The sequence below is a fragment of the Elephas maximus genome, chromosome 21, assembly GCF_024166365.1.
Source record: "Elephas maximus indicus isolate mEleMax1 chromosome 21, mEleMax1 primary haplotype, whole genome shotgun sequence".
Classification (NCBI taxonomy): domain Eukaryota; kingdom Metazoa; phylum Chordata; class Mammalia; order Proboscidea; family Elephantidae; genus Elephas; species Elephas maximus.
This window is the reverse complement of record NC_064839.1, coordinates 7,443,019-7,587,197: the sequence shown is the minus strand read 5'-3', so window position 1 is coordinate 7,587,197 and position 144,179 is coordinate 7,443,019. Positions and strand designations below refer to the sequence as shown.

The window sequence follows — 144,179 nt, the reverse complement described above, 5'->3', positions numbered from 1 at the left end:
AAAACCGGCCACTGAAAATCCTGTGGAGCCCAGTTCTTCTCCGACATGCACGAATCGCCCGGGGTCAGCATCGACTTGCCGGCAACCGGTTTGGGCTGGTTTTGCTTTTCAGGAGTCTTTGGCTTCTTGAAGTCCGCAAACACAGCTCTCCTCTGGGACCAGTGGGGCCAAGGAGGCCCGCTCGGTGACGTGGGTAGCCTGGGCTGGAGGGCCTGAGTGAGATCTCTCCCCCAAGTATCTATTGCCACGTTGCTGTCGTTGCTGTGTGCCCTCAAGTCAATTCCAACTCTTAGCCGCCCAGTAGGACAGAGCAGAACTGCCCCATAGGGTTTCCTAGGCTATGATCTTTCAGGGAGCAGGTCGCCAGGTCTTTTCCCCTGCAGCAGCTGGTGGTTTCAAACCACCGACCTTTCGATTAGCTGCCGAGTGATTAACTACTGCACCACCAGGGCGCCTATCTATCACTATGGCTCTCAGTATTGGAGAGACTGAAATAAGGGCTGTCCTTCACACTCACTAGGCTTTCCATGGCCTTTCCCTCCTTTCTTCCCTGCCAGTCCTGTGAGGGGTGTGGAACTGTACTCTCATGCCCTTTCTTATAACTGACAAAACCCAGGTTCAGAAAGGCTACTTATGACCTGTCCAAGGCCACAAACCAAAGCTGCTCAGGGCCAGGCTCGGCCTTAAATGCAAATCTTCCAATTTAAAATTCCTTGCTCTTTCCACCATGACCCAAAGCTGCCCATTCATCAGCCAGTTTCTTGAAGAAGGGTCTAATGTAGATATGTCATCCATCTGTCAGTTTGTCCTACTGTGGTAGCTTATGTGTTGCTATGATGCTGGAAGCTATGCCCTGGTATTTCAAATACTAGCACGGTCACCCATGGTGGACAGGCTTCAGTGGAGCTTCCAGACTAAGACAAGGAAGAAAGGCCTGGTGATTCACTTCCAAAAATTAGTCAATGAAAACCTTATGGATCACAGAATATTGTCTAGGACTTGGACTCACTCTGGACACATTATCATGAGGGATGGATGGCTGGAGAAGGACATCACGCTTGGTGAAGTGGAGAGCAAGCAAAGGTGAGGGAGCCCTCGATGACATGGAATGGCACAATGGCCACAACAGCGGACTCAAACATACCAGTGATCAGGAAGATGGTGCAGGACCAGGCGACGTTTCCTTCTGTCGTACATGGGGTTGCCGGGAGTCGGCAACAACAACACTGCGGTAGATGTGTTCTTTTTTAAATTCTTTCATGGAGCCACTATGTACCCATTCAGTCATTACCAGCATTTGTTAAGCACTTTCTTTGGGCCTGGCTCTTGACTGGAGCCTGAGGGGAATTCAAAGGTGAGGAAGGCCTAGTCCCTGCTTCAGAAGAAGGATTTGTGGTTTAAGGAGAAAGAGAGGACCGGCCCTGAACACAGAGTGACAGTGAATGGTGCTGGGGTGTAGGAGAGAAGAGCCCACCCTTTCCACCCTTTCTGGAGGCCCTGCCTTTAGGCTGGGGGCTCGGGTGGGGGCAGGAAGGAGCTCTGGCAGCTCTCAACCCTCTTTAGAGTCTCGACCGATGCAACTAGGCAAAAGCCCTCGGCTGCTGGTTGGCAGAGGTGCAGGCTGAGCCATCAACAATGTTTGAGGATTTTAGTTCCACCACGTATTTGCCAATGCATGGTGTTGTCAGACCTGTCAATTTTGAATATTCTGTATCGTGTAGGATACCTCGCTGTGGTTTTAATGTGTGTTCCCTGATGACTAACAAGGGTGAGCACCTTTATTTTTTATAAGTTTACGGGATTTTGGATATCCTCTTTTTTGTTCTAGCCTTTTGACCTCTTTATTCATTCTACTGAGCTGTCAATTTTTTTTTTCTTACAAATTTGCAGTTCTCTGTGTATTCTGGATATTGGACCTTTTTCAGCTATGGGTATTGCAAAAAAAAAATCTCTCATTTCTGTGTTCTGTTCAAGAAATTTTGCTTAGTACAAGGACATGAATGTATTTTCCTATTTTAGTTTCTAGATGCTTTATTGTTTCCGGATTTGATTTTTGTGTATAGTATGAGTTACCTGTACCCATTGCAACTGAGTCAATTCTCACTCATAGCGACCCTCTTTGACAGAGTAGAACTGCCCCATAAGGTTTCCAAGGAGCAGCTGGTGGATCTGAACTGCTGACAATTGGGCTAGCAGGCAAGCTCTTAACCACTGCACCACCAGAGGTCCTTGGTATGAGGTAGGAGTCAATATTTATCTTTTTAGATATACTCATATTTATCTACATATATTCAATTGACCCAGTACCATTTATTGAAAAGACTCATTCTTTCCCACTGTACCGCAGCCTCACCTTTTGTCATATGGTTTATATATGTGTGGGTGTGTTTCTGAACTCTCTATTCTTTTACGTTGGCCTATTAGTATAGCTCCCTTAATACCACACTGTCTAAATTACCGTGGTTTATCCTCCAACTCTGTTCTTATTCCTCAAGGATGTCTTAGCTGTTTTTGGCCCTTTGCATTTTCATATAATTGTAGAATTGGCTTGTCAATTTCAATCCATGAACATAGTATATCGCTTTATTTATGTATGGCCTCCTTAGTATCCCTGAATGAAGCTTTATAATTTTCTGTGTAGAGGTTCTTCACTGTTTTGTTATATTAATGTGTACCTATTTATGTCTCCAGAACTTGACGAAATATCAACTGAGATGTTTCAACAAACAGGTGCAGCGATGGAGGTCCCCACTCATCTGTGTCAAGAAATGTGGAAGACAGCTTCCTGGCCAACTGACTGGAAGAGACCCCTATTTATGCCTATTCCCAAGAAAGGTGATCCAACCAAATGCAGAAATTATAGAACAATAGCATTAATATCACACGTAAGCAAAATTTTGCTAAAGATAATTCAAAAGCAGCTGCAGCAGTATATTGACAAGGGACTGCCAAAAATTCAGGCTGCTTTTGGAATAGGATATAGAACCAGGGATATCATTGCTGATGTTAGATGGATCCTGGCTGAAAGCAGAGAATACCAGAAGGATGTTTACCTGTGTTTTATTGACTACACAAAGGCATTCGACCGTGTGGATCATAACAAATTATGGATAACAGTGGGAATGCCAGAACACTTAATTGTGCTCATGAGAACCTGTACATAGATCAAGAGGCGGTTGTTTGGACAGAACAAGGGGATACTTCATGGTTTAAAGTCAGGAAAGGTGTGTGTCAGGGTTGTATCCTTTCACCATACCTGTATGCTGAGCAAATAATCCAGAAGCTGGACTATACGAAGAAGAATGAGGCATCAGGATTGGAGGAAGACTCATTAACAACCTGAATTATGCAGACGATACAACCTTGCTTGCTGAAAGTGAAGAGGACTTGAAGCACTTACTAATGAAGATCAAAGACCACAGCCTTCAGTATGGATTACACCTCAGCATAAAGAAAACAAAAATCTTCACAAATGGACCAATGAACAACATCATGATAAACGGAGAAAAGATTGAAGTTGTCAAGGATTTCATTTTACTTGGATCCACAATCAACAGCCATGGAAGCAGCAGTCGAGAAATCAAACAACTCATTGCATTGGGTAAATTTGCTGCAAAGGGCCTCTTTAAAGTGTTGAAAAGCAAAGATGTCACCTTGAAGACTAAAGGTGCATCTGACCCAAGCCATGGTATTTTCAATCCCATCATATGCATGTGAAAACTGTACAACGAATAAGGAAGACCGAAGAAGAGTTGACACCTTTGAATTGTGGTGTTGGTGAAGAATATTGAATATACCATGGACTGCCAAAAGAACGAACAAATCTGTCTTAGAAGAAGTACAACCAGAATGCTCCTTAGAAGCAAGGGTGGCGAGACTGCATCTTACATACTTTGGACATGTTGTCAGGAGGGATCAGTCCCTGGAGAAGGACATCATGCTTGGCAAAGTACAGGGTCAGCGGAAAGGAGGAAGACCCTCAACAAGGTGAGTTGACACAGTGGCTCCAGCAATGAGCTCGAGCATAACAACGATTGTAAGGATGGCGCAGGACTGGGCGGTGCTTTGTTCTATTTTGCATAGGGTTGCTGTGAGTCAGAACTGACTTGACGGCACCTAACAATGACAACAACACATTTATGTTGTTAATGCTTCTGTGTGTTTGTGTGTGTATGGTATTTAGTTTTTTTCAATTTCTAATTATTTGTTGCAGCTAGATAGAAATGCAATGGATTTTTTAAGAAATTGACCTCATATTTAATGATATTATGATCTGACTATATCCTGTCAGAAGCCCTGGTGGCATAGTGGTTAAGTGCTATGGCTGCTAACCAAAGGGTCGGCAGTTCAAATATACCAGGCACTTCTTGGGAACTCTATGGGGCAGTTCTACTCTGTCCTGTAGGGTTGTTACAAGTTGGAATCAACTCGGCTGCAGGGGGGTTGGTTTTTTTTTTTTTAATGTGCTGTCTACAAGAGACTCACTTTAGATCCAAAAACACTGGTGGCTTGAAGGCAAAAAGATGGGAGATAATATTCCATGCAAATAGTAGCCAAAGAGAGCTGGGTGACTACTTTAACAGACTTTAAGTTAAATCTACAGAAAAGACAAAGAAGAATATTATGTAACAACAAAAGGGTCATTTCATCAAGAGTATATAACAGTTATAGTTCTCACACAAGTGGGAAAGGGATCTCCTGGCAGCAATAGTGGGAGCAGTGGGGGCCTGCAAGTGCTTAAACATGAGGGGGAAGGAGACAGGGAATTGCCACTTCAGTAGGAAGACCTATGGTCTGAGGAGCGTAGGGTGAACACCCATTGTGTCTTTTCTCACTCTGTCCTCCCATGCTCAGCCCCAGACATGACTGCATTTGTGGGAAGTGCACTGCACAGCGGGTAATGGCCCAGTTCTCTGACTGGAGAACTAAAAAGTGGAACCTAGGAAACTAGAAATTACCAGAGAGACCACGAAGAGGGAAGAGCTCAAGAAAGCAACCCATAAAGTTGTTTAGGAACTCCTGGGCTTGCCTCCAAGCTACACAGGCATGGATCTGATCTTAAAGAGCATGCCAAAGTCCTTGAGAACTGGACTTAGAGATCGACCATTGCTCAGGTACAGATGGTCACTGGGTGGGGCATATATAAAACAAATCCAAATTACACTGCAAAGGCTCTGAAAACGGAACTGACCTTAAAAATCACAATCTCACAGAAAACTGGTTAGAACTTACCACCTGAACCCAACTAGGTCAGCTGCCTACTGAGACAAAAATGTCAACATTATCCACAGTATTTAAACAAGGCTCGGAGTCTTATAACATAATATTCAATATGTCCAGGATAAAATCCAAAAGTACTCAACATACAAGGAGCCAGGAAAATTTCAACTCGTGGGGAAAAAAAAACAAAACAAAAACAGATACCAATGCCAAAATGACATAGGTGTTAGAACTGCCTGGCAAAGACTTCAAAGCAGCTGTTATAAAATGCTCCAAGAAGTAAAGGCAAACATTTTTTAAATAAGTGGAAAGATACAAATTCTTATCAAAGAAATAGAAGTTATAAAGAAGAACAAAATAGAATTTGAAGATGGAGCAGTAGAAATTATCAAAACTGAAAAGAGATTTAGAAATAGTGAACACAGACACAAGGACAGGAGAGACAATGCCAAGATGTCTAACATTTATATCAAGGTCCAAAGTGGAAAGGAGAAAGAGTGCAGTGCAGAAAAAAATATATGAAGAAATAACGGCCAGAAACTTCTCAAATTTGGCAAAAGAAAACAACGAACCTCAACAAAATAAACCCAAAGAAATCCACGCCCAGACACATAATAATCAAGCTTCTAAAAACTGAAGACAAAAAATAAAAGTCTTGAAAGCACCCAGATTAAAAATAATGCATTACTTTCAGGGGAACAATTAAATGACTGAAAATTTCTCATCAGAATCCATGGAGGCCAAAAGGAAACAGAACAATATTTTTAAAGTGCTGAAGAAAAAAAAAAAAAGAATTGTCAACCTAGAATTCTATATCCAGTAAAAAATATTCTTCAGGAATGCAGGTAAAATAAAGACATCCAATGTATGTAAAAGAAATAAAAAGGAATATAGAATAATTATAAATCTATAAGCACCTAACGACAGAGCCCCAACATGTATGAAGCAAACATTAACAGAACTGAAGGGAGAAATCAACAATTTTACTATTATTTCATTTGCACTCCAGAAGGGTTCCATTGGCTTGTCCTCTAAGCTTTCATAATTTCTGCTGAAAAACTCTGAGTCTTTTTTTTTAAGATATTTGTTTTGATTATACCCACCTCAGCTGCTTTGAAGAGTTTTCTTTGTTTTTGATTTTCAGTTTTGCTGTGATGTATACAGGCATGTTTTTCTTAATATTTACTCTAGTTGGAATCCACAGAGTTTCTGGATCTGTGACTTGATGTTTTTGTAGCTCAGCTATAGCCTTTTCCAATGTTGCTCCTTTCCCATTTCCCTTCTCTCCCCTTCTGGAATTCCAGTTACATATATATTTGACCTTTTAACCATATCCCACCTGTCACTTAACTTTTTACTGAATGCCTGACATGTACAAAGATCTACTGAGGTAATTTGAGGCTCTCATGATCACCTTTCTCCAGAGAGGGTTTACTTTTGATTCTGTCAGGCAGTTTGAATAAGCGTAGGTTACCTTAATCCCGTCTGAGCCTGAGCTGATTTGAAACCAAGTTTTAGCCTTTAGAAGGGTCAGACTATTTCCATGTTACTTTATTCCTAGGGTGTATCTCTTCTAGGGTCCTAATTGGTGCCCTGGGGTCTTTACTACTGTTTCATGACCTCTGAACTCTAACTTTTGTCTCCCTAATAATGTGAATCTGCTGAGAGCTGTGCTTAATTTCCAAAGCTCCAGGCCCACTGTTGCTTATGAATCAGCTAAAACCTCAAGGAAATGCTTCTGAGGCTCTTAGTCCCATTGATCTTATAAAGTGGCTAATACCCGAGGGAAAAGCTGGGCATAATGCCAGCCTCACTTCAGTGTGCCTCTCTTCCCTCTGGGATTTTGGCCCTTTAAGTCCTAGATACTTTGTGGGGGCTGTAGTTTTTGGTGTAGTGGTTAAGTACTACAGCTGCTAACCAAAAAGGTCAGTAGTTTGAATCCAGCAGCTGCTCTTTGGAAACTGTTTGGGACAGTTCTAGTCTGTCCTATAGGCTTCCTATGAGTTAGAATCAACTCAACTACAATGGGTTTGGTTTTTTTTTTTTTTGGTTTGGTGTTTCAGTGGTAGAATTCCTTCCATGTGGGAGACCTAGGTTCAGTCCCCAGCAAAGGCTCCTCATGTGCAGCCAGCACCCATCCACACAGCAGACAGACGAGGACTGATTTGGAATCCACGGAGTTTTTGGATCTATGTCTTGATGCCGTTTGTCACTCAGCTGTACTCTCTTGCAGTGTTGCTCCTTTCCAGGCTAAGACAGACTAGGAAGAATGGCTTGGCTATCTACTTAAAAAAAAACAGCCGTTGAAAACCCTGTGGATCACAACTGATCTTGAGGATAGTGCAGGGCTGGCAGGCATTTTGTTCTGTTTTGCACGGGATCACCATGAGTCGGGAGCCAACTCAATGGCAGCTAACAACCTTTAACAAAAAATATTTTTAAAAAAGTAGGAGGACCCATACTTCCTGATTTCACAACATACTATACAGTTACAGCAATCAAAACAATCTGGTACTGGTAATAATAATGACGTGTAGACCAATGGAATAGAGTGAGGGGCCAAAAATAAACCCGTACATCTATGGTCAATTGATTTTTGACAAGGAAAAGGAAGTTTCTTTAATAAATGGTGCTGGGAAAATTGGATTCCCACATGCAGGAGCATGAATCACACCATACACAAAAACTAGTTCAAAATGGGTCAAGAACCTAAATATGAAAACTGAAACCATAAAATTCTTAGAAGAAAATATAGAGGTGTGGCTGCAGGCCTAGTTTTTATTTTACTTTTTAATCTGGGGCCTAGTTTTTAATGATGGGTTATCAGATACAAAAAATCAGGAGCAGCAAAGGACAAAATAGGTAAATGGGGCCTTATAAAAATTAAATACTTTTATTTATCAAAGAACTTTATCAAAAAAGTGAAAAAACAACCTACAGATTTGGAAAAAATTCAGAAATCATATATCTGATAAGGGTTCAGTCTCTAAAATATATAAAACTTCTACAGATTAACAAGAAAAAGATAAACAACCCAATAAAAAAAAAAAAATGGGCAAAGGCTTGGCCCAGATGTCTTCATTGGAGAATTCTACCAAACATTCAGAGAAGAGCTTACACCAGTACTTCTCAAACTATTTCAGAATATAGAAAAGGAAAGGATGCTTCTGAATTTATTCTATGAAGCCAGCATAACACTGATATCAAACCCAGGCAATGACACCACAAAAAAAGAAAATTACAGGCCAATATCACTCATGAATATAGATGCAAAAATTCTCAACAAAAGTCTAGCCAATAGAATTCAGCATCATATAAAAAAAAAAAAATACACTATGACCAAGTGGGATTCATTTTTTTTTTTTATGCAAGGATCATTTGTCATGAATTGAATTATGTCCCCCCAAAATGTGTGTATTAATTTGGCTAGGCCATGATTCCCAGTATTCTGTGGTTGTCCTCCATTCAGTGATTGTAATTTTATGTTAAAGAGGATTAGGGTGGAATTGTAACACCACCCTTACCCATGTCATATCCCTGATCCAATATAAAGGGAGTTTACCTGGGGTGTGACCTGTACCACCTTTTATCTCTCAAGAGATAAAAAGGAAAGGGAAGCAAGCAGAGACCTCATACCACCAAGAAGGCAACATTGGGAGCAGAGTCTGTCCTTTGGACCTGAAGTTTCTTCGCTGAGATGCTCCCGGATCAAGAGAAGACTGAAGACAAGGACCTTCCTCCAGAGCCGACAGAAGAGAAAGCCTTCCCCTGGAGCCAGCACCCTGAATTCCGACTTCTAGCCTACTGGACTGTGAGAGAATAAATTTCTCTTTGTTAAAGCTATCTACCTGTGGTATTTCTGTTGTAGCAGTCCTAGATGTCTACGACATTGTTCAACATTAGAAAATCAATGTAATCCACCACATAAATAAAAGAATCACATGATCATCTCAATCGATGCAGAGAAGGCATTTGACAAAGTCTAACACCCATTCCTGATAAAAACTCTCAATAAAGTAGGTATAGAAGGGAAATTTTTCAACATAATAAAGGGCATCTATACAAAGCCAACAGCCAATATCATTCTTAATGGAAAGAGCCTGAAAACATTCCCCCTGGGAACAGGAACTAGACAGAGATGGCCTTTATCACCACTCCTATTTAACATTGTGTTGGAAGTCCTAGCTAGAGTAATAAGGCAAGAAAAAGAAATAAAGGGCATCCAAATTGGTAATGAAGAAGCTAAACTATCCTGATTTGTGGATGGTATGATACTATACATACAGAACTCAAAAGACTGCACAAAAAAACTACTGGAACTGATAGGAAGGTTCAGCAGAGAAGCAGGACTCAAGATAAACATAGAAAAATCAGTTGGATTCCTATGCACCTATAAAGAGAATGACAAAAAGGAAATCAGGAAAACAATACCATTTATAAGAGCCCCTGAAAAAATAAAATACTTAGGAATGAATCTAGCCAGGGTTGTAAAAGACCTATACAAAGAAAACTGCAAAACACTACTGCAAGAAACCTACATAAATGGAAAAACATACCATGCTCATGGATAGGTAGACTCAACATTGTGAAAATGCCAGTTCTACCCAAACCAATCTACAAATGCAATGCAATCCCAATCTAAATACCAATAGCATGCTTTAAAGAGATGGAAAAACTAGTCATTAACTTTATATGGAAAGGGAAGAGGGCCCGGATAAGTAAAGGACTACTGAAGAAGAAGAAGAAAGTAGGACAACTCACACTACCTGACCTCAGAACCTAGTATACAGCTACAGTAGTCAAAACAACCTGGTACTGGTACAATGACAGACACATTGACCATTGGAACAGAACTGAGAACCCAGATGTAAATCCATCCACCTACAGTCACATGGTCTTCACCAAGGGCCCAAAGTCCATCAAATGAGGAAAAGACAGTCTTTTTAACAAATGGTACTGGCAAAAGAGGATGTCCATCTGCAAAAAAATAAAACAGGACCCATACCTCACACCATACACAAAAACTAATTCAAAATGGATCAAAGACCTAAATATAAAACCAAAAACTATAAAGATCATAGAACAAAAAATAGGATCAATGCTAGAGGCCCTAATACATAGCATTAACAGGATATAAACCATAACTAACAACGCACAGACTCCAGAAGATAAGCTAGATGGCTGGGATCTTCTAAAAATTAAACACTTGTGCTCATCAAAAGACTTCACCAAGAGAGTTAAAAGAGAGCCCACAGACTGGGAAAAAATTTTGGCTATTACAAATCTGACAAAGGTCTAATCTCTAAAATCTACAGGAAAATTCAACACCTCTTCAACAAAAAGACATAATCCAATTAAAAAATGGCCAAAGGAAATGAACAGACATCTCACCAAAGAAGACATTCAAGCGGTTAACAGACACATGAGGAAATGCTTGCAATCTCTAGCCATTAGAGAAATGCAAATTAAAACCACAGTGAGATACCATCTCACCCAGCATTACCGGCATGAATCAAAAAAACAGAAAATACCAAATGTTGGAGAGGCTTTGGGGAGATTGGAACTCTTATGCTCTGCTGGTGGGAATGCAAAACGGTACAACCATTTTGGAAAATGATAGGGGGCTTCCCTAGAAAGCTTGAAATAGAAATACCATATGATTCAGCAATCCCACTGCTAAGAATTTACTCTAGAGCAATAAGAGCCGCCACATGAATAGACACATGCACACCCATGTTCACTGCAGCACTGTTCACAATAGTAAAAAGATGGAAACAACCTAGATGCCCATCAACAGATGAATGGATACACAAACTGTGGTACATACACACAATGGAGTACTACCTAAGATAAAAACAATGATAAGTCTGCGAAGCATCTCACAACATGGGTGAATCTGGGGGGCGTTATGCCGAGTAAAATAAGTCAATCACAAAAGGACAAATGTAATATGAGAACACTACTATAAAAACTCATGAAAATGTTTATACACAAAAAGAAACAATCTTTGACAGTTACAAGGGAAGGGAGGAGTGGGGATGGAAAAACACTAATTAGACTATAGGTAAGTGGTAACTTCCGTGAAGGGTAAGACAGTACACAATGCTGGGGAAGCCAGCACAACTTGTACAAGGCAAGGTCATGGAAGCTCCATAGACACAAACTCCCTGAGGGACTGAAATACTGGGTTGAGGGCTGTGGGGACCATGGTCTGAACCATTGTTTAGGACGCGATGAGTTTCTGTTTATGATGATAGGAAATACAGCAATGGTGATGGGTGATGGGGAGCCCTGGTGGCACAGTGGTTAAGAGCTCAGCTGCTAACCCAAAAGGCCAGCAGTTTGAATCCACTATGTGTTCCTGTAGAACCCTATGCGGCAGTTTTATTCAGTCCTGTAAGGTCGCTATGAGTCAGCATCAACTCCACGGCAATGGGTTTGATTTTTTGGTTTATGGGTTGTGGTTGTACAACATGATTAATGTAACTGACATCACTAAATTGTACGCCTGAAAAATATTGAATCATAGATAATGTGTGATAGATATTTTACAACAATAACAAATAGTAAATAAAGTAAAATACATTTAATGAGTATTTTATTTTGGAATACGTTTTTAGTTATAGAAGTTGGAATGGGTCTCTAAGAACAGTCACATTCAAGGAGACAGAATTAAGCTCCATCTCCTGGAGGGACATGTAACTACAGATCTGATTTTTATTTTACTTCCACCTCCGAAGGGTACAATATGGAGAAAAAAATGAAGTAACTTTACAGTGAAGAAACCTGGCAGATACCACTTGATCAAATGATGGAGGCTAACACCACTGGTAATCAGGGTGGCATTCTTCCATGAGGTAGGTTTGTCACACAACCAGAGTTTGGCTTTTGCTTTTATTAAAGCAGAATTTCTAGCTATTGTCAGTGCAAGGATGGGTCTAATAGAGGCTAGTTTGTTGTGGATAGAAACAGAAGTTGGCTGCATTTATTTTTAAGGAATACATATATTCAGAGAAAATTCCATGAGGATCACACCAAACTGGAAACTCTATGGGGCAGTTCTACTCTGTCCTACAGGGTCGCTATGAGTCGGAATGGACTTGAAGGCAATAGGTTTTTGGTTTATGGGGGAGGGGAGCTTGGAGACATAGTGGTTAAGAGCTACAGCTGCTAACCAAAAGTTCAGCAGCTCAAATCCACCAGATGCTCCTTGAAAACTGTATGGGGACATTCTACTCTGTCTTATGGGGTCACCTAGTGGAAATCGACTCAACGGTTGGTTTCTTGTGGTGGGGGGGGTAGAGGCTCGCTTTCTACAGCCTCATACCATTTGCACATTTTATAGAAAGGATGAACTTTATAATCAATAAAAGCAGTAATGTTTTCTCCATTTTGTAAAAATAACAGAGCAAAACAGGGGCCTCCACCTTCACTCTCATGATCTATGACTGTGTCTCTGAGTGAAGGGGAAAATTGAGTTCACTGCCTGGATTATTCAGCTCCAAATTACATCTTTTCCTCTCACCTACACTCTTTGGCTGTTTGGGGCACAATGAGCTACACACTTGGGTCACCACATGAAACAGTTAAAGGCCCTGCCCTGGAGTTCACGTTCTAGACGCACCACTTGCTGGCAAGCGACCTTGGCAATGTCCTCATCTGTCTGTGCCTCAGCTTTCTTGTGAGAAAAATGGAGATGTTTGTAATATCTACCCCGGAATCGTGTGAGGAATAAATGAGATTAACGAATATATAGCCCAGTGCCTTGTCACAAGGTGCTCAGTTACTGCTCACCACCATAATTACAGAGGCCAAGCACAGGCTCCGAGGGGGCCGACCCTGAGCTCAGTCGTTCCCAGCCCTTCTCTTTATGGCATTTCACTTTAGAGCCCTGTGTGCTTCATGGGCCTTTCAGATCTAATTTTCTCTATAATTTTGGTTGCTAAGAAATAGTACAATTTTCCCAATTGTTTCAGCATTTTCTAATATGTAAGTAAAATAAGGCCCAGGGGGCTTGTTCTTCACCCTTTGCTCTGTAACAGCGGAGCTTTTTCTTTCTTTAGTCAAATAAACAAGCCAGCCACAGCTCTCTGTTCTCACCATCATCTCTCAGGTCTAGAATCTGGTCTGATTCCCCGAGGCCTGGAGCAGAGCCAGGTACCTGGAGGGTGTTGGGCTGCAGTGACCAAGGATGCTGATGCCCCTGAAACCAGCAGGTGTTGGGACAGGTGACACCCCGTGTACACATTAACGCCAGGCATGGGGACCAACCGTGCACCACACTTGTTGTGGAAAAGCACCAAATACCCTCTGCAACAAGATCAGCTGATGAGTGCAGTGGGAGCTTGTTTTGTTCACATTACAGAGACTAATCATGTGTTGCTTGGATGTGCGAAACGTTCCAGTTCCAATAAAGACATCAGTGACCACGAATAAATGAAACGAGTTTGCATTTGCAAGCAGCAGGTTGGAATTTTATCAGCACTCTATTTCCCCAGCAGTGTCCCCTTATTTTGAAACATCTCCTGCCCTGTTTTCTGGATTCTGGGCACAGGGTTTCACCCAAACCAATAAGTTTTCAGGCTGCAAAACGAAAGGAAATGTTGACTGGGAGGAGTTGAGAAGCCTGGGTTCCCATCCCCTCTCTGAGGGCGATGACTGTGGACAAAGCTTCTCCCGAGCTCCAGGCATTGTGGTTGGGGTTTTATGTACCTGACCTCCCGCCCTCCTCCCTGAGAGCTGTGAGGTGAGCGCCATTTTGTACCAGCCCTTGGTCTGGCTGCCCAGCGATTGGATCCAACCTTAGTACTGGCCTACTTGCTGTCCCTCCCAGAACACATGGGTATGTTTTTCCTCTAATGGATTCACAGGAAGTGAATTAGTAATTATCAACATCTGTCCCTTAAATATGAGATGTATTATTTTTAAACCAAAAGATTGCTTGTTGAACACGAACACTATGCTTGCCCACAAAATGGATCCCACCTGAGTTGGCTTCAACTGACTGCCCATGTCTGCCCTGTTCCTTGTTGTAGGCCTTGAGTTCAGGCTCCCCCAGTCAACTGGCAAGGCCGGCAGAGACTGGGGCTCTGAGGGGGCAGTGCCTTGGGCCACTTCAGTCCTTGACCCTAGTGTTTCATGCCTCTTGATTTGCATCAGTTTTCTAGTTTCTCCAGAAATGCCCTCAGGCCACTTATTGGTCAGTCCAGACATGAGAAGCATTTTCCCTTCCATTTGCAGCAAGCACCAAGTAGCAGCTGGGGGTGGTGGGACAAAGTCAGTTTTGGTGGGATTTGGGCAGTAGCATCATTAGGGTGGTGTCACCCAGTGTGGTAACTCATGGTGTCGCTCCCTCCACGGACTTCTCCTGTACCAGACCATACAGAATCCTCAGTAGTGTTTTTTGTACTGTTACTTATATATCATAACTCCCGTACATCACTCCTTTTTCTTTAATTACTGCTTCATTCTCAACTCATTGCTACAGTTTCACGAATACTAATTACCACAATATTGTACCTAAAACACCATAAAATTTTACAAAATCTGTGACTTTAAAAGCATAGGCAACAAGGAAAACAACAGGGCATGCTTGTAGCTTGTGCAGAGGAAACCACGGGGCTCAAAGTGTCATTGTAATTGGTTAATAACGGCAGCTCTGACTGGAGTGTATTAGAAGGTTCAAGAAGTAAATTAGCATAGAGTTTTAGCCTTGTAGTTATATTTACGCATGTAAGCTAGGCTTACAAAAAATTTTTTTGATGTTATGACTTATTACAGGGATTTTTTTAAATAAAAAATCCATTTCTGCTGAAATGTCACACAAAAATTTTATAGACAGTCATTTTGGTGTCACCCCCTCTGACAGTGTCACCTGGTGAGGTCTGCACCCCCTGCATACCCCTAGTGACGCCACTGGGTTCAAGCAGCAGGAAGAGTCTAGGATTAGAGCTTGGCTTCTGCACTTGGGCTAGGACCAGAAGTGGGCACAAGGAGCAGGTAATTAAAATTAAAGTTTAAATAAAATGAACAATTGGACCAGGGAAACCGCATCTCTGCCCTTTGTTTTCAGTTAAAATATTCCCTCGGAATTCCTTTTGATTAAGACCAAGGCCACTTTCCTCATGATTAAGCCATGTGGACATGTCATGTTGGGTATTTATGGGGCAGATGGCAAGTTCAGTACACACTAAGGGTTTAAAACAGCTGTTATTGACTACCATTGACACCTGCTAATCACATGGATCAACACTTCTTCCCAACAAAAACCACCTGGAGCAGGCAGAAATTCTGAGAATCAACAAAACAACCTGAACAGATCAAAAGGCTTGTAGGGCAAAATTAATCAGTTGAGCAAAATCTTAGTAGAAAACTCTTATACTTCAATCAATCAATATACAGCATTTTCTCTAGGAAACAATACTAAAAATTCACATAGGCATTATTCATAACTACCTTATAGAACGTACATGCTAAAACAAAAAATTTTTTTTCATACCTTTTTTTCAGGACTTGAGAATTTTTAGAGTCAGTTTCTTCAAAAAGGCTGAGACGATGGATTTTCCTTCTCGACTCTTCATTCCATGGTCACCCGTGCAGGTAGGCATTTTCCCCACAGGCTGGCCCTCTTCCCCATGCCCACAGAGCCACCCAACTGTGGAAATCACCTTTCTCACCACAAAGTGCCTCAGGCCTGTGTTGCCTGTCCTATTCCCAACTCCCTATGACACCCCCTCAGGGAAGCTCTAGCTCCTTTTGGTGAAAGATGGGGTGAGAGGTCTGCATTCTGGGGCTGGGGGTGCACCTCACGCTATGTTTACTGCCTTCATCAGGTGACCCCCGAGACCTCATTCCATTTCATTTCAGGAGCTTCATCAAAGCCTTGACTCATCGTACTCTATTCAAGAGCTTTTTAATTTTTATCTTTTCCTTCTGAACTACCACCTTTTTCTTCACTTCCAGTAATGACATACCACACCAAACTACATGTATGTGCTCAGCTACAAGGCCTGATTTTTATAACATGAACACATCAACTATTAAACCCCAATGGCCTATATCATCAAGGCCCTTGAGTTTAACTTCCACATTTTACTCAATATATTAGAAACCGTTTCCACACCTCATGGAACACTATGACTTTGAACAGTGACAATTTCTCCTAGGGTCCTGTGCCTTCCTTTGATAATACTTTACCTTGTTTAAATGCGCCATAAGGAAAACTTAAAATATATGTGCATTTTACCGCAAATATGCTAAAATAAAATCCATTTTATAAAAAAATTTTTTTTCTTAACCTCACATTCTCTTCCACCTACCTTTTTGTTGTTGTTCTCTTTTATAGTAGTATCTTTAAAAAAGTGATGTCTACGGAAAAAAAAAAGACCAGGCTTACTGGTCTGATGGAGACTGGAGGAACCCCGAGACTATGGCCACTAGACACTCTGCCAACTCAGAACCAAAGCCACTCCCGAAGTCCACCTTTCAGCCAAAGATCAGACAGGCTTATGAAACAAACAATAACACACTTGAGGAACGTGCTTCTTAGTTCAATCAAATATACAAGACCAAACAGGCAATGCCTGCCCAAAAGCAAAGATGAGAAGGCAGGAAGGGACAGGAAAGCTGGACAAATGGAAATGGGGAATCCAAAGTGGAAAAGGGGAGAGAACTGACACATTGCAAGGACCAACTTCACAAAACAGTTTTGTGTATAAATTTTTGAATGAGACACTAATTTGTGCTGTAAAATTTTATCTAAAGTGCAATAGCCCAAAAAAAGATTTTAAACAAGAAAAAAAAAAAGGTGTCTATACTTATGGCATTCAATTCATGTCTTTCTGTTCTGTTTAAACACACTCTAGTGCACCCACTCTAACTTATCGACATGGTTAGGTTCCAAAGACCAGGTCTCCATGTGAAAATTGGCCTTATGCAAAAATGAAGAATGACCACATCAAATCACAAAATGGAGGGTGACTACATCGTTACAAAACTGCCAAATCAAATTACATCATTACGTAACTGCCAAATTATTGAGAATCATGTCTCAGCTGAGTTGACACACAACCTGAACAATCACAGCCAGTGTTACTCTCCCCTCACGCCTCGGCGTTCGTTACTGCCAGGTGTTTGTCTTTAATGCACAAAATAGTCAGATAGTAGATTATTCACTATTGTCGTAAATGTGAAATGTCAGATAATGAGATAGTCAATAGTGAGGAGTAGGTGTATGGCATTTGCGTCTAGTTTTTCACGAAACTTTCTCCTGTCAAGATGGCCAGGGCCCTCCCTGTGGCCAAATCCAACAACCACTCCTCAGTCTTCCTCAGGAGCATTTGACAGTTGACCCTGCCCTCTTCCTCGAAAAGTTTTCTTCACTTGGCTTCCAGGACACCACATTCTCCAGGTTTTCCTCCTACCTCTCGGCCTGCCCCATCTCAGTCTGCTTTGCGTAGTCCTTCTCAGCTCCCCAACTCCTAAACTTTGGGGAGCCCCAGGGCTGAGTCCTTGGGATGTTTCTCTTCCCTAACTCCGCTCCCTTGGTGATCTCAATCAATTTCATGGCTTTATATACCATCCATAGGGCCACAATAGGGCCACTAAGAGTCGGAATCCACTCAATGGCAATGGGTTTGTTTTTTTGGCATATGCCAATTATCTCCAACTCAGACCTTTCCTTTAACCTCCTTGTGTATCTGAGTTCCCACTCAGTAAATATCCACTCTCAAAGATAAACCCAGAGATAACATATCCCCAAATGAGCTCCTGGTCTTCTCCTCTAAACCTGCTTCCCGTTCAGGTACACTTACAAAGTGCTCACTGTGTTCTTGAATTGCTCTAAGTGCTTCATAATACTAGCTCATTTAAAACTCACAGTAGTAGCTATTACTGTTATTATCCCAGTGTTATAGAGTAGGAAGTTAAGGCATAAAGAGGTTAAATGACAAAGAGGCACAGGTAATATGTTACAAAGCCCCTCTAGAATGTAAATTCCATAAGAGCAGAAAAACTCACTGTCCTCAAGTCAATTCTGACTCATAGCGACCCTATAGGACAGAGTAGAACTGCCCCATGGCGTTTCCAAGGAGCGCCTGGCGGATTGGAACTCCCAACCTCTTGGTTAGCAACCGTAGTACTTAACCGCTACGCCACTAGGGTTTTGTTCTATTCCTGGTGTCTAGAACGGATCAATAAGTAGTTGTTAAATGAATGAATGACTGTAGAAGAGTTTACATATTTAAACATAACTACATGATAATTGCAATCAGGTGGAACATTCTATCCAGGTGAACCACAGCGGCTTTTCAGGAGAGGTTGTGGGTGCACAGACAGCAGTTAAGGTGCAAAGCGTGGCTTCTGGCAATGGTTGCTGTTGTTAGGTATTGTTGAGTCAGTTCTGATTCATAGTGACCCTACGTACAGCAGAACGCAACACTACCCGGTCCTGTGCCATCCTCCCAATTGTTGTTACGCTTGAGCCCATTGTTGCAGCTACTGTGTCAATCCATCTCGTTGAGGGTCTTCCTCTTTTTTGCTGACCCTCTACTTTTCCAAGCATGATGTCCTTCCCCAGGGACTGGTCCCTCCTGATAACACGTCCAAAGTATTTGAGAAGTCTCACCATTCTTGCTTTTAAGAAGAATTCTGGTCATACTTCCAAGACAGACTTGTTTATTCTTTTGGCAGTCCATGGTATATTCAACATTCTTTGGCAACACCATAATTCAAAGGCATCAATTCTTCTGTCTTACTTTTTTCACCGTCCAGCTTTCTCATGTATTTGAGGTAAATTAAAACATCGCGGCTTGGTTCAGGCTTACCTTAGTCTTCAAGGTGACATCTTTGCTTTTCAAGACTTTAAAGAGGTCTTTTGCAGCAGATTTGCCCAATGCAATGAATGAGCCTTTTGATTTCTTGACTGCTGCTTTCATAGACATTAATTATGGATCCAAGTAAAATGAAATCCTTGACAACTTCTATCTTCTCTTCATTTATCATGATGTTGTTTATTGGTCCAGTTGTGAAGATTTTTATTTTCTTTATGTTGAGGTGCAATCCATACTGAAGGCTGTGGTCTTCTATCTTCATCAAGTGCTTCAAGTCCTCTTCACTTTGAGCAAACAAGGTTGTGTCATCTGCACAATGCAGGTTGTTAGTGAGCCTTCCTCTAATCCTGATGCTGAGTTCTTCATATAGTCCAACTTCTCAGATATTTGCTCATCGTACAGATTGAATAGGTATGGTGAAAGGATACAACCTTGACGCACACCTTTCCTGACTTTAAACCACTCGGTACCCCCTTGTTCCGTCCAAACAACTGCCTCTCAATCTATGTACAAGTTCCTCATGAGCACAATTAAGTGTTCTGGAATTTCCATTCTTCACAATGTTATCCATAATTTGTTATGATCCACACAGTTGAATGCCTTTGCATAGTCAATAAAACACAGGTGAACATCTTTCTGGTATTCTCTGCTTTTAGCCAAGATCCATTGGCCACCAGCAATGATATCCCTCGTTCCATGTCCTCTTCTGAATCTGGCTTGAATTTCTGGCAGTTCCCCGTCAATGTCCAGGTGCAGCCACTTTTGAATGGTCTTCAGCAAAGTTTTCCTTGCATCTGGTATTAATGATACTGTTCAATAATTTCCACATACAATTTTTTTTTTTATTAGATTGCCTTTCTTGGAAACAGGTATAAACATGGATCTCTTCTAGTCAGCTGCCCAATGCAGTGAGTCTTTTGATTTCCAAATATCTTGGCATAGACGAGTGAGTGCTTCCAGCACGGCATCTGCTTGTTGAAACACCTCAGTTGGTATTCTGTCAATTCCTAGAGCCTTGTTTTTCACCAATCCCTTCAGTGCAGCTTGGACTTCTTCCCTCTGTACCATTGGCTCCTGCTCATATGGTACCTCCTAAAATGGCTGAACATCGACCAATTCCTTTTGGTACAGTGACTCTGTGGATTTCTTCCACCTTCTTTTGATGTTTTCTGTGTCATTTAATATTCTCCCCATAGAATTCTTTAATATTGCAACTCGAGGCTTGAATTTTTTTTTTTTCAGTTCTTTCAGCTTGAGAAATGCTGAGTGTGTTCTTCCGTTTTGGTTTTCTAATTCCAGGTCTGTGCGCATGTCATCATAATACTTTCCTTTGTCTTCTCGAGCGGCCCCTTGAAATCTTCTGTTCAGCTCTTGTTCCACCAGCGTTAGCCCATGATATTTGGGGACCTGGATGTGCCATTCCTTCTCCCCACTTCTCTTCACCTGTGGTCCCTTAGGGGAGCCTCAAGGTGCCCATGCAGTTGAAAGCACAGCTGTGGTGCTAGTGTGTCCTTCCCACTTTGTCCGCAGAATAATAACTATTACTATCATTTGTCACTATGTGACCGACACTCTGCTGAGTACTTTACACAGATTGACTCAATTCAGTCATCATACGTGAGTGGTAGGTCCTTTTATTAACCTCATTTTACAGTTGAGGAAACTAAGGGTGAGATAATGTTAAGTAACTTGCAGATTGTAAAGGAATTTCTCTCTCCTGGGGCAGGTACCCACAGGTGAAGACAAGTTGCTTCTCCAGAGCTGAGTACAGGGAGGAGAAAAAGGCACTGGTGAAGCCTGCCACCATGTTCCCAGGCTTCCCAACATCAGGGACAGTCGTTTTGGTAGTCCCCTCTGGGCTGAGATGCTGCTGGTCTCTGATCAGCTCCCAGGCCCCATCAGCCTATTGTATTGACAAAATAAGGGCATCACCCTGTGAGTGGACACTCAGGTTCATTCCTTTCCCAGAGGTCCTGGACTGCTGCAGTATCAGCTTATCTTTTTTCCCCAGGGTTGGGGGATTGTTTGGGGTTGTAAGTTTAATGAAAACTTTGTGGCTAATGCTACTGCTGCTGCTGTGTGCCGCCGAGTCAATTCCAGCTCGTGGTGACCCCATGTGACAGAGTAGAATCGCCCCATAGGGCTCTCCGGGCTGTAATCTTTACGGAAGCAGATCACCAGGTCTTCCTCCTGCAGAGCTGCTGGGTGGGTTCAAACTACCAAACTTTCGGTTAGCAGCTGTTTAACTGTTGCGCCAGCAGGACTCCTTGCTAATGCTATTACTGGGTAGGTAAAATTTTTATTCTAACTCATTTCACTTCTCCTTCTTAAAATCTGTACACTGCTAAGTGAGGTTAGACATGACCAGGAGCGTTAACTGAGAATCACCGTTGCCATTTTTACACATCTCAGTCTGGTTTGTCCACTTATTAGCCAATGTGGCTCAAACAACAAACCCCTTTGGACGTAGGCATACAGTTCAAAACCCTCCAAACAAAATGCTGGAGAAGTTTGTGATTTTGAACTAAAAACGCACCAGTGTCTCTTCTCTGTTCTCCGTCTCTCTTATTTTCATATTCCTGTGCACCGGCCAAGGGTGTTGTCAAAAAATCATGCCAAACAGTGTGACCGTTGTTTACCTTTCTCTCTTGGTAGTTCACCATTGACTTGCTCTTTTTGTTTGTTTTAGGACAAGTAACAGGCATTAAAGGAACAAAACCACAGGTCCTAATGCAACTCTGATCTTGAAGCTCTTATCAGATTAGGCTAGTTGAGTGACAAATAAAACACTATGTGCTTCAGAGATCTTTGGGTATGATCTAAAATTAACATCTACCATAAATTCCCCAAACAGAATGATAGCCAATCAAGATGCTGGTTACAAGGATGTATATATTTGTCAAAACGCCTTGAATTGTACACTTGAGTGTTTCTCTACATGTTTTACCTCAATGAAAATTAGCCAGTCAAGAATAACAGAAAACACAATGCTACACACAAAAATAATCTGTGAAAATGTGATGATATACTACCTACAGGATACATTAAGTTACTTGTCTTCTGAAAATCCAGGCATTCACCTGCACCGCTGTGCAGAGCTCCAGGACACATATCATAAAATTAGCTAAACTGCTACTGAATTCTAGAAGCCACCAACCTGTGGAATTGAAATTAGGGTAGATGATCAGCAGGCTGGAGGTCACAGTATGCTACTGTTGACACTGACATGAGTGCTCCGTCGAGATGTTCACGATGGTGGATCTTGCTTCCTAGTCACAGGAAGCCTGAACACAATCCCACTTCAAGTCCTTTGGCTATGTTTTGGACTGAATTGTGTCCCGAAAAATGTGTGTTAACTTGGCTAGGCCATGATTCCCAGTATTATGTGGTTGTCCACCATTTTGTCATCTGATGTGATTTTCCTATGTGTTGTAAATCCTACCTCTATGGTGTTAATGAGGCAGGATTAGAGGCAGTTACCTTAATGAGACAGGACTCAATCTACAACATTAGATTGTATCTTGAGTCAGTCTCTTTTGAGCTGTAAAAGAGAGAATCGAGCAGAGACACAGGGAAACCTCATACCACCAGGAAAATAGTGCCAGGAGCAGAGTGTATCCTTTGTACCCGGGGTCCCTGTGCTGAGAAGCTCCTAGATCCGGGGAAGATTGATGACAAGGACCTTCCATCAGAGCCGACAGAGAGAGAAAAGCTTCCCCTGGAGCTGGCACCCTGAATTCAGACTTCTAGCCTCTTAGACTGTGAGTGAATTTCTCTTTGTTAAAGCCAGCCACTTGTGGTATTTCTGTTGTAGCAGCACTAGATGACTAAGACAGGCTGTAAGCAACAGGAATCAACTCTGAGTCACTGAAGTTAAAGAAAACCTCGGCAGCAGCTTGGAATCCCCGGGTAGTACAAATGATTAATGTGCTCAGCTGCTGACTGAAAGTACTGGAAGCTTAAGTCTACCCAGAGACACCTTGGAAGAAAGGTCTGGTGATCTACCTCTGAGAAATCATCCATTGAAAGCCCCCTGGAGCACAGTTCTACTCTGACACACATGGGGTCGCCATGAGTTGGAATCAATCTGACGGCAACGGGTATATTGCAGAAGCTTAGTGAAGCAACTAACCAAACGTTAGAAATGGGCAGGGGTGAGGGTGTCCTTTAAGCTGCTGTAGTCAGGTTTCTGTTATTTGAGTGAAAACCCATTGCAATTGGTATGGTTACAAATACAAGGAAGCGAGGAAGTAAAAATAGATAATACTGTATTGGTAGGATGGAGCAGAGGAGGAGAACCTGGTATAAACAAGCTAAATACTCATCTCTCATAATGGAAAACCTAAAGGAATAAGTCATAAGCAGCTATATACACCCAAGAGAACTGAAAGCAAATGTCCACCTGTGCACGACTGTTATAGCAGCATTGCGTGGCTAGATACCGCAGCATTAGGTTGGGCAGCATGACAGCCAAAAAGTGGAAAAACCGAAATGTCCCAACTGATAAACAAGATGTGGTATATGCACACAACAGAATATTATTTGTCAATAAAAATGGATGAAGGACTGATGCACTCTATGACTTGGATGAATCTGGAAAATTTGGTGCTAAGTGAAAGAAGCCAGACCAAAAAGATCACATATTGTATGACTCAATTCCCATGAAATGCCTAGAATAGGCAAACCCATACGGACAGAAAGTAGATCCATGGCTGCCAGGGACTAGGGGGAGAGGAATGGGAAGTGACCGCTAGTGGGTATGGGGTTTCTTTTGGGGCTGATGAGAATGTTCTGGAATTAGATAGTGGTGATGGTTGCACAACTTTGTAAATATATAAAAAGCCACTCAATCGTAAACTTTAAAAGGGTAAATTTTATGGCATGCATATTATATCTCAACATCAAAAACAACGACAAAATGAACCCAGCTATGTAAGTTAAGGGTTAGAGATGAAAAGAGCAACCAAAAGACAAGAGATGAAAGTGATTCCTTACTAGGGGCAGGAGCAGGACTTGGACAGGCAAGAAACAGTTATTTTTTTTATTATTATTAGCCCTTTCCTATTCCTTGATTTTTTTTTAACGTGTTTGCATTACTTTGGCAAAATTTTTGAAGAAAATTTAAAGGAAAAGAAAAAGCTGTGACATAAAAGAGTTCTTCCTTCGTGGCCCTAGGTGAGCTAGCAACCCTGGTAAGAAGAGCTTTTTCTCCCATATTTCTGGGCAGGTTGCCAATTTAACGCCCCTCCTCTCTGCTTTTCCTGCTAATCTCTGCCAACGTGGTGTCAAACAGAGACTAAGAAACTAGCCTCTTAGTAAATACGAAAAAAGAAAAAAGCACATTCTTAGCTAAGACCACACATTTATAAATAGCACACTGTTTTTCACAACCTTCAGAACGTGAAGAGTATCATAACTCAAGAAGAAACCCTAAATCCCTTTAAGAGGTGTTCAACAAGATGAAGAAAAGTGTGTACTAAACTACAATACCCTGTCACATCAATCCGGATCTAAACTCCAAAGCAGTGGGATGGGCGTACATGGTTGCTACAAACAGAAGTCTGCAGATACCAGAACAGACGTTCATGCTCCCAACTGGGCAATCTGTTTTCTGGAAGGCACTTTCCCCTGCAAACGACGATAAAAGACCTCTCAGCCCAGACGTTTAGCCAACTGATCCTTAATGAATCCACATTCTCAACTCCTTACAAGATGCAACTCCAATTAGAAGAAAAAGTTTAGACACATTTTCATTAGGTGCCTCCTGGGTTCAGCGCCTCGTTGGGTATTTTATGGTCGACAGTGAACAGGAAACAGGGGGAACTGGGACTTGGGAAATTGTTACATGTCTCCCCTCCACCCCATCTCACTTGGGTCTCCTTGCAATTTCTTCCAGATTCATAAGCAGAGTCTAAAACAAAAGGGTTTAGAAGTGAATTTATCCTTTTTCTGCTATATTATACCCAAGAGATTTGAAAGCAAATGTCCACTCAAAATGTTGTACGTGAATGTTCATAGCAGCGTTATATGTTTGGCAGCATAATAGATGAAAAATGGGAAACAACTCAAAAGTCCCAGTGGATAAACAAGATGTGGTATATCTACACAATGGAATATTATTGGTGCTCACTCAGTCCTGGAAAAGTTATCTTTTCCCCCTGTTATTTTGCAAAACTTCTTGCTTAGAGTAAGGTGCAAAACTTCTGGCTTCTAACACTGCCTAAGACTCCTGTGAAGTCACTGTGTGCATTTTTAATTCTTCAGACCCAGGAAGGTCTTATCCCAATCGACCTGTGCTTCATGCCACAATCTCACGCTTTTTCTCCACTTTCTTAAAGCATCCTCACCTTATGGGCCCTCGATGCCTCCCCTTCCACCCCCCAAGGGAACCTTGTCTCAAGAAGTCACAGAAGACGGACAGAAGATGAACAGAAGAACTTGGTTGCTGATGCGTGATTTTTCCATCCAGAGCAAGATGGCAGACCCTCCCTCCCCCTCACCACAACTTGCCACATTGTCATTGTCGTTGTTGGGCACTGTTGAGTTGATTTTGACTCATAGCAACCTCATGTGACAGCGTAGAGCCCTCCCATAGGGTTTTCTAGGCTGTAATTTTAAAAGGAGCAGATTGCCAGGTCTTTCTCCTGTGCAGCAACTCAGTGGGTTCAAATTGCTAATCTTTTGGTCAGCAGCCTTAACAGTTGCACCACCAAAGCTGCTTCATCTTGCCATATTTCACTAGATTTTTAGTTCCTGCCACAGTGTTATTTCAACAGGTTCCACAAGTGGGGCCTGATGGGAATACTCTGACTAGGCCCCATAATGCTTCCCAAGGGCATTTCCATTTTGAGTCTGGACGGCCTACATGGCCCAGCAGAATGGAAAAAAAACGCTGTTGAGTGGATTCCAACTCACAGCATCCCTACAGGACAGAGTAGAACTGCCCCACAGGGTTTCTAAGGAGCAGTTGGTGGGTTCAAATTGCTGACCTTTTTGGTTAGCAGTGGAGTTCTTAACCACTTTTCCATCAGGGCTCCAGAATGGAACAAGGATGGTAGAGTTTCAGAAGCTGTAGCTGAGGGTCAGGGGGAGTTTGGCTTCCACTTCGCGTGCAGTTTCCCATAAGGAAGAAGGAAGCATTACCTTCCCCTACCTGCCTGGGGAGCTGGGTGCAGGATGACTGTGGACAGTGCTGGGCTCACCTCCTGCCTGCTCATAACGTCTGTTAAAAAGAGTTTCTCTAATGCAAATTAAAACTACGATGAGATTCCATCTCACTCCAACAAGGCTGGCATTAATCCAAAAAACACAAAATAATAAATGTTGGAGAGGCTGCGGAGAGATTGGAACTCTCATACACTGCTGGTGGGAATGTCAAATGGTACAACCACTTTGGAAATCTATCTGGCGTTATCTTAAACAGTTAGAAATAGAACTACCATACAACCCAGAAATCCCACTCCTCGGAATATACCCTAGAGAAATAAGAGCCTTCACACAAACAGATATATGCACACCCATGTTTACTGAGGCTCTGTTTACAATAGCAAAAAGTTGGAAGCAACCAAGGTGTCCATCAACGGATGAATGGTTAAATAAATTGTGGTATATTCACACAATGGAATACTACACATCGATAAAGAACAGTGACGAATCTCTGAAACATTTCATAACATGGAGGAACCTGGAAGGCATTATGCTGAGCGAAATTAGTCAGAGGCAAAAGGACAAATATTGTATAAGACCACTATTATAAGATCTTGAGAAATAGTATAAACTGAGAAGAACACATACTTTTGTGGTTACGAGGGGGGGAGGGAGGGAGGGTGGGAGAGGATTTTTTACTGATTAATTAGTAGATAAGAACTGCTTTAGGTGAAGGGAAGGACAATACTCAATACATGGAAGGTCAGCTCAACTGGACTGGACTGGACCAAAAGCAAAGACGTTTCCGGGATAAACTGAATGCTTCAAAGGTCAGCGGAGCAAGGGCAGGGGTTTGGGGACTATGGCTTAAGGGGACTTCTAAGTCAATTGGCAAAATAATTCTATTATGAAATCATTCTGCATCCCACTTTGAAATGTGGCGTCTGGGGTCTTAAATGCTAACAAGCGGCCATCTAAGATGCATCAATTGGTCTCAACCCACCTGGATCAAAGGAGAATGAAGAACACCAAGGTCACACAATAACTAAGAGCCCAAGAGACAGAAAGGGCCACATGAACTAGAGACTTACATCATCCAGAGACCAGAAGAACTAGATGGTGCCCAGCTATGACCGATGACTGCCCTGGCAGGGAGCACATCAGAGAACCCCTGAGGGAGCAGGAGATCAGTGGGATGCAGACACCAAATTCTCACAAAAAGACCATACTTAATGGTCTGACTGAGACTAGAGGAATCCCGGCGGTCATGGTCCCCAAACCTTCTGTTGGCCCAGGACAGGAAAAATTCCCGAAGACAACTCAGCAGTCATGAAAGGGACTGGACAATGGGTAGGAGAGAGATGCTGATGAAGAGTGAGCTAATGATATCAGGTGGACACTTGAGACTGTGTTGGCATCTCCTGTCTGGAGGGGGGATGGGAGGATAGAGAGAGTTGGAAGCTGGCAAAATTGTCACGAAAGGAGAGACTGGAAGGGCTGACTCATTAGGGGAAGAGCAAGTGGGAGAACGGAGTAAGGTGTATATAAACTTATATGTGACAGTCTGACTTGATTTGTAAACGTTCACTTGAAGCTCAATAAAAGTTAACTAAAAAAAAAAAAGAGTTTCTCTTTCCCAATAGTTTCAACGGACGTCTCAGAACAGAATCTCATTGGCCCGGTTTGAGCCACGTGCTCACCCTTGCACCAATCATTGTGGCAGGTGGGAAGATTCTGATTGGCCATGCCTAGATCACAAGCAATCCTCCTCTCCCCCCACCTAAATACATGGACTGAATGTGGGGGGCCGGAAATCAGGGTTGTAGTTATCAAAAGGGGTGGATGAATGTCAGAGAGAACAATAACTTTCTCTTTAAAAAAAAAAAGAGAGAGAGAAAGAAGGAGAGATGAGAACAAACACTGAGAACATAAGGACGTCTCATACTCCCCAGACAGATATGTCATAAGGTTCATTCGGCACCTGGCATTTTGTAACTTGCTCTCTTGAATAATCAATTGACCATTTAATGTATACAGTGCCCCGAGTTCAATATCGAGGCTTGTACAGTAAAAAAAAAAAAAAATTGCCCTTGAGTTGATTCCTACTCATGGTGACCCCATGTGTGTTAGAGTAGAACTGTGCTCCATAAGGTTTTCAATGGCTGATTTTTGGAAGCAGATTGCCAGGCCTTTTTTCTGAGGCAACCCTGGATGGACTTGAACCTCCAACGTTTTAGTTAGCAGCCCAGTGCTTTAACCGTTTATACCACCGAGGAATTCCTTGTACAGAAATGATGAGTCAAAAAGTAAGCACATTTGGAAGGCTTTTGATATAAATTAGCAAACTGCCCCCAGAAACATTTGATCTGTGTATACTCCATCCCTTGTGCCTCGGTGGTCCTGCTCCCCAGCACAGTGCAGGCAGAAAACTGCTCTCCCACAGAAGAGAAGTACCCAGAGAACCCTTTCCCAGGAGGCATTATTCAGGAGGCCCCAATCTCCAAGTCACATCTCAGAGGCTGAAAAATTACTAAGGCTGTAAACTCTGCCTTTGATGCCTTTTTGCCTCCTCATTCATCTTGTATACTTTGGACACGTTATCAGGACTGGTCCCTGGAGAAGGACATCATGCTTGGTAAAGTAGAGGGTAAGCGAAAAATAGGAAGACCCTCAACGAGATATGGATTGACCCAGTGGCTGCAACAGCGGTCTCAAGCATCACAATGATTGTGAGGATGGCACAGCACCGGGCAGTGTTTCGTTCTATTGTATGTGGGGTAGCTATGAGTCAGAACCGACTAGAGGGCACCTAACAACAACAACAACCTGCTCATTGGTGGCCCCACGCTTCTTCTGGTGTATACACTCTTAGTTACCGTTCAGAAACGACCCCCCATCTGGCGTGGGCTAGAGTTGGCTTAAGATGGGAATCCTTCCAGGATTACTGACATCTTAATGGCGGAGCTTGGAGAGACTTAATGATGGAATTTCAGACATCAGAGCCTGTGGTGGAGAAAATCCTGTAACTTGGTGTCAGGCGGACTTGGGCTTGAGACCCGGCTTCACAACTTGTTAAGTATGTGGCTTTGGGCAACACACTCAACCTCCCTGAAACGCTGGTTATGTTTCAAGGTCAATTGAAAAGAAACACTAATTTTCAAATGTCCATCAGGGTATCTGGCTTAAAGCAGGCACCCAGTAAATGTAATGTTCTCATTACTATTAATATCTCACAGTGGAGTGTACTGGGACCAGGGTTCTGCTTTGCTGTTTGACTTTCGCAAGGTCTCTGCCCCTCTCTGGGTGATAGAATTGGGCTGAGACTTGGAATTTTTGAGCACAGGGCATAAGATGCGTCCAAGGGCAGCGAGTGACAGGGTGTGCCTGCGTACACACACCAGTATGCCTGTGTATATGGGGGAGGCTTGAGTATATATGTGTCCTTTTCCCCTGCTGGGTGGAGATGTTCCCCTGGAGCCCCAAAACCCACATGCCTCTGCTTCCCGCTTCCTGCCACCATGTTCTGAAAGACACCAGGTCACAGCAACAGTCGTTTCAATGTTTTGGAAAACGTGAGAGGCATGAGGGGAGGCTGGTCTGTAGGAGGCACAGGCTGAGTTACCAGTGAGTGCTGGTCATCCCCTCTCCTTCTTCCCTGGGACTCTGGAAAGGCACACGGGGGCCAGGAGGGGCTGGGTGGATGCTCAGCAACTCTATCCCCGTGGAAAAGAGAATGGTGGGCTCAGCCTCTCCTGCTGGGTGCTGGCTGGAGGCCAGGCCTGGCTTTCAACGTTCTGCAGCTAAATTAGACGCAGATGTTGCTGAGGAATCTGATCTTAACAAACACGTTCCTGGGGCAGCCGGTCCTTCCTTCTACAGAACGGAAAGCCTCAGATCCCAGAGCCGGGCAGAGGTTTTGGAGGGTCCCTAGGCCAGATGGGACCCCAGGTTGTTTCTTCTGTGGGGAGTGTCTCTCAAAGTGCTTGAATCCCACCTCTCTATCTTGGCTGTCTGTCCCAGACCAGCTTGATTTCTTGTATCATTAAACACGCTTCCCTCCACGAGGCTTGGGAGGGTCCGGCTGCTTAGAGCTGGGGGGGAGGTGGAGGCCAGGAGCTGGGGATTGCTGCATCTTTTTTTTTTTTTTTAAATATTTTTTTTGTGCTTTAAGTGAAAATTTACAAATCAAGTCAGTCTGTCACATATGAGCTTATATACACCTTACCACATACTCCCATTTACTCTCCCCCTAATGAGTCAGCCCGCTCCCTCCTTCCAGTCTTTCCTTTCGTGGCGATTTTGCCAGTTTCTAACCCTCTCTACCCTCCTATCTCCCCTCCACACAGGAGATGCCAACACAGTCTCAAGTGTCCACCTGATACAAGTAGCTCACTCTTCGTTAGCATCTCTCTCCAACCCATCATCCAGTCCCTTCCATGTCTGATGAGTTGTCTTCGGGAATGGTTCCTGTCCTGGGCCAACAGAAGGTTTGGGGACCATGACCGCCGGGATTCCTCTAGTCTCAGTCAGACCATTAAGTATGGTCTTTTTATGAGAATTTGGGGTCTGCATCCCACTGTTCTCCTGCTCCCTCAGGGGTTCTCTGTTGTGCTCCCTGTCAGGGCAGTCATCGGTTGTGGCCGGGCACCATCTAGTTCTTCTGGTCTCAGGATGAAGTAAGTCTCTGGTTCATGCGGCCCATTCTGTCTCTTGGGCTCATAGTTATTGTGTGACCTTGGTGTTCGTCATTCTCCTTTGATCCAGGTGAGTTGAGACCAATTGATGCATCTTATTTTTTGAGCCCAACTGGACATCGAAGATAATCCTTCCCTCCATTCTTTCCTTCCCGTCTGCCTTTTTTCTTCCCTCCCTCTTTCCTCCCTCCTCCCTTTCTTCCTCACAGGCATACTCTCTGCCAGGTGCCCAAAGACTCCTTATACCCTCATAACAGTCACACAAGGTGGGCTGGCATTACCCACTCAGAGCGACTGTTAAATAGTCAGACCCAGGTCCCAGCAGCAGATGCTGGTGGAGCCACAGTTTAAATCCAAGCCTGCTGGCTCGAGTGTTTCCCCCACTTTTTCAGTTACGTAGCATTGTGCCAGGGGCCAGGGAGAAAGAAACGAGCCAGAATCCCTGCCCCAGGAGCTCACTGTGCAGGGAGGACTGAATGACCAGCTGTAATATGGGATAGGGGAGCATGGAAATTGTTAACATGCTTGTCTGCTACAGAAAGGTTGGAGGTTCAAGTCTGCCCAGAGGTGCCTCAGAAGAAAGGCCTGATGATCTACTTCCAAAAACTCAGCTGTAGAAAACCCTATGGAGCGCAGTTCTACTCTGACACACACAGGGTCATCACGAGTTGGAATTGACTTAACAGCACCTGGTTAACATGAGACAGAGTAAAACGTGGGACAAAGTGGGGCTGAAAATGTCGGTGGGAGCCAAGGGGAGCTGTGTCATCTGCTCAGAGAGTCTTGGCCACAGCTGCAAACCCACAGTGTCCACAGAGAGAGGATGACGGAAGTCGGCAGGGAAGCTCTTGCTGAGACCATGGTCAGCTGGTCTGGGGGGGCGGTGGGGGATTGAGTAGGTGAAGCGCGGGGATTTCCCCCCCCCCCCAATGGCTTTCTTCTTCTTTTTTTATTGTACCTCAGATGAAGGTTTACAGAACAAACTAGTTTCTCATTAAACAGTTAGTAAATATATCGTTTTATGACATCGGTTAACAACCCCACGACATGTCAACACTCTCCCTTCTCAATCTTGGGTTCACCATTACCAGCTTTCCTGTCCCCTCCAGCCTTCCAGTCCTTGCCTTAGGAGTGGCTTCATTACTGAACTGAAAGGGTGTTCGGGGGCCATACTCTCAGGGTTTCTCCAGTCTCTGTCAGGCCAGCAAGTCTGGTCTTTCTCTTTAAATTAGAATTTTGTTCTACATTTTCCTCCAGCTCTGTCTGAGACCCTCTGTGATCCTTGTCAGAGCAATCAGTGGTGGTAGCCGGGTACCATCGAGTTATACTAGTCTCAGTCTGGTGGAGGCCAAGGTAGATGTGGTCCATTAGTTCCTTGGACTAATCTTTCCCTTGTGTCTTTAGTTTTCTTTTTTCTTCCTTGCTCCCAAAGGCGTAAGACCAGTGGAGTATCCCAGATGGCTGCTCACAGGCTTTTAAGACCCCAGCCATGACTCACCAAAGTAAAATGTAGAACATTTTCTTTATAAACTCCTTTATGCCAGTTGAGCTAGATGTTCCTGAGACCATGGTCCCCACAGCCCCCAGCCCAGCAATTAGATCCCTCAGGGAATTTGAATATGTCTGTGGAGCTTCCATGATCTTGCCTTGTACAAGTTGTGCTGGCTTCCCCAGTATTGTGTACTGTCTTACCCTTCACCAAAGTTACCACTTATCTATTGTCTATTTAGTGTTTTTCCATCCCCACCCCTCCCCTCCCTTGTAGCCATCAAAGATTGGTGTGTGTGTGTGTGTGTGTGTGTGTGTGTGTGTGTGTGTAAACCTTTTCATGAGTTTCTACAGTAGTGGTCTCATATAATATTTGTCCTTTTGTGATTGACTTATTTCACTCAGCATAATGCCCTCCAGTTCATTCATGTTAAGAGATGCTTCACAGATTCATCGTTGTTCTTTATCGTCGCATACTGCTCCATCGTGTGTATGTACTGCGGTTTGATCATCTAGTCACCTATTGATGGGTGTCATGGATTGAATTATGTCCCCCCAAAAATGTGTGTATCAGTTTGACTAGGCCATGATTTCCAGTACTGTGTGGTTGTCCTCCATTTTCTGATTGTAATTTTATGTTAAAGAGGATTAGGGTGGAATTGTAACACCCTTACTAAGGTCACATCCCTGACCCAATATAAAGGGAGTTTCCCTGGGATATGCCCTGCACCACCTTTTATCTTTTAAGAGATAAAAGGAAAGAGAAGTGAGCAGGAGGGGGTACCTTATACCACCAAGAAGGCAGTGCCAGGAGCAGAGCACTTCCTTTGGCCCTAGGGTTCCTGCGTGGAGAAGCTCCTAGTCCAGGGGAAGATTGATGACAAGGACCCTCCTCCAAAGCCGACAGAGAGAGAAAGGCTCCTCTTGGAGCTGATGCCCTGAATTTAGACTTCTAGCCTACTTTACTGTGAGGAAAAAAACTTCTCTTTGTTAAAGCCATCCACTCGTGGTATTTCTGTTACAGCAGCACTAGATGACTAAGACAATGGGCATCTAGGTTGTTTCCATCTTTTTCTATTGCAAACAATGCTGCAGTGAATACGGGCAGCACAGGGGATTTTTTTAGGGCGGTGAAACTATTCTTCATGATACCATCATGATGGATACATAACACTGCATGTGCAAAATACCTGACCGGTACTCCTAAAAATGTCGAAGTCATCAAAAACAAGGTAAGCCTGAGAAACTGTCAGGGCCAAAGGGATTCCAAAGAGACATGACAATTAAATGTAATATGATATCCCATGTGGGCTCCTGGAACAGAAAGGGGTCATCAAGTAAAAATAAGGAAATCTGAATAAAGTATGAACCATTGTTAATAATAGAGTCCTCAAGTGGTAGAAACAGTTAATGTGCTGGGCTGCTAACCCAGAGATTGGAGGTTCAAGTCTACCCAGAGGCACTCCAGAGGGAAAGGCTTGGGAGGCTACGTCTGAAAGATTAGCCACTGAAAACCTGTGAGAGTGAGGAGCACAGTTCTACTCCAACACACATGGGGTCGCCAAGAGTCGGCATCAACTAGACAGCAACCGGTTTTGTAGTTAATAATAAGGTATCAGTATTGGTTCATTAAAGAAACCAAACCAAACCCATTGCTGACGAGTGGATTACTACTCACAGAGACCCTGTAGGACAGAGGACAACTGCCCCACAGGGTTTTCAAGGAGCAGCTGGTGGATTCAAATTGCCGACCTTTTGGTTAGCAGCTGAGCTCTTAACCACTGGGCCACCAGGGCTCATTAGTTGTGACAAAGGTAATATACTAACGTAAGATGTTAATAACAGGAGAGCTGAGTCTGGGGTATTCGGGAACTCTCCGTAACTACCTTCTGTAAATCTAAATCTATTCTTAAATAGTTTCCTTTAAAAAATGCCAGTTTTCAAAAAAACAAAAAGATTGTCCCCTCTCAGGAGGCTGGGATTTTAGATGATTTTTATTTTCTTCCTTATTCTTTTGGGTAATTTTTTTGCATTTATTACAATAATTTTATCTGAATTTAAAGAAAGAAAGGAGGGAAGAGACAAAGAAAAAAAGAAGGAAAGAATCACAACACATAGTGTGCCAGCAAACCCACAAGGGCATGAGGAGCCTGGGAGTGGGCTGTGGGGGGCCTGGGTCTCTTCTCCCCAGGAGTGCAGAGGTGCCTCAGCCCTCCCCCTGCAGTCTCGAGGTCTCCTTGGGCCTCTGTGCAGGTTTGCCCAAAGTCCAGCTGTCCCCCAGGAACCAGGGGCTTCCAGCCCACTCTCTTGGGGAAGCTGTATACATGGTGGACAGGGGACCAGGGGTCTGACCAGGGGTGGTGGATGACTCAGAAATGCTGAGAGGACCAAATATTCCATTGCCCTGGCCTGGGCCCTTCAAGTTGCCCCAAAGCCTTCTCTGAACCAGTGACTCCCCCACCCCCCCACCGCCCTCTTTGCCCTGGAGAAGAAGCACAACAGCTGTGTGACCTGCCCAGTTGGAGCCCCCACCCCTGCTCTGGGGAGTCTGCGCTTTCTCAGGATTGGCTCTCTCTTCTGTGTCTGCTGTCTCTTTTCTGCACTTTGGAGACCCTTGGAGAGACTCAGCTCCCTTGTTAGTTTCTATTTCTAAAAATCTGTTCTTATCAGGTGTGTTCGGAGTCCCTGGTGATGCAAATGGTTAAAACTCTCAGGTGTTGCTGAAAAAGTTGGTGGTTCAAGTCCAACCTGCATACCTCAGAAGAAAAGCCTGGCAATCTACTTTTGAAAAATCAACCACTAAAAACCCTGTGGAGCACAGATCTATGCTGACACACATGGGGTCACCATGATTCTGAATCAACGTGACAGTCTATCTAGTCTACCTTTTTTTTTTCCTGAATATTTTCTTTTCTTTTTTATCGTGCTTTAGGTGATTTTAGGTGAAAGTTTACAGAGCAAATTAGTTTGTTAAACAATACACAAATTGTTTTGCAACATTGGTTGCCAACCCCACGATCTGTCAACATTCTCCCCTTCTCCACTCTGGGTTCCCGGTTTCCATTTGTCCAGTTTTCCTGTCCCTTCCTGCCCTCTCGTCTTTGCTCTTGGTCTCCTGTGCCTGTTTAGTTTCGTATACGTGATTGAACTACAAAGCACATTCCTCACATGTGTTATTATTTGCCCTATAGGCCTTTTTATAGGCCTGTCTAATCTTTGGCTGAATGGTGAACCTCGGGAGTGACTTCAGTACTGAGTTTAGAGGGTGTCCAGGGGCCACACTGTTGGGGTTTCTCCAGCTGCTGTCAGACCAGCTATCCATCCTGCTCTTGATGGGCATTTGGGTTGTTTCTGGTTTGGGGCTGTCAGTGTTGCTATGAAAGGTCTTGTATGTATCTTTGGTGACCACATGCCTGGATTTCTGTTGGGAGTGGAATAGCTGGGTCATGGGTTCATGTTTCCAAAGTGGTTGTACCGAGTCACACTCCTACCATCAGTCTATTGCAGAGAGTTCCGGTCGTTCCATGTGCTTACCAACACTTGATGTTTTCTGTTTTTGCCTTTCTGTTGGCATAGTTGTGGTTTTAAACAACAAAGACAAGTTTGATTGTTTGCTTTGTTGTTGAACAGCAACCATCTTTATAGGGAGCGTGTATCACGAGCAGGCACTTTGCTGAGCACTTCACCTGCATTATTCTCACTATTGCTTTTCGGAGCCCACACAGTTCGGCCCTTGCCTCACGCTATCTCCCTCATCTCTGTCCACAGCCTCTCTGGCCTTCTTTTTAATTTTTTTTTATTGTGGTGAAAATAAACGTAACAAAATATTTGCCATTTCAAAAACCTTGCCGTGTACAGCTCAGTAGCATTAATTATGTTCATCACGTTGTTCAACCATCACCGTATCCGCTCCCCAAATTTCCCCTGGCTTCTTACTTTTGTTGCTTTGTGCCATCGTCCCTTCTGCTGTAGGCTGTTTCCTTTCCCTACAGCAGCCTCCCGCCTTCCCCCCAGCTCCAGTGAGATCTTCTCGCCTTTCAGGTTGCAGCATAAGTGTCATTCCCAAAGGAGCCACCACGTCCCCTGACAAGGTCAAGTCCTACACCCACACCCTCACAGCACGTCTGTCCTCTGGGGAGCACACGTCACATGTGTTTCCACTTGTGTGTGTGCTTTTCTGATCGTCTCTTGCCTCCACTGGACCAGGAGCTTTGAGAGAGAGGGTTTCGCTCCCATTTTATTCCCAGGCTTCCTGTGGTAACTGGGCAGTTCTTCCCTACCCTTGGTCTGTTTCACTGCCTGTACAGTAAGTGTGTAGGCCCTTTCAGCTCTAGCCTTCTGGGTTCTCACTACAAGTGTGAGGTCCCACAGCTGAGAAGAACCAGAACCTTCTAGCTCCCAGCACGGGGCTCCATCTGTGAGGTCCTTGTCCTCCATCGTTCTGCTGATGTCTCTGACCACAGGGAGGACCTGGTCCTCCATCCCTCCTGCTTTGGGTTCTGACCACAGGGAGGACCTTGTCCTCCATCCCTCCTGCTTTGGGTTCTGACCACAGGGAGGACCTGCTCAAGGACATCGGCCTCCCCTGCTCAGACCCAGAACCTCACCTTCCCTCAGGCCCTACGAGCCTCTGTCATCTGCTTGGCTTCCCCAGAGCCTGGTCACCGGGATCCCTACCTCCCAGCCAATGCAGGACCCCAGACCCAGGATGGGATGCCATCTGTCTCAGCCTGCACTGCAGGCTGTGAGGGAGGTGAGGTTACCCCCAGCCCAGCAGCTGCGGCATGAGTCAGGTGCTGCTGGGAAAGCTGACTCATTTCTGGTGTGTGGTCCCAACAAGCTCTCCACCCACCCGGGCCTGGCCATTGCCTCGCTGCCTGCCTTTGAGGTAAGCTCCTGACCAGGGTGCAACTTTTCCTTTCCCACCATCCCAACACATTCACCCAAAACACACGTCTTTCATAATCCACAAAGAATCTAGCCTCCAGGTGCAAGGCTGACTATCTCCCTGGTGAGCTTCTAATGGAGTGTAAACCTCTCTGCTGGGTGAGACTCCACTCACTTCTCATCTTTTTTTCACCCATTTCACTAAATTTATTGGGAGCACTTACTGTGGAGCCCTGGTGGCGCAGTGATTAAGAGCTCAGCTGCAAACCAAAAGGTCAGGAGTTCGAATCTACCAGCTGCTCTTTGGAAACCCTATGGGGCAGTACTACTTGGTCCTATAGGGTCCTGTGAGTCGGAATCGACTTGACGGCAATGGGTTTGGTTTCTGGGGTTTTCTTTGTCTATGGCAGGCATTGTGCCAAGCAGAGGACACACAGCCATGAGCAAACTAAGTCCCCATGGCCTTGTGGGAGAGGTGGATGTTAACATACTATCATACCAATGCCTCTGACTACAGCCTGGGCCACACGCCCCAGAGGAAGGGCTGCAGGCCTACAGGCTGGTTTACTCCTGAGTATCCACTGGGGTCTTCTCTGAGTCACTCTGCTCCATGGCAGAGATACCAGAAAAACCCGGCCTTGATTGGGGCCAGGCCGCTGAGTTATTCTGGCCCGAGGTGTTGGGTGGGTGGATGGGGAGAGTGTTTCAGATTCAGTGAGGGTGTGTGCAGGGCCCTGGAACTTAGTAGGCACCTGCAAGAGGAAGAGAGTGGGGTGCGAGGATGGAGAGTGGGAGGGACACGCTGGTTCCCTCCGCTGCCTGCGAGTCCACCGCCCTGGTCGACTGTATGCCCCGTCCCCTTCCTCCGGCCCCTCCCCTCCACCCCAGTGCATACCCACTGAGGTCCTTGGAGAGTCACCCACATGGGCCTTCCTATGAGTGGGGAGAGGCCGCTGGAAGGTGGGCATGAGAAGTCAGAGGAAATCCTGGCAGCTTTCCCTCCTGCTTTGGGGCCCCCACAGCAAATGCCCTGCTTCCCTGGACTATCTGGGGTCATCTCTGGTCTTGCTTCCTTCATTCAATTTATACTGAGACCTACTAGCGCCAGGCCCTGGGAACATAGGTAAATAAGGCCCAGCTCGTGGCCCCCGGGATCTTACAGCCCAGGGTAGCAGTTTTCAACCTGGCTGCAGTCAGAGTCATGGGAGGAGTTCCAGAAATGTCAATGCCCAGGCCACACTCCAGACTAACTGGCTCTGATCTCTGAGGGTGGGAGCCTGATGCAGATGACAGGCTGAGACCACTGTTCTGGCGGGAGAGAGAGGTGAGCAGGCACCACAGCCAGTAGACAGTTTCTACAGGTGGCTGCACTACAGGCACGTGGCTTGGCCTGGAGGGTCAGAACAGCCTTTCTGGGGAAAGTCATCTGAAGGAGATGTCAGCCTAGCTCAGGCAGAATGGGGGGAGGCAGAGGCAACAGCTGTGCCAAGTCCAGGGGAGGATGAGGGGCCTGCGGTCCACACTGAGGAGCTGGGACCCCACCCTAGGGCAAATGGGGGACACTTGGAGGGACTGAAGGGAAGGTGGCTCTGACCTGTTAGAGGTCACTCTGGCCGTGGTGTGGAGAATCCTAGGGGTCAGGATGGAGCCTGAAGACCAGCTCTGTCTGCCTTTGTCACTTGTTGAGGGCCGGCCATCTGTGTCCCTTGACATAAAAACACAGTTCCTGATAGATGACATTTGCTTTTCAAATCAATATGGTGCAAACATGTCCCAGGGAAAAGGGCAGGAGTACCAGAGAAGGTGAACTGAGACACCTGATCCTTGGTGTACTTCCTTCTCCAGGCTGGCTTCATGAAGCCCCGTGTGTGCTAAGTCTGAGGAGGCTTCCAGGGGCTCGAGAGGGAATATGAGTGAGGACAGAGTGACAGGAACGGGTCCCAGGTGGAACCCACACTCCTGGAGACAAACCCATCCACCATCTGCGTGGCTCTTTACCAGGAATTGGCAGGTTTCTGGGGCCTGGGGAGGAGGCTTGCCTAGGGAGGACCCAGTTTCCAGGTGTGGGGAATGACGTCAGGAGTAGAGGTCTGGTGAGTTTCTTGATTCCAGGGAGTAAAGTGGGGTCCACTTCCCCACCACGAGCTCTGCTCTGGGGCAGGCAGAAAGGGCGGGCATGTCCACCCCGAGGGTGGAAAGCAGGCCCCAGGTTGTATGTTTAAGTAAATCATTGTATTGCATGTCCTTAGGTGTCAGGTGACAGTGTGTTTGTTGGGCCTCGGTTTCCCCAGTGGAGGGAAGGTTGGCCTAATTGGTCTCTGTGGCCCAGGGCGGGGGGAGCCAGACCACACAGAGCAAAAGGTGTCCGGAAAACTCCAGCCGGGCGTGGGGTTGGCAGAGGTCTGGGCCAAGAGACATCTTCCCAGGAGCCTGTCCTAACCCACAGAGCGTGTTGTTTCCTCCAGAGGATGTACCTAGCAACCGAAATAGCCAAGCTGGGGCAGGAGGGGTATGAATCAGCGGAGGCTGCAAGTGGGAAGTTAAAGAAGGATGCAGAGAGAGCGTGTGGGCGGGCCTGAGTCTGAATCCTGAATGTGTGTCCTTGGGTAAAACACTTAACCTCCCTGAGCCTCTGATTGGGTAAGACAATTTGTGGACATCACCTTGTTCAACGCTGAGCACGTGGTTGGTGCTTATAAATGGGAGCTGTTTTATGGTCCCAAGAAAGAGTCTGGGGCTCCTGGGCTTGCCCTGAAAACCCAGAGCACATCCCCAGTGGGAAGACCCCCTGACCCGAGGCAGCAGCCCTGGGGGAGGGGCGGGTGTGACTTTGTGCTGAGGATGGAGTCAGAGACACACAGAGAAGCAAGCGACCCACTAGAGTGGGGTGACAAGGACAGATGAGTCATCGACAGGAGAGAGAAGCCTTGGATTCTGAGACGGTTCAATTTTTGTTTTTAGATTTTTTAATTTGGTGAAAGTATTACCATTTCAACAATTTCTACATGGACAGTTCAGTGCCACTGATCACATTATTCAAGTTGTGCTACCATATTCTCACTACCCTTCTCCACATTATCCCACCACCATTATCTTAGACTCACTGTCCCTGAAACTTCCCAACCAACCTTTTGAGTTGTGGTTGTCAATTTGATCTCACAGAGAGAGTTCTTTAAAACAGCACAGTGCTCAAAGCAGATGTACTTTACTAATTAAAATCAGCTATTTTTTTTGTTTCAAAGAAGACTTCAGAGGAGAGTTTTGGCTTAAGGTTTAAAGTTTAAAGATTATCTCAAGGCAATAGTCTTGGGGGCCCATCCAGCTTCAATGGCTCCAGAAAGTCTGGATCCCGTTGGGAATTTGAAATTTGGTTCCTCATGATCCCCCTTTTGATCAGGATTCTTCTATAGAATCTTTGATCAAAATATTCAGTAGTGGTAGCTGGGCACCATCCAGTTTTTCTGGTCTAATGGCAAAAGAGGCAGTTGTTCATGGAGGTAATCAGACATGTATTCAATTTCTTCCTCTGATTCCTGACTCTCCTTCTTGTGATGGTTCATTTTATGTGTCAACCTGGTGAGACTATGGTGACCAGTTGTTTGGTCAAACACTAGTCAAGAAGTTGCTACGAAGGTATGTGATTAATATTTAAATCAGTAGACCTTAAGTAAAGCAGATCACCCTCCACAACGTGGGTGGGACTTATCCAATCAGTTGAAGGCCTTAAGAGCAAAAATTAGGTTTCTCAAGGAGGATTCTACCTCAAGACTATAACACAGACATCCTGCTAGAGTGTCCAGACTGTCATCTGACCTATAGGTTTTGGACTTGCCAATCCCTACAATTGTGTGAGCCAATTCCATCAAATTAATCTATGTACGTATGTGTGTGTGGTATGTATATATATATATATATATATATATATATTTAATTGTATTGGTTCTGTTTCCCTGTTGAACTCCACTACAGGCTCTGACTGTAGGACACTCAGGGTGGACTTAGGACCCCAGGAAGTCAGTCCTAGCAATGAGACTTGGCTACAAGTCTGGAGCAAAATTTCAGCTCAGGGCCTGGAGTGCTAAAGATAGCTCTGTCTAGGGACTGTGAAGGCTCCAACTGAGCCTCCCCAATCTTGGGCAGGGAGTGGAGGTGGCCCCTGCCACCAAACTTCACCAGCTTTGGGGAAACCATTGTGGATCCAACTCTTCCCGGTAACAGCGCTGTGACAGCGACACAGAAGCACCTAGGGTCTTTAAGTCCAGCCTCTTGCCTCCATGCTCCAGAGCAGCCCTTGGCTCCCTTCTGGCTGGATTTGGGTTTGCCAGGATCCCTAAGTATCCAGGTACCTCCTCCAGCACCCAGAAGGATGGTGCACAGGAGTAACCAGGGCTGGAAAGAGCGCGTTGGGTTTTGTTTTGGAAATGCCTGTGGGAAGCCAAGAAAACACAGCCTTTGGGAGGTGGACCAGGTTGGCATGGTGAGCCCTCCATGGGCAGTGGCTGTCTGCCTTTTTGGGAGCAGCTGGCCCAACTGTCTGTCAGGTGCTGCCCAGAGGCCTCAGGGAGGGAATCCCCGTCCCTGCTGATGCTGTTACTGCTGCAGCTGCTCCCTCCATAGTTGGGGAAACCGAGGCCCACCACACAATACCTAAGGACATGCAACAAGGTAATTTTCTTAAGCAGTAACCTGGGGTCTGCTTTCCACCCAGGAATGTCAAAGCATTGCCCCAGGAGTCCTGGGTGATGCAAACAGCTAATGTGCTTGGCTGCTAACCGTAAGGTTGGAAGTTCAAGTCCACTCAGAGGCACCTTGGAAGAAAGACCTGGCAATCTACTTCAAAAAACTCAAACATTGAAAGCCCTGTGGAACACAGTTCTGCCCTGACATACATGGGGTCGCATGAGTCGGAGTCAACTCGATGGCAACTGGTAAGATGCAAAGGTCATGATTGTGACCCAAGGAGAGTCCAGGGAGAAGAAATAGGTGACGCGGATGTATTCCAGTAGAACTTCTGAGAGGGCTTTGACTTATGAAGGAAGAGACCCCTTAGCAGGGCTGGACAGGGCTACCTGAGGCAGAGAGAGGATGGAGCTGTGGGCTGTGAAGCACAATGAGGGGAGGGCCCAACACTAGGAGCTGGGCTCCAGGAAGGGGGTGGTTTGCCCGGTGGTGAGCACCAGGGTCTCCTCAAATCCAGCACTACAGGTGGCTGGTCCTTGGGTGACAGTGATGTACAGGGTATCCTGTCTTTGGCAGCAATAGCAACAAGTTTTGGTTTTATGAGGTATAGTATACTAGAAGATTGTTCTCGTTTATGGATTGCATTAGTGTTCCGTGCTGCATAATAAATTAAGACAGATTTAGTGACTTAAAAAAACACATTTATTATCCCACATTTTCTGTGGGTCAGGAGTCTGGGCACAATTCAGTTGAGTCCTGTTGTTAGGGTCTCACCAAGCTGCAATCAAGGTGTTGGCCAGGCTGTGTTCTCATCTGAGGACTCAACTGGAAAGGATCTACTTCAGATGACGCGCTGCATTGGGCAAATCTGCTGCAAAAGACCTCTTTATTTAAAGTGTTAAAAAGCAAAGATGTCACCTTGAAACCTAAGGTGTGCCTGACCTAAGCCATGGTGTTTTCAGTCACCTCATATGCATGCGAATGTGGAACAATGAATAAGGAAGGCCTTTGAATTATGGTATTGGTGAAGAATATTGAATATACTATGGACTATATTTTTAATTTTTTTTTTTATATACTATGGACTGCCAGGAAACCCTGGTGGCATAGTGGTTAAGTGCTACGGCTGCTAACCAAAGGGTCGGCAGTTCGAATCTGCCAGGCGGGGGCAGCTCTACTCTGTGCTATAGGGTCGCTATGAGTCGGAATCGACTCTATGGCACTAGGTTTGGTTTTTGGGGGTTTTATGGACTGCCAAAAGAAGGAACAAGTCTGTCTTGGAAGAAGTACAACCAGAGTGCTCCTTAGAAGCAAGGATGGCAAAACTTTGTCTCACACACTTTGGACATGTTATCAGGAGAGACCAGTCCCTGGAGAAGGACATCATGCTTGGTAAAGTAGAGGGTTAGTGAAAAAGAGGAAGACCCTCAACAAGATGGATTGATACACTGGCTGCAGTAATGGGCTCAAAGCATAACAATGATTGTGAGGGTGGCATAGGACCGGGCAGTGTTTCATTCTATTGTACATGGGCTTGCTGTGAGTTGGAACTTGATGGCACATAACAACATACACACAAGTGACACCCAGACAAGGGGAGGGACCAGAAGAGCTGGGATGGTGATGGTGTCCTGGATCCGAGAGGAGGCGGACTCTTGGAGAGCTGGGATCTCTGCCCTCCCGGGTCCCCCTGCAACATCCTATGCAGAGAGCAGCGGCCTACAAAAGAGCATTTCCCCTCAGGACAGATGGCTGTAATTCCCGTGTGCAGGAAGACAGGGGGAAGAAGGGGCGAGGGAAGGCGGGGCGCTGACGCAGGACGTTGGAACACATGCCAGCTGCACAGCTAGCCTCTCATTGCTCCAACCTAAAAAAGAAAAAAAGAAACAGCCTCCTTTTTGCTACTTTTGTCTGGTCCACCAGCTGAGCATACAGTTCTGAGACTGTTACACAACTTTTAAAGCAAAGAGAAGCATGTTCTGCCAACTGGAAAGCTGTGCATGGATGATTTTCTGTGGTTTGCTCCCCAGAGCGCCCTCCCGGGCAGGGACTGTCTGGCAGAGGGTCAGCAGGTCAAAGTCAAGGGGGAGACAGGGGCCCTGCCCAGCCCTGAGGCTCGGCAAGTGCTGTAGGTGATTTCTCCTCAGCCGCTGGAACTGTGTCCTGCACAGGAGTCCTGGAACCCGGCTTCTGCAGTCTCGCCCCCTCTTGTTTTAAGGGTCTTGGTCTGCCCTGTGCAGGGAACAACGAGGGGAGCCTTTTTCTTTTTATTGTGCTTCAGGTGAAAGTTTACAGCTCAAGTTAGATTCTCATATAAAAATTTATACGCACATTGTTATGTGATCCTACTTGCTATCCCTGTAACTGCACACTCCCTTCCACCCTGGATTTCCCGTGTCCATTCAACCAGCTCCTGTCCCTTTCTGCTTTCTCATCTCACCTCTGGACAGGAGCGGCCAATTTAGTCTCATGTATTTTCTTTTTTTTATCTACCTGAACTAAGAAGCACACTCTTCACATTTGCAGAACTGCCTTACAGGGTTTCCCAGGCTGTAAATCTTTCAGAAGCAGACTGCCACACCTTCCTCCCGCAGAACAGCTGGTGGGTTTGAGCCAACAACCTTTCAGTTAGCAGCTCAGTGCTTAATCACTGTACCACCAGGGCTCCCTGTAACAGTCTACAGGGGTGCAAAGCCCCAGGGTGTTTAGGCTGGAAATATGAACTCCCGTGAACCTAGGAGTAGGTCCCAGCCTGGTGCTGGGGCATCCAAGACAAACACCACCTCTGTGCCGGCTGTTTCTGGGCTGGATGAGAACCTCCTCCCAGCCATACTGGGGTACCTCTCAGAGCCAGGATTCTGGGAGGGAGGAGCCAGTGGGTGGTTCAGGCAGTCCCCCCTCCCCCCACCTCTGCAGGATCGTCTTGTGTGTGTGATGCTCCGGCTGATCCTCGGAGCCAAGGTTCCTGCTCTGGGGAGATAGCTGGAAAGGGTCAGATACCTGGAAATGCACTCTGAGGGGGAAGACGCCTGTCTCTCCTGGGGGGCCGTGTGGCCAGGGCAGAAAGGAAAAACTTTGCAATCAGACCTGGTTTGGGTGTGATGATGGTGGTGGGCAACCCAAGCCAGCCAGGCCTCTGTGTGCTATGAGAAGTGCCTTCTCCTGCCCTCTGGACAGTGTGCTGTGGGACGGTGCTGTGGTCTGTGGGGGAGCGTGGCGGGCAGTGCGGCAGTGCGGGGGCCCAGGAGGCACTGACTTGGTGAGAAGAAGCCTGTGTGCTCAGTGGGTGCTGGTCACTCCCTCCCTGTCCCCTCCTGTCGCTCTTAATTATCCCCAGATGTAATTAAGCCAGCTTCTTCAAGAAGTCAGGACCCACAGCTGGGCTGGGGGTGGGGGAGAAACAACCAAAGCCGCCCCCACCAGGGCTGGTACTAAGGAGCTGAGGCTGCTGAGAGGGGTTTCTCTGGGCCCCTACTCTGTGTGCTCCACTGTGTCCTGTCTCTGCAGGGTCTTCGTTTTGGAAAACAGCAAAGGTCAGATGAGGCCTTGAGCAAGGCCCTTATCGGAGCCATGTGCAGCCAAAGGTGCTAGCAGGCCCTCAGGGTTCCAAGGCCACCCTCCTGAAGCCGGGACTTCAGCATGGGAGGACTCTCCCAGGGGCCAGCCCCTTTCTTTGGATTTAATCCTAGTTGCAACAAGCCCTTAGCAGGGCAGTGCTTCTCAAGCCTGAGGGTACCCTGGAATCACCTGGGAGGCCGGGGACCCTGACCTCACTGGTCTAGGCTGTGGCCAGGGCAGAAGTGTTTTAGAATCTCTCCCTCCAGGTGATGCTAACACACAGCCAGGGTGCAAAACCACTGGCTTTAAGGCTAGGACCATCACTCCATGGACAGACAAGGTCTGGAGAGCATCAAAGCAAGTCCAGGCTCTCCTTGCTAGGGCCGCTGGGTGAGAGGGCCATCTGGCCCTGTCCTCCCTCCCCCAGCACTGTCCCCACACACAGTAGCACTGTCCTGCACAATGTCCCCTGGAGAACTGCAGGCAGAGGGGACCCGGAATCACAGACTGGCTGGGAAAGGCCAACAAAGAGGAGGAGGGCGCTGGGGGCTCCAGTCCCACCTCCACTTACCAGCCGGGCCTCAGGCTCCTTAGCTGTAACACAGTCAGAAAAGGTGCCCTGTGCTCCTCAGAGGGGAGGTGTGAGGTGCTGTGGCCCCCTGAAAGGAGTGCTGGCATCAAGATGCTGGACTGGGGACGTCATGAACAGAGTCTGCAGCTCCTTGAGGCCCTCTCCTTCCTGTTGCCTTTTTTGGTGGCTGAAACCTTAGACTGATTCCAAGACCCAGACGGGGGGGTGGACTGTGCATTCTTCCCCAGGGGAAGGGGAGGTGGAGGGCCTGCCCCCAGGCTGAGTTTTGGGCTCTGGGGCCACGGCAGGGCTCCTGAGGGGTAAGGAAACCCCAAAGGTCTCTGAGTAAAGCCAACAGGTGGGAGGCAGCTGATTCCAGAAGCTCCAAGCTCCCCAGGCTTCCAGCTCCAGCACTGGCAGTGGGTACTCCTGCCCTGTTTCTGGGCAAATCCCAGCCCTGCCGAGCCTCAGTTTCCCCAATGCCTGCCACCAGTCCTGGCAACATGACTGTTCAGTGGATTGGAAGTTGAGCTGGGAAAAAGGCTGCTTTTTGTTTTCAGACATCAAGGGCCCCTCTGCAGATCTGCGTCCCCCTCAGTGGACGGCAGGCCTGACACTTGCTGACCAGCTCTCTCCGGAACTGAGTGCTCTTGACACCCTCCCAGGGCTGGACGTGGGCCCAACACCCCGGAAGTGGGAGGGAATGGAGGCAGCTTCGTCCACAGCATCCCCGCCCAGCAGGTAGACGACTTGGGCCCAGCTCTGTCCTGGGCCCTCAATTCCTTCTGCTGGGGGGACCCATCTTGGGCACCGTCCTGGCTGCTGAGTCACTTCTGGGCAGCTTTGCTTTTGGGGGTGGTGGAATGGCCCTGTGTAGCTCAAATCCTGAAGCCTGGACACATCTGCTTGGAGACCTGCATGTCTCTGTGCCTCAGTTTCCTCCTCTGTAAAACAGGGATCCTAGCAGTACTTACCTTGCAAGGTTGCTGCGTGGATGACATGAACCATGCCTGGCACGCACGTTAGCTGTCGGCATCAGGTTTCCCAGGCACCCTGCTGGCGGCAGCGTCTCTGCCAGCTTCCCTCTGGTTCCCTCTCTACAGATGACACCTGAGGGGCTCTCGGGTCACCAGCTTGTAAAAGAGCAATGCCCTCCCAGATAATAGAGGCTCTGCGGAAGGGGAAAGAACTCACTAAGCATCCCCCCACCCCCGCCATCCACTCTTTGGGTCAGTGGGAGGACAGAGGAGAGGCTGCAGGATGAGACCTCTGAGCCACTGGTCAGTAGATGTGTGAGGTCCGTCAGGGAGGTGGCCAGTCCCTAAGTGTCCACAGGCTGCTGCTTAGAGCCACAGTCAGGAGTAGAGCACTGAATGGGCTCTGTGCCAGGGACTGTCCTGGGCACTTCATGGCGTTAATGCATTCCTTCCTCACAGCAAGCCCCAAGTAGGAACTACTGTTAGACCTTTATTGTTGTTATACCATATCATACCTACTCATACAGGTGAGGAAACGGGGATGAATGGAAAGGAAGGTCAAGCTCTAAATGAACAGAGCTGCTCTCTGCCCAGCTAGGAACTGAGCAAAGAATTTAAGCCCCAACCTTGAGAGGACGACGCTGAGAAGGAAAAGCAGCAGCAGGAAACTGCGGATGGAGGGGGTGGGGTGGGCGGGCGTTCTGAGGGGAAGGGAAGGGGAAAGGCTCCAGTTACTCAGAAACTGTCTGGCTCTTACGCTATTTTCTGGCTGAGATGAACGCTTCTAAAGCTTTGTCCGCACGAGTCTTTGGGGCCTTTCTAAAGATTAGATGGATGGGACACATTCAATCTTCAAGTCCTTGCTAAGGACTGTGTGACGGTCAACTTGGCTGGGCTGTGTTTCTCAGGGTTTTGACAACTGTATAATGTGATCACCCTCATGATGTATCTGCTGTGAGCAGCCAATCAGTCAAAAGGGAGTTTCCTTGGGCGTGGGCCTGCACTGAATATAAACTGGACGTTCTGGCAAGGCTTGCGGGCTTTTTGCTCCTGGATCCTGCAGATGGCTCATATTCGCCTACCTCTGGTTCCTGGGACTTGGGCTAGCAGCTTACCTGTGATCTTGGGATTCACGGATGTTCGCAGCCTCTAAGCAAGAGCCCTGCTCTCTGACTTGCTGATCTTGGGTTCACCAGCCCCTGCAGTTACGTGAATCAGGAGAAGCCTCTTTCCTGACCCACAGACTTGGGACAGTCAAGCCTCTACAACCACGTAAGCCATTTCCTTGATATAAATCTTTCCATATTTATACACTTTATTAGTTTTTGCTTCTCTAAGAGAACCCAGCCTAAGACAGGTAGTAATACACTTCTACTCAAGACTTGATTTCAAGTGACGTAAACCCAAATAGAACTACACCCACTACTGTGCAGTCGATTCTGACTCATAGTGACCCAGAGTAGAACTGTCCATAGCGTTTCCAAGGCTGTAAATCTTTATGGAAGCAGGCGGCCACATCTTCCTCCCACAGAGCGCCTGGTGGGTTCAAACTACTGAGCTTTTGCTTAGCAGCTGAGTGCTGAATCCCTGCACCACCAGGGTTCCTCTCAGCTAGAACTAGCTGAAGCAAAAGGGGTGTGTTAGAATGCTGGGCATCTTGACATCTGAGGAAGGGCATGGGCGCCATGAGGTTCCACACTGGAACCTGGAACTCAAATGCACCAGAAATCCTTCTCTTAGGCTCCTGCTCCTCTCTTATCACAGACCAGCCTCCCCTCAAGGCAGGAAACAGCCCCCAACTCCCACCACCAGAGGGGAAAAAATCCCAAGGAATAACTCTGATTGGCCTCGCTTGGGCCCGGTGTCCATCCCTGACCAACTTGGGGCCAGGAAGTCCAAGTGCAATGGTTGGCTCCGCCTGCAGCCGGGGCCCATCTCTGACCCGCCCGCCTAGACGGTGTGTGTTGAAGCCTTTCAGAGAAGGGAGAATGGAGAGCTAGCTGGACACCCCACCTGAGGTCTACCACCCCAGAGTTAAGGGCTACCTGGCTCGGAGGCAGAAAACCTGATTGCTGATGGTCTCACTGGGTGGAGCTGACGGATGCCGCAGTCAAGGAAGCACCATCCTCGAGTGTGACTAAACAGACATTTATTGAGCACCTACTAAGTGCAAGACATTGTGCTGGGTGCCACGGGAAATGCAAAGAGCAATCACAGACGGTCCCTGCCCATGAGGAGCTCACAGTCTAGAAGGCGAGTAAGACACAGCACAGTCAGCTGCAGTGTGCCAGCCTGGGCAGCCAGTGCTGAAAGCAGGACACAGAGCGGTGTGGGTCACGGAAAAGTGTGGACAGCTGCGAGTCAGAAGCCCTGGGCGAGGATGCAGAGGACTCAGGACTGGGCCTCCGCAGGGAAGGTGTTTCTAGCTGAGGTCAGGCAAAGAGATCTATGTGGCCGCACTGTAGCGGGGGGGGGGGGGGGGGGGGCTGTACGAGGTGGATGGCCATGGACATGGAACTCAGGGGAGCCTGAACGTGATGCGGTGGCTAACAGAGTCAGAGAGATGTTTCTGGAAGGTAGAGCTGGCAGCAGCCTGGAGTCTGGCATGGAGACAGAAGAGCTGGGGCCCAGGTGGGCTGATGGGTCAAGACTGGTGCTCAGAGGGGGGACAAAGGAGGCTTCACAGGGTGGGATGGGAGAGGAGAGGGAGGTGAGGCTGGGGTCTGGAGAGGGGGTCTGAAGATCCAGAGAGCCCCCAGGCTGAGCTGGAAATGCATTCCTGGAGGGCAGGGCTGGGCTTGGGCTCAGAAGTCACTGCAAAGGGGGACAGGGCAGTTAAGGAACAGAGAGAGAGGCCAAATGGGGCCCATGGACCACCCGTGTGGGAATCACCTACCCCCAGCCCCCAAGCTGCTGAAGCCGCAGATTCCCAGGTGGGCTGTGAATAAGTATCCCAGGGGAATCTGCATTTTCATCGGGACCTCTCCTCCCCCCGTCCTCCTGGTCTAGTTTGGGAGTCACCTGCTGAGAAGGGAAGGAGCCGAGGACTGGCCTGGAGGTAAGAGAAAAGAAATGAAGAATGTCTAGTACAAAACGAGACCAACGCTGCGGCTGCGGAGGTGGACACCGAGACGAGATGCCCCTGAACCTGGCACTGAGGACCTTCCTAGACTAATTCCACGGGGACACCAGGTTTGCAAACTGGGGCATGACAAGTGGGAAGAGGAGGGGGAAGTGTTAGCCACGAACAGAGGTGATTCTTAGAGGAAATCAGGTTTTCGAAAAATCCAAATGATCTGAAATATATGGAGCACAGTAATGGAGAGGTAGATAATGAAGTGGCAGGGGCCGGCCAGAGGCTATGGGCTGAACATATCATGGTCAGGAGCTGAGAGGACAGACGGGCTCAGGGACACGGCAGGGAAGGACGGGGGAGGACAAGAAGTGCTGGGGGAAAGGCGGAGGCTAGGGTCCGAGGAGCGAGGGCATCCGGCCCATCTTCAGTGGGCCCAGTACCTGGAGCTACTTTCTGTAGTTGGTGTGGGGGCGGGGGTACAGTGGGGAGCCGTACTTCTGTGTGTGCATTGTGGCATCCTCCTTCATGGGCCACAAGTCCTGTGTGGCAGGACCCTATCCCTCCTCTCCCTCCTATCAGCAGCAACAACAGGCCTGAGTACCTGATGGCACAGCTGAGCCTGCTCAGCAATGCTGACCCACCACTCCGTCCAACGAGTCTCTTTTCTCTCACAGGAGGCAGCTGGCGGCCTGGGAACAGCCCAGCTCCACCAGCTACTTACGTGGACTGCCTGTCTGAGCATGGTGCCTCGTCCACTGGACGATGATGGCATCTCCGCCCTGCCACCTACTTCACAGGAAGGCCATGAAATCAGGACGCAGAGCGCCCGCGCCATCACTTACAGAACCAGGCAGCATCAGACACCTAGTTAGCATCAACACTGCAGAGGCTGAGGGCAGGTAACAACTTGTTTCTACACGTTTGATACGTGCGCTTTTAAATATTAAATCTGACTACATTTGATCATAGTTGATTATAAAGATGAATAATTCACGTTTTCTGTATTCCTCCCTCCCGGTCTCCTGCGTCCTGCCCTCCCACACCCGAGGATGAGGAAGGGCAGGCTGCTCTCTCAGAGACCATACTAAGAGCCCAAAGGCCACGTAACTTACAGGTCACTGGTCAAGTCACTTCTGGAGCCTAGGAAACTCCTGAGCCCCTCAACCTTGCCAGCTAAACCTGGCGTTAGTGGCAGCTCAGCTCGCTTCCAGGAGACCCACGCCTCAGCCAAGGCGAGTCTCCTGCCCTTTCTCTAAAACAGGAGACATGCTGGACTGGTGGGGCTGCAGGACAAACCTTGAACTGGAAGGTCACAATCACCGCAAGACAGCCTTACACCTCCGCTGTGCTTTTTAAAACATCCGGCTCTGAAGCTGACACGACTGGGGGCCGTGATGGAAGTCACCTCCCTGGCTGCCTCACGTCTTCCACATCCACAGCCTGGAGCTAGGTGACTTGGGCAGCCTGCCCCGAAGCGAAAGCTGACCACTAGCTCACACTAAGATGCACCTTCACGGCATCCCACAGAACGCACGACCGAAGCACAGGGTCCTGTGGGGAGCATCCTGGGCCCCCAACCCAGCTCTGCTGGTGGCCAACACAGTCCCTTCACGTGAAGAGCAACCAACACTGACGGCACTGGGTTCTCAGCCACTGTTTCTGGGGGCCGGGAGACATGATCCACGGGACAGATGTGAACCTGGCCGTGAGCATCCTGGGGACAGAATAAGTACAACATACAAAGCCCTTTGAAGGTCCAGGTAACAGTAAAAATGTCAAGAATCACCCAGGAAGAGAGCTTCACCGATGGGAATCTGGGCAATGCTGAAACACAGCCGACACTAAAGGTATGAACTTTGAGGAAACTCACAGAAAGGCTGCTTTGGAGGACACTGAAGAGACAGGTGGGGAAATAAATACGGGGCCTTGGGGTCCCCACGGAAGCTACCAGTGCAGCTTATTGGCTTGAGTCATCCTCGAGAATAAAAAAACAGTTTTTGGCAAAGCGGCACAAACTCAACACCAGGATGGCTTCCGTGGTTGTGGACACCCCATTACCACAACGGTGGGGTTCCTCACAGCACTTCCGTGCACCCATCCTGTCTTCAGAGGCAAAGTCAGGGCTTCTAGAGTCAGGTCAGGGGTGGGGCCTCAGCTGGTGGGTAGTCAGAGCACTGGGCGGGGTCCCCGCAGCTGTGCGCCGCCCCCCGCCCCCCCCCCCCCCCCGCCCCACCGTGGGTGAGTCTGGTGAGCAGGCTAAGCTCAGCTCCCTCCTGCGGTGAGTGGAAGGAGAAAAAGGGCTGGCCTTCGTGAGCTCTGGTATTCTGTGAGCCTAACTCTGCCCTGGGCATTAACAACAAACAGGCACAAAGTGCCATCTAGTGGCGCCTCTGGTCCACTCTCACAAATGGGGCCCAAATGAAGGCTCCCCCAACTCCTGCCACCCCCAACTACAGGGCTGAGGGTCAGGGGGCTGGGGGCGAGCACACTGCAGGTTAGTGGACGTGACAGACTCAGCTCAGAAAATATACTTTAAGAGGTCTTGCTTTCGTTAAGAAAGCAACTCTATTTTTTTTTCTTTTTTATTTAGAAAGGCTAATCATATCCATTTGTCAATATCTTTAGCTTTAAGGAAAATAGTTTAAAAAACATAAAAATGTAAATACACTTGAGAGTAAATTGCTATTAAACAATTCTGAACAGGCAGAAAATGTGGACTTTCCTTTTACAGAAAATGGTAACTGTGTAACAGCAGCATAGTTTATATATAGAAAAACGCTGGTTCTGAAACCCCGGGTTTTTATACACAAAACATGGTTTGTTCTATGCGGTCCAACAGCGTGTACACTGGGAAACAGGCATCTTCACATTATGTTATTTCCCATCTGGTACAGACACTGGCTGGGGTTCTATCAGTCAGCCCTGAGCTCTGGCTTCCCGACGCCGCTGCAACACCCCCTTCAATCCAACACCATGGCAGACAGCGCGTTCAGATCTTTCATGTACGGGTGGGCCACCAAAATCTGGTCGATTTTCAGTCTCTGCTCGGAGTCAGGGAAGATCTTCAGGAGGGCTTCCCTCAGCTGGCTGGTTTCCACAGAAGACCTCTGGGCTGGCCCAGGCAGGTTCTGCTGGATGTTGGGAAGGAGGGTGAAGTGGGGCTGCTGAGGAAGCCAGTGGCTTGGAAGGGCTCCCTGAATCCGGGCTGGAGGCTGGTGGCTGGTGCTGGCTGCCTGGATGCCAGGGACTCTGAAGCTGGGGTCAAACACGCCCACACTTGGCAGGGCTTTGAGTAGGGGCTGCATATCTCTGCGAATGGAAGCGAGTGCTGGTGAACCCGGTTATAAGACAAACGAGAAAGCCATGGAAAACACGTGCTCAGCTTGTGGGCGCGGGGGCCTCTCTTGGCATCTGTGACCAGCTACAAGATCACGTAGAGTGGAGGTGGTGAGGTCGGCCGCCCGTGCAGGGGTCTGCGAGGGCTTCACCATCACCGTCTCTAGATGGGTTGTGAGAAGGAATGACAGCTCTTCATGAGCTGGCCCCACCCTGAGGTCTGCCTGGTGTTTTTCTAAATCAATTACCTGGGCAGCTTTCATAAAACATGGGCAACAGGTTCTCACTCTCCTGGAGACGCTGACTCTGTGCGTGGCTCTGGCTGACAGACATTAGAACAAGGGGCTCAATCTGGGCAGGGGGGCATGGACTCACAGGCTGCCCCCACCCCCCGCCAGCTCTGGGTCAGTGACCACAACCTTTCTGAACATGAGTGTGTAAACGTGTGTGCCTGGGCATGCACACTCTTCCAGAGACCCCTTGTTGAATCTGGCTGACAACTGAGCACATTTCCAACCTCAATAGTTTAATACTCTTAAGGTTGGGGGGTGGGGGGATGGGGAATGATGATATGTCACTAACTCCTCAGGCACTTAGTGAACACCTTCAAAAAGAGCCATCAGGTGAATAAAGGAAAGGCAGGTAGAACTGAGGCTGCTCAGGAGGCCACGGAGCCAGAGCTCTTTTCCATCAAGCTGAGCCCCTGGGCTGTGACCTTCCACAAAGGCTGCCAAGTTAAGATGTTTGGAAGAAAAACAAGATATACTGACATCCAGTTGTTGAAAAGGGGCTGTCACTCTCTTGGTGGATAGAGAAGCATGACCTTTGGGAATTAATTCCTGCCTGTGCAATACAACCCAAATGCTCGAAGGAGAAATGAGTCCCAAGACCAGGGAGCAGGACTCATGCTCGTCTCCTCTGTAGAAGACTCTTCTGGGAAGAACCCATCCCTGCCACCACCCACCACTGAATTCACACCCAGAACCCCAAGGGATCCTGTTACAGACAGAAGCCATCAGCTGTCTGGTCTCACCGCCTTAAAAGCTGCAAGCTGAGCATCTTCCTCTCAGTTTAAACCCCCAACATCCCCTGCAAATGTCTGCTGGGAAGTAAACACGGTGCAGCTTGATTTCATTTTAAAAGGGCCTGCCTGTCACTAGGTTATATGGTTTGCTAGCCAGGTTATCTAAGATAACCGTGCCCATTACCTGAGAATTCTGAAAATAGAAAAAACTACTAGCAATGTGATTGTACAAAAACAAACAAAAAAACAAACCCTCTAAGCTAAAATAAAAGAAACAAAACCTAAACAATCAAATTCCAGATAAACACGGAATACTGGCTTCTCAACTCAGTGGCAACAGAAGGTAAATGATGGTTCTTGGTATTAATAAATTAATTAACACATTCAAATCAAATGACTCTGGAAAGTGCATATAAGAAGATATTCACATAATAACTAAGTGGCATTTGCCAATAAGTGAGCATCTAGCTTGGAAAGTCCCTCTTTTTAGACCCACAAAATGCTCCGCTCCTCATCCTCTCGTAGGACTGAAAGCACAGGGACCACAGCTGAAAATCTGGTCTTCTGGGGTGCCTGCTTGATTAGCTTCCACATACATCAGTTCTAATTTTAAGGGTTTTTTTCTTTTTTTAAAAACAAAACGCCGTTTTTAGTCTTCAAAGACAGCACTTTCAACTAAAACACAAAGAACTGAAGTACACTTTTAAATATAATCAGAAAAAGGAAATACCTAAGGAAGACTTCCTTCCGAAGAAATTCTTCTAACCGAGGTCCAGTTCTTCCCAGGGGATCATCAGGAACCATAAATATGTCCCCCACAAAAGTATACTGAAGCAACCTATAACACAGAGAATGATCACAACACTAAGGCTTTACTGTTACACGAACTGAGAGTATCTCAAAGTACCATCCAATTCAAAAGCGAATGTCTGCCTATGAATTCTGAAATTGCTTAATTTCCTCATGGGTAAAAAACCACTCGTGTTAAACCATTTTAGTTTCTCTCTTTTAGATACAAACACAGTAGAGTAAGGAACTAGATCAGTTGGCCTTCACATTCCTTATACACCCACTCCTCACTTATTGACATGGGTAGGTTCCAAACGCCAGGTTGTTATGTGAAAATGGAGGATGACTATCAGATCACAAAATGGAAGATGACTACATCATTACATAACTGCCAAATTTCATCATTACTAACTGCCAAACCACTGAGAACCATGCAGCCAAGTGGACACATAACCTTAACCATCACAGCCAGTGTTATCCTTGTCTCACACCTCAGCATTCGTTGCTGCCAGATGTATGTTATTAATGTGCAAAATAATCAGACTGTAGATTTTTCACTACTGTCATAAATGCCAAATGTTGGATAACAAGAGAGTCGATATATAAAAAGTAGGTGTAGTGAGCCTTTCCGATGTTTATCTGGACTTGGCAAATAGTTTCTTCTCATATATCTTTCAATATAATTTTGAAAAATGATTGTCAGCTTAGGACACAAAAGGTGCTCAAAAGGGTTCAATTTTTGGATGAAACGGGTAATTAATGTGTCTGTGAGCAAACTGAGGATGGTCTTTAAAAAAAAAAAAAAACATGACAGATGAAGAAGGAAAATCTAGGATCAGTAGGGCATTCCATATCAAGTCTGGGGAAAATGCAAAAAAAGAAAAAAGTCCAAGAGGCTGTGTTGTTGCCTAGGCCCCAGATTCTGACTTGCTTTTGTGAACTCTGAAGGCAGTGGGTTGGTTTGAGAACTGAGTCTTGACTGCATTTAAACCCTATGTGCATAAAGGTGAATGTTCAATAAATACTGACAACAAGCCCACAGCAAAAACCTGACGGAAACACGTACTGGAAGGTTGTTGCTGTTAGTTGGCGCTGAGGCAGTTCTGACTCACGGCAACCCTGTGTGCAGAGCACAACTACTCCACAGGGTTTTCAAGACTGTGACCTTCCAGAAGCAGATCGTCAGGCCTGTCTTCCAAGGCGCCTCTGGGTGGGCCCGAACCGCCAACCTTTCAGTTAGTCCCACACTTAACCATCTGTGCCACCTGGCTGCCTGGTCCGGGAAGATTAATGACTGGTTAAATGTGTCCAGAAGGTCAAATGCCAATTTTTGGTTCAGCTATCAACATCAGCTTTTTAATAGCATATGGGTCAAAATGTATACAGTAATTAAATCTCACCTGGGTATTTATAGCAGAGAATCATGTTCTAAAGATCTTCTAATGATTTAGCAAAATATAAATACCAGACAAAGAGCAACTGTGAGACCCCAACAGAGGTAAATAATTCGTTTGACTTATACTTGGCCTGAGGTCTATTTGTTTTATGTTTTAAGGTTTGTGGCATTGTATGACTTATACCTGGCACCACCGTAGACCACTGCCTTTTAAGTAACTGGTCAGGTGACGCTTGTTAACAAAAAGCCCTGGAAGCCAGTATTTACTGACCTTAAAACAGTTTTCAACAGCTGGACACATTTGTAGTATCACCACAAATAAAAACTTACAGTGAGAATGCTCAACTCTTTCCTTTGTTATTTTGGATGACATTCAAATGCATTTTCAATATAGATGACTAAACTATGACTACAAACAGCACAAGAAAAGCAATGGATATTAAAAAGTAGAAATACCACCCCCGCACCCACGTGAGAAGTGAAAACTCAATCGGCATATTGACTTTGGTCCTATCCTCTTGCTGGAACCTGTTAGTTATCATTAAAGCCAAGGCTCAGTGCAGCAAGGTATGGAGGCCTGACGGCTTGCCACGGTTGTCCGGGCATCAGGCAGGGCCAGGTGAGGAGGAGACTTCTGCTCCGTCACACGCTTTACAGAGTTAACTGGGTCACAACAATGTGCCTCCTGTTCCCAGAGGCTCCGCTGATCCCCTAGGAGATACCACGTGGGCATGACGCCCTCACCACACCAGCGGCCGTCCGGTCCGCTCTGACTCACGGCAACCGCATGTGTGTCAGAGAATTGTGCTCCACAGTGCTTTCAAGGGCTGATTTTTCAGAAGTAGATTGCCAGGCCTTTCTTCCAACATGGCTCTGGGTGGACTTGAACCTGCAACCTATCTGTTAGCAGCAGAGTGTGTTAACTGTTTGCACCACCTAGGGACTACCCTATGTGTATAGCTTGGTAAGTTTATACAAACTGAACACAACCCTGTGACTAGCATCTGATTCAAAAAAAAAAAAACAGAACAGGGTCAGCACCCAAGAGTCCATGAATCACTCACTGGCTTTGCTGCTTTGTGCTGCTTTCTCCCACTCACCCAGAGGAGCCGAGTATCCTATGGACTGACTGAGGGCAAATTCTTAAGGCACCTTAAATTCTTATGGTCCCTCATACTGCCTTCTGCAGATCAAGGTGGACAAAATACACGCAAAACGAAAAGAAAAAAATAACAACAAAGCATTTTTGACCAAGACAAAGAAGAAAATATTACCTTTTCGTAATAATTTCTCTCCAAGAGACTGACTCGGTCACAAATTCTCTGAAGTTATCATTTGTTACAATTATGCCACCAGTTTTGTCTGCTAAGTGCAGAAGAAACCTATGGTAAGAGAAAAGAGGTTACGGTGGCTTAGACACACTAGTTCACAGGAAAACAGAAGGATTTCTTCTCCACGGGAAAATCGCCAAGAAACTTAACCAAGGTGGGAAGGCAGAAAAGTTAAGCGCCTGCCAACGGAGGATCCATCAAAAAGCTGAATGCCTCTGAGATGACTAGTGTGATCATCCAAGGGGGCCTGGTATCCCCAAATTCAATGAAGTCCTCATTTTATGATCTCAGCTGTAATTTATATGTTTTTCTAGGAATGTCATATTATTAATAAATAGAGGTAAGAAGACAATGCCTGAGGTCCAGAGCAAAGAATAGAAATACAGCTGACGGCCTATCCAGTTTTTGGTTGCCAGGCTGCAGTACTATGGTGCTAAGATTTGCTGCTGGTGAAGTTAGCCTTTCAGTTCTTTTTTGGCATTTTCTGCTCTGACTTAAGAACAGGTGTGTAGAACTGCCGTTTAGCCTAAGTTATAGGTCCATTTAAATGCACATTATGAAAGGACACACAGTGGTGAAAAAGGGTAAGAATGAAGCATTAAAGAGGAATTCTATTTTATTGCTGGAAATTATTCATATTCAAATCCTCTTAATGAACGAGAGATTTGCGAGGCTAGTGTGGGTTTTAATCCTTTAGGATGACCCCATTTGTCTAAGGCAATGTAGACAAAGATAATGAAACAATAAACTAAGAATCACTGAAATTCAAAGTGTAAACAACTGATTTTATTACTGGTAGCGAATACTTACAGGGGATTTAAAAAAGTACACCTCGTTAGTTTCGGAGACATTAGAAAACCTGGCAAAGTAGTAGGATTTAGCTCCTTGGGTTTACTACTGGGCATTCTACAAATAACTTCTAACTGCACAGGAATCCAGTTCTGCTGCTGTGAGAACAAAGCTGTGGCGGTAGAGGACCTGAAGGTTCCTCGTGAGCCCAGGGGTACCTGCTTTTCTACCTGAGCACTCCTGGGGCCTGTATCAGAGGCCTGGAGCAAGAGGTGCCCTTCCATCCCAGACTCCCAGAACTTTCTCACCCTGGTCCCTGTCCACGCACTGTTCTCCCTCAGCTTCTTCCTGCTGAGCTCTCCTGTCACCTCCCCAACTCTCCCTTATCAGACCTGGTCCCCACTCCCCCTATCAGGCCTGGTCCCCGCTCCCCCTATCAGACCTGGTCCCCGCTTCCCCTATCAGACCTGGTCCCCGCTCCCCCTATCAGATCAGGTCCCCGCTCTCCCTATCAGACCTGGTCCCCGCTCTCCCTATCAGACCTGGTCCCCGCTCTCCCTATCAGACCTGGTCCCCGCTCTCCCTACGAGATCTGATCCCCACTCTCCCTATCAGATCTCACCCCCACCCTCCCTATTACATCTGGCCCCCACTCTCCCTATCACATCTGGTCCCGACTCTCCCTGTGAGATCTGGTCCCCACTCTCCCTATGAGATCTGGCCCCCACTCTCCCTATCACATCTGGTCCTGACTCTCCCTATGAGATCTGGTCCCCACTCTCCCTATAAGATCTGGTCTCATCCCAGCCTGGAGAAGTGCAGGGGCTATGAGGGAGAAGGCCCTGTGGACCTTTTGCTGCATAAATGTCTGCTGTCACCCCAAGTTCCCCTCCGCACCAAGCCCCTCTTCTCGTCTCTGACCTACCTATCATCCACTAGCTGGGCTTACAAGCAAAACTGACTTATCTTTGTGGAGGGAGCTGTGGTGGGGCACGGAGGCAGAAAGGCCAGGGGGGCTGCAAGTGCCACAGGCCAGAAAGCAAACAGAGTAAACGAGGAGAGGACAAGCAGCCACCATGTATGTTCCAGATGCTGGTAGACTGGCTACTAGTGACTTCACACAACTGGAGGAGGGTTAAAAAATGAGTCCTGATGCTTCTCTTCCTCAACCACAGCAATGCTCCCTCCATGACATATCTGTGTGTCTGCCTTCTCCCCCAGTGCACAATTCCTTAGGGAAGGAGGCATGTCTGCATCATCCATGTCCCTGAGACCTGGCTCTGCACCTTGGACTGGCTGGAGCTTGGCAGAGTGTCTAGAAAAACGTGAAGTGCAGACTACAGCTTATTTCTCAAAGGCACCTGCCTTCTAAGTGACATACCAATCTAAGGGATGCAGCTCGCTCCTGTCACACCAGGATTGGCTGAGACCATCCTACATGTAGAAAAAACACTGAGGGCCCAGGCATTAATATGACAGACTGAGTCCCTGGCCAAAAAGAGACCAGGAGATAAAGTTTAAGGCTACTGCATGGAGACAAGCTAGGCCAAAATACAAACATTACTTTACTTTTAGCATGCACCAAAAAAGACTACAAGTATATGCATTTACTCACAGATTCTCGGCCATGTTTTATTAAAAAAACAAAAACTCAACAGCATTTTTTTTGTTCCTAAACCCATGCAGCAAAGATGGTTGAACATACAACCCTCATTTGTATAAATATTAAGATTCTCAATCCCTGAATCAAGTAAGTCCTTTAAAAGTGTGGGTCACAATAAATAAATAAACAGGTAAATAGATAAATAAGTAAAAAGAAAAGTGTGGGCCCAGACTGCCCACTGGAGCAGGTGGTTGGCTCCTTACCACCCCACACCCACCTTGAAAAGGGAACGGCCTTTCATACCTGTCATCATGAGAAGCAATTCTTTCTCCAAAGACCATCCGTGCAGGAGTTAGAGATAATATTCCAAGCTCCTGGAGCTGGGTTAAGAAGTGTTGTTCTGTTCATGGAATAAGTTGAACACACATTCAGAACAAGGCTATCTTCCCAGGCGTTTAAGTAAATGAAAGTACACCCAAATGTTTCACCTGGAGGGATGTGGAAAACCTTCACTCTATCAACTCAAGAAGACTCAATTTTACTAACTCACTGGGAAGAAAAAAAAAAAACAAGCAAGGCCCACACTAAGGCAAACACAATGTGTAACTGACTAGCTATTTTTTAAACATAAAAAGGTTCAATTCATTTGCTTAAGAAAAGAAAACCATAAACATGTATTTCCAGGCCATATTACAAGCAGTAGAGGACCAACAGAGCGATGGCAAGAGTTGCCAGGAGAGGGCGGGGCGGGAACAGGGAAGAGCATCCCTAGCAGAGGCGGTAGGTAGGGCAATCTGCTCAGCCCCAACCCAAGGCTGTAAAAATCTCCCTCCAGCTGACTGGCTACCCAAGCCCTCTTAGTCATCTGTACAAACATTTACTGATTCTCATGGGGGTGGGGAGTAACAGAGGAGAAAGGGGGGCCGAAGCCACATTTTTGAAAACCAGTAAGGGCCAAAACCAGCTAAAAGCTCAGGGCCGGCAAGTCCCACATTTGCATTCCCTGCTGTGGAACCACCACTGACCAGAGCTGAAATGCCCCGATACTGCGTTACCTGGTGCTAGAGCTACAAGAATACATGGAATGCAGGACTTTATCAGGGATCCAAGTGCAAAAATAGCCACAAAAGGAGTGTATCTGTCTCACTTCCCATTTACCTTCTGTTGGGACAAACATGCTGTCTACAATGAGGGAAGCTGGGACTATTTTGGGAAATGTTTGGTCTACCATTTCCACCTCACTAGTGACTACGTGGAAACCCTGGTGGTGTAGCGGTTAAGTGCTATGGCTGCTAACCAAAGGGTCGGCAGTTCAAATCTGCCAGGTGCTCCTTGGAAACTACGGGGCAGTTCTCCTCTGTCCTATACAGCTGCTATGAGTTGGAATCGACTCGATGGCACTGGGTTGGTTGGTTGGTTGGTAGTGACTCAGTTTCACTTGCTGTTCACCATGCCAGGTGAGTCCTCTGCTCATCTGGCCCGTCTACCTTTACTCCTGGTAACTCTGATATGTTAGGTGCCTGTCACAGCCCTTCCACCTGTCTTCTTACCACCTGAGACGGAAACAATCTTGAGTTTCTCTGGAACGGATCATGATTCACAATAAGGTCAAACCTTTTGAGTGTGGCCTGCAACTCGGCTATTTACCACCAGTTAAAAGAAATGATTTACATTAAGCTGTTAAACAGACTGTTAAAGAGATATACTACCTGAGGAAAGCAAATTTTACCAAGGAACCATTTAAAAAAATACTATCTAAACAGTCAGAAGCCCAGCATAATGGAAAGAGATATTTACTTTTTAAAGCAGCCAAAAGAGAGATTTTTTATGACACACAGTGAACTCTATCTTTCTGTACTGACAACTGTGAGAACTTTCCAGCCTTCCCCCACACGTCTGACGCTCCAACAGTCTCTCTTCAATTGAGCTTTCTTATGATTCTCACAATATCAGTGAAAAATCGTGGAAGTTAAAGTACAGGGGAGATTTAACAAATAGCAATTACTTGCTACAACTGATTTATAATTTTTTTTTTTTTTTTAAAGCTGCTACCTTGGCACATGGTTCTATTCTCAGTAGTATGTGTTGCAATGATAAACCAACTCATTAAACATCTAACCAGGACTCTGGACAAACCCGTCGGCTTCACCTGTGATGTTCGGATCCCGCCTTGTTCTCCACTGAGGGACAAATACAGTGATGTTTCTGTTGCCAAGCTTCCAAAAGTACTCAACTGCAATGGCGATTCCACGACAAGAGAAAAACTTCTTCAAACCATGGCTGTAAGAAAACAAGAATTTCAGTTAAGCACGTTTAAAGCATATTGAGTTTCATCAAGAAAAAGTGAAAGTAAAACCCACACAGATACAACAAAAAATTAGAAGACAATCTCCTTTAAACTGTTTTTACATTTTCTGGCATTAAAGCACACGGTCTGCTGCTTTATAAAGCCGAGACAGAACCCACTGCAGGCGGTGATGCAGTTCTTAAGACCGTTGTACCGTTTCTCTTGGATTCTGATTAATTAACTGGGTGTGCTTTCGTGACAGAAGGCAGTTTGAGCCTTGTGGTAGGTAATGCTTGTCTATCGCACTTTGATTTTCTTAAATAAGGAGCCCATCTATTGGGGAAAAGGACTGTTTTCAAGTCCTGTCTAGTCACTGGCTTCCAACAATCGTTTGCGACTCTTCCTTAGAAACCTGTTGCTGAAGCAGAAACAATTTAGCAGCTGTGATCACGACTACTCCCTCTGCTTGCCTACGTGGAAGGCAAGAGACAAGATGTGACATGACCACCACAACTTCCAAGTGGCCGCTGCTTCCTCCAGCTCCAGGAGGCCCTGTCCCCTCTCTGGGGACTGGGGAAACCTGCCCGCTTCACGTCTCACAGAAAACAAGCTGAGGACAGGACTCCAATGAAACTAACTGGGGACCAGGGTAGGTGGTTTCGTTGAAGGAAGCAGAAAGCAGAGGGGAAAATCAATCAATCCATCAGCAAGCAGGGACTAGTAGAGAACAGGGCCAGGCACAGGCCACAGGTCTCTACAGTAGCCACTCACCCTTGCCTTGCAGGGTCAAGGCAGGCGCCAAAAACACATTGCTGTCAAGCTGACTCCGACTCATAGCAACCCTGCAGGACAGAGCAGAACTGCCCCACGGGGTTTCCAAGCCGCGGCTGGTGGACTTGAACTGCCCATCTTTTGGTTAGCAGCGGAGCTCTTAACCACTGCGCCACCAGGGCTCCAAAAGCAAGCACAGACAGTTGTAAATAGGTGAGTGTGGCTGCGTTCTGTATTTATAAGAATGGGTGGTGGGCCACATCTGGCCCAGAGTTTGTAGCCCCTTGTCTAGAAGGTTAAAAAATGCTCCCTCTAGCGAAAGATCTGGTGACAATTTCAGAAGACACTAGGAAAGTATTTAAAATTTATTCTCCAGAAGTAAAAAAAAAAAAAGTTTTAGAAACTCTGCAGGTGGTAATCCAACTGTCAGTGTTACTACCCACGGCTATTGGAATGAAAAAGAAAAGACCAAAATCCCAAACTGTGATGCTATAATTTATGAGATCAGCAAAGTCTATTTCACTGCTTCAGTGATCACCGATGTTCCCATGACAGTGTCTTCTCTCCACCTCTGGTCCACACCTCAAACTGCTTCCTGGTTATTTATTTCACATGAAAGTTCTACCAACTCAGGCACGACATGCCCCAAAGTCAAATCCAGGCTCTTCTGATTCCGAGCCACCCTGCAAACTCCAGCTAGAGGGTCTGTCATGGATTGAATCATGTCCCCCCAAAATATCTGTCAACCTGGCTAGGCCATGATTCCCAGTATTGTGTGGCTGTCTACCGTTTTGTCATCTGACGTGATTTCCCCATGTGTTGTAAATCCTATCGCTATGATGTAATAAGATGGATTAACCAGTCCCAGTGCCATCGAGTCGATTCCTACTTAGTGGCAGTTATATTGATGAGACCTACTAGATAGTGTCCTAAGTCAGTATCTTTTGATATGTAAAAGAGAGAAAGAGAGAGGCATGGGGAACTCATACCACCAAGAAAGTAGCAACGGGAACAGAGTGCATCCTTTGGACCTGAGGTTCCTGCGCTGAGATGCTCCCAGACCAAGGGAGGACTGATGTCAAGGACCTTCCTCCAGAGCTGACAGAGAGAGAAAGCCTTCCCCTGGAGCTGGCGCCCTGAATTTGGACTTCTAGCCTACTGGACTGTGAGAGAATAAACTTCTCCTTGTTAAAGCCATCCACTTGTGGCATTTCTGCTACAGCAGCACTAGATGACCAAGACAGGGTCTTTGATCAACAGTATTGTTCTTCTAGACAAGTCCTCCACCTGACTTCATAGCCCCTCCACATCTGACCACTCAGAAGGGATCTGGCCACGACCGTGAGTCAACACCCTCTTGGTTTGGGCCAGGTAGTCTTGGCATGTCACTCCTGCTGGTCTTGGCCTTTTTCTCACACTGCCTTCAATTTGTGCTTGGTGGTCTTGTGCCTTCCCCCTTGCTCTCTCTTCAAATCCCTTCAGGGCTCAATTCTAGCCCCGCTTCTTCTGTGAAGCTTTCTCCAGACACAGGTGCTCACGGTTACCTCCCTTCCTGTCCTCTGACTTCTTATCCTGTACTGTGCACCACAGTACCTCAAAGGCCAGTGGAGGAGGAATGGAACTGAGATTCCTGTTAGAGAACAAGAAGGAAGCACTGAGAGGCACAGCAACTGGCCCCAGGCTGCACAGCCGGTGAGTGGAGGATCAGACATGGGCTTCCTCGCTCCTCGGCCAGTGCCCTTCCCACTACCCACAATAGTCAGCCCAACTCATCTATGTCCCTTGAGAGCAAGAATGGACTGGACACCTGACTGACATCTAACACAATGACTCAGAACAGCTGCTTAGAGACACCTCCTTCTAGATGCTAAAGCCTGCTTTCTTTTCAGTGAACCACTAAGAGACTGCCAGGCAGCTGCTAGACCCAGAAAACACACACAATTACACAAACCCACTCTTTTTTTTTTTTAATTGTGCTTTAGATGAAAGTTTATAGCTTGAGTTAATTTCTGATACAAATTGTACACACATATTGTTATGTGACACTAGCTGCAATCCCTGTAATGTGACGGCACACTTCCCCTTTCTACCCTGGATTTCTTGTGTCCATTCAACAAGTTTCTGTCCCGGCCTGCCTCTGGATAGGTCTCGTGTATCATCTGGTAGTTCTATACAAACCCACTCTTGATGAAGTCATTTGGTAGCAGATTTACTTATCTAAAAGCATTCAAATATGGCAAGCAGGGGCAGATTATCCAATAAGCAAGGTTTATGTGCGCTTACTTACTAATCTGTAGTGAACAACTTCACGTGGGTTTCACCACGTCACATCAAAGTGATCACTACAGAGTAGTAAGTAAGCACAAGGGAATGGGTGCTTACCTTGCTTATTGACTAACCTGCCCCTAAGGGCAAGAATGTAACTAGATGACATTTGTTACTGGAATAACGAGTGGGGGTAGTTTTTTTGGAGCGGGGACTTTTCTCTCCTTTGTAAGTTTTAAAAAGACCACATCATCCATCATTCTAATTGCTTACCAGCAAGGCCTGGCCTACCCAGAGCCAGTGTCCGCCACAGCCCGAGGCAGGGCATCCAGTCCCATCCCACTAGGTCACTGTGGGAAATGGAGGGAAATGCCGACGTGGTGAAGTTCTGCCACCTCAGACAGCAAGCTGGGCGAGGAGGGAATGCAGCTTCTATCTCTAGAAGCACAAGCTCTAATTTTTGATACCAGTTTTGATACCCCGAGAAGCGTTATCTTCAGCAATAAGATACCAGTTTTGATGCCCTGAAAAGTCTCTAGAGCAGTGCTGGGGGTCAAACCAGCTGTTCGAAATTCTGGAGAACGCAGAGATTTTACCCAGGACATAAAACTACAGAAAAACATCAGTGGAGCCAAATCTTTGTCCTCAAAACAATGCAGCGGGTCCACCAAGGACTCCTCCTCCTTCAATCCCAGCATCCTGGCTCTGCAGAATCTGCTTCATCATCACTGCTTCACACCCCCTCTGCAATCAAACCAGAGCAGCTAGTTGACAGGTAAACCTACACCAACGGTTCTGCTTCAAAGTATACACACACACACGCACACACACACGCTCACATACCCCAACACTGCTGTACTCCTGGAAGGCTAAAGCTCCGGGCTCCCAGCCTCAAATGCGTGACAGCAGACTAATGGTAGTAGGCCTGGGAGGCCAGGTCTGCAGGCTCTCAGGAGACACACATTCCGTACAACAGGTAACAATTTGCATCACCTGCCTGTTTTCCATATCCTACCAGGCAGTCTAGCAGGCAGTAAAAGTGTTCACAGTACAGGAGATCCCTGATGAAAATCACAGCAGTCAGAAACAGACAGGGCAGTGAAAAAGTGAAAACCCTTTCTGAGCTACCCAGGAAAGAGGAATTTCCTTCTATAGCCTCCACTTAAAAATAGCCATGTAACCCTGATTTAGAAAAATAGTTCTGGCAAATAAGGGGCAAATCTCATTTACACGGAAAATTGTCAAGCCGAGAAGTCAGGTGTTCTTCCGCTGAAGTTTCGGACTGACAGCCCACGTGTTATCCGGCCAGCACCGTGCTGTCTAGCCATACACCACAAGCAGTTTCCATTCACTCATCATTTGACTCACCCACAGTGATGAGGGGAAAGCCGGGTAGATGTGTACACACTCAACAGCAGGCAGTAGGGTGTTTTGGAAGTTCTCACAGGTATGTGTGAGCCGCAGATCTCAAGCTGGGCAGACAAATAAACGAAGGCTTTGCGGAAAGCCAGGGATGGGTGGGCTTGGGTTGCTAGGGTGAGGTTCAAACCAGCAGATCCTACTGCTTAAAAGCTCTAGTTTCCTTCTGACTACTTCCTCAACCAGCTGGGTCAAATGCGTGAGGTCTGCTCAGCAGTGCTTAAGCAACCCAGTGTTGCCAAGGCCTGAAAATCTACCTCAGCTTCTGTGAGAGGAGGCGGGGTGTTTGGTGGCTTTGGTGTCAGACACTGTGTGCTCAAATCTCCTATCTGTGTGACCTTGGGTAAGGTGTTTAAGCCTTTCTGGTCCTCCATTTCAATTATGTATAATTTTTACCTCCCAAAATTGGGGTGCAGATTACACTTTTAAGAATAATAAAGTGCAGTGCCTGCTACATAATAGGTATTCCAGCTTGAAGATTCCAAATATTTGCTAAATTAAACACATGGCCTCAATTAAAACTTAATCTAAATTGTTCACTGGAACAGCAACCATTAAGTTGCAAATGAGTGGTGAAAAGTCACATTAAAAAACACAGTCTTCTTTAAGTCTTCAGTTCACTCATTCGTTCAATACACCTTCACTGACGTCTAGCATGCACCAGGCGCCATAGACGCTGGGGGCAGTTCAGTGAACACAGCAGATACGGATTACCCCTCTTCGTGGAATTCACAGTCTAGTCTAGTTCAGACTAATACTGAAGTAATTTATTCCGAATAAGGGTTAATAAACAAAGGATACTTTCCTCAAATGCTGTCTTCTTCGAGACATCTTGGAATTTAAAGAAAATTCAAATCCCTCTAAAACAGACCCAAACCAAAAAACCAAACCCAGTGCCATTGAGTCGATTCTGACTCATAGCGACTCTATAGAACAGAACAGAACTGCCCCATAGAGTTTCCAAGGAGCACCTGGCAGATTCGAACTGCCGACCTCTTACTTAGCAGCCATAGCACTTAACCACTATGCCACCAAATAGACAGTTTTCCAAAAAACTGAAGAACGTTCTATCACAGCTTGTGTTTTGCCTTAGTGCACTGATTCAGTGGTTTTCAAAAGAGATGGTGCAGTACCCTAGGGGCTGACAGGAGACAAGCACCTGGGTGTCGCTGTGACTGGGGTTGGGAGGGGACCGCTGGCAAAGTGGGACAGACTAGATATGCAAAACACCCGCCAAGGATGGACCATGCCACTCCAAATTCCACCTGTGACTTCTGAGAAACACTAGCTATCATCCAAAACAGTTTTCTAAAGTGTCATTATCACTGGTCATTCTATGCTAATTTGCTTTTCTTATCCTTTGAACAGGAATTTGGAAAATCTTTCCACATATAGGAAAGCAAAAAAGGAATACTATTACAATCATGACATAAATTTTATATCACCATTTGGCTCAAGAAATCCTAACGAGGAATAAGCACTGGGCTTGAAATGTGGCTGACTGAAATGGCATTTTGCATTTTTACTTTAGTGCTACGCAGCTGTGGACCATTCGCTGGGTTTCCCCCAACAGCTGACAAACCCTAAGCGAAATGACAATAAACAGTATCGTTTGGAAACGCAGACAAACGAGTGTATTACGTACTTTTTACCACCTGTCTTCAAACTTTAACATTTGAAATGCCAGTATTTTCTTAACAGCAAAACACAGAATCAGTAATTCATTCAAAACATAAAAAACGAGTCCTTATATTTTTAGAAATGTATACTACAGTATCTTGAATGAAATGATAAAACTGAGATTTCCCTCAGAATAACGCAGGGAAAGACAGTAGGCAGGGTGCAGATGGAACAAGAATGGCCATGAGCTGCTAACTTTAAGTTTGGTGATGAGCACGTGCGATTCATTGTACTGCTATGTCTTGTGTATTTGTAAAGTCTCACAATAAAAGACGAACAAGACAATAAATAAAAAAACATACAATAAGCGCTTATATACAGTGAAACCTGTGAGAGCTGGAACGCAACAGGACTGCCTCATTTTTCCAGGTCTCACAAGTATTCCACCTTTGACAGGGTGCAGTCTTACCACCTTTCTATGTTTTAGTGGAAAGTGTTCGGGTGTTCCTTCTCTGACAGGTTTCCTCCTTACAGAGGTTCCAGCTTATGCAGGTCTTACTGTATTTCTGTAAGATTTACTTTTCAACCCCACCCAGTATTCCTAAAAACTTTGGCATTAACGAATCTTGTAAAAGTCCTCGGAGAGAGGCCACACAGAAACTCAGCAGTTCAGGTGAACTTTTCTAAGGTTTGGCAATGTCTTCCTTGCCCACGCCTAGTGCTCCTTTTCTTGATCTGTGGCTACTAGAGCTTGAAGGTGTCTTCCAAGTCAGCAGGCTTCACTCCGCAGCTGCTGCAATGTCATGACAAACCATACTTGGAAACTAAAACTCACAAGGGTTAAGGTACCCGCTCAAGTTCCAACAGTGGGTCCACAGTGGGATGAAGCTTCGGACATCACTCTCACACTCTCCCTAACCACTATATCAAACTGCCCCTAGAGAAGAAACCCAATACCACACCACAGGTGTAAAATCAGAATCGTAAGAGGGATCCCAAGAGAGGCTTCTTAGCACCTGTTTAACTCTTTTTATTAAAAACTAATATACACAACTTCAGTAAGAGTAGAAGCCCACAACAGAGCTCAAACAGACTGATTTCATTAGAATAGAAGCTGCTTTCACCTGCCAGCAGAAACGTTAGGGAAACACAGCTCACCTATCAGCACCACACACACTGCACACTCATGGCCAGAGACCGGGCCCATTCTGCCAGAAAAAAGGCTTTTTTACCTTGAGCTCCATGCTCATACTCAGAGCCTAGTGGTATTCACAGTTATCAGGAATCTAATGATTTGAAATCTCTATACTGCTTATCACTGGGCAATGCAGCGTGAAGAGCTGAATTTTCTATCATCTCTGGCTTAGAAGGGCAGCAGGGTGAAGCACTGTTCACAGCTCTGGAAAATGGTATGACAAAGCCTTCCCGACCAGCTGCCACCATCCAGGTAAGGCTGTAGACCAGCTGCCCCCAACCCACCCATCCAGGTAAGGCTGTAGATTAGTTCCCCCACCCCCCCCTCCCATCCAGGTAAGGCTGTAGACCAGCTGCCCCCCCCACCCACCATCCAGGTAAGGCTGTAGATCAGCTCCCCCCCATCCAGGTAAGGCCGTAGACCAGCTGCCCCCCACCCACCCATCCAGGTAAAGCTGTAGATTAGTTCCCCTACCCCCCCTCCCATCCAGGTAAGGCTACAGATTAGCTCCCCCACGCCCCCTCCTCCCATCCAGGTAAGGCTGTAGATCAAGGACAGATGCAAAGGGTAGTTCCTATAAACACATGTCATTCTGAGACACTGGCTACAGCCCCATTTAAAATGATAAGGTAATGTGCAGAGTGGACTTACGTGATTGCGACGTTGCTCCCGTCTATAACGATGTGCTTCAAATCCACTCTCCCTGGCTCGTTTTTTAATTCCAGCTTGTAGGGGACTTTCAGAGTATCTCGAAACCTCTGAACCCCTGTAACTGAGGAATCAACGTGATCGGACGGTCCTGCCAGCCTCGCATCAGCAACCGAAGGTGGTGGCTGGGGCAGCCGCATGGGTGGAGAAAGGGCTGGACAGCTGGGCTTAGCCGGGGAGCTGCCACACCCTGAACGGCCCCCACAGGCAGATTTGGTGTTGTTTGGAAGGAAGGGCTCTGCCTGGGGCTGCAGAACTGGAATTCTGGGCTGATGACCTGAAGCTCCCCTTGAAACAAAACTGACCGCTTCTTTGGGGCTTGACGGGGTGACAGAGGGTGCAGGGCCATCAGTTTCAAGGTCTGCGTTACAAGTGTAGCTCTGGTTTGAACCCCAGGTTTGTTTCTGTTCTGTCGGCACTGTTCTGAAAGTATCAGTTTTGCAATTTGAGGTACATGGTTTTGATTCCACTTTGAACAGTAGCTGAGAAACTTTTTCTACTGTATTTTGCTGCGTCTGAGTCTGCGTCTTCTTTGGAGTGGAATCCACCGTAAGCTCACTTACGCTGCTGCAGACACCTTTGTTTTTGGTTTTGTTGGTCTCTGGGTGCAGAGCACCAGGTGAAACTTCTCTGTCTTCCTGGATCCTTTTGTTTTCTTTCTCAATCTCCTCTAAGAGCAGCAACGGTTCAGCAGATGGCCCAAATTCCCTAATGGCCTTTTCAACAATTTCCTGGGAATAGCCCATGGTTTTAAAAAAGTTTACGAGGATGTTGTATTCCATTTCCTCAGTAGTGTCTTTTCCATCTGGACTTAAATGTTCGGAATCAGGAGAACCAGACAGGTCAATGATTACACTGCTGGCTGATGTCTTACCGTCACGTAAAAGCTCCTCCTCTTGAACGTTTTCCAAAGAAAACTGCTTCTTGGTATGTCTTTCTTCAGAATCAGAAGATCTCCTTTTGTGACAAATTCTGTCTTTGGAAAGCGCCTCTTCATCTGGGGGGAGGCCGTTTACTGGAACAAAAAGTTCATCGGGCGAACTGGCAAAGATTGTGTCCATTTGTTTTGTAAGCTCAGAAACAGGAGTGCCAGCTTTATTTCTGGCATCTTCCTGCAAAACAATTTCATCTCTGGAAATATTCAGCCCCACTGCAGCATTCTGTGTAAACTCTGTTTGTTTAGAATCTCTCACTTCAGTAACACCATCATTTGCTGTTTCAAACAGATTCTCCTCACCCTGTGTGAGAGTCAAAAGTTCTTTTTTCAAGGAAGTGGGCAAAATCAACAAGTCCATGGTATAATTGTCTGCTCGGGCTTCAACGAATTGTTTAAATTCCCTTTTCACCTCTGATTCCTTGTGACTGCTGGGTAGGTTCTCATTATTCTCAAAGAGCTTTACAAACTGCTGAATGTGACTCCTCGCCATGACCACGGCCTCGGCACTCCCTCTGATGCCAACAAGACCAATGTCCAGAATGCAGAGGTCGGCACAGGTATCCTGAATCAAGCTCTTCAGAAACAGGCTCTGTGCCCCAACAAAAATGCAGTGCATGGCTTTGGGGTAACACTCTCTTTCTTCTAGTTCGGGTTCACAGATTCCTTTAATATATTCCTGTGAAGAGAGAGTAAGAAATTAGATCAATTTACAGAAGCTCCTTACAGCACATCACGTTACTCACGTACTCACAAATGTCAAGCGGATTTTACAAAAATCAAAAGCATGTTTGTAACTTTGGGAACAATGCCATGTTTTAAATAAAAGATTTAAAGTAAGTTGCTTAATTGTCTTCAGAGGAACTGAAACGTTTGTATCTAAATCTAACCACAGGTATTTGTAAATTCTCAATTCTGTACCTTGCAATGTGATCCTAAGGGTCTGCCCAGCTGCACAGTGGAGGATCACAAGACTAGGCTTACTTCTACGAAGGAGAAACACCTCTGCTGTGCCGTCCGTCCTTTATCGCTACTACGGCATCATTAAGAGACAAGCTATTAATCAAATCACCTACTTGAGAACGAGCCTTGGTTTTGCTTCGCTACTATTACCCTTGCTTTCCAAATAAAACAGATTGATTTCCCGAAGGCATTTACGAACAAGATTAACAATATACCCTATATAAGTTATGTCTGTTTTCTAAGAAAGACCAAACTGTGCTGATGGAGACCTAATATCAGCCAACGAAAACCCTGTATCACAACAGTTCAATCTAGTCGTGCATGGGGTTGCCACTGGGGCGCCAGCTCAAGGGCAGCGAACACCATCAAAGTATGAAGAACCACAAAACGCTGGACAGCTCTGCCATCCTCAAAGCTAAGGTAGGGTTTCCGATGAAATCTGGTATTGAAGGAGGCCTGAATGAGGTAAGAAGGGGAACTGGGTTCTTATAAGCAACCAGGTTGCTACTGAGGGCAGAATGCAAAGCAAGCAAGCACTGGCACGCCCCCCCCCCCGACCCCCACCCCATCCTCGCTGCCACCTCAAAACAAAACAACAGAACAGTGAAACATATTTGTGGAGTCAGGGTGCCCTGGCCTGAAATTCCAGCCATACAGCTTGTGCAACTTTGCTCAACCTAACTAACCCCTCTAAGCCAGTTTCTTCTCTGTACCAGAGATAAGGCTAGTGCAATCTTGGGGCTGTTGAGCGAATTCAATGAGATAATCAATATAAAGTCCTGGCAAGAGTGCCTTGCGCATACTATGTGCTTACTACATAGTAACAACACTGTTACCCCAATTATCAGGGAAAAATTTCTGGACAGACATTTGTGAGAAATGAGCTTGGTGATGCCTGATCTATATTTCAAACTAAAATCAGGCTGGCATGGCCAAAAAGGGTGCTATTTCGTCCAACTCAAAACAAGGCTTTGCAGGATGGCACCTACCATACACTATGTTGATGGCCACACTCTTCAGTTAGAATTTATATTCAAATATGCAAACACTTTCCTCATGCACCTACATTTTGGAACAACAAAATGCCTACGAGCACATGGAACACCAAAAACATGAAAATGCCACAGAGGAAGAGCTGGGTCTACGCAGCATGATACTCAGTCACGACTTCTTTAGGGTCTTGTATTCATTGCGTGCGTTGGTAGTGTCTGTAGGATCTGTGGTGAAGAACAGATCATTGGCGCTGGGCTGACAAGCCTGGTTTTTTCTTACAGCAGTTTGCCATTTCTGTAACGTAGTAACTGATTAAACACCAAGTACAGTCAGCAATCATCCTTTCTGGACGTGCAAGTAGAGAGCTAAATATCTATGCCAGTATCCATCCCTGAAGATGGTGGTGCGGTAGTTAAGAGCTATGGCCACTAGTCAAAAACTCGGCAATTTGAATCTACCACTCACTCCTTGGAAATCCTATTAGGGCAGTTCTCCTCTGTCCTATAGGGCACTGTGAGCTGGGATTGGCTTGACAGCAACGGGATTTATCCCGAAGATGTCAAAAGGCACAACATTTGGCTTTTGCTCCTGTCTGAATTTACGCTATATTTAGGTTGTCGCCTTAAGTTTATTTTTAACATTTCCAGGGAGCTGGAAAGATACTACAGAAAGTCCCGCATACTCTTCACCCTGTTTCTCCCATGGTTACATCTTACATAACAACATGATATCAAAACCAGGAAATTAACACTGACAGTGTGCGTGTATTTCTAACCCATTTTATCACATTGAGATTCCTCTAAGATACAGAACTAATCCATCGCCACAAAGACCTCCCTCCTGCTACCCCTTTTAGTCACAGCCACCCCACTTTCCCTACCCTCCCTAACCCCTGGGAATCACTAATCTGTTTTCATGTCTACAATTCTGTGATTTTAAGAATGTTCTATAAATGGGATCATACAGCTTGTGACTTTTGAGGCTGCCTTTTTTAAATTCAGCATAATGCCCTTGGGATCTATCCAAACTGCTGCCACGTATCAATAGTTCAGTCCTTGCTATCGCAGAGTAGTATCCCATGGTATGGAAGTACCAGTTTTTTAACCATTCATCTACTGAGGGACAGTTTGGTTGTTTCTAGTTTGGGACTATTATAAATACAGCTGCGAAGAACTACCAGGGAAGGGTTTTTATGTGGACTTAGGTTTTCGTTTCTCTGGGATAAATACCCAGGATTGCAACTGCTGGCTGATGTGGTGGTTAATTTTTCTAAGGAACTGTCAAACTACTTTCCAGAATGACTGGACCATTTTACATTCCCATCAGCAATGTGTAAGAAATCCAGTTTCTCTATGTCCTTGTCAGCATTTGGTATTTTCACTATCTTTTATTTATTTTACAGTTGTTCTAACAGGAACATAGTGTGTATCTCATCGTTGTCTGTTTACACTTCCCTGATGGCCAGTGATGACGAACATTTACCGTGCGCGATTCGCCATCCACACGCCCTCCTCCATCCTGTTGCTCTGTGTCCTTGTCAGCATTTGGTATTTTCACTATTATTTATTTATTTTATAGCTGTCCTAACAGAAATGTAGTGTGTGTCTCATCGTGGTCTCTGTTTCCATTTCCCTGATGGCCAGTGATGATAAACATTTACCGTGTGCTATCTACTGTCCATACACCCTCTTCCATGCAGGATCTGTTCATTTCTTTTGTTCATTTTCTAAGTGGTTTGCTTGTTTTTTACTGTTGAGTTTCAGAGTTCCTTATACATTCTAAATGAGTCCTTTATCAGATATGAGACTTACTAATATTTTCTCCCAGTCTGTAGCTTGTTCTTTCATTCTCTTAACAGGGTCTTTTGTAAGCAGAAGTTTTTAATTTTAAGCAAGACCAATTTATCTATTTTTTTTCTCTTAAGGCCAGTGCTTTTGGTGTCATGTCTAGGAATTCTTCACTAAGTTCTAGATCCTGAAGATTCTGTCCCAGATTATCTTCTGAAAGTTTTAGGGTTTTACATTTAAAATTATCCATTTTGAATTAATTTTTATATAATGCATAAGGTTGATGTTTTTGCTTATGGATATTCAACTACTCCAGTACTATTTCTTGAAAAGGCTATCATTTCTTCATTGACTTGCTTTTGCACCTTTGTCAAGAATCAGTGGGCTGTCCTGGTGTGGGGGTATTCCTGGGTTCACAGACAGTGCTGGAGATACTCATCTATGCCAATAAATTTGGAAAACAGCTACCTGGCCAACCAACTGAAAGAGATCCATATCTGTGCCCATTCCAAAGAAAGGTGATCCAAAAGAATGCGGAAATTATTAAATAATATCAATATCACACATAAGTAAAATTTTGCCAAAGATAATTCAAAAACACTTGCAGCAGTACATTGACAGGGAACAGCCAGAAATTCAAGCCAGATTCAGAAGAGGACATGGAATGAAACATCTCATTGCTGATATCAGATGGATCTTGGGTGAAAGCACAGAATACCAGAAAGATGTTTACCTGTATTTTACTGACTATGCAAAGGCAATCTAGTGTGTGGATCATAACAAATTTTTGATAACACTGCCAAGAATGGGAATTGCAGAACACTTCATTGTGCTCATGAAGAACCTGTACGTAGACCAAGAAGCAGTCGTTCAAACAGAATGTGATACTGCACGGTTTAAAGTCAGGAAAGGTGTGCATCAGAGTTGTATCCTTTCACCGTACATATTCAATCTGTATGCTGAGCAAATAATCCGAAAAGCTGGACTATATGAACAAGAACGGACAAAAGTGGGTTGGATTCCTCTACACCAACAAAGAGAACGTATATGATGAAATCAACAAATTAATACCATTTACAATATCCCCCAAGAAGATAAAATATTTAGGAATAAATCTAACCAGAGACATAAAAGACCTATACAAAGAAAACTACAAGACACTGCTGCAAGAAACCAAAAGAGACCTAGATAAGTGAAAAAATATACCTTGCTCCTGGATACGAAGACTGAACATTGTGAAAATGTCTATTCTACCCAAAGCAATCTACAGATACAATGCAATTGCAATCCAAACTCCAAAGGCATTTTTCAATGAGACGGACAAACAATTCACCAACTTCATACGGAAAGGGAAGAGGCCCCAGATAAATAAAACATTACTGAAAAAGAACAAAGTGGGAGGCCTCACACTACCTGATTTTAGAACTTACTATACCTCCACGGTAGTCAAAACAGCCTGGTACTGGTACAACAGATACACAGATCAATGGGACAGAATTAAGAATCCAGGCGTAAATTCATCCACGTATGAGCAGCTGATGTTGGCAAAGGCCCGAAGTCTGTTAACTGGGGAAAAGGCAGTCTCTTTAACGAATGGTGCTGGCGATACTAGATATCCATCTGAAAAAAATGGAACAGGAGCCACACCTCACATCGTGCAAAAAAACAAACTCCAAATGATCAAAGACCTAAATACAAAATCTAAAACGATAAAGATCATGGAAGAAAAAATAGGGACAACACTAGGAGTCCTAATACATAGCATAAAAAGAATACAATCCATAACTAACAATGAATAAACACCAGATGAGGAACTAGATAACTGGGAGCCCCTAAAAAGCAAACACTTATGCTAATCAAAAGACTTCACCAAGAGAGTGAAAAAGACAACCTACAGACTCGGGAAACAAATTTGGGCTACAACATATCTGATCAGAGTCTAATCTCTAAAATCTACAAGACACTGCAAAACCTCAACAACAAAAGGACAACTCAATTAAAAAATGGGCAAAGGGTATGAACAGGCACTTCACCAAAGAAGACATTCAGGCAGCTAACAGAAACATGAGGAAATGCTCACGATCATTAGCAATTAGAGAAATGCAAATCAAAACTACAATGAGATACCATCTCACCCCAACAAGGCTAGCACTAATTCAAAAAGCACAAAATAATACATGTTGGAAAAGTTGTGGAGAGACTGGAACATTTATAAACTACTTGTTGGAATATAAAATGGTACAATCACTCTGGAAATCGATTTGGAGCTTCCTTAAAAAGCTAAAAATAGAAATACCATACAATCCAGCAAACCTGCTCCTTGGAATATATCATAGAGATATAAGAGCCTTTACACGAACAGATAATATGCACACACATGTTCACTGCAGCACTATTTACTAGCAAAAAGATGGAAGCAACCAAGGTGCCCATCAACAGATGAACAGATAAGTTATGGTATATTCACACAAGGGAATACTACTGTTGTTGTTAGGTGCTGTTGAGTTGGTTCTGACTCATAGCGACCCCATGCACAATGGAATGAAACACTACCCGGTGCTGTGCCATCCTTACAATTGCTGTTATGCTTGAGATCATTGTTGCAGCCACTACGTCAATCCATTTCATTGAGGGTCTTCCTCTTTTCTGCTGACCCTGTACTTTGCCAAGCATGACATCCTTCTCCAGGGACTGATCCCTCCTGACAACACGTCCAAAGTACGTAAGACGCAGTATCGCCATCCTTGCTTCTAAGGAGCATTCTGATTGTACTTCTTCCAAGACAGATTTGTTTCTGCTTTTTGCAGTCCATGGTATATTCAATATTCTTTGCCAACACCACTATTCAAAGGCGTCAATTCTTCTTCCGTCTTCCTTATTCATTGTCCACCTTTCACATGCATATGATGTAATTGAAAATACCATGGCTTGGATCAGGTGCACCTTAGTCTTCAAGGTGACAACTTTTACTTTTCAACACTTCAAAGAGGTCCTTTGCAGCAGATGTGCCCAATGCAATGTGTCTTTTGATTCCCTGACTGCTGCTTCCATGGGGGTTGATTGTGGATCCAAGTAAAACGAAATCCTTGACAACTTCAATCTTTTCTCCGTTTATCATGATGTGGCTTATTGGTCCAGTTGTGAGGATTTTTGTTTTCTTTATGCTGAGGTGTAATCCATACTGAAGATTGTGGTCCTTGATCTTCATCAGTAAGTGCTTCAAGTCCTCTTCACTTTCAGCAAGCAAGGTTGTGTCATCTGCATAACGCAGGTTGTTAAAGAGTCTTCCTCCAATCCTGATGCCTTGTTCTTCTTCATACAGCCCAGCTTCTTGGATTATTTGCTCAGCATACAGACTGAATGGGTATGGTGAAAAGATACAACCCTGATGCACACCTTTCCTGACTTTAAACCATGAGGTATCCCCTTGTTCTGTCGAAACAACTGCCTCTTGACCTATGTACAGGTTCCTCAGGAACACAAAGAAGTGTACTGGAATTCCCATTGTTATCCATATTGAAACGTTATCCATAATTTGTTATAATCCACACAGTCGAATGCCTTTTCATAGTCCAAAAAAAAAAAAAAAAACACAGGTAAACATCCTTCTGGTATTCTCTGCTTTTAGCCAGGATCCATCTGACACCAGCAATGATATCCCTGGTTCCACGTCCTCTTCTGAATCCAGCCTGAATTTCTCACAGTTCCCTATTGATATACTGCTGCAACTGTTTTTTTAATTATCTTTGGCAGAATTTTACACATGTGTGATATTCTTGATACTGCTCGATAATTTCCACATTTCATTGGCTCACCTTTCTTTGGAACAGGCACAAATATCGATCTCTTCCAGTCAGTTGTCCTGGTAGCTGACTTCCAAATTTCCTGGCATAAATGATTGAGTGCTTCCAGTGCATTTGTAGACACGCTATAAAGGCTCATCAAATTATTCCCATGGACCTTTTCCCTTAGGAAACTACTTGAGGATGAAATTTGCCAAAAATATGGAAGATGGAGAGCCAAGATGGCGGAATAGACAGACGCTCCCAGCGAGCCCTCTTTACAACAAAGACCCGAAAAATTAAGTGAAATGAGTATGTTTGTGACAAGCTGGGAGCCCTGAGCATCAAAGGCAAGCTTAGACAACGAAATGAGGGGCAGGGGGAGGAAGAGACCGTTCAGAAGTGAAGAGGAGTTACTGGAACTGAATAGCGGGGAGCCCTCCGGCACCGTTCCCGGGGCGGCAGCGGGCTGATACTAGTGTTCGGCCGCAGTTTCCTCAGGGAGAAGCAGCCAGCCACACAGCCCACTCACACCTCTGGAACCTGAGGAGAACGGTGCTCTCGGCACAAGCTAAGTACTTGCGTGTATTTTACTGCACCCCCACCACCCCCAAGCCAGCTTCAGTGGCTGAATCCCTGGCCCTGAGATAGACCCTGGAGAGCACCTAGAGCCATCCCCCCAGCCTTGGGGAAGGACAAAAATTGCAACTGGGGGGAAAAGATAATTTGCTAGCTCCATTAACTGGGGGAGCTCAGGGCAGAAGCGGCTCCTGTACAGGCATAAACCATCTGTGGACCTTGAGCACCTTTCCCTTCTGCATGGACCTGTGTGGGCCTATTTTGGGAGAATAGGCCTTTGCTGGCAGACTCCAACCATTTCAGCTGTGTGGTGGACTGGTGGGTGTTTGACATTTGACATTGCTTTGCCTATTAAATAAGGTGCTCACCTACACAAATCAGGGACCTAAGGACTGGTAGCTCCACTCAGGTCACCCAGACATCTGCGACAGTGGTCCAAAGATAACTGGTACTTCCCAGTCCTTACAACCAAAAACTTTCGGTGCCCATGGTCCCTCTGCAGAACCCACCCACCAGCACGCTCTAGGGAACAGAGACACGTTTTCCTCAGAGACACGTGGGGGTTGGTTCTCAGCCCCCTGCCTTGTTCAGAGCATGACCCCCTGCTGCAATCAGATACCAGTATATATGCCAATCACCCCTGCCCCTCTAAGACTGTAGGACAGAGCCTGTACCACACGCTTGATGATCAGCTACCTGGAAACCTGAACTGAATTCATACAAGAAAACTGAATGGACTCCTAGACTGATATACCTGATAACAGCTCTAGCCAGCTGAGGACAGGACACCAGAGCTCCAAAGGCAAAAATAATCAAGCTAGCTCACTCGAGCAACCCATAGGGGTATACCAAAATAAAACAAAGGAAGCAGCTACGACACAGTAAGCAAGCATAAACTAATACAATAACTTATAGATGGCTCAGAGACAACAGTCAATATCAAGTCACATAAAGAAACAGACCATGATCACCTCAACAGGCTCTCAAAACAAAAAACCCAGGAATCTTCTAGATGAAAGTGCATTCCTGGAATTAACAGATGCAGAATACAAAAGTTTAATATACAGAACCCTTCAAGACATCAGGAAGGAAATGAGGCAATACGCAGAACAAGCCAAGGAACACACAGATAAAGCAACTGAAGAAATTAGAAAGATTATTCAGGAACATAATGAAAAGTTTAATAAGCTGGAAAAATCCACGGACAGCAATCAGAAACTCAGAAGATTAACAATAAAATGACAGAATTACACAACTCAATAGAATGTCAGAGGAGCAGAACTGAGCAAGTAGAAGCTAGAATGTCTGAACTCGAAAATAAATCACTTGGCACTAACATATTTGAAGAAAAATCAGATAAAAGAATTAAAAGAAATAAAGAAACCTTAAGAATCATGTGGGACTCTATCAAGAGAAATAACCTACGAGTGACTGGAGTACCAGAATAGGGAGGGGTAACAGAAAATACGGAGAGAATTGTTGAAGGTTTGTTGGCAGAAAACTTCCCTGATATTGTGAAAGATGAGAAGGTTATCTATCCAAGATGCTCATAGAACTCCACGTAAGGTAGATGTTAAAAGAAAGTGACCAAGACATATTATAATCAAACCTGCCAAAACCAAAGATAAAGAGACAATTATAAGAGCAGCGAGGGATAAATGAAAACTCACTTACAAAGCACAGCCAATAAGAATAAGCTCGGACTACTTGGCAGAAACTGTGCAGGCAAGAAGGCAATGGAATGACATATTTAAAAAATTGAAGGAAAAAAATTGCCTGCCAAGAATCATATATCCAGTAAAACTGTCTCTTCAATACGAAGGTGAAATTAAGACATTTCCAGATAAACGCAAGTTGAGGGAATTCGTAAAAAATGAACCAAAACTGTAAGAAATACTAAAGGGAGTTTTTGGTTAGAAAATCAACCCAAGACTAGAACACTGGGCAGAGCAACCAGAAGTCAACCCAGACAGAGAAATCCAAAAAAACAAACCAAGACTATAAAAAAAAAACCCCAAAACAGGGTAACAGCGATGTTATTATATAAAAGAAGACAATATTAAAATAATAAAGGCGGACTATGAAATGTAATCATACACCTTCCATACGGAGAGGAAGATACGGTGATACAAAGAAATAAAAGATAGTTTTAAATTTAGAAAAATAGGGGTAAATAATAAGGTAACCATAAAGGAGATAAACTATCCTACTCAACAAAATGAAATACAAGGGAAAAATACAGACTCAGCAGAAACAAAATCAACAACAACAAATATGAGGAAAGGACAATATCCATAAAGACAATCTACTCAGCACACAAAATCAAGTGGGAAAAAGAAACTGTCAACACACAAAAAGAGATCAAAATGATAGCAATGAATTCATACCTATCCATAATCACCCTGAATATAAATGGACTAAATGCACCAATAAAGAGACAAAGAGTGGCAGAATGGATTAAAAAACAAGATCTGTCTATATGCTGCCTACAAGAGACACACCTTAGACTTGGAAACACAAACTAAAGCTCAAAGGATGGAAAAACTATATCAAGCAAACAATCAAAAAAGAGCAGGAGTGGCAATATTAATTTCTGAAAAAATAGACTTTAAAGTAAAATCCATCAGAAAGGATAAGGAAGGACACTATACAATGATTAAAGGGACAATACACCAAGAAGATATAACCATATTAAATATTTATGCACCCAATAACAGGGCTGCAAGATAGATAAAACAAACTTCATCAGCACTGAAAAGTGAAATAGACAGCTCCACAATAACAGTAGGAGACTTCAACACACGACTTTCGGTGAAGGGCAGGACATCCAGAAAGAAGCTCAATAAAGACAGGGAAGATCTAAATGCCACAATCAACCAACTTGACCTCGTAGACATATACAGAACACTCCATCCAACAGCAACCAAGTATACTTTCTTTTCTAGTGCACATGGAACATTCTCTAGAAGAGACCATATATTAGGTCATAAAGCAAGCCTTAGCAGAATCCAAAACATTGAAATATTACAAAGCATCTTCTCTGACCATAAGTCCATAAAAGTGGAAATCAATAACAGGAAAAGCAGGGAAAAGAAATCAAACACTTGTAAACTGAACAATACCCTGCTCAAAAAAGACTGGATTATAGAAGACATTAAGGATGGAATAAAGAAATTCAGAAAATCCAGTGAGAATGAAAACACTTCCTATCAGAACCTTTGGGACACAGCAAAAGCTGTGCTGAGAGGCCAACTTACATCAATAAATGCACACATCCAAAAAGAAGAAAGGGTCCAAATCAAAGAATTATCCCTACAACTTGAACAAATAGGAAGAGAGCAACAAAAGAAACCCACAGGCACCAGAAGGAAACAAATAATAAAAATTAGAGCTGAACTAAATGAAACAGAAAACAGAAAAGCAATTGAAAGAATTATAAGACCAAAAGCTGGTTTTTTGAAAAAAATCAACAAAATCCATAAACCATTGGCCAAACTGACAAAAGAAAAACAGGAGAGGAGGCAAATAACCAAAATAAGAAATGAGATGGGCGATATTACAACAGACCCAACTGAAATTAAAAGAATCATATCAGATTACTATGAAAAACTGTAGTCCAACAAATTTGAAAACCTAGAAGAAATAGATGAATTCCTAGAAACACACTACCCACCTAAACTAACACAGAGGTAGAACAACTAAATAGACCCATAACAAAAGAAGAGATTGCAAAGGTTATCAAAAAACTCCCTCCCCAAAAAAGCCCTGGTCCGGACAGCTTCACTACAGAGTTCTACCAAACTTTCAGAGAAGAGTTAACACCGCTACTACTAAAGGTATTTCAGAGCATAGAAAAGGACGGAATACTACCAAACTCATTCTATGAAGCCACCATATCCTTGATACCAAAACCAGGTAAAGACACCACAAGAAAATTATGGACCTATGTCCCTCATGAATGTAGATGCAAAAATCCTCAACAAAATTCTAGCCAATAGAATTCAACAACATATCAAAAAAATAATTCACCATGACCAAGTGGGATTCACACCAGGTATGCAGGCATGGTTCAACATTAGAAAAACAATTAATGTAATCCACCACATAAATAAAACAGAAGAATTACATGATTTTATCAATTGACACAGACACTCATTCATGACAAAAACTCTCAGCAAAATAGGAATAGAAGGCAATTTCTCAACATAATAAAGGGCATTTATACAAAGCCAAGAGCCAACAGCATTGTAAATGGAGAGAGCCTGAAAACATTGCCATTGAGATCGGGAACCAGACAAGGATGCCCTTCATCACCACTCTTATTCAACATTGTGCTGGAAGTCCTAGCCAGAGCAATTAGGCTAGATAAAGAAATAATGGGCATCCAGATCGGCGAGGAAGAAGTGAAAGTATCTCTATTTGCAGATGACATGATCTTATACACAGAAAACCCTAAGGAATCCTCCAGAAAACTACTGAAACTAATAGAAGAGTTCAGCAGAGTATCGGGATACAAGACAAACATACAAAAATCAGTTGGATTTCTCTACACCAACAAAAGAACATCCAAGAGGAAATCACCAAATCAATGCCATTTACAGTAGCCCCCAAGAAGATAAAATACGTAGGAATAAATCTTACCAGAGATGTAAAAGACTTATACAAAGAAAACTACAGTACACCTCTGCAAGAAACCAAAAGAGACTTACGTAAGTGGAAGAACATACCTTGCTCATGGATAGAAAGACTTAAAATTATAAATATGTCTATTCTACCAAAAGCGATCTATACATTTAATGCAATTCTGATCCAAATCCCAACAACATTCTCTAATGAGATGGAGAAACAAATCACAATTTCATATGGAAGGGAAAGAGGCCCCGGAAAAATAAGGCATTACTGAAAAAGAAGAACAAAGTAGGAGGCCTTACTTTACCTGATTTCAGAACCTATTATACCCCCATAGTAGTCAAAAGAGCCTGGTACTGGTACAACAACAGATACATGGACCAATGGAACAGAATTGAGAATCCAGACGTAAATCCATCCATATATGAGCAGTTGATATTTGACAAAGGCCCCAAAACAGTTAGATGGGGAAAAGAGAGTCTTTATAACAAATGGTGCTGGCAAAACTGGATAATCATCTGTAAAAAAAATGAAACAAGACCCATACCTCACTCTATGCACAAAAACGAGCTCAAAATGGATCAAAGACCTAAATATAAAATCTAAAACGATAAAGACTATAGAAGAAAAAATAGGGACAACGTTAGAAGCCCTAATACATGGCATAAACAGTATACAAAACTATATAAAGAATGTAGAAGAAAAACTAGATAACTGGGAGCTCCTTAAAATCAAACACCCATGCTCATCCAAAGACTTCACCAAAACAGTAAAAAGATTACCTACAGACTGGGAAAAAGTTTTTAGCTATGATATTTCTGATCAGCACCTGATCTCTAGAATCTACATGATACTCCAAAAACTCACCTGCAAAAAGACAAATTGAACCCAATTAAAAAATGGAAAAAAGATATAATAGACACTTCACTAAAGAAGATATTCAGGTAGCTAACAGATAATGAGGAAATGGTCACGATCATTAGCCATTAGAGAAATGCAGATCAAAACTACAATGAGATTTCATCCCACTCCAACAAGGCTGGCATTAATCCAAAAAACAAAATAATAAACGTCAGAGAGGCTGTGGAGAGATTGGAACACTTCTACACTGCTGGTGGGAATGTCAAATGGTACAACCACTTTGGAAATCAATTTGGCGCTTCCTTAAAAAGCTAGGAATAGAACTACCATAGGATCCAGCAATACCACTCCTTGGAATATATCCTAGAGAAATAAGAGCCTTTACACGAACAGATACATGCACACCCATGTTTACTGCAGTACTGTTTATAATAGCAAAAACATGGAAGCAACCAAGGTGCCCATCAACGGATGAATGGATAAATAAATTATGGTATATTCACACAATGGAATACTATGCATTGATAAAGAACAGTGAGGAATCTGTGAAACATTTCATAACGTGGAGGAACCTGGAAGGCATTATGCTGAGTGAAATTAGTCAGCTGCAAAAGGACAAATATTGTATAAGACGACTATTACAAGAACTTGAGAAACAGTTTAACCTGAGAAGAAAACATTCCTTTGTGGTTACAAGAGGGGGGAGGGAGGGAGGGTGGGAGGGGGTATTCACTAATTACATAGTAGATAAGAACAACTTTAGGTGAAGGGAAAGACAGCACACAATACAGGGGAAGTCAGCACAACTGGACAAAAACAAAAGCAAAGAAGTTTCCTGAATAAACTGATTGCTTTGAAGGCCAGTGTAGCAGGGGCAGGGGTCTGGGGACCGTGGTTTCAGGGGACATCTAAGTCAATTGGCATAATAAAATCTATGAAGAAAATATTCTGCGTCCCACTTTGAAGAGTGGCGTCTGGGGTCTTAAACGCTAGCAAGCAGCCATCTAAGATGCATCAATTGGTCTCAACCCACCTGGATCAAAGGAGAATGAAGAACACCAAGGACACAAGGTAATTATGAGCCCAAGAAGCAGAAAGGGCCACATGAACCAGCGACTACATCATCCTGAGACCAGAAGAACTGGATGGTGCCCAGCAACAAGGGATGACTGCCCTGACAGGGAACACAATAGAGAACCCCTGAGGGAGCAGGAGAGCTGTGGGATGCAGACCCCAAATTCTCATAAAAAGACCAGGCTTAATGGTCTGACTGAGACTAGAAGGACCCCAGTGGTCATGGCCCCCAGACCTTCTGTTGGCCCAGGACGGGAACCATTTCCGAAGTCAACTATTCAGACTGGACAATGGGTTGGAGAGGGATGTTGGTGAGGAGTGAGCTTCTTGGATCAGGTGGATACTTGAGACTATGTTGGTATTTCCTGCCCGGAGGGGGTTAGAAACTGGCAAAATGGACGCAGAGAGTGGAGGGAGGGAGCGGGCCGTCACATTAGGGGGAGAGCAATTGGGAGTGTGTAGCAAGGTGTATATAAGTTTTTGTGTGAGAGAATGACTTGAGTTGTAAACTTTCACTTAAAGCACAATAAAAATTATTTTTTAAAAAAAGCCAGACACAAAAGAAAAAAAAAAAATTTGGTACCCCCAAATAAGTAATTATCCCCTGGGCTTTACAGACTCAATTTTTTTTTTTTCATTAATAATATACTCTCTAATGAACTACGGAGCACAATAAGTACTATACTCAAATTCAGGAGTGAACAATTAAATATACAGTGTTATTACATTTGGGGAGATGCTTGGCTGTCAGTTATATCGATATGGATTTTATAGGTTCAAATGCCTGTCATTTGCATTTGGCTTGTACATATAAACATTTTAAAGTTAGTCAAAAACCATCTACCATGTTCTGCAATGTTTTCATTCTGTTTTACTTAGAGTTTTAAGGAGAAGAAAAGGCGGGGGGGGCGGTTATCCATATAAAATAACTCCTCTTTCATGTGGCAAAAGAAATTTCTATTACGGCAGTCCCCAGGTTATGAACGAGATCGTTCCCAAGTGTGTCTTTAAGTCGAATTTTTAGGTTAAGTTGGAAAAGGTGTGCAGTGTAATTAATTACTTTTGTGTGTGACCTTTCTAGCCATGGTCTTGTAACTCCCACCCAGGTGACTGGACAGGACTGTGTGATAGGGTAATTGTTGCCTACCAAGGGGATTGGTCAGTTTTGCCTTAAAAGAGAGTCAATCCAGAGCACAGAGAAGAGCCCACCACCGCCAAGGAAGGCGAGACCCAGCAGCAGAGACCCAGCAGCAGGAGATGGTGCAGTGGGCTTCCCAGACCACCGAGAGAGAGAAAGCTGAGTGACTTTGGGCAGAGACTGAGGGCCAGAAAGAAGCGTGCCTGTGAGCACAGCTGGGAGGAGGCTGTCCTGATGGAAGAACTTGTTCCTGAGCCCAAATTGTAACTGTTACTTCCCTGATAAACCCCATAATTGTGAATAAGTTCTATGAGTTCTATTTCACCACTGTAAGGAATTATCCAATCCATCAGAGAAACAGAGTGCTGTGGGAGGGATGGCTAGTGTCAGAATTAGTAAAGGCAGCAGAGAGAGGAGGCTTCTCTGGCCTCCACCTCAAGGAGTCAGCCTTGTGCTGCTGATCTTGGTTCTCCTTCCACCTTGTGGGGTTGGAGGAGATCAGACACTGTCCCCAAGCCATTTATACAGGTGCATAGGTTCGTATTTAGCCTTACTTTAGTCGGAATCGACTCAACAGCAACGGGTTTGGTTTTGTTTTTTGGTTTAGTCCAGGAAAGGCTTGAAGCCTTTGCAGTGATTTCAAAGCTGCCGGGCAGCAAGTGAGGGTGACTGTGATGAAGAACTTGCTGGGAGTTGGTTCAATATTTTCAAAGTGAGGGCAAATTTACATAACATTAAAAGGCAAGTATGAGTTGTCCATAACTCAGTTAACCTGAGGATTTACTGTATTACACAGTCTATAAACTCAGCTCTTAACACTAATAACATCTCATGGATTCAGAGATGCTCCTGTCAACCTCTGCCATCCAAAACATAACTAGAACTGGGAATGACCAAAGTGGCGACTCAAGAATCTACAGCTTTGACCTGGGGAAGGTTCTCGACACCACTGTTCACATCTACCATCTGTGTCACTGTGGGCACACACAAGGGGCTTTGCCGGCCTGTCTCCCAGATCACACACGGCTAGAAGCAGCTGGCAGCAGGTACAGAAGGAACAGCAGACGGTGCAGCCTGCAGGAGCTGTGGTGATGCTGTGCCATCGCACCAATTCCAACTCACGGTGACCCTGTGCCATCGCACCAATTCCAACTCACGGTGACCCTGTGCCATCGCACCAATTCCAACTCACGGTGACCCTGTGCCATCGCACCAATTCCAACTCATGACGATCCTATAGGACAGAGAAGAACTGCCCCACAGGGTTTCCTGGGCTGAAAACCTTATGGGGGCAGATTGCCAGGTCCCTTTTCCCACAGCGTGGCTGTTGTGTTCAAACCACCCACCTTTCTGTTAGCAAGCCAAGCACCATGGGGGCTCCCCACCACACAAGAGCAAACAACAAGTATAGCACAGAAGCAAAAACAAATTTAAAACTGACACAACGGCTAAAAACCACAGCAACTTGAGACCAGCTACCACGGGCACAGATCTGACACACTTCGGCAGCTGCCAGGAGCAACACTGTGCTGCGGCACAATGCAACAGAAGATCTCAAAGAACAAAAGCCAAACCTGTTGCTGTCGAGTCGATTGTGACTCACAGCAACCCTATAGGACTGAGTAGAACCACCTCATAGAGTTTCCAAGGAGCATCTGGTGGATTCGAACTGCCGACCTTTTGGCTAGCAGCTGTAGCTCTTAAGCAGTACCAACACCCGAGTTTCCAAAGCTGAGCACAACTCACTGAAGAAGGAGAAACTAAGCAGGCAGGGAAGTGTAGCAATGTCTAAAGTGCTTCAGACCAGTCGTTCTCAAATCTGGCTAGACAATGCAGACTTCTAAAGGAGCTTTTGTGTATTTAGGAGACCCCTGCATACATAACCTGTATTACCTCTAAGAAAACAAAAATTCTCACAACTAGACTAATAAGTAACATCATGATAAATGGAGAAATGACTTAGGTTGCCAAGGACTTCATTTCACCTGGATCCATAATCAACCATGGAAGTGAAACAGGCTGCTCAGCCATACCTTGAACCGTACCTGAGCCATTTTTTTTTCTCTCTTCTTTCTCCTTTCCCTCCCCCAGCCCATCCCTGCCTCAAGTCAGACCCTGATGTTAGCTCCCCAAATGGTTAAGTATTAACCAGTGTTTCCTCTAGGACCGTGGAAAACAAGTGATATTGATCTAAGCCTGTCAAATAAGACAAAGGATGACGCCAGCTATCCCCTGAGCTGATGGGACAATGGCAGGAAAAGATCAACATGTTTGAGATACAACCACCGAAACCAAACAGAAGAGAGTGCACATCCCACAAGTCCCTAAAACTTATGACCCCTTTTCCCTTAAAAACCCGAACCCATCGGTTGTCTGGTGGGATAGACGACTTTAGGAGGAGATCATTCCCCTCTGTCTCCATATGCCGGTGTATCTAATATAGCTCTTGCTACCCACCTCACCCCGTCTCAAGAATTGACCATTTGTGGTAGGCAGCTCTAACTCATGAAATTGCGGTAACAATTTGGTGGCCCGTACAGGGATTCCAGCCATTTGAGACGTGGTGGTCCCGCGGCAGGGCCCGGGCCTGATCGACAGCTCTACCAAGCGGCCACTGAGGACTCTGTTTGTCCCCGGAGGCTGTCCCCGGACGCGGGCTTCTCTGCAGCGTCACAGGTCCCCAACAGCGCCAAAGAAGTGGGTGAAGGCAAGACCTAACCAGGATACTGAGGTGAGTCCGCAACCCTCTCCCTGTTGCACTCAGGGTTGGAGCGAATAGGGCGGGCCAGCATGGCGTCCGGAACCGGACCCAGGCCCTTGGTTTCTAAGGTGAGTGGCGCCTTGGATGACTATCCCCATGAGTAGGATTGCAAGGAGGGGCTCTTGGTGACTCTAGAGCTGGGCAGGCGTACGAGTGTGTATTGGCCGTGGGTTTTTGTGTTTGGATTGTTGTCTGTCTCTGGTTGGTGCACGCTGGTTTTGGGGAGTGAGTATAGACATCTCTATCGGTTAGACTGGGAGATTGAAGTCCGTCTGCCATTGAGGATAGGAGGTAACTGGAGGATTGAAGTGGAGATTCAGACATTGCTGGCAATAGGTTAGACATCACTAAGATTATCCTTGTTCCCCCTTTCCTTTCTGGCTTTTCTGGTCTGAGTGGTTTTCTCTGTTTATCAAGTTCCTCTTATGTACAATCCGTCTTGCTGTCTGGGAGGTTGAGACTGCAAGGTTATCTCCATTGCTTTTGTCGGTCTGTTTGTCTTATGTATGATTACTTGTCCTCGTGAGGTTCTTTTTTTTCAGTGTGTCGTCCCGTAAATCCCTATTCATACAAAACCCCTCACCAGGTTCAAGAACAGTTTTAACCTAAGTTTCTTGAGATTGACAATTAGTTTCATCGGTCTGAGAAAGCCCACTATGTACAGCCTATTTTAGAAGACTGTCCTCAAAGAAGTTAGGGTCCTAAGATAGGAACCCAAGAAATCCTGAAAGAATTAAACCTAATTAGAGAAGAGACAGATTAAGCATTGTACTGAGAGGCTCATACTCTTCCCTTTGTCAAGTAAAGCTGATCCTGCCTGAGGCAAGAAAAGGAGAGCTCAAACAAAAGAGATATTAGCATGGGAGGAGGCCCATCTATTCCAGCCGAATCCCTGCTGGGCTGCGTTCTGGCCCATTGGAAAAGGTATAGTTATGAGCCCATGACCAAAAAGCGGGTGATTCGCCTGTGTAACAACATATGGCCCAATACCAGCTGGGGGACCAAGAACAGTGGCCCCCAGAGGGGTCTCTACATTATAATACTTCAATTGGATTTGTTCTGCAGAAGAACTAAAAAGTGGGATGAAGTCCCTTATGTACAAGCCTTCATGTCTCTCTACCAGACCTTGCACCCCCCAATCAGGTTTTCTTCCAGGGAAAATCAAAGGCCAAAGTACTCCCTGAATCCTCATCAGAGGACCCTCTCCTAGAGGGATGGGCTCTGGCCACCGTTTTGGCTCCCCCGCCCCCATATAGGGGAAGTGCGCTAGAAGCCAAGGGGTCAGACTGTGAAATGACAGCAAGGTCTCCGAACAGAACGGTCGAGCCCGCTTCTAGCTTGGTCAGCACACCAAAGGCGGATGGAGGAGGAGGATCAGACAGTGAAGGTCCGACTACTTCAGGTATGGTCTCCCCTTCTTATACCCGTCAGGGTACCGTTTTCGGTGAGGGTGCCTCAGGAGCCCAGGCAGGACAATACCCACTGACAGAGGTTCTTGCCGGAGTGGTGATAAAGGGCAGCCACAGGGGACAATGCTGGTACATACTCCATTTCCCACCTCTGATCTACGTAACTAGAAGAGCCATAACCCCCAGTACCAGAATGACCCAAACAGAATCGCTGAACTATTTCTATTTTTTTTACTCACCGCCCCACCTGGGCAGATATACAGGCGCTCCTCACCACTCTGCTAACTTCTGAAAACCGCCGTATGGTGTTAGAGCAGGCTCGAAAACAGGCTGATAGGCTCCATAACTTAGACCCTAGTAATGGAGCCCGACCCCCTGGGACAGAAGCCATTCCTACTAGAGATCCGGGCTGGAATCACAATCGTGAAGAAGGGGCGAGTAGACTTCATTCTATCGGGACTGCCTAATCGTTGGGTTGAGAAACGGGGCCCTCAAACCCAAGAGTTTACAAAAGGTTAGAGAAATTATCCAGGGAGAAAAGGAACAGACGCGTTTCGTCAGTACACTGATATCAACCCCGAAGATCCCAACAACGCCCAGCTTATAAACTATTTCACAGAGTGCCCCTGATATTCGAAAAAAATTACAAAAATTAGAAGGAGGACTTGGGACGCCAATAGGGCAGCTGCTTGCAGTAGCTTTTAAGGTGTTCAATAATCGGGACCAGGTAGCAGAACAAAAAGATGAAACAAAAGGCAGCCTTACTAGCAGCGGCCTTAGCCCCCCTGAATAAAGAAGGGGGAAGAGAGATAAAAGCCGTAAGAAGGACCACCCCAGGGCAAGGAGGGAGACCCTTAGAATCTGACCAGTGCGCCTTCTGTAAAAGATGGAGCCACTGGAAGTGGGCATGCCCAGAGAAAAGGGAAAGGCGAGACAGACCAAAACCCGCCACTCTCCAGGCTTATCAGGAAGGGCCCACACGGTTAGATGATTCCAAATGACAGGGCCCAGGGGCTCCAACCTCGGTGGCTATCTCCCACCGTGAGCCCCCGGTAACTCTAAAGGTAGGAAGATGCCCTATTTACTTTATTCTGGACACGGGTGCCACCTTTTCGGTTTTGAATACTGCGGAATCTCCCCTTAGTCCATGTACTGCCCCAGTGGTGGGGTTTCAGGAAAACTTTCAACTCGGCCTTTCCTCCAACCAGTGAACTGTGAAATTGGAAAAGACTTGTTATACCATGAGTTCCTTTGCATGACGGAATGCCCCGCCCCCTCCTCCGGAGGGATATATTGTCAAAACTTGGGGCACAAGTCACCTTTGGACCGTCTCGAATTTTAGTGCAAATTCCGCCTGAACAGGCATGCGCTTTGCAAGCAGCCTTGTTGCTAAAAAAAAACCAGCGGCCCCTAGCGACATCCCTGTCCACATACAACAAGAAGTGAACCTGGAAGTCTGGGCACCAGGGAGGCCGGGAAGGGCCAGGTTCGCTGAGCCAGTAAAAATTGCCCTAAAGCCTGGTGCGCCTGTTATAAATCAGAAACAATACCCATTCCGTAGAGAAGCTCTGGAAGGGGTTACTCCACTGGTCCAACGATATATAGAGATTTGACTTTTAAGACCATGCCGGTCCCCATATAACACCCCCATTCTGCCAGTGTTAAAGTCCAGGACAGGAGAATATCGGTTTGTGCAAGACTTAAGAAAGATAAAGCAAATAGTAGAAGATATTCACCTGGTTGTGCCCAACCCATATAGTAACCATACCCAGCAAATATACTTGGTTTTCAGTATTAGACCTGAAAAATGCTTTCTTTTGCATTCCCTTGCATCCTGAGTCTCAACTTTTGTTTGCATTTGAACAGACTGATTTAGAAACAGGGGCAAAAAGGCAACTCACATGGCAGGTGCTGGTCCAAGGGTTCAAAAACTCCCCCACAATTTTCAGAGAGACATTGGCTAAAGAGATGAGGACCTTGCAACTAGAAAAGTGGATGGTCTTACAGTACGTGGACGATATTTAAGTGGCAAGTGAAACTCAAAAAGACTCAGAAATACCATCCTAGTCTTTAACCATCTGGCTAGGTGTGGGTACCGAGTTTCCAAAAAGGCCCAAATATCACAATAACAAGATATCTGGGGTTCCAAATATCACAGGGGCAGCGGAGCCTTCTCCAGGACCGGCGAGAAGCTATTATGCAGGTAGCGCTCCCTACCTCTAAGCAACAACTTAGAGGTTTTCTTGGGATGGCAGGTTTTTGTCGAATCTAGATACCAGGGTTTGGACTCATGGCAAAACCCTTGTATGAAGCCCTGAAGGGAGAGGATAAAGAACCCCTTGTTTTGGACTGCTGAATGTCAACAAGCCTTTAAAAAAAATTAAATATAAATTAATGATGGCCCCAGCATTAGGGTTACCGGATCTCCAGAAACCATTCAAACTGTTTGTACATGAGAGACAGGGAGTTGCTCTGGAAGTGCTGACCCAGACTTTGGGACCAGCCAAGAGGCCAGCAGCCCATTTTTCCAAACAGCTAGACAACGTGGGTCGAAGATGGCCCCCTTGCCTCCGGGCTGTGGCTGTAACATGTGACTTACTGCAAGAAGCTGAAAAATTTACCCTAGGACAAAAAGTAATGGTTCACACCCCTCACACTGTCCCTCCCCTCTTAGAAAAGGGGGGTTTTGGCTTACAGCAGGATGCATGGGGAAATATCAAGCAATCCTATCAGACAACCCAAATGTAATCTTAAAGGCTGTCTCTGCTCTCAACCCTGCCACCCTACTACCCATCTTGGAAGAAGGGCCGATATATGACATTATAGGTTTATTCCAGCAGGCCCGATCTGTCAGACACCCCTTTAACTGACTCCGAGCTAGAAATGTACACCGATGGTAGCAGCTTCATATATAAAGGACATCGAAGGGCAGGCTATAAAGTGGTGACTCGGACTGAAATTTTAGAGGCTTCTCCGCTTCCTGCTGGCACCTCAGCACAAAAAGCCAAGTTAACAGCCCTTGGATAGACCCTATGGCTGGGAGGAAGAAGGTGTATAACAGTGTACACTGACAGCAGATATGCCCATCTTGTGCTTCACTCTCACGGGGCATTGTGGAAGGAGAGGGGCCTCCTTACGTCTGCTAGCAAGGAGATAAAGCATGTACCAGAGATTCTTGAACTCCTAAAAGCAGTCAAGGATCCTCTCCAGGTGGCAGTATTGTCCGGGCACCGCAAGGGAAAATCCCCTGAAGCTGTAGGGAACCGGAAAGCAGATGCAGAGGCCAAAAGGGCTGAAACACAAAGAGATGAGATAGAGGAAGATATGGCCCTAATCCCTCACCTGGACCCTGCTGACCTTCCTGCACCTACCTACACCGCTCAAGACTTAAAAAGGGCTGAAGAATAGGGTTTCTACCCAGCTCCCCATTCCAGCTGGTAGTGAGCCCCGAAGGGGAAGTATATAGTGTAATATCGACTTTACATGAAGGAACTCATTATGGGAGAGATGCCAGTCCTGAGTGGATCCAACAGGTGGTTGCAGGGACCAAGTCTCCTCAAGGCCATTCAAGAAGTCACAAGAAGATGTCACCTTTGTGCAAAGAACAACCCAAAGACTGTGCCCCATCCAACAGAACCAGGAGTCCAACATCGAGGAACTAACACGGGAGAAGATTGGCAAATAAATTTTACAGTGATGCCCCAGGTACCTGGAAACTTCAGGTATCTGTTGGCCTTTGTGGATACCTACTCAGGGTGGGTAGAGGCTTTCCCTTGTCGAACTGAACAAGCTCGAGAAGTAACTAAAGTACTACTACTCAAAGAGATTATCCCTCAGTTCGGATTGCCAATTTCAATTCAAAGTGACAAAGGAAAAGCTTTTGTGGCACAAATAACCCAAGAAGTCAGCAAAGCCCTGGATATAAATTAAAGGCTACATTCTGCCTGGAGGCCACAGCCAACAGGAAAGACTGAGAAGATGAATCGCGCCCTAAAAAAGGCTCTGGCAAAAATATGTCAGGAGACTAACATAACATGGTTACAAGGCCTGCCTATTGCACTGCTTAAAATCCGAGTGGCCCCTCGAAGTGGGCTTAAGTTCAGCCCTTATGAATCACTATATGGGAGACCATTCCTGAGAAAGTCTACATTCCCCACCTCGGTAATGACAGAGGTGGAAAAGAGAGACTGGATCCCGTTCCCTGAGAGCTGTTGTAAACATTATTAACCAATATGCCTCTTTCCATCTGTCTTTTCCCTCTGATACTCCTCTTCACAGATTCCAGCCAGGAGATCGGGTATTACTAAAGACTTAGAGACACCAGCACTCTGAAGACCAGCTGGCTCCCAAAAGGGAGTGGCCTTTTGAAGTCCTTCTGAATACTCACTCATTTTAAAAGTTGGCGGGAGTGACCACATGGGTGCATCATTCCAGAGTAAAAACAGCTCCGCTTGAAAAAGAAGGAACTGAAGAGTCACCTTATTCTTGCACACCGGTTCAAGGTTTAAAGTACAGGTTTAAAAAAATTACAAAATAATAGTTTTAGCCTTTGTTTTCCTCTTCTTCCAAGGCACACGCCACACCATGGCAACAAATCAGGCCCCTGTGATTCTGCAAACCAGAGGGACTCCGACCTTACAAGTAGGAGATGCCCTGACTCTTTCGTGTGTCGTATCGTCTCTGACTCCAGTTGGCCCCATTAAATAGATACTGGTAACCCCCGAGAAAGAACAGACAGTTGTCTGGGGCTTTAAAACTACTGGCTCCTCCCGAGTGACCCCCATGGCTGACACCACTTGGTCATATAATCGAGACTTTTTCATCATTATTTCAGATATAACCTTGTCTGATGTAGGGTTTTATTACTGTGTGAAGTTTAAAAAAGGGTCGCCGAAAGATATTAAAATCAGTAGGGGGGAAGGAATCCAGGTAGTTGTTGTAAAATATCAAGAGCCTGCCCACCTCCCAAACGAGTGGGACTGGTCATCAAATGGCCTAGTCACCATGTCCCAAGCAGTGGCCAGGGGGGAAATCTCAGCAATTGCTAGATATGCTATCATCTTCCTCGGTCAAGAGCACCTTTGAGCCCCACGGCAGCCCCAATTTTTGACTATCACAAAGATGTCCCTAACTGTACCTTGACTCACCACGCCCCCAAGGCCTCAATTCGAGCTGGGCTCATACAGCACCCATTTTCCATACCTTGTTCTCTCCTCGCTAATCTTTATAATCATACCTTGGGAACCAGATGGGAAACAAAATCACAAAGCCCCCGAGCTAAAGTCACACGGCAGGTTTTTCGAGACTTCCAGTTTCTTTCGTCCTGCAATAAATCTTTTTGACCACACCCCAGTTGATTCACATCAATTCTATTATTCCCAATGGCCCCATTAAGAATCTATCCTTGTGTGCTCCACCAGGATACACCTTCCTATGTGGAGGGAGACCCTACCCCACCAGTGAAGTCCCCGTCCCTAGGCCATCACCTTATACGTGGGCCATTCAATGCTTAACAAGAGTTCACTTTGTGGGACAGTGTATTCTGGGGTTCCTGACTTTCCCAACCTAAGTTCATCCACCGTCTGCCCAACACACCATGATGATCCCCTGAAAGAAAAGAGATGTGTTTTCAGTAGATCCTACATCCCTAGAAATGACAGGGATGGAAGGTAACCCTGTTCTAAAAGAAAACAGGTTTGGGTGGTGGTTCTTAAGAACAATTATTCCAGGTTTAAGAATGTACCACATGGAGGCGGCCATTTAGAAACTTGTCAGATGCTATCCACCTGCTAGCCCTAGGAACTGAAAAGGCGCTTAGAGCATGAGCCTCTTTAAACTCCTTAGCAGAGGTGGTCCTAGATAACAGAATATCCTTAGACTTCTTACTAGCCAAATCAGGAGGAGTGTGTACTGTGATTAATAAAACCTGTTGTACCTGGATAAACACTACCGGAGAAGTAGAAATAAGACTAGATGCTATCCACAAAGTAACCAAATGGACTTCCCCAACACCTAGGCAAGAGAGCGTGTGGGATTGGTTCACTAAACTTTTCCCCAACTTGGGGTCCTGGATGACCCCTTCAATAACTTAGGGAGTAATAGTCGCTTTGGTCTACATTTGCACTCCCTGTCTATTAAAAGTGGTTACCAGGGGCGCCACCAACACCCTCAAGGCTGGAGAGGTCTTTGCCCTGGTAGACTGAACTACTCCTTTTCCAGACTCCGGGGATGCACATCACTTAATCCAACGAGATGTTGCCAAATTTCATCTTTCCAAACCGCAACCTGTATATGACCCCTAGTAGATGTTAGATTTCTCTCCCCATCCGACATCCCCATCCAGCAGGAAGTAGCTAGAGGAGACACGGCACCCTGTTTCCCAAAACTGAGAAACCTACAACAAAAAGGGGGGATTGAAACAGGCTGCTCAGCCATACCTTGAACAGTACCCTAAGCCATTTTTTTCTCTTCTTTCTTCTTTCTCTTCTTACCCTCCCCTAGCCCATCCCTGCCTCCAACTAAGACCCTGATGTTAGCTCCCCAAATGGTTAAGTGTTAACCAATGTTTCCTCTAGGACCGTGGAAAACAAGTGATATTGATCCAAGCCTGTCGAAAAAGACGAAGAAATGACGCATAATGGCAAGAAAAGATCTACATGTTTGAGATACAACCACCGAAACCAAACAGAAGAAAGAGAGTGCACATTCCACAAGTCCCAAAAACGTATGGCCCCTTTTTCCCTTAAAAACCTGAGCCTGATGAGACAGACGACTTTAGGAGGAGATCATTTCCCTCTGTCTCCATATACCGGTATATCTAATAAAGCTCTTACTACCCACCTCACCCGTCTCAAGAACTGACTATTTGCGGCAGGCGGCTCTAACTGGTGAAATTGCAGTAACAGAAGCAGCGGTCAAGAAATCAAAAGATGCATTGCACTGGGGCAAATCTTCTGCAAAAGGCATCTTTAAAGTGTAAAAAAGCAAAGATGTCACTTTAAGGACCAAGGTGCGCCTGACCCAAGCCGAGCTGTTTTCAATTGCTTCATATGCATGTGAAAGCTAGAAAATGAATAAGGAAGACCAAAGAAGAACTGATGCCTTTGAATTACGGTACTGGTAAAGAATATTGAATGTACCGTGGACTGCCAGAAGAAGGAACATGTCTGTCTTGGAAGAAGTACAGCCAGAATGTTCCTTAGAAGCAAGGACGACGAAACTTTTTCTCACATATTTTGGACATGTTATCAGGAGAGACCAGTCCCTGGAGAAGGACACCATGCTTGGTCAAGTAGACGGTCAGAAAAAACAGAAGACTCTCAACAAACAAGATAGATTTACACAGTGGCTGCAATAGTGGGCTCAAGCATAACAACGTTTATGAGGACAGCGCAGGACCCGGCAGTGTTTCGTTCTGCTGTACACAGGGTCGCTATAAGTCAGAACCAACTCCACAGGCACCTAACATCTCTAAGAGAATGGAAAGTTGGGGGATTAATACGACTTTTAGACATTGACACGTGAGCCCTACAGAATAGGTATGAATTAGAAGCACCATATGTTATTGTTGGTCTAAGCCTCAGAAAAAAACTAAACATTTAGCGTTGTTAATCCACAATCTGTATGTAGCATGTTCATCTTAGGTCTCTTGGCGGCTAACGGAAAGGTTTGAGCCCACCCAGAGGCACCTGAGAAGAAAGGCCTGGCAATCTACTTCCAAAAAAGCAGCCATTGACAACCCTGTGGAGCAGAGTTCTACCATTACATACACACGGTTGCTACCAGTTGGAATCAATTCAATGGCAACTAGTTTGGTTTATATTTACTGGCCATCTATATTTAGTAGTTTTGTTATAAATTAGTAACAGCCATGTTAGCCATTTCTTCAACACCTTCGACCCCATGCTTTCTCTTCCTCTCCTCTCTTCAACCTCATCTCTAAAATGTCAACCAGTTCTTTCCTAGAAGGGTGCCTTACCTGCCTAGTCATTCAGTGTACTCTTGAAGACAGGCCTCGCAGCCACCACTGTCTACTGGACTTCATCCCCACTACTGTAACGCTAAATCTCTGAAATTCTACAACTTCCAACATTTTCAGCTCTTCTGCTCAATTTACTCTTCTTCACTCTTGCCCAAGTAACCTCAAGTCTCAACCTCACTCCTAGGGCCACTCTTCTGACACTCCGTAAAGATTTACTCTACCAGAGCCTAGATGCTGACATGTATGGCCCCCTTCTATTCCTTCCTTTTCATCCAAAAAGTCTACCTTTCATGAATTCTTTCTTTCCTTCCTGTTCCAGACAGTCTCAACTTATATCCTGCCTTTTCCTAGGCCTTGATTCACTGTTCCCTGTACCTTTTTGTCTCTGGGTTTTGAAAATAGCCTGAGCAATTAAGGTGCAACAGGCTTGGAATTTTTTGTTGTTTTGTTTGTCTTTTTAAAACAGGCCATACTTCTTGTGTGCGTCCAGATGATTCCAACTCAGTGACCCTGTAAGACAGAACCGAACTGCCCGCAGAGTTTCCTAGGCTGTATCTTTATGGGAGCAGATCACCAGGTCTTTTCTCCTGTGGAACCACTGGTTGGCTCCAACCCACAAGCTTTTTGGTTAGCAACCGAGTGCTTAACCACCTCACCACCAGAGACACTTAGGGCTGAACTTAAACCAGTATAAATAAGGGGGCTACACAGGCCTTACCCTGGCAACAGGCCTCAGGAAGGGAGGAGGCATAATGCAGCCACGTATATCCACTGATCGGATCAATCACAACTATGCACTAAGGGTCCGGTCATGCCCATTCTTAGAGGTTCCAGTGACTAGGGAGCTCTGGACCTTGGAGCTCCATCTTGGGGTTTCCGGGATTGGTGAGAACATCCACGCAGGAGAGGGTGCAGCAGTCCCTGGGAACAATGGACACTTCATGCCAAGACCTCTCTCTGGCATTGCCGGGTGTGTCTCTTTGGTTGTATCCTTTCTGGTTATAGTACATGAGTAACGGTAAGTATGGGTAATAGTTTTTGTGAGTTCTGAGTCATTCCAGGAAATTATCGCACCCACCAGGGGCACTGAGAGCCAGCGGAGAGGCTGGTATTTGCCTATTTGGCAGGGGCTGGAGGGACAGAGTCCTGACTTGTAAAGACCCAACTCTGAACGGTCAGGGTCAGAGAGAGGTGCCACGTGGGTGGCTGGTGTCAGAATGATGAAGTAGGAAAGCAGGGATGTGACTTACCTTCACATTTTGGAAATTAACCTTGTTGGCTATTACTCATGCACTCCCTTTCCAACTCCCCCTACCCTCTTACCTGTTCACACGCTAACACGTTCAGGCGTCCCTTATCTCACAGAAAACGTCCTTCAGCCCCACTGCCTACTCATGGGACCACACCAGCTCCTTTTCTCATCACACTTTTTGAAAAAGTAATCTAAATTCCAATTCACTTCAACCCCCTGAAATCTGGGTTCCGCTCCCACTTAAACTGAAGCCACTTTCTTGAATGGCAACTACTGCCAAACCCAAGGCATCTCTGTAGCATGGTACTGTTGACCAACTACTCCTTGCCAAGTCCCTTCTTATTCACACTCCTGGGAATACCATTAGCTGTCTTTACTTCCTGGCTCTGATTACTCCTTGAAATCCTTTGCTGCTTTTCCTATTGCTCCTTAAATATAGGTATTTCCCAAGATTCTGCCCTGGTCCTCTCCCTCAACTACACTTCTCATTGACTCTTCAAGCTCCAACCACAACTTTTACCTCTGATTAACTCCAAATCTCCTTTCTGGCTTTCACCACCGTTAGGCTGCAGATGAGACAAACTTAACCGGTTTGAATCAGAGGTCCAGGCGCTCCTCCTGTGTCCAAGTTCTCTTTCAATGACACACAGTCCCCTAGATTCAAAACTTTCTCGCCAGGAGCAATCCTTCATCAAATCTTGTCTAATGTAAACAACGTAACCAAATCTGAACTCTTCCTTGTTACCAGTCTTGTTACCCTCCGCTCTCCTTACAGCATCAAAGTCCTTTCTGAAAACACAACCCTATTTCACTTCCTTAACTCAGAAACTTTCTCAAGTTCCCCACTGCATAGGATTAATGTTCCAGATTCTGAGAACCATATTCAAAGTCCCCTGTGATCTGGCCTCTGACATGTTTTCTGACCCTGTGGCCTTTTCTTCCACCCTTATCCAAGGCATCTTCCAAGAATTCCAGGGTGGGGCAGGGTTGTAGTAGTTAATCTGTTTTCTACACACACAAGATGATATTTTTATTATTTTTAAAAAACTATGGTACTTATCACAACCCTACTACTGTATGTAAGCTTACTGAGTGTGGGGACTGGACTGGGTCATAATTATACTTTTGTCATCTAAGGCAGTGGTTCCCAAACAAGGTCAAGTTTGCCCTTCAAGGGACATTTGCAATGCTTCTGGCATCAAGAGGGTAGAGGCCAAGGACACTACTAAACATCCTACAATGTACAACACAGCAACCCACAACAAAGAATTATCTGGCCCAAATGTCACTACAGCCCCTATTGAGAAATCCTGAACAAATCAATAAATATCTAACAAATACATGTAGAATAGGAATTAGAGGTTTGGGAGCACAGGCTGACATCTAGCCTAACATCAACAACGTGGGTAACACTGTTTAAGAGAGTGGCCAACATGATTTAAAAAAGGTCGCTATGAGTCGGAACTGACTTGGCGACAACAGGTTTGGTTTTTTTTTGGTTATGTATTCTTCATTATAACAAAAGCAGTACTAACAGTTAAGTGGCAGAAACAGCTGCCCTGGAACTCTGCAGAACCGCCAGCAGTGGTGCGTGTCACCTGCTACACAGGGAAGCAATGACTGGGCCCTGAGACTGAATGCGGGATCAGAATACCTTACAGAAGTTTGAGTCTCTTGAAAAGGTACCACTTCAGTGCGTTACTCCTCGCTACAAAGGCATGACTTGCTGTTCAGAAGCTAGAAAAGCAGTCCTAAAAGACTGCAAAGAGTCAAAGCAGAGGAGGGAGCCAGTAACACCAGGAAACACCGAATGGCTTCAGGGAGAAACGGCCACTATGCACTGAATGAAGACTGTTGTTGTCAGGTGCCCTTGAGTCGGTTCCGACTCATAGAGACCCTATACGACAGAGCAGAACTGCCCCACAGGGCTTCCAGGGAGTAGCTGGTGGATTTGAACTGCCGACCTTTGGGTTAACTGCCAAGCTCTTAACCACTATGCCACCAGGGCTACGAAGTAAAAAAAAAAAAAAACATTGCCATTGAGTCAATTCTGACTCAGCGACCCTATAGGACATAGGAGAACTGCCCCATAGAGTTTCCAAAGAGCAACTGGTGGATCCAAACTGCCGACCTTTTGGTCAGCAGCTGAGTTCTCAACCACTACACCACCAGGGCTCAGAATGAAGACTAGAATAGCTTATCCTTGCAGTGAGTACATTCTCATGAGAACACAGTAGCTGGGAAACATAGTGAGGAGGCTTATCTCAGAAATAAGGCAAATCTGTCAAAAGTTTACAAAATTCATAGACCAGGAGACATCACCTAACACAATGCTCATTCTACACAATAATGTGGCTCCAGCTCAGGGTTCCTGAGTTTCATGCATTTCAAAAGGCTTCAACCTTGAGGCTAAAAGCCTTAAATGCCTTCACAAAGAACTGCAAAGGCATGAAGAGTGGTTAGGACATCGTATCTCACCAAAGGTCTAAGCCCAGGCACAACTCACTGTGGCTCCCAACATGAATCTCAAAAGAAGCTGTTTCCTAGTTCTTTTTTCTTCTAATTTTGTGCTTTTCCACACTGGCCCAGGGGCCAGTTCATAAGGACCACTAAGCCAATCTCAATTGTACCTCTGTATACATGAATCTGGTCTCACGCAGGCTGATAATTTTCTATTTTCTGTTGGGTGAGAGACTTCATGAAAGTGTAGTTCAGTCTTTTTTGGTTGGTTTGTGCAAGAATGTTCTGCAGGATCACTGAGGAGAACAGCCTTTCTGAAATCTGGACAGAGTTCTATGTTTCTGGACTACTTTGCCTGTGGCTAGGACTGTGGAACCAAAGCTGAAAGTTCTCTGGGTGTCTTTGTGTCTACAATGAGGAAAACCTTTAATTCTCACTGTGTGGATGTGAAATATATTTCCACTTCCGGGAGTATTAATAAATTAGATGATAAAGTTTCTTAAAGAACTGTTCTAATTGGTGGATAGAGAATAAGAAGCACTTACATAAATCCATATTCCCAAAGGTCTCAGAAAATGAAGAAACTACACATCCAATATTTTAGATGTGTTAGCTTTTCAAGGGCAAAAAACAAACCAACAAAAAAACAAAAACCCCCAAACCAAAAAAAACCCACTGCCGTCCGTCGAATCGATCCCGACTCATAGCAACCCTATAGGTCAGAGTAGAACTGCCCCATAGAGTTTCCAAGGAGCACCTGGTGGATTTGAACTGCTGACCTATGGTTAGCAGCTGTAGCATTTAACCACTACACCACCAGGGTTTCCTAAAAAACCCCAGACACTATCATTTTAAAAACATTTTTTACACAGGAATCCAAATTCACGTGATCAAAAATAATCCTTAAAGACAAATCAGTTTGATGTGATCTTAATTTTAAAAAATCAGTAGTCAGTACACTGCATTGATGTATTTTTAAAATACAAGGTTTTTTCTCATGAAGAGACTAACTTGAACCTCCTAAACTTTACTGGTTTACTGATGAGATAATCTAGTATTAAATAATGTTTGGTTATGAAAAATAGAAAACTGTACTCAGTGACACCAAATTACAATGCTGACAGACTTCCTGACATCAGAAACTGTGTCCTGCTCTGTAGCTGTCAACTTAGGCAGAATCGTCGGATCCTCAGTTAACTTTAAGGCTTTGGCTGAACTGGTATTAAATCAGGCTTATTAATGGATACTCAGATATATGACTAATTTCCCAGTAAGACAGACACCAAGTACAGTTTTACACACACATACACACCTTTAAAAATACAATCACAATGGTATTACTGCACCCACAAAATGAATGGTAATTCCTTAATATCACCTAATACCAGTCTGCGTTTAATGTCTCTTTTCCAGTTTTGTTCTAATCAGGACCTAAATTAGGGCCACAGATTGAATTAGATTGATACTGATGTCTCTTAAGCTTCTCTTTTTTCTCTTCAATATTTCATTTAAAAACTTCCCAAATACAGAAACATTTAAAGAACTGTGCAATGAACAATTATACACCCTCCTAGTACGTTCTACAATAAACATTTTTTTGGAGGGAGAAATAATTCATATACCATATAATTTGCTGTTTTAAAGCATACAGTTTAGTGATTTTTAGTATTACAATTAACATTTTACTCCACTGGCTCCCTCAATCCATCCATCGATTCATCTTTTTTTTTTTTTTTTTGGATGCACTTCAGAGTTGCACACTGCACCCCTAGGCACTTAAACATGTGTATCACTAACGAGAACTCAGTACTTGTTTATATACAGTGAAATGTGAGAATTTTTTTATTAAAAAAAAAAAACTTATTGAGGTATAATTTACATATAATAATGGCATCTATTTAAAAGTATACACAGTTCAATGAGTTTTGATGAAAGTATACATCCATGTAACCACCAGATGGTAGGATATTTTTATATTTTCCTTCTGCCTTCATTTTCTAATTTTTCAATTCAATGGACAACTGTGACCTACGTATTTAGATAAAACATGTCACTAAAGAGACAGAGAAATCCAGGCAGGTAACAGACACATGAGAAAAATGCAAATAAAAACTACAATGAGATACCATTTCACCCTGACAACACAGGCACTGAAAAAAAAAAAAAAAAAACAGAAATGTTGGAGAGGTTGCAGGGAGACTGGAACTCTTATGCACTGCTGGTGGGAATGTAAAATGGTACAACCATTAAGGAAAACAATATGGCGCTTCTTTAAAAAGCTAGAAATAGAAATACTGTATGATCCACTCCTAGGAACATATCCTAGAGAAAATAAGAGCTATCACACAAATAGACATATGCACACCCGTGTTTACTGCAGAACTGTTCACAAAAGCAAAAAGACGGAAACAACCTAAATGCCCATCAACAGATGAATGGATAAACAAATTATGGTACATACACACACTGGAATACTATCCAATGATAAAAAACATGATGAATCTGAAACATCTCACAACATCGATAAATGTGGAGGGCATTATGCTGAGTGAAATAAGTCAGTCACAAAAGGAGAAATATTGTATGAGGCCATGAATTATAAAAACTCAACAAAAGGTTTACACACAAAAAGAAACAATCTTCGATAGTTACAAGGGAGGGGAGGGGTGAGGAGAGAAAATCACTAACTAGATAGTAGATAAGTGGTAACGCTGATGAAGGGAAAGACAGTACACATTACAGGTGAACCCAGCACAACATGACCAAGCAGAGTCATAGAAATTTCACAGACTCATCCAAACACCTTGAGGGGCCGAGTTGCCGGGGCTGAGGGCTAACGACCATGGTCTCGGGACACATCTATGTCAATTGGCATAATATAGTTCATTAAAAAAAATGTTCTACATCCTACTTTGATGAGTAGCATCTGGGGTCTAAAAAGCTTTCGAGTAGCCATGTGAGATACATCTCTGGTCCCATCCCATCCAGAACAAAAGAAAATGAAAAAAAAACCCAAAGACACAAGTAAAATATTAGTCCAAATGACTAACGGACCACAAGTACCACAGCCTCCACCAGCCTGAGCCCAGAAGAACTAGATGGTGCCCAGCTACCACCACTGACTGCTCTGACAGGGATCACAGCAGAGGGTCCCAGACAGTGGGAGAAAAAGATAGAACACAATTCAAATTCACTAAAAAAGACCAAGCTTACTGGTCTGACAGAGAATGGAGAAAACCTGAGACTATGGCCCCCAAAACCAAAACCCACTGCTGTCAAGTCACAGCAACCCTATAGGACAAAGTAGAACTGCCCCATAGAGTTTCCAAGGAGCGCCTGGCGGACTTGAACTGCCGACCTGTTGGTTAGCAGCCATAACACTTAACCACTACGTCACCAGGGTTTCTACGGCCCCCAGGCACCCTTTAAATGCGAACTGAAGTCACTCCCCAAGTTTACCCTTCAGCCAAAGATTACACAGGTCCCTAAAACAATAACACATGTGAGGAACGTGCTTCTTAATTCAATCAAGTATATGAGACCAAGTGGGCAACATCTGCCCAAAAGCAAAGATGAGACTGCAGGAAAGGACAGGAAAATGCGACGAATGGAAACAGGGAATTAGGGTGGAGAAGGGGAGAGTGCTGACACTTGTGGGGATGGCAGCCAATGTAACGAAATAACTTGTGTACACACTGTTGAAAGAGCAACTCATTTGTGTTGTAACCTTTCACCTAAAGCACCATAATAATAATAATAAAAAGAAAAAAGACAGAAAAAAAATCACCTCTAATCCTCTGGCCTTGCAGTCAGTCTGGTCAAGGCTGGCCTCTCAGAGAGGGCAGGGCTGGCCGGGGCTTCCTACAGCCACTGTCTCATGTGGCTTCCCAAGGCCACTCTGAGGGCCTGGTAAAAGCACACATCTTAGTGCACCGCTGGATGAGTTTTGACAAATGCAGAGACTCACCTAGATGCCAAACATTAGCGTCGCTCCAGAAAGTTCCCTCGTGGTCTCCTCAATCCCTACTCCTTCACCCTGTTCCACCCACCCCAGTTACTACTTCTGATTTTTCCACCATAATTAGTTTTATATGCCTGAAACTTCACATAAATGGAATCATACAGTATGTTTTATTTTGTATAAGGTTTTTTTTCACTCAGAACATTTCCGAGATTCATCCATGTTATTGTGCACATCGCTAATTTATCTTTCTCCACTGTTGAGGAGTATACCACTGTGTATCTTTTACACCTAAACTATCTATGGGGTTTCCCAGGGGCTCCTCCAAGATTACAAAGATTTGTTCTTTCAGCATCCATAATGTTAAAACTAATTAATTTCTTTAGGGTGCTCTGTATTTCTTAAATAGCTTAACACTCAAAAGGGAAGCCTAGTCTTCTCTAGGTGACTTAGTACAGGTAAAATTTTAGAGACTGTAGACTTTACAAGACGGGCTAGAAGGCCCTGGAGATTCGTCAGTGCCCTCCCTCGCTGTTTATATTCTTACCTTTTGGGTAAACACTGATCAAATCTTTGGAATTGGTTATGCATTGTACACCAATAGATGTTTACTCTAATCCATTCTGATATTGTTGGTTACTATATAAAGTGACCACTGTCATTCGGTCTCATTGTTAACAGCTGCTTTCTGCTTTCCTCTCTTCCTTACCATATAGGTCTGCTGTAAGTTACAGACTAGAAACTGGGTCTGCAGCAAAGGATGATGGTTCCAGAGCTTTCTGGAAAGGGCTGTACCAGACACTCTTTACTACTGATACTTCAAAAAACTGTCTCATGGATACAAACTATGGAGTTTAGTTGGGATTTCCTGGAGCTGTACCAATCTACGTCTGCTGACCTAAGATTCAGTAGGACAAGAATAAATAAGACAGAGCAAACTCATGAGAGGAATCTCATTGTAGTTATCTAGAATATTGCTAATTTATAAAATGTTCTATTTTCTGATAGGCGTATGAGGAAGCCCCTTATTCTTTTTGATTTGTACTCTCCAATTCAGGAGGCTATGCTTTCACAAACTGCAATAACACGCTCCTTCAATGGTATCTTGTTCCCCTGACCCCTTAAAACAATAAAAGTAAAATACTTTTACCGCATCTTTTCACTCTTCATGGCAATGCAGTTATTTGAATAAGTTCAATAAGAAACCGTCTTTCTTTTTATAGGATCCAATTAGACAAAATGGTTGTACAACTCAGGCTATACCTGGAGTGTCATATTTAAAAATAAATTTCATGTAATCAGGTATGATGGCCCACCACTGAAGAACAAGGACTGTACTTCACATGTGGAGCCAATGCTCACAAAGCCCTTCCGGGAACTGGTCTGGTATCTAGGGCTTATGGGGACCCACAATTACACGCCATAAAGAGAATCGCTTCCTGGCAAGCCAGGAATTTTAGCAGATTTTGGAAACCTTGAGGAAAGAGGAATTCCTCCAGATGTACAGACACTAAAGGTAAAATGTGTGGAGATGGCTCTCCTGATTTTTGGGGGGAGGGTGCTGACTTTCCTAGCTTTGGAGTAAAACCCACTGCCGTCGAGTCGATTCTGGCTCATAGCGACCCTATAGGACAGAGTACAACTGCCCCATTGAGTTTCCAAGGAGCGCCTGGCGGATATGAACTGCCGATCTTTTGGTTCGCAGCCATAGCACTTAACCACTATGCCACCAGCGTTGGAATAGAAGAGTCAAAAAAGGTGACTAAAAACCACTAAAAAAAAAAAAATCTGGCTACTGAAAATGTAATCTAAGATTCCTTGTGAAATTCCAGAGAGATTACATTTGTAGCCTTACTAGTTGCTAATATCCTTTGCTGTTCCCCAAATACAACTGGGCTGGCCTGTGTGTGTGTGCGCGTGTGTGTGTACACACGCGTGTGCGCATATGTGCGTATGATCAATAACATTTGGAGATTATTTATGATCACGGGAGGCACCATTGACAAAGATTACAAAAGCCCTAAAACCTGTTGCTGTCGAGTCGATTCTTACTCTTAACGGCCCTACAGGACAGAGTAGAACTGCCCCATAGAGTTTCCAAGGAGGGCCTGGTGGATTCAAAACACTGACTTTTTGGTTAGCAGCCATAGCACTTAACCACTATACCACCGGGGTTTCCCAAAAACCCTAGGAATAAAGTAAAAGAATGGCTGCATGTCATTTCAATGTCATACTAGAACACTGTCTAAGAGACCCACCCCAAGGATATGCTGGCTAACAGAACCACCTACAAGGACAGAAACGTTCTGCGTCTGCACTGTCCGAATCTGTAATCACTGGCTACACATGGCCACTGAGCACTTGAAATACAATTGAGGAATGCAACATTTAACACAATCTTAACTTAAATTTAATAGTCATATATGGTAGTGGCTACCATATTAGACAGGGCAACCGAGCCCCTGAACTATTTTTGTACGGACTTTGAGCTAAGAATTGTTTTTACATTTTTAAAACATTGTAAATTATGCTGAGTAAAGTAAGCCAATCACAAAAAGACAAATATTATGAGACCACTATCATAAAAACTCAAGAAAAGGTTTACGCACAGAAAAAAACAAACTGAGGGTTGTGAGGGAGAGGAGGGATGGTGAGGGGAAACCACAAACTAGATAACAGACAAGTGTCAACAACACGCAATATAGGGGAAGTCAGCACTACTTCACAAGACAAAGTCACAGACGCTTCCTAGATGCATCCAAACACTTTGAGGGACAGAGCTGCTGGGGCTGAAGGCTGGGGACCATGGTCTCAGGAGATATCTAGGGCAACTGGCATAACATAGTTCATAAAGAAAATGTTCTACATTCTACTTTGATGAGTAGTGTCTGGGGTCTTAAAAGTTTGCAAGTGGCCATCTAAGATACATCTGTTGGTCCCATCCTGTCCAGGGCAAAAGAGAATGAAAAAACCAAAGACACAAGGAAAATATTAGCCCAAAGGACTACATGAACCACAACTTCCACGAGTCTGAGCCCAGAAGAACTAGATGGTGCCTGGCTACCACTAACAACTGCTCTGACAGGGATCACAGTAGAGGGCCGCGGACAGAGTGGGAGAAAAATGCAGAACAAAAATGAAATTCACAAACAAAGACCAGACTTACTGGTCTGACAGAGACTAGAGGAACCCCTGAGACTATGGCCCCCAAACATCCTGCTAACTCAGAACTGAAGCCATTCCTGAAGTCCACCTTTCTGCCAAAGATTACAAAGGTCTATAAAACAAACAACACACGTGAGGAACGTGCTCCTTAGTTCAGCCAAGTATCCAAGATCAAATGGGCAGCTCCTGCCCAAAAGCAAAGTGAGAAGGCAGGAAGGGACAGGAACTAGATGCACAGGCACAGGGAACCCGGGGTGGAAAGGGGGGAGTGCCGACACATTGCGGGATTGCAACCAATGTCACAAAACAATTTGTGTGTAAATTTCTGAAATGAGAAACTAATTTGCGCTGTAAATTTTTACCTAAAGCACAATAAAATAATAAAAAACAAAAAAAGAAGAATACAAGACAGAGACCCTGTGTAGCTGCTGCAAAGCCTAAAATATTTACTATCTGGCCCTTACAGACAAAGTTTGCTGATCTATACTTTTCGTTTGATGTACAATTTGTATTGTTCAAAGCTTCTATCTGGTTTCATTACCCTGCAGGACATTAATCAGTTCTCTCAGTCCAAGGTTCTTTGTTCAGTGCCTCTAAGTACTTATTTCCTCCAATGCTCCTTGACCCGGTTTTCTGATTCCGCTGTTACCTCATAAATGAGTTAAATGTTTGGCTTTGCTTACTTTATCTATGATGTGGCTGCACTGCCCGTCTTCCACCAGTATCTATTTTCTGCTTCTTTAATAATAGAACCCCGATTTTGGTCAGGGCAACAACATGCCTAGTTAAAATTGATCATTTCCTAGCTCCCATTGCTACTAAAAAAAAGAACAAAAAAACAAACCAGTTGCCATCGAGTCGATTCTGATTTACAGCGACCCTACAGGACAGAGTAGAACCGCCCCCCAGGGTTTCCAAGGCTGTAATCTTTACAGAAGCAGGCTGCCACATCTCTCTCCATGGAGGGGCTGGTGGGTTCAAACCGCCGTCCTTCTGGTTAGCAGCCGAATGCTTACCCGCTGCACCCCTGCTACGAGTAGAGTTGCAGTCAACGTGGTGTAAGCAGAAGTTTGATGGGGTTTTCTGGAAAAGTGCTGCCTCCTCTTTTCTTCTTTCCTTCTTGAAGTGTAGACCCGATGGCTGAAGCTGTAGCATCTGTCTTGTAATCATGAGGGAAAGGCCAAGAAAATTGCAAACACCTTCATCCAGACAGCTCCGAACCACTACTCAGACTTGGATTGCTGCTTATCTTTAAACTTTTTGTTAAATAAAAGAAAACTAAACTGTACTTTGTATAAGTTTCTATCACTGCAGCTAAATCCATTATCTAACTGATAGAGATATATAACCTACATTAACCTGTTATATAATTAAAAGGAGCCCTGGTGGCAAAATGGTTAAGAACTCGGCTACTAACTGAAAGGTCGGAGAGTCAAACCCACCAGCAGCTCCATGGGAGAAAGTTGTGCCAGTCTTCTTCCACAAAGATTTACAGCCTTGGAAACGCTGTGGGGCAGTTCTACTCTGCCCTAAAGAATAGCTGTGAGTCAGAATCGACTCGAGGGCAATGGGATGTTATGTAATTATTGTATATATTCTAACTTAAAAAATACCAGGGTTAACAGTAAAACATATTGTAAAGAGGTTACAGGTACTGATACTACTTAGGGCCATGGTTTCTAGAACAATCCAGTCACTTGGCATTTTTACTGTTCTTCATTTCTATTCTATCCACTAATTTGGTGAACAGTGCCTGGGGAGTGGCCACCCAAGAAACAACTGATATCTATTCTATCTATTCGCTGGAAGCAACGGAAGCCAAGGAATCAGAGAAAGCGATGGACTACAAGACTAACTGCATCTGTGAACTACAGTCTCCTCTGTCACGAGACCTATTTTGATTACAGCCACGACAGATGGCTCCTGACCAAAAAGGAGAAAAATATGGACCAGAACTTCAAATACTTTTTTTTTTTTTTTGGTATGCAGTTCTGAGGTTTTTTTGTGTGTGTGCTTTAAGTGAAAGTTTACAGTTCACAAGTATCATTTTACGTCTTACAGTCCAGTCTAATCTTTGTCTGAAGAGTTGGTTTCAGGAATGGTTTTGTTCTGGGCTAACAGAGGGTCTGGAGGCCACGTCTTCTGGGATCCCTCCAATCTGAGTCAGACCATTAAGTCTGGTCTTTTTACGTGAATGTGAGATCTGCACCCCACTTTTCTCCTGCCCCATAAGGGACTCTCTGTTGTATTTCCTGTTAAGGTGGTCACTGGTGGTAGCCTGGTACCATCTAGTTCTTCTGGTCTCAGGCTAATGGAGTCTCTGGTTTATGTGGCCCTTATCTGTCTCTTGGGCTAATATTTTCCTCATGTCTTTGGTGTTCGTCATCCTTCTTTGCTCCAGGTGGGCTGGGAACAATTGATGTATCTTAGATGGCCACTCGCTAGCTTTTAAGGCCCCAGATGCCACTCACCAAAGTGGGATGCAGAACATTTTCCTAATAAACTTTGTTATGCCAACTGAAGAACTTCAAATTCTTAAAAGATTCCAGACTTATCGGACCCGCTGAGACTGGAGCAACCCATGAGACTAATGTCCTGAGATATATTTAATCCTTGAACCAAAGCTATCCCCTGAAGTCATCTTTAGTAACAGCAGTTTAGCTCAATTAGTATAGAAAATACACCTTGAATACTGCGCTCTCTTAAAAGATTATATATATATGGGACCAAATTGATGACAATAAATCTACACTATCGAGTAGAAGACTAGGGGAGCAGTAAGTACAAATTAAAGGCGGTAAAACACTATGAGTAGAAATAGTAAGACTGCTGACACAAAGCGAAGAATGTAACCAATACCACTGCACTGCAGAAACTGAACGGATGCAGTGTATTTTCGCCAAAAATAAAACAAATATTAAAAAGAAAACCACACTACATGAGCTGGTTCAAGATTGGAGAAAGACCTTAGGTGACAGGTAGATAGGGAGTTCCAATCAAAAGATGCCATAATCACTACCGACTTGCACACAGAAAATTAAGATGTGAAATTATTAACACAGCTCTTATTCATCAACTAATGTAAATTACTAAGTCTGACAATACTAAGACTGAGCAAAATCTTCTCTAGGTTGAAAGGAACATCTTAAAAGAGTAAAAAAAAAAAAAAAGAGTAAGAATGGAAGAAATAATTCAGCTTCTTTAAGCAAAAATAATTTTCCTTATGTTGTTTCTATATGATCTGACTTTTAAAAAAAGTTCTTTAATTAGTTACTACACGGATCCTCCCCATAATTTTGTTTTGAAATTTAAGACCTTATACAACGTATCTATTTAGTAAAAAGCCAACACAGACCAAGATGCAGTCCTTAATTTAAGTAAAACCCTACAATACTGGCTGGGAAACAGACAGGGAAGAGGAAACTACAGTCATGAGCAATCACTTTTGGCCCTGGCATAAATAATCGAGTATCCTTTATTTCAACATTCTGGTATAACCCCAAAATATTAATCATAAAGAGATTGAACAAACCACTGTTTCTTAAGAAGATGATTTTCACAACCAAAGTGAGTAAAAAAATAACATTCTAGGAAGTGCAGAAAGGCCACCAGCCTCCTTCTGGTAAAACAAAACAAAAACTCTATGCTGCTAACTCAGTATTACATCTACAAATCATTTCCTCCACGAACAATCCACTGTTCAAGAATCCATTCATGAAACCAGGCACTGAGCTCTTCTAAAGAAAGGAAATGAGACAACACAGGTCACTCTAACCCTCCCAGGTCAGCCTGGTGGCAGGCCACTTGTAATTCAATTGCGGTTTATTTTTAATTTCTCCTCCTGTACTCTACAAATAAAGCTGGGAAAAGGACAACTACCAGCTCTTCATAAGACCCTCTCTTCCCATCTTCTTCTTTTCTTCGTAAATTAAAAACTGACTGGACACTCATCTACCTTAGCGTGACTTCTTAGGTGTACTGTAATTTCAATGATTTAAGATTGATTAGTCTTCAAAACATTCTCTTTATGGTAAATCCTCCAGGCTGGTATCCATGGTAGGTCACTGGCTGTGTCTCATGGCAGCTACTCATTGACATGAGGTGACTGCCCACGATGCTGCCCGAACCAAACATCAAATGATGGGCAGCTGTGGACAGCAAATTCAACCGGGCACTGTAAAGATTCATGGGGAGACTATACAAGAAGCCAGGACTATTCCCCCCACCCTGCCCCCCAATCTTCTCTCGTTTGTTAACCTCCAAGACAGGCTTCTGTCTCCCCTACTGACTTTAACGTCCAATTCCTGGTACAGATCTCCGTGACCTCAATGTTGCTCATCTCCAGATGTCTCATGCCACCTGCCTTCTCTCCAACCTGAATCCCTCCAGCCCATAAACTCACTGAAAGTAAAAGGTCAGTCTTGTATATTTTTGGATAGTCCCAGGTAACCATTCAGAAATATTTCCTGGGTCCCATTTTACCTTACACAATTGCACTTTAGATCCCTTTCCCAGCATCACCAACCCCTAGAGGGGGGAATCAGTACCCACCTGGGGATTTCTGCGTCAACAGGCACTGTAAATTCATTCTGTCTAACCTTCCCAGGACCTTGCTTCAGTTCCAGGCCTTTTTTGCTCTTTTCTTCCTAATGCGCTTCTAGCAGTCCCAGCACCTACCCTAACATACCACACCGTCTTCGAGTTCCCAGCCTCCGCTACAGGGATGAGTTAGCGTCTTTACTGAGACAGTAAATGAGCTCAAGCCTATCAACGATTGTAAGGATGGCTCAGGACTGGGCAGTGTTTCATTCTGTTGTGCACAGGGTCACTACAAGTCGGAACCGACTCCACGGCACCTAACAACTGAGACAGTGCTGTAGGCCATTAAAGGCTTCAACTGCCCTCTTTTTCAAATTAAAAAAGAATATGTATCTTTACTCATCCTTCTTTCAGTATCTGAAACAGAGGTCCCAAAAAGGCAGTTGAAAAGTTGAATTTAGCCCATTGAATTTTTTTTTAAATAAATGGACTTTAAAAAAAAAAAAAAACAACACTTAAACCTTTAAAAAGAATATTAATGCAAATTTTTGATTGAGATACAATTCACAGCATGCATGGTTTTTAAAAGCATGCCACCTTAAGAAACAAAGCCCAACAGATTCCACACTATAAAATCCATACTCTTGCCTTCTCTTGGATACTGACACAGACATCACTGGGCCCACATCGGGTAACTGGCGAGTACTGAGTGTGGGGGTTTGTCCTCTGCAACAGGGCCCAGGGGCCTGAGTTCACCACAGGCTCTCCTTACCAATCAGCCACTTCCCTACAGTTATCCTATCTGCTCCCAGTCAGCATTCGCAATTGTGGCTCTCTGATGTGAAGAAGCGATAATTCTTCTCACAATTGAGCGCTGAGGTCTCCTCAACCTCGCCCCTTTCCACCATCACTTGACTCCTCAATCCCACCCCTGCTTTGCATCTCTGATCACTTTGTTAATGAGCACCATCTACTCAGTACCTCCACTTCCTTTCTGAAATTTGGTGTTTTTCTTATTCCTCAACCTCTTTTGCTTCCCTAACTTCTGCCACCACTGACTTCAGCCCCAGAGTGTGGGCTCTTACAGCCTTCTTCCTGAGTGTCGGAATCCCCCAAAGTCCTGTCTCTGGTTGGTGCTCTGCTCTCCAGGCTCTCCCTTGGCCAGCTTCTCTCTTCCCACAATTTCAATCACCACTTCTAAGGAGACAACTCCCCAAATGATTCTTGTAGCCTTCTAAACTCTCCAATCCAAGTGAACCTCCAAAACAATTACTTCCCCTTCCCTCTCCTTCAACCCTGCATTTTCCTCTCAAATTCACCCTTAGGCAGTACTTCTCAAATTATTTGGAATTCATATTGTGGTAGTAGTCTCTAAGACAGGCCTCAATGATCTAGGCCCCCTGGTATTCTTGCCCTGTGTAATCCCTCCCACTCCCCACGAGTGCTGGCCAGACCTAGTGACTCGCTTCTACGGGACAGAATATGGCAGAAGCGATGGGTGCCACTTCCAAGATGAAGGAATAAAGACTGTGGTCTCTATCTCGGCACTTCCTTTCTCTCTTCCCCTCCCTCTGTTGGATCACCTGCCTCGGGGGAAGCAGCTGCCACTTTAAGTGGAGAGGTCCCTGTGTCAGGGACTGAGCCCTCCCAACGACCACGTGACGGGCATGGAAGTGCACCTCTGCACCCTCCTCCCCAAGCTGAGCCTTCAGATGAGATCACTGCCCCAGCGTGACTGAGGCCTCAGGACAGACTATGAGCCAAAAGCTCCTGGCTGGGCCACACCGCATTCTTGACCCACAGAAATGGTGTGATGATGTGTGTCTTAAGCTGCTAAGTTCTGGGGTTGACAGGCAGCATAGATAATACACATGGCCTTTCCCTCCAATGTATCGCAGAATGACTTTTGTAAGTCACCAAAAAAAGTCACGGTAATGTCAAATTGCTATAAAAGTGGCTGAACACTTAACTTAGTTTCTGTACTTATATCATCACAAGCCAGCACTGTCCATGTACTCAGAGACGTAGACACCAACCATGGAGCCATTGTTTAGAAACGTAAATCAGACAGCATCACTCATGTTCTCACAGCCTTCCAGGACTCTCCACCGCCGGCCTGCGGGGCCCAGCCCAGGTCCCCCAGCAAGCCCCAACCAGGACTCTCCACCGCCGGCCTGCGGGGCCCAGCCCAGGTCCCCCGGCAGGCCCCGACCAGGACTCTCCACCGCCAGCCTGCGGGGCCCAGCCCATGTCCCTCGGCAGGCCCCAAGCCCTTTGTAACCAGGCCCCTTTCCATCTCCGGCCACAGTCCTTGAAGAATCAGTGATAAAGCTGCACTACTTCACATGCTGTGTTTTTACACATGTCTTTCCCTCTGCCAGGATCTCACTGTCCGTGGAAATCCTTCATTCATCCTTCAGAACCCAGTTCAGCAGAACCCTTCCTTTTCTGTGTTACTGTAACATTTTGTGAGAACAGTGGTGGTTCTGTGGCAGAATCCTCACCTTCCATGCAGGAGACCAATGTACCTCACGCAGAGCCACCACCTGTCTGTCACAGGGGCTTATGTACTGCTGTGATGCTGAGCAGATTTCAGCAGAGCTTCCAGACTAAGGCAGACTAGGAAGAAAGGCCTGGCAGTTGACTTCCAAAAATCATCCAGTGAAACCCCACAGATTACAATGGTTTGATTCACAACCAGTCATGGGGATGGCACACGACCTGGGAGCATTTCATTCAGGGGCTGACTCGACAGTAGCTAACAACAACATTAATACCTTGCACGCAATGGTAGTCCCAACTTACGACGTATTCAACTTACAACAAACCGCACTTACAACCATCAGTTTTTTGGGTACATCTTTTCGTTAGTAACATATGTGTACCACGTACAACGTTGCACTGTGTAATTTGCTCATGTTATCATTCTTGGGGGTTCAGGATTTATAAAAATACCGATAAAAGGCAACAGTAACGAAAACTAAAAAAAAAAAAAGGTCTCCCACCTAAGTCAGAACCATGTGGGAACCCCACCGTGAATCCCACCCCACCGTGAATCCAGGTTGTTACATGCATCGCACTACGCCATGTTGCCATGTTTGTCTCCTCTACCACCAGGCCGTTGGTTCCATGGGGCTAACGAAAGTCAAGGCACACAGAAGCTTTCCTTAAACATCAGCTGCACTAATTACCTCTAGTTGGTGATCCCACTAACCAACAAGTTAAACAACATATCCACCCGCCCCACGCCGGCCACCAGGGCTTAAAGCCTTCCCCTGGATTCCCTGGGTTCACTCAGCGGCCAAGTCTGGGTGCCGCTGTAGCTCCCCCACACCCAGCTCTAACTTGGAACGGTGTAATTCTACCCCTTCCACTGTCAGTGCTTCCTGCCTCCAAGCCATCCTTTACAGAGTTCCAGGCAAATCCATCTCCTCAAAACCATCAACGGCTCCCCAGTAAGGCCCAACACCCCAGCCTAGCATTCGGGTCCCTCACTCACAGGGGCACCTTGACACTTCCTACGGTGTAACTCCCCATGTCTTCTCCACATGTCTTCTCGCTCCTAGGGTTTTGTTCACAACCACCTCCACCTGAAGGCCAAGCACCTGGGAATCTTCTTGGCTCTTCAACTTTCTCCAACAAATTTTCCTTTGGACAATGGACTGACCTTTTTTTAACCTCCCTAGGGGTCACCATGAGTTGAATCGACTTGATGGCAACTAACAACAACAAGGCATTATCAGGGTCCCTGGGTGGTGCAAACAGTTTGCACTCAATTACTAAGCTAAAGGTTGGCAGTTCAAACCCATCCAGAGGTGCCGAGGAAGAAGGACCTGGCAATCTGCTTATGTACAGATTACAACTAAGACTACCCTATGAAGCAGCTCTACTCTAACACATGAAGTCACTCAGTGCACAACAGGTTAGGTGTTATCACTGTCTATCAGTACCCCCCCATCTCTCTTCCCACCAGCAGGAGGCCTAACTAACTAAAGCTTGTAGTTCTGTCTTCTCGTATTTGCAAATGAAGTGAATTAGCATTTTAAAAGCAGGAAAACAAATTAAATCACAGGGTGGGACCCAGAACAGCTGATCCTGTTATAGTTTTAAACTCTTCTTTGCTCTAAATCTTTCCTTCCTCAAACCTCCCCCACAGATTAACTTAAAGTAGTGTAAATGTTGAATTAAGTTTGCTTTCCTGTTCTTAATTTTTTAAATCAAGTTAATGGTTTTCTCTTCCTCAAAAAAATGTAAAACAAATCCAAAACTAACAACAACAAAAGGCTCTGAGTGAGGCTTCAACTCTCACCGACAGTGTCAGTGGGAAAAAAATAAAGTTGGAGGGTTGGGTTATGAGTAGCACACATCACAAAGATAAAGGGGCAGGTGACAACCACTTCCAAGCTTCTTCAATTAGCTTATGCTAAAGCGTGTGGCCCCAAAACAAGAGAACTTGAGCTGGGAAGTCTGGCAGGAGGGGCTGGGTTTTTCTCTAGAGCAAAGGAAATGGTTTCCATGCTTTGGGGAGAGTCTTGAGTAAAAGCAAGAGCTGTGAGACTAGTTTGACTACAGCCAAGACCTGCTAAAACAGAAAACTGGGAGAATATGATGATGCTGGATTATTAAGAGTTTTGTAAGTCAGGGGAGGAGTTTAGACTGGATGAGACAGCAGCAGGAAGCTCTGCTAGGTCCCACGGCAGGAGAGGACTTTGCAGGAAGATTAGTCTCTGGCAGGTTGTACCAGGAGGGAGACAGGAATGGTGTAAGGGCAAGGAATCCAGGGAGGGGCACATGCCAAGAATGAGGCTCCTAACTGCAGCTACGGCAATGGACAGCAGAGAAATGAACACATAGACGCTTTCAGGAGAAATACAAGGATTTAGTCATGTCAAACCTTTTAGACCTGGGTTAGACCTGGGGAGTGGAGCGAATTGGGTAGCTGGTGAGAAAAGAAGGACGGGAGTGGGAATGAGCGCAATTGTCTGAAGCCAGACAACTGACTTGAAGAGTTAAGAGAAGGGAAGCAAACCTGACTCAGCATCTTCATATTTGAAGTTTAGCTGTGGAGAAGATACATACAGCTAAGTGTCCTATCTTCCCCAAGCAAGTTAAAAGAAAAGCAAGCATTCAGGCTTTTTAAATTAGTAGAGTCAGGAAATACAGCTAATCAGATTCTTCAATGGCACTGTGAAACTTAAGTAGGATGTAAACAAAACCAAAACCAAAACCCACTGCCGTCCAGTCGATTCCGACTCGTAGCAACCCTACAGGACTGAGTAGAACTGCCCCGTAGAGTTTCCAAGGAGCGCCTGGCAGATTTAAACTGCCGACCTTTTGGTTAGCAGGTCTGCAGCCTTAGCACTTAACCACCACGCCACGAGGGTTTCCAAACAAAAACAAAGATTCCTCAATTTGCCCCCCACCCCCCAGGGCTCATGACTTGGGAGGCAGTTATCCAACAGGGGCTGTGGAGTCACACTCCCTGGATCTGAATCCTGCCTCCTCCATGCGCTAACTTGGAAAACCTGAAGGAACATGGGTACCTGAGAGGAGGGGCCAGTCGTTTGGCTGGGGGTGGGGGTGGAGGGTGAGAGGGCCGAAGCTGTGGAGTGTGCCTAAGTCTGCAGCGCTGACTTAAGGAGGTGAGTCACCTCTCAGAGTTTCAGTTTCCTCAGCTGTTAAAAAAAAAAAAAAAAAAAAGGAGAGGACCGTAAAATACGCCTCATCGGGGTTTTTAAGGGCTGCATTAGATAATCCTTGTGAAGTATTTAGCGCAACGTCTGATGTACAATAAGCACTCTGTAAACCTTGGTTGTACAGAACACAGACAGAACAAATGGCATGACTGTAAACTCCACTGCTAAAGACCAACATCTCATCCAGACATTCCGCGTATTTTACTATTTACTACTATTTTGATTACCTTACATTACAAAGGAGACTGAGTTCCCCAAAAGGTTCAGAACCCCTGAAGGGGAGTCCTGGGGGGAGAAAAGAGGCCGAGGCGGTGGAAAAGGAGGCTGACGGCCCTGCATCAGGCCCTGAGCACCATCCTGGGATCGGCCGGGGAGTGGGGGGCAGGCGAGAACGGTGACATTCGCAGGCACCGTGCTCAGCGCTTTCAACAGACCACCTACCCTGGTCTCGAGCAGCCCTCTGAAGCGGGTGCTTCCGTCGTCGCCACTTTACACCTGGGGAAACTGAGGTCCCCGGCTGCGGCGCCAGCTCCACCTCACACAAGGCTCTGGGGCCTGCGCCCTCCCCGTGGGACCCCAACCGCGTGCACTCCCCGAGCCCCACGGCGGGGAGCCCAGGACCCTGACGGCGTGTACTCCCCATGCCCACCTGGGGGGGGCCCAAGACTCCGACAGCGTGCACTCCCCGAGCCCCACGGGGGGAGGGGACCCAGGACCCGAACCACGTATACTCCCCATGTCCACGGGGGGCCCCAGGACCCCAAGGGCGTGCACTCCCCGAGCCCCACGGGGCAGGGGGGACCACGACCCGACGATGGCCGCACTTTGCGCCCCGCAGGAGGCACCCGGGACCCTATGGCGGCGCACGCCCCGCACCCCGCAGGAGGCGCCCGGGACCCCACGGCGGCGCACGCCCCGCACCCCCCAGGAGGCACCCGGGACCCTTTGGCGGCGCACTTACCTTGGCGCTGTGCACCGCCTCCTGCGCGCCGCGGAGCTGCAGCCAGATGCGCGCAGGCAGCGGCTCCTCGGCACCCAGCGCCCCCAGCACCGCCAGGCTCACGCCGAACAGGCCCTCGATGCGGCCGCGACTCCGCTCCAGCAGCGCCCCCTTCTCGGCCGGCGCCGTGAACTCGTCCAGCACCGCCCGGGCCGCCATGGCGGCTGCGGCCTCTCGCGGCAGCGCCGGGGGCGAGCGACGGCGACGCCCCCTCAGCGTGCGGCCACTGCCCCGAGACGTCGGGCGGCGTGGGCCTCCCGGCCGCCTCGCCCCGCCCGCGCCTCGCCGCTCGCCGCAGGCCGACTACACCATCGCTCCGCGGCCGCCGCAGCCGGGCAAGTGCGGGCAGCTAGGCCCTCCGCCCCTCTGCCGCGGGCCGGGCCGCCGCCGCGCATGCGTTCCGCCCGCCGTCGTCATCGAGCCTCGCCGCCCCTACGGGGAGGGGCGGGGCGGGGGAGTCGAGAAGTTGTCACGCGCCGCCGCCATGTTGGTTGAGGGCAAACCGACGGCTCGGTTGAGGGCCTGAGCGGCCTTGTTTGATGAGGGCACTGCGCTTCCGGGTGATTTCCAGTTTTATAGATGCGGGGAAGTTGAGGTTCAGAGCCAGAAGGCCAGATTGACCCAAAGTCACACGAGAGAATTGACTTGACCTCGGCCTGAAAAACCAAAACCTAACCTGTTGTCGTAGAGTCGATTCGGACTCAAAGCGACTGTATAGGACAGTAGAACTGCCCCATAGGGTCTCCTAGGAGCGGCTGGTGGATTCGAACTGCCGACCGTTTGGTTAGAGCTGAGCTCTTAACCACTGCGCCACCAGGGCTCCATCGTTTGAGTTATCCATCTCCTCAATAATTAATAGGCAGATGGGACTTTTCTTCCTCTCTCCGTTTTTTCCTTCCTTCCGTCCCTGAAAAAATGGTCGCGTGAAAAGAAGAAACGGGAATAATCATGGAGAACTGAAAAGCCAGGAAACGATTAAGATATTTAGGAGAGCAATTTCTTCTGGAGGTGCCTTATGGGAGAGGAACAAAAAGCTGCGGATTAGGGGCTCACCCACTATCTTACTGTGGGATCCTGGCAAATAAACCCTAATCCCTCTTCAGACTTCAGCTTTCTTGTCTGTAATACCGAGAGCTGGACTTCGTTACCTCTAAACCTTTTCCAGGTGTTACATTCTCAAAGTCCATGAAAACAGATGGTAGAAGATAGGAAGTGGATTTCCCTCCTCTGGGCTAAATGTTGTGGGTATAGTAGATAGTTAGAGACTATGGAACTTCTCTATGTCTTAATTTCCTCATCTGTAAAGTGCTGGTTAACAATAGTACTTACTTCCTATTGTGAGGATTAATGTAGCACCTGGATACAGTGAGTGCTCACTAAATGTTAGCTACATTTATTGCTAAATTAGTGATATCCTTAAGGCTCCATTTTCATGAAAAAGAAGCTTTGTGTGGTTTGTGCAACTATATGGCTGAACTTGTGGGCCTGGGAGCTAGCTCCATCTCTGTATGTTCTCCCTTGAGGAGAAAAAAGGGGGTCTAGTGGTGGTTTTTTTTTTTTTTTTTTTTAGTCGTGTAGTGGCACCCTGGTGGCACAGTGGTTAAGAGGTCAGCTGCTACCCAAAAGGTTAGTAGTTTGAATCTACCAGCTGCTCCTTGGAAACCTTACAGGGGAGTTCTACACTGTCCTATAGGGTTGCTATGAGTTGGAATCAACGAGATGGTTTTTTTTTTTTTTTAGTGGCACAGTGGTTAAGCATTCAGCTGCAAACCAAAAGATTGTCAGTTCGAATCCACAGCCCTTCCTCGGAAACTCTCTGGGGCATTTCTACTCTGACCCTTAGGGACTGGACGGTAACAGGTTTGGTTTTGGGTTAAAGATGTTGCAGTTGGAAATACCAAGGGGGAATGGTCTGGGTAAGAGGGATTTCTCAAGGTAAAACCTGTCAGGGATCACGACTGCTGGGTTTTTCCATATGCCTCAGAAACTCAGACTGGTGTGGCCCCCCCGCCCAGGAGTCTTGGAGGTATGACTCAGCAAAGGGAGGGTATCTACTGGGCCCACAGACTAACTTCCTGCTCCCCTGGACTTTTCCCTTGGTGTCCTCACACCTGCAGCAGGCTTGCTCCATCAGGTAGATAAGCTGGAACTAGCTGAATGAAGCAAGTCAGGTGGTGAGCCTGACCTTGCCTATATAGATTGCACTCAGAGCTGTAGTCAACATATGCTGTTATTTCCTGTTTTACTGCACGCACCTTAAATGGAGATGCTATTGTCCAGTAATCGGACAGGGCTTTCCCTGGGGCTGGTTCCTGTTTGCTCCCAGTGACTTCCCCACCTGCAATTCTTAATTGCTTAATTGCAGGTGAAGAGGGAAGTTGCCTTGAAAAGTGACAGCACACAGCAGTCCCTTCCACCCCACTCTACCTAAAACAAGTGTCGTGCATACACAGCTGACTTAGGAGTTAAAATTGGAACCATTGTTCCCCGTCCTTGAGTATAAAGAATGTGACCCAGCTGGAGTGACAAGGACTCACAAGGACACAGCAAGGGAGCCCTGAGGTCTAAAAACAATAGCTGGGACAATCTTGGAAAACATCTTTTAGGACACCTTTCAGATAAACATTTAGAGCACAAAAGACCCACATATTTTCCACCCTTACCTTTTTCTATTACATGCACTGCATACTTGTTGCCAGCCAGTCAATTCTATAGGACAGAGCACGACTGCGACTGGTGGATTCGAACTGCTGGCCCATTGATTAGCAGCGAAGCTCTTAACCACCACACTACCAGGGCTTCATCTATTGGTATTTGGTAAGTAGTCAGATTTGTTGGACCAGTGAAGACCCTCCTGACTGTCGTCACTGAAACTTGTACCAATGATAATTAAGAAAGACAATTCAAAACATACAATCACAGTGATTCAGCAATTTTTGGCCAATCTGTGAAAAGGTAAAGCTTTTAATGATTTTACCATTTGTAAAGTCAATACGTCCTGATGATTCTGCAACATTCCTTGGTCTAGGCAGACATGGCTCTGGCAGCATGCTTGTCCGTTTCTCACTTTTGCCTCTTGGAACATATGCCGAATAAAGTCTCTCTTGCTTTGCTGTAACATTGTGGTGGGTTCACCCTAGGACACAGCCATAAAAGCCAGCCATTATACCATGTGCAGAAGTCAACAGGTGGTTGTATAACTGGTCTGCTCGGCATGGCCATTGAGACATGAAACAGGTGAAAGTGAAATAAGAGTTATTTGGTTGGCCAAGCAAAGGAGCACACTGGGACTTGCGTTGCCAAGATGGCTACCAGAACGATAGCCCAAGGGGTTTATGTGGGTAAAGTAAATCGGGTCTGGGGTCTACAGGAATACCTCGAGATGGGCCCAGCTTGCTGATTGATCTGGTTCAAAAAGGTGTTCCCAGAGCAGTCCAGCTTTTCTATATTTGCTTAGTCCAAAAAGGGGTGGGGGGGGGTCTCTCAAACTGGATCTTAGCTTGGACCCCTCACTTCTGAAAGCCTTCCCTCAATCTTGAGCCACTAAAGTTTGGTTCCATCCCATGGGAGAAAAGTTCCGGGGTCACCCAGAAGATGGGGTCAATGGTTCTGTGCATGTCAGGCAGGCTAGATCTGGTCTTAACTGGCCCTGTGGTCTGCAGACCCCAGCCTCTTGTTTTTCTTATCTTGGTCAGAAACGGGAAGCATACCTAAATAAGGAGATAGCTTAAAGACAGGGGGTTAGTTCCTACATCACAGAAAATGGTGGGCCCAGCCCTTTGCCTATTCAAGATGGCACACAGACTGCCGGTCTCAGTTGTATCACCAAAGACAGAGTCTTTTGGGTCCTTTAGAAGTCTTGCCAGTTCATTCAGTCTGGTCAGCATTTCCCTTTAAGGGACTCTCAAGGTTTCCTGAGTGAAGGGAACAAAGGGAAAGAGAAATCCCCTTTCAAGAAACTCCCCTGCTTTGGGCAGTTTCTGAACCACAACTTCCCTCAGTTGACCAGCCTTGCCTGGCTGGCTGGCCTCACCAGCCCAGAGCAATTAATGCAAGGGATGAGGCATTCAGGCTCTTTACCTATGTATTTATTCAGTCTCCACAAGAACCCCATGAGAGAGGCATTAGGAAGAATCACTTCTTTCCATGGGTGGAGTGGGGTGGGGCCAAATGTGGAGGAGCATATCTGGCTTCCATGCCTCTTGGCACCTCTTCCCCAGAGCAGGAGGGGGACTTCCCTGACCACTGCCTTTCCGAGAAGGCTCACTGTTGAGTTGGACCACCCTGCTCCTAGCGAGGGTGCTTAGGGTCTGCTGCCTTTGGTAGCCCACTGTGTCAGTGACTGGGCGCAGTATTTTTACCTGGGCCATACCCTCCAGTCAGTCATAAGGGTGACATTTTGACCTTTACCTACCTGACACTTGTGTTTCTTTCTCAGTTCTGAACTCAGGTGGGGCAGAAGGAGTGTTTACTGACCTCCTGAGACCCTGTGGCATAATGCTTAAGAGCTATGGCTGCTAACCAAAACGTCGGCAGTTCGAATCTACCAGCCACTCCTTGGAAACGCTACGAGCGGTTCTACTCTGTCTTATAGGGTCACTATGAGTCAGAATCGACTTGATGGCAACGGGTTTGGTTTTTTGGTTTTAAACTCCACACTGGTTGCTGTTATTATCATTTGTATTTTAAAGATGAGGAAGCAGAAGCAAAGAGATGTTCTGGAATTTGGCCAAGGCTACACAGCAGGTAAATGAAGTAGTAGGAGTCAGCATTTGAATTCCAGCTGTCTGACCCTATCCTAACCGAAAAAAACACAAACCCATTGCCTTTGAGTCTATTCCAACTCATACTGACCCTGTAGGACAGAGTAGAACTTGCACCATGGGGTTTCCAAGGCTGTAATCTTTACAGAAGCCGACTGCGATATTTTTCTTCCATGGAGTGGCTGGCAGGTTCAAACTGCCGAGCTTTGTTTTTGGCACTGGAGCACTTAACCACTGTGCCACCAGGGCTCCTTGACTTTATCCTAGGCATTGTTTTTTTCTTTTTCTTTTTCTATTGTGCTTTAAGTGAAAGTTTACAATTCAAGTCAGTTTCTCATACAAAAATTTACACATTGTTATGTGACCCTAGTTGCTCTTTCTATAATGTGACAGCACACTCCTCTTCTCCACCCTGTATTTCCTGTGTCCGTTCAATCACCTCCTGTCCCTGTCTGCCTTCTCATCTCACCTCCGGACAGGAGCTACCCACATAGTCTCATGTGTCTACTTGAGCTAAGAAACACATTCCTCACTAGTATCATTTTACGTCTTATAGTCTAGTCTAATCTTTATCTGAAGAGTCGGCTTCAGGAATGGTTTTAGTTTTGGGCTAACAGAGAGTCTGGGGTCCATGACTTCTGGGGTTCCTCCAGTCTCAGTCAGAACATTAAGTCTGGTCTTTTTACTAGAATTTGAGGTCTGCATCCCACTTTTCTCCTGCTCCATCAGGGACTGTCTTTTGTGTTCCCTGTCAGGGCAGTCATTGGTGGTATCCAGGCACCATCTAGTTCTTCTGGCCTCAGGCCGATGGAGTCTCTGGTTTATGTGGCCCTTTCTGTCTCTTGGGATCATATTTTCCTCGTGTCTTTGGTGTTACTCATTCTTCTTTGCTCCAGGTGGCTTGAGACCAACTGATGCATCTTACGTGGCCGCTTGCTAGCGTTTAAGACAACAGACTACTCACCAAAGTGGGATGCAGAAAGTTTTCTTAATACACTTTGTTATGCCAGTTGACCAAGATGTCTCCAGAAACCATGGTCCCCACGCTCCTTCCCCTGCTACTCTGTTCCTCGAAGTGTTTGGTTGTGTTCAGGAAACTTCTTAGCTTTTGGTTTGGTCCAGTTGTACTGAAGTCTCCTGTATTGTGTGTTGTCCTTCCCTTCACCCAAAATAATTCTTCTCTGCTATCTAGTTAGTGAATACCCCTCTCCCTCCCTCCCCACCCTCGTAACCATCAAAGAATGTTTTCTTCTGTTTCTTGAGTTCTTATAATAGTGGTCTCATACAATATTTGTCCTTTGTGACTGATTTCATTCAGCATTATGGCTTCCAGATTCCTCCATGTTATGTTTCACAGATTCATCTTTGTTCTTTATTGTTGGGTAGTATTCTGTTGTGTGAATATACCATAATTTGCTTATCCATTCATCTGTTGATGGGCACCTTGGTTGTTTCTATCGTTTTGCTATTGTAAACAGTGCTGCAAAAAAATGCACATGGGTGTGCATATATCTGTGTGTGAGAGCTCTTGTTTCTCTATATCCTGGGCACTCCTAATGGCAATGAGAGCCTTTATATGCAGCCAGCTCCCTTTCTGCCCTTGTGGAGTAAACAAGAGGAGATGATGTGTACTGTGACAGCCCCTGAAGGCTTGGCCCTGCTTACCTTGGGATGCTTTCTAACAGACAGACCTACACATGTGACATAGCCCAGCACCTCCAACCAGGGGGGCCTCTACTCTGGCCAGGGTGACAAACAGACTCAAGATGCTCCCCGTCTGCAGTCTGGAGTGTTGTAGGGTGAAAAACATCACAAAGTTTAGCAAAGCAAAAAGAAAGTTTTATTCGGCATATATTCAAAAAGGCAAAAGTTGAAAACCGACAACCGTGCTGCCAGAGCCATGTCTGCCCGAGTCCAAGGAAATACTACAGAACAGACAAAAGTGGAAAAATGGATAAGCCCGCTGCCACAGCCACATCTGCCCAAGTCCAAGGGAACTACAGAATAAGCAAGAATGGGAAAACGGACAAGCATGCGACAAGAGCCATGTCTGCCCAAGTACAGGGAACGTTACATAGTCATCAGTATACGTTAACACTACAAAATGGGCAAAATCATTGAAACTTTCACCTTTTCATAGATTGGTGAGAAACTGTGATCCTACATTTTGAATTGTCATTCTTCACAATCATTGGTACAGGTTTCAGTAACGACAGTCAGGAGTGTCTTCGCTGGTCCAACAATTTTCTGTTCACTAAATGCTGATGGAAAATAAGAGTGGAAAGTCTTTTGTGTTCTGTTTGGATGGTTGATGTGAAAGGTTCCCTAAGAGATATTTTCCAAGATCATCTTAGCTGTTGTCTTTATACCTCAGGGCCCAGTTGATGTGTCGTTGTGAGTCTAGCTCCAGCTGGATCACGTCCTCTATGCTCAAGGACAGGGAATGATGATTCCAATATTATTTTCTAAATCATGATGTCGGTGTGTCCTTCTGGGTGCTATGTTCTTGGTGTAATCATTTCCAGGGCTTTAGAATAAGAAGAAGGAATTCATTGCAAAGGACATATACAGAATCACGCTTCAACTACAATTTTTAATAAACTTGCAAATTGTTCAACTTTTCTCTTACCACATCACCAGTTCGAGCCACCACCCTTGGACAACCGTAAACCAGTTGCTGTCGAGTTGGCTCTGATTTATGGTGACCCCATGTGGTGAAAGTAGAACCTGGGCTTTCACTGGCTCTGTTTTCAAAGGAATCGCCAGGTCTTTCCTCCAAGGTGCCTCTGAGTGGACTCAAACTTCCAACCTTTCAGTTAGCAGCCAAGTGCGTTAACCATTTGTACCACCAAGGGACAGCAGTAGCAATGTCCTAAGGAGTCTCCTCACACATTCTTCCTGGTCTCACTCTCTAAATTTCAAGAGCTACAACCACTACTAGGTTGGGAGGAATTATTTATAAATATTGGTTATGCAGACAAAGTGGTCTTATCAGATTGCAAATCTGATCAGTCTCTTGCTTAAGACCCTCCAAAAGCTTCTCCTCCTTGCTCAGAATAAAATCCAAACTCCTCACCTTGGGCTGCCAAAAACAAACAAACAAACAAACGGTTGCCATAGAGTTGATTCTAACTCATAGCAACCTACACCACCAGGGTTTCCACCTTGGGCTGCAGCCCTCGCAAAATCTGTCTCCTGCCTCCTCCACCTCAATTCTCCTACCTGGCCCAGTGTGGGAACCCTGGTGATGCAGTGGTTAAGAGCTACAACTTCTAACCAAAAAGTTGGCAGTTCGAATCCCCCAGCTGCTCCTTGGAAGCCCTATGGGGCAGTTGTACTCTATCCTGTAGGGTCGCTGTGAGTCGGAATCAACTTGACGGCAATGGGTTTGTCTTTTTTGGCCCGGCTTTCGTCTGCCTGAGGACATTTGCACATTTGCTTTCCTGTTCACTTAGTTAACTCCTCCTCATCCTTCAGCTCTCAAACCAAGAGTGGCTTGGTCAAGAATTCATCCACTGCTGAGTCATGGGCTCCCAGGGCACTGCGACCCTGCTGTTCCTAGCTCTGTGTTTCTTGTGTTGGGTGATTGACTCATCCCCAACATCAGAACATCAGCTCCACCCGGCAGTGGCCTGAGGCTGGACTGAGCTTGAAGTATTCCAGCAACAGAAGAAAGCAGGCCAGCGTGCCGGCCTTCAAGCCTGGAGTAGACTGTGGCAGGGCAGCATCCAAGGCAGGATGAGGCCGGACCCGGTGGGCCAGTTACTGGTTTTGTATTTTAAGTTCGGTGGGAAGACTTCCCTGGTTTTCCAGCACTGACTTAGCCACAGAATTTGTGCTATAAGGTCCCCTTCCCTTTCCTGGGGGAGAAGACATGGAGGGGGACCAAAGTAGACACGAGATGAGCCCTTACGGGGTGCTAGTCTGGGTAAGAGATGGTGGCGGCTTGGACCAGGGAGGTTGGCCTGGAGATAAAGAGGAATTTGAGAGGTATTTTGGTGGCAGTTATCTCTACCATGGAGTTGGAATCGACTTGACAGCAATGGGTTTATCTCTACCTTAAAGTGCAAAGGGCTTTTTTCTCCTTCGCTGCAGGAAAACCAGGATGCTTCCACTGCTTCCTCTTCTATTTCTCTCCCTTTTCAATTCTTTGCATTTTTATTATCCATGCTGTTGAGACTCCTCTCACATTAACTCAAACCGCCATAGCTGCTGCACTGTCGAAGGAGCTGTTTCTAAAACTCGGTCATGGTAGGTGGGAACACAGCTTCTGGGTCAAGTGCTACGACAAAGGCTGTCTGCCGCCTGCCAGCTCCCAGATGCCCCCAGTCCACCGCGTCTTCCCGTCATGCTCGATGGCAGGGTTTCTCAACAATGGCACAATTGGCATTTGGGCTGGATAATGCTTTGTTGTGGGGGACTGTCTCGTGAATTGTAAGATGTTTAGCAGCATCCCTGGCTTCATTAGATACCAGTAGCACTGCCCGCAGTTGTGATAATAAAAAATGCTTCCAGAAACGGCCAAATATACCCTGGGTGCAAAGTCCCTCCCAGGTAAGAGCCAGTGGTCAACAGAGCAAGGTCAGAGAAAGCCCTGCCCTTGGGGCTGAGCTATTGGGAATTCAGTCTCCTCCTTCCGACTGTGTGTCTCTGAGGGACACACACGCATATACACACACACCCCAAAGCTAATGAAAGCTTTCTGAGCTCCCTCTGATGTGTCCTATTAGTGGTGAGTGTGGAACAGTAGAGCTTGAAGAGGGTCCTGGTCAGTTGTGTGCCCACCAAACTAGGGCAACCCACCCATTATCCACCACTGCTTTTCATCAACTTATCTGTAGAACATATTCTTGCCAGGCCTACCCAAAACATATTGCTATCGAGTCAATTCTGACCCACAGCGACCCTATAAAACCCATTGCCATCGAGTTCATGGGGCCTGCCTTTAAAGCCCAGCCTTAAATCCCACTTCTTTCGTGAAACTTTCTTGGCCGCGGCCTGCTCAACTTCCTGAGGCTGGTTGGCATGATTGATTGGTTGACTGATTGACTCATTCATTCCTTCAACAAATATTCACTGAGCACCTACTATGTGCCGGAAACCCTGGTGGTGTAGCTGTTAAGTGCTACGGCTGCTAACCAAAAGGTCGGCAGTTTGAATTCACCAGGCACTCCTTGGGAACTCTCTGGGGCAGTTCTACTCTGTCCTGTAGGGTCACTATAAGTTGAAGTTGACACAATGCCAATGGGTACTATGTGCTGGACATTGTTTTAGGTGCTGGTAATATAGCAGTGAACAAAGCAAAGTGCGCTCATGAACTTACAGAAGACAGGAAGTGAATGAATGAATGGTATAATATCAGGGAGTGACTGTTGGGATTTAGGGGATCTAGTCCCCTTCTGGAAGCCCTGGTGGTACAGTGGTTAAGAGCTCAGCTACTAATCAAAAAGTTGGTAGTTCGAATACACCAGCTGCTCAGTGGAAGCCCTATGGGGCAGTTCTGCCCTGTCCTATAGTGTCGCTATGGGTCAGAATCGACTAGCTGGCAACGGGTTAGTCCCCTTCTGTGGGAGGTGGTTTCTGAAGATGGCCCTCAGCAATTCCTTCCCTCCTTGTATGTGTATGCCACTCTACAACAAGAGGTAGAGCTCATTTCCCCTCCCCTTGACTCTGGGCTGGCCCTGTGGCTGCATTGACCAACAGAACTCAGTGAAGTGGTGTTCCTGGACTTCCAAGACCAAATCTTGAGAAGATTGGTGGCTTTGATGTCCTTCCTCTTGGAATGTTTGCTTGTGGAACAGTCTTCCTTGGAACCCAGCTACCATGACAAGAGGCAGCCCAAGTAGCCATGTGGAGGAAAAACAATTCCACCCCCACCCCAGCCAACAGCCTCCGCTGAGTTCCCAGTAAGTGGTCAGTACCAGCTGCCAGCTATGTGAATGAGACCACGCTGGACTTTCCAGCTTGTCCAGGATCACAGTTGACCCTATGTGGAGCTAAAGAACCTGCTAGTCAACCCACAGACTCATGTTATTGTTGTTGTCAGGTGCCTTCAAGTCGGTTCCGACTCATACAGACCCTATGCAGAATAGAACAAAACACTGCCTGGCACTGTGCCATCCTCACAATCCTTATTATGCTTGAGCCTATCATTGCAGCCACTGTGTCAATTCATCTCCTTGAGGGTCTTCCTCTTTTTGCTGACCCTCTACTTTACCAAGCATGATGTCCTCCTCCAGGGACTGATCCCTCCTGACAACATGTCCAAAGTATGTGAGATGTAGCCTCGCTATCCTTGCTTCCAAGAAGCATTCTGGTTGTACTTCCTCCAAGATGGATTTGTCCGTTCTTCTGGCAGTCCATCGTATATTCAATATTCTTCATGAACACCACAATTCAAAGGTGTCAATTCTTCTTCTTTGGTCTTCCTTATTGTTGTCCAGCATGCATATGAGGCATTTGAAAACACCATGGCTTGGGTCAGGTGCACCTTAGACCCCAAGGTGACGTTTTTGCTTTTCAGCACTTTGACGAGATCTCTTGCAGCAGATTTGCCCAATGCAATGTGCCTTTTGATTTCTTGACTGCTGCTTCAATGGGTGCTGATTGTGGACCCAAGTAAAATGAAATCCCTGACAACTTCAATCTTTTCTCCGTTTATCATGATGTGGCTTATTGGTCCAGCTGTCATGATTCTTGTTTTTCTTATGTTAAGGTGTAATTTGTACTGAAGGCTGTGGTCTTTGAGAGTCATCAGTGAAGTCCTCTTCACTTCCAGCAAGAAAGGTTGTGTCATCTGCGTAATGCAGATTGTTAGTGAGACTTCCTCCAATCCTGACGCCCCGTTCTTCTTCATATAGTCCAGCTTCTTGGATTATTTGCTCAGCGTAGAGATGGACTAGGTATGGTGAAAGGATACAACCCTGATGCACACCTTTCCTGACTTAAAACCATGCAGTATCCCCTTGTTCTGTTCGAACAACTGCCTCTTGATCCATGTACAGATTCCTCATGAGTACAATTAAGTGTTCCAGAATTCCCATTCTCTGCAATGTTATCCATAATTTGTTACAATTCACCCAGTCGAGTGCCTTAGCATAGTCAATAAAACACAGGTAGACATTTTTCTGGTATTCTTTCCTTTCAGCCAGGATCCATCTGACGTCAGCAATGGTACCCTGGTGCCATGTCCTCTTCTAAATCTGGCTTGAATTTCTGGCAGTTCCCTGTCGATACATAGTTGTAGCCACTTTTGAATGACCTTCAGCAAAATTTTGCTTGCATGTGATATTAATGATATTGTTTGATAATTTCTGCATTTGGTTGGATCACCTTTTTTTGGGAATAGGCATCAGTATGAATCTCTTCCAGTTGGTTGGCCAGGTAGCTGTCTTCCAAATTTCTTGGCATAGACGAGTGAGTACTTCCAGCACTGCATTAGTTTGTTGAAACATCTCAGTTGATATTCGGTCAATTCCTGGAGCCTTGTTCTTCACCAATGCCTTCAGTGCAGCTTGGACCTCTTCCTTCAGCACCATTGGTTTTTGATCATATGTTACCTCCTGAAATGGTTGAACGTTGACCAATTCTTTTTGGTATAGTGACTCTGTGTATTCCTTCCATCTTCTTTTGATGTTTCCTGAGTCGTTTAATATTTTGCCCATAGAAATTGCAACTCGAGGCCTGAATTTTTTCTTCAGTTCTTTCAGCTTGAGAAATGCTGAGTGTGTCCTTCCTTTTGGTTTTCCATCTCCAGCTCTTTGCACATGTCATCATAATACTTTACTTTGTCTTCTCAAGCCACCCTTTGATATCTTCTGTTCAGCTCTTTTACTTCATCAATTTTTCCTTTTGCTTTAGCTACTCGACAATCAAAGGCAAGCTTCAGAGTCTCTTCTGACATCCATTTACGTCTTTTTTTTCTTTCCTGTCTTTTTAATGACCTCTTGCTTTCCTCATTTATGATATCCTTGATGTCATTCAACAGCTCGTCTGGTCCATGGTCATTAGTGTTCAATGGGTCAACTCTTATTTTTGAGGTGGTCTTTAAATTCAGGTGGGATATACTCAAGGTCATACTTTGGCTCTCATGGACTTGTTCTACTTTTCTTCAGTTTCAACTTGAACTTGCATACGAGTAATTGATGTTCTTATCTGCGGTCTGCCTCTGGCCTTGTTCTGACTGATGATATTGAGCTTTTCCATCATCTCTTTCCACGTATGTAGTTGATTTGATTCCTGTGTATTCCATCTGGCAAGATTCACATGTATAGTTACTGTTTATGTTGGCCAAAAAAGGTATTTGAAATGAAAAAGTCATTGGTCTTGTAAAATTCAATCATGCAACCTACGGCATCGCTTCTATCACCAAGGCCATTTTTTCCAACTACCAATCCTTCTTTGTTTCCAGCTTTCACATCCCAATCACCAGTAATTATCAATGCATCCAGATTGCATGTTTGATCAATTTCATACTGCAAAGGTTGGTAAAAATCTTCAATTTCTTCATCTTTGGCCTTAGTAGTCAGTGTGTAAATTTGAATAATAGTTGTGTTAACTGGTCTTCCTTGTAGGCGTATGGATATTATCCTATCACTGGCAGCATCATACTTCAGGACAGATCTTGAAATGTTCCTTTTGACAATGAATGCAATGCCATTCCTCTTTAAGTTGTCATTCCCAGCATAGTAGGCCGTATGACTGATTCAAAACAACCAATACCAGCCCATTTCAGCTCACTAATGCCTAGGATATCAATGTTTACGTGTTCATTTCACTTTTGAAGATTTCCAATTTCCCTAGATTCATACTTCATACATTTCACATCTCAGTTATTAATGGATGTTTGCAACTGTTTCTTCCCATTTTGAGTCTTGCCACACCAGCAAATGAAGGTCCCGAAAACTTAACTCCATCCACGTCATTAAGGTCGACTCCACTTTGAGGAGGCAGCTCTTCCCCAGTCGTCTTCTGAGTGTCTTCCAATCTGACGGACTCGTCTTCCGGCACTATATCAGACAATGTTCCATTGCTATTCATAGGGTTTTCACTGGCTAGTTCTTTTCAGAAGTAGACTGCTGGGTCCTTTTTCCTAATCTGTCTTAGTCTGGAAGCTCAGCTAAAACCTGTCCACTATGGGTGACTCTGCTGGTATTTGAATACTGATGGCATAGCTTCCTATATTGTAGCAACACACAAGCCCCCACAGTAGGACAAACTGACAGACATGTTGGGGCACAGACTTATAAGAAACAATAAATTGATAATTTAAGCTACTGAGTTTTGGGGTGATTTGTTACGCAGCAATAGATGAAAATTTCCATCTCAAATTATAACCAACTCAGACTGACATTAAGAGCCAGACATATATTTAAACTTCAAACTGATAAAGTTGATTAAAGGATGTGGGTAGTTAATACATTACTGCAGCTAGTGACTGGCACATCTGGATGCCCTCAGGCTTACTCCTCTTCCCCTCCCTTCTGGGTAGGTGGGGAGGCCCCTTTCTGAGGGACAGAGCAGATGAGAATAGGTGTGCTGTAGACAGGCTAGCTCCCAAAGAGAAGGGAGCTGAGCATGCTCAGCGTCTTCTCCCAGACTCATCATTAGACAACGCAATCCCCCATGGACAAGAGGGGGTGACAGGTACAGAGTGAGGCCAAGGGATGGTCTTACTGGTCTCCCTTCACATGGAAATCTGAGGAATGGGGAAAAGCGTTGTCACAAACAGTGATGAGTGTTCTGAAACGGAGAAGGTGTGTTTGTGCTACTTTAGACAGGTGGATGGGGAGAGCCTCTCTGAGGAGGTAACCTGGATGGAGTGCGGGAACCAGACAGGTATCTGGAGGGGAGCTTCTAAGCTGGGGGAACAGTTGGTACAAAGGCTCTGGTGTGCTTGAAGAGAATAGCAAGGAGGCCCACGTGCCCGAGAGATGGAAAGAGGAGAAGGGGTAGAGGTGAGAGGCGGGCAGGGGCCAGAGCATGAGGCCTCGTAGGGCATAGTGAGGATGCTGGGCTTTAGTTTACATGTGACAGGTAGTCATTAGAAGGTAGTCAGTGCTCCTTGATAAATTCTCCAAGTCACTGAGCTGCAAGGGCCTCAGAGTCCTGGCGGTTAAGCTTTTCGTTTGGGTAAAGCATTTCTGAGCCAGGGGTGGAGAGGAAGGTTGATGTAAGCGGGTGAAGCTGCCAGGCTGGGTACGAGACTCCAGGTCCTTGGCTGCATGCACTGCGGTCAGGTCACAGATCTTTTTAGAACAAGATGTGTCTGCTTGGTGGGACCTCCGGTCTGAGCCCCTGGTCAGTGGCATTTCAGACAGCCAATGTCACGAGTACCAGTAATGTGCGAGGTGTTCTGTAGACACTGGAGGGCACTTAGGGGCCATGATGACTCAGGTGGTCTCTGAGCAGCTGACCTTCCTGAAAGAAGGAGAGAGAGAAGGTGATGTCTCCAGCAATACCATGAGGGAAAATAATCAGGTGCTGAGGGGAGCCCAGAGGGTGGGCTGGGTTGAAATGCTGTGGCGTGGAAGACAGGCCATGTGAACACACACATATACTTGTTGCTTTTCCCAGTGCTCTTTGCATGCTTAACCCTGTGCCAGGGACGGTAGGTGTTCAGCAAATACTGGTTGGGCCACCCTACATGAATGATCTCCTTTAGCCCCACAAACAACTCTGTGAAGTACTTACTATGCCCATTTACAGGTGAAAGAACTGAGGCCTAAGAAGGTTAAGTAACTTTTTTTTTGAGGTCCCACCACTAGGAAGGAATGAGCCAGAACTGGAGCCCTGGTCTGCCCAACTCCAAAACACCTGCTATTGAAGGGTTCCCTGCAGAACCAGAGGGGCAAGTTCCCCGTGCCTCAGCTCCCTTGATCTTCCCAGACCTGGACTAGGTCTGTGACCAATAACTGGGTCTTTTTGACTTAAAGATCTCTGTGTCAGGAGGGTACAAATGACCTCCCCCAGCAGCACATTCCAGGATTGCAGGACACACTTGACCTCAGTCTCTGGTTGTTCTCTGATGAACCCCAGGGCACATGTCTTTCCTGCTTTTCTGGCCCTGCCCCACCGCCAGGCTGCCTCCACAACGGGCAGTGAGCAGGGGCGGTGCAAGAAGACCACTCAGCACAGATGTGGGAGAGGGAGTCGGGCACCAGATGGGGGTGGGGGGGGTCCTGGGTGACCTCTGAGGGCCTCCATGAGATGATGTCATACTTGGCATAGGGCCCCAGGGTGGGCCAGGCTCACAGGAAGCTGGGTCTCCGCCCTTCCCCTCCAGCTTCCCAGAGGAAAAAAATAGCTTGCCGCAGCCTCCGGAAGTGTGCAGTGCTGCCGGAAGGATATGGAATTAGCTGCCTGGTGCAGAATGTCAGTCAGGGTTCCCATTGTTCTGTGGTGGCTCCCCTCTCCCTGCGCTCCATCACCACCCCTGGCCTCACCTCCCTCAGAACTCCTGGGCAGGAGAGGGTGTACTGGAAAGCACAACACTGGTGCTGTGTGAGATGATTTTCAGGGGTAAGCAGCCAGACTTCAAGAAATTGTGATTGTTACACACTTATTTTTGCAGTTCCCTCCTGCTTACAGCAAGAAATGCTGGGCTCCCAGTTATTGCAGCAATAAAATGCTTTCCTATGGTCCCTGGGTTGTGCATATGGTTTGCATTCGGCTACTAACTGAAAGGTTAGTAGTTCGAATCCACTCAGTGGAGCCACAGAAGAAAGGTTTGGTGATCAACTTCCATAAGATTAAAAACAAAACCAAAGCCATTGCTGCTGGGTCAATTCTGACTCATGGTGACCCCAAACGCAGGCCCACGTGTTACCGAGTAGACCTGCTCCATGACTCATGGTGACCCCAAACGCAGGCCCACGTGTTACCGAGTAGACCTGCTCCATGACTCATGGTGACCCCAAACGCAGGCCCACGTGTTACCGAGTAGACCTGCTCCATTGAGTTCTCTTGGTGGCCCCAAACGCAGGCCCACGTGTTACCGAGTAGACCTGCTCCATGACTCATGGTGACCCCAAACGCAGGCCCATGTGTTACCGAGTAGACCTGCTCCATGACTCATGGTGACCCCAAACGTAGGCCCACCTGTTACCGAGTAGACCTGCTCCATCGAGTTCTCTTGGTGGCCCCAAACGTAGGCCCACGTGTTACCGAGTAGACCTGCTCCATCGAGTTTTCTTGGCTGTAATCTTTACGGAAGCAGGTCACCAGGCCTTTCTTCCACAGCGCCAGTGGGTGGTTCAAACCGCCAGTCTTCAGGTTAGCAGTGAGGCAGAAACTGTGTCATCCAGGGAATGCCACAAAGTGACAGCCATTGGGAACCCTGCGAGCTGAAGTGCATGTCATCTGATCCTTGCCGACACTGGGTGTTCTTGTATTTTCTAATTAGATACATAAAAATATTATCTCACTTTAATTTTTATCATTTTGAGCATCTGGTAACATTATAGGTTTTTTGAGTATGTATTAAACATTTTACTTTTTAAATAAATTCCATGTTCATGTCTTTTGCCCACTAATGCACTGGAGTTATATCCATTTATGTAACTACTTGAAATATTAAAGTTATTAATCATTGGGGTGGAAATAAAAAAATGCCTAAGGAGCAATTCTACTCTGGAACGTGTGGGGTCACCAGGAATCAAGATCAGCTTGACAGCAAAGGATTTGTTTTTTGGTATAATTTTATATAACTTTAAAAAGTGAGTTAATTTAAAGAAAAACAGTCACTGGATAATAACACATGTGATGTGTAGATATGGCCAAACCCATGAAAAAAGGGCACGTAAATGACTCAAGTTTGGGAAATAACTCATCTTAACTGGAGCTTCAGAGCCAACTACAAAGCCACTTATGTGGGGCTGGGCTAACGACGGTGAATGTTGTGGGGAAGCCATGTCTGTCGGTCCGAGGGCTGGCCCCAAGGTACCCAAGAGCTGGCACAATGGAGAACTGGCTGGGCCCCTTCTCTCTGGGTGACTGGGGCGGGGGTCAGCTCTCTGGACCTGACTTCCCCGTTTGTGGAATGCGGAGCTTGGCTCTCCCATTTTCCCAGCCTTCACACTCCCTGTCAGCTTTGGTGCTTAGGCCAGGTTTCACACACACTCGCTCACTTATTAAGCATTTATGGAGCCCCTCTGTGCACTAGACGCCTCGCCTACAAGGGTCCTTTCTGGGAAAGCCTTCCTCGTTCCTCGGGGCCCCCTTTCTCAGTCACTGAGGTTCGTGGCGTCACCTGCTGTTCGTATGGAGCAATTGCCGCCCCCCGAGAGCTGGATTTCTTCCAAGGCTCTTTCCTTCACCGAAGAGTGAAGAACACCGGGTAAATGCGGGGGACATGACCTTTTGGGAGCAGGTGGCAAGGGCGGATCAGAATGCAAAGTAAATGGACCTGTGCGATTGGCAGAAAAAAGCTTTCACGGATGGAAGAGGCCTTAGAGGGAACGGAAAGAAAGTTGACAAGCCACAACAGATAGTAAGCCCTGCTTTTCTGCTCTGATGATAAAAGCTAGCCCCTCCAGGCAGCCAAGAAGGACTGGGTGTGCTCCTACCGGCGCTGCTTTCCCAGCAGTGGAGAGAGCTGTGGAGGTGGCGGCTGATGTCTGGTAGGTGCTCCATAGATGGCTGATGAATTAATTTAATTGGGACACCGCTCTGTTGCTTTAAGTGGAGAAGAAGGTGACTCAGCTGCCAGAGCCAGGAGGGAGGGCAGCCCCCACTCTACCCAGGTCACATCTGATGACAATCCTCCCCAAAGCTCTTTTTCGTTGGTCTCCGATCACTAGGCCTGAACTCATCTGAGTCTAGAATGACAATGTCTGTGTGTCAGTTGGCCTGGGGCCTGCCATTCTTCGCCTCCCCCTGCCCAACCCTTCCACCCGCCTGGTGGAATAGCAAGCAGAGAGCTCAAAGCCAACTTAGATTCTGCAGCCGGAGGCCAGGAGGTGAGGTCCAGGAGCACAGAGCCTTTCCACCTAGCTTTGTGAGCCTGAATTAAAAGGGACCGTGTGTTAAAACATGGGTGCTCAGGCCCCACTGTAGTAGATTCTGATTCAGTGGGTCTGAGTGGGGCCCTGAGCATGTATGTTTTTAAAAAGCACCCCAGGTGATTCCAGTCCTCCAAAGTTGAGGTCCACTGCCCTAGCTCAAAAGGCATCCCCTTTGTTTAGCCTTCTTCCAGGTGCAATGAAAAAAACAGTAGTCATTCCAAACTGAGGGCCTACTCTGTATTAGGTTTTGGACCCATGGCTTTGCAAGAATTTCCATTTAACGCTCACCACAACCTTCTAGGCAGCACTGCTTTTATGTGCATTTTAAAGACAGGGAGGTGGGGGACCAATGCTTAGAGAAGTTTCCTGACTTACTCAAGGCCAGTAATGGCAGCAGCAGAATTTGTATTCAGTTTGGTTTGATTTCAAAGCACATGCTTTTTTTCTACCCTTTCCCAATACAGAGAAGCCCTGGTGGTACAGTGGTTAAGGCACTTGGGTGCTATCTGAAAGGTCAGTGGTTCAAACTCACCAGCCGCTCCTCAGGAGAACCATGTGGCAGTCAGCTCCCGTAAAGACTACAGCCTTGGGAGCCCTATGGGGGAGTTCTGCTCTGTCCTACAGGGTCACTATGGGTTGGAATCGACTTGACAGAGGTGGGTTGGGTTTTAGGTTGGTTCCCAAAACAATGATTCTCTTTACTTATCTGAGATAGAAGTCAATGATGTATTATTTGGGCGTATGGATTTTAAAATTAATTTTTAAAATAGGCAATACAGTTTTGTCGTCCAAAAATGAGAAAACAAGAAGTAAAAGGGACCAAAAAACAAGCACTAAAGAAGTAGTAAAGACATTCAATGACAGGGACCTGTCTTGACTCTGTCCCTCATCTGCCTCACTCCCAGCCCCCCAGGCCCCACTTGGGTAACCATCACTATTAGCTGGTTGTTGATTTCTGATGGCTTAAAACAGCAGAAGCCTATTCTCTCACAGTTCTGCAGGCTAGAAGTCTGAAATCAGCATCCCTGGAGGACATCAAGGTGTCGGCAGCTCCCTCTGGGGGTCTAGGAGAGAATCCATTCCTGCTTCTTCCAGCTGCTGGTGGCTGTCAGCATTCCTTAACTTGTGGCCACATCGTTCTAGTCTCTGATTCCACGGTCACATTGTTGTTGTTAGGTGCCGTTGAGCCGATTTTTGACTCATAGCGACCTCATATGACAGAGTAGAACTGCCCCATAGGTTTTTTTAGACTGTAATCTAAACCTGCAGATTGCCAGGTCTTTCTCCCACAGAACTGCTGGGTGGGTTTTGAACCGTTTAACCATTGTGCCACCAGGGCTCCTTTATTGTCATGTTACTGCCTCCTTTTCTGTGTGTGTCACATCTCTGTCTCTGTCTGGCACTTGTAGGGACATCTGTCACTGGATTTAGGGCCCACCCAGCTAATCTTGGATAACTTAATCACATCTAAAAAGACTCTGTTTCCAAAATAAGGTAACATTTAGAGGCTCTAGGGCTCAGGACTCAGTATCTTTGGGACCACCATCCATCCTACTCAGGTATGAACAATTGAAATTGCCTGACGTGAAAACCATGATTTCACAGGACAGGAAACTCCCCTGCTGTCACTGCAGGTATTCTCATGGAGGGTTAGTTATAGTCCATCAGAGATGGGGTGGAAATGATTAGTGTGCTAGGTAGGAGGGTGCTTAGTCACCTAGTGCTGCTATAACAGAAATACCACAAGGGGATGACTTTAGCAAAGAGAATTTATTTTCTCACAGTCTAGTAGGTTACAAGTGCAAATTCAGGGCATCAGCTCCAGAGGAAGGCTTTCTCTCTCTGTTGGCTCTGGAGGAAGGTCCTTGTCATCAATCTTACCCTGGACTAGGAGCTTCTCTGCACAGGAACCCTGGGTCCAAAGGACGTGTTCTGCTCCCGGTGCTTCTTTCTTGGTGGTATGAGGCCCCCCCACACTCAGTAGCTGTCTCTCCTCTATCATTTCACAGTTCCAAAACGGCTTTCATATTTTGGGTATCTGTTAGAGCAGCACCCCACTTCTGGTTCCAAACTCTGCCTTAGTTATCTAGTGTTGCTGTAACAGAAATACCACAAGTAGATGAATTTAACAAAGAGAAATTTATTCCCTCACAGTCTAGGATGCTAGAAGTCCAAATTCAGGCCACCAGCTCCAGGGGAAGGCTTTCTCTCTCTGGAGGAAGGTCCTTCTCATCAATCTTTCCTTGGTCTGGGAGCAACTCAGCACAGGCACCTCAGGTCCAAAGAATGTGCTCTGTTCCCAGCACTACGTTCTTGGTGGTATGAGATTCCCCACTCTCTGCTTGCTTCCCTTTCCTTTTATCTCTTGAGAGATAAAAGGTGGTGTAGGCCACACCCCAGGGAAACTCCCTTTACATTGGGTCAGGGATGTGACCTAGTAAGGGCGTTACAATCCCACCCTAATCCTCTCTAACATAAAATTAGAATCACAAAATGGAGGACAACCACAGAATACTGGGATTCATGGCCTAGCCAAGTTGATACACACATTTTTTTGGGGGACATAAATCAATCCATGATGGAGGGTGAAATAGGCAGTGTCTAAAATACTTTCTGGAGTCTCTGGGTGGTGAAACAGTTAACACTCTTGGCTGCTAACCAAAAGGTTGGAGGTTCATACTCACCCAAAGGTGCCTCAGAAGAAAGGCTTGGCAACCTACTTTGGAAAAATCAGCCCCCCGAAAACCCTATGGAGCGCAGTTCTACTCAGATACACATGGATTGCCATGAGTCAAAGTCAGAGTTAACTCGATGGCAACTGGTTTTTAAGATGTTTCCAAGTCCAAGAAGTACATAATCAAAGGACTCTTTTAGAAGACAAGAAGTGTGAAATACTAATCAACGCGGTCGGACCAGAGATTTAATTTTACAGTAAAACTTTTTGTTTGGAAATAACACTTAGTTTTTTATATATCCATTCACACGTTTTTAAAATTAATATTTATATATTTTATTGTACTTTAGATGAAGGTTTACAGAACAAACTAGCTTCTCATTAAACAGGTAGTACACATATTGTTTTATGACATTGGTTAACAACCCCACGACATGTCAACACTTTGCCTTCTCAACCTTGGGTTCCCTATTACCAGCTTTCCTGTCCCTTCCTGCCTTCTAGTCCTTGCCCTGGGCTGGTGTGCCCTTTTACAGTTCACACATTTTTTAAAGCACATACAGGTAAATACAAATATATTCCTCCGGCTTTGGCACAAAGTTAGCAAACACCCCGTATCAACCTGCACCTTGCTATTTTCATAAACTCATTGCTGTCAGGTCTATTCTGACTCATAGTGACCCTAGAGGGCAGAGTAGAACTGCTCCATAGGGTTTCCAAGGCTGTAATTTTTACGGAAGCAGACCGCCACCTATTTCTCCTGAGGAGCGGCTGGTGGGTTTGAACTGCCAACCTTTTTGTTAGCAGTTGAGGGCTTAACCACTGAGTCACCAGGGCTCCATATATCTTGTAGATTTTTCTGTATTAGAATACTGAGAGCTCCTCCTTCTTTTATTCAGCAGTTACAGTAGCTCACTGGACCCACGTTCCATAATTCATTTTACCACTCCCCTGTTGGTGAGTATTAGATTGTTTCCAGTCTCTTGATGATAGATTGTTATCCATGACCCCACAGAATGGGCTCCAAATTACCCACGCATTCGGTTTTCAACTGCAGCCACAAGGGTAAAAAGTGTTAGTTAGGCAGGCCCTTGAAAAATGAATGTGCCTGCATTC

General features: G+C 45.5%; 1 protein-coding gene across 2 annotated transcripts; it reads right to left on the bottom strand.

Moving 5' to 3' along the window:
* Window positions 1-52,366: 52,366 nt before the first annotated feature.
* Window positions 52,367-122,011, bottom strand: N4BP1 (NEDD4 binding protein 1). 2 transcript variants are annotated; one of them, XM_049863926.1, is made up of 7 exons: window positions 121,585-122,010; window positions 70,603-72,272; window positions 62,544-62,674; window positions 60,698-60,794; window positions 57,946-58,053; window positions 55,217-55,324; window positions 52,367-53,435 (listed from the first exon to the last, which is right to left on the bottom strand). In XM_049863926.1, the coding sequence occupies exons 1-7, from the start codon at window positions 121,780-121,782 to the stop codon at window positions 53,087-53,089; spliced, it is 2,661 nt and encodes an 886-aa protein (XP_049719883.1). In that variant the 5' UTR covers window positions 121,783-122,010; the 3' UTR covers window positions 52,367-53,086. The 2 variants fall into 2 exon arrangements, with proteins under 2 accessions (XP_049719883.1, XP_049719884.1); XM_049863927.1 differs by having other exon boundaries at window positions 53,342-53,625; window positions 121,585-122,011.
* Between the last annotated feature and the right edge of the window lie 22,168 nt (window positions 122,012-144,179).

Bases quoted from the DNA above. Each gene is read 5' to 3' on its own strand.
- N4BP1 (XM_049863926.1), bottom strand. From the start codon at position 121,782: ATGGCGGCCCGGGCGGTGCTGGACGAGTTCACGGCGCCGGCCGAGAAG. The intron at 60,795-62,543 runs GTGAAGCCGACG...TTCCATGAACAG, and splicing joins GCGGGATCCGAACATCACAG to AACAACACTTCTTAACCCAG. The intron at 55,325-57,945 runs GTAATATTTTCT...TCTGTGTTATAG, and splicing joins AGAGAAATTATTACGAAAAG to GTTGCTTCAGTATACTTTTG.